Genomic DNA, 125,054 nt, shown 5'->3' on the forward strand with positions numbered 1-125,054 from the left:
GCATAGACTCACCCCCAAGTGATCCGAGGGACCGGTCCCAACCATGCTTTGTCTGGTAAAGCCTGATAATATACCAGAGGCAAGCTTGTTTTCTGTTGAAAATGTCTATGATAAGTGGTGGAATTTTAAATGGAAACATTCAATTGGTGTAATGTAAATAATACTTTTTTACCTGTTGTGTTACCCATGACAAATTGGGTACCCTAGATCCATCCTTTTTTATTTGTTTGTGTGGAAGCAATCCTTAAAGGACCAATTAGCACATTCCATGATGGCTTGATCCATGGAATTATAGGGAAGGCCATGAGTAAAAACAATATTCCAGGTTGTGCAAAATTGCAAAAAGGCCACTGAAAACTGGCCATTATCAGATTTTAAGGAAGAGGGCTTACCCAAGGCTGTAATGGCTGAAAAAAGATGAAAAATAACATGTGAAGCTGTTTCTCCTCATTGAGGCATGGCCCAAATTGCTCCTGAATAGGTATCAATAGATAAATGAATGTATTTCCAGAGAGCCAAAGGGAACATGGGTAACCTCTATTTGCCATAGTTGATTAGAGGCAAACCCACGGGGATTAGGAAGACATAAAAAAAGATAGGCCCAGGAAGGGAGGAGTGACTGCGTATATGAGAAATAAAATATAAATGCTTTCGGTCTTGTAGCAGCTGCTGTAAAGTGAAAAACAAAGCCACAAGATTGGGGTCAGTCCTGGGTGTGATGTAAGCACCCGGAAGATTAAAAATAAGTTGACACACATAATGAGAGTCAGAGATTAAGTTAAAAGGCTGTTGAGAAAAGGTGTGAAAAGCTAAAATAGCAGCAGATAATTCTGAGTGTTGTGGTGAGGACTGCATTGCAGTGTAGAACACTTTTCAGGTATCATCATAAGGATCCTTGTAAGCAATTGCTCCTCTCGTTCACCCTCCATCGGAAAAAACAGTAGGAGCTTGTGGCAAGAGAGAAGGAGAAAGCAGTGGGCAGACAGGAAAGGAAAAAGTCATTAAACAAGCAAGTCAAGGATTTTTAGGCAGATGATATGAAATACAGCCTATATAGGCAGTTAAAGCACACTGAAGAGATAAGTTATTCTGAAAATAAAATTGAAATTCAGATTGTGGGATAGGAAGAACAATATTAATTAAAACAGTCCCATTCCAACAGCAAGCTCGTGTGCATCCTATTATTTCAGCAACCACCTGGATAAAAAATAAAACATTTTGGGATGGGGTGTGGGGTAAGTAAAGCCATTCAATACAATATACTTTTTGCACTTCTGTGGGTAGCTTACTAGTAAGAAATATCAAAAGTGTTAACTGACAATTTTTTATGAGGAATTCTGTCCACAAATTGAGTACTCAAGATGTCATTAATTTGTTCAACCGTGGCAAGTGCTGCAGGTGGAACTACAATGAGATCTCCAGGTTGTTTTCCTTTGGTCAATAAATCAAATAATGGACTGAGCAAATTTGTAGGCAAAGAAAAATATGGGCAAACCCAATTAAGGGTGCCTAACAATTGCAGTAAATTGACCAATGGATTAATTTTGAGTAGGCCCAAGTGAGGAAAAGCTGGGGCAGAATAAGATTCCAACATTTTATGCCCTAAATATAGGGAGAATGCAACTGTATTTTTTCTGGGGCAATTTGCAATCCATAAAGACCTAAATCATTTTATATTTCTGAAAGCCAATTAGATTGTATCTCTGGTGCTCCAATTAAAATATCATCCATATAATGATATACCAAAGCCAATGGATGACGTTTGCAAAAAGGAGCCAATGCTGCAGCAACATAAAGCTGACATAATATGGGACTGTTTAGCATTCCTTGTGGCAAAACTGTCCAGTGATAATGTTTATTAGGTTCTGAATGATTCACTGCAGGCACAGTAAATGCAAACTTTTCCTGATCAGGGGGGCATAGAGGAATGGATAAAAAACAATCCTTTAAGTCAATTACCATTGCTTAATGATCTGGAGGAATCAAATTAGAGTTAGGTGTTCCACACTGCAAAGGTCCCATAGGTTGAATACAGGCATTAAAAGCTCTAAGGCCATGAAGGAAGCACCATTTACCACTTTTCTTTTTTATGACAAAAACAGGGATGTTCCAATTTAATCAAATTCCATTCAGATGGAAACAACTTTCCAGTAAATAGGTGAAACATTTACAAATCTAAGCAGAACAATTCAGAGTCATTTCTTTTGGTTGATGGATATATAGGTCTAACTAAACAATTTAAACTCAACAATCCCCCCCAAAAAAATATTGCCCAACAATTATTGTCTCCTCTTTCGAGTAAAAAATTGCAAGCTGAAACTGCAAGAGTGGGCATCAAATTTCACATCCACTCCACCCTTCTCAAATTGGAATTCAAAGCAGAGAAAAAAAAGTTTAAAATGAACAGCTCCCCCTTCTTCTTTCTGTCTCTCTCGCTCTCAAAGCAACACAGCCATCTGAGAAACGAAAGAGACAGAAAAAAAATCTCACCACTAAAAAATAGTTTTCTCTCCTTCACATGCATTTTCCATAAATTCTCTCACACATCCTCCATGGAACTCTTCTCATGCAAACACAACAATAAAATCTGCAGTTTACTATTTCTTTCACAGCCTGGGAGAGAGTGGGTGGGGGGTGGGGTTTGAGGGCTAACACACATTTAGATAGCAACAATTTAACTCATTCACTTCCATTCTAACTGCTTGCATAAACAATTCCACATACAAATATTTCATTTCATACTTTCTCCAGGCAAACCATTTATTTTTTAATAAGGCCTTTTTGTATAATGTTATCAGAGAGGGTTTTGACCATCTTCCAAGTCTTGGAAATAACACAGAACAACACGGACAAACATATATACACAAATACTATTAAAACAACATTTATTTAGACATATGGCTTGTCCTGCAAGAAGCGAGAAAAATCATGAGGCGATTCCAACCAAACATGGATTTTATAGGGCCCTTAATCATCTCCTATTTTTCTCACCATTCCAAGCCCATATATTACCTTGAGTGGTTTTTTTTTTTTGATGCACCCTGTCAGCCCAAATATGGGAGAAAGAAATCTTTTGCCTGTATCAGCTCAATCTAGAGCCATCCATAGGCAGCAGTTGCAACTGTGACATCAGTTATATATATATTTTAAAATTTGGATTGCTAACAAAGAATTAAGGGAGAATGGAATAGCTATTTTGAGCTAATTAGCTCTCATCAGCCAAACATACCCTTCTGAGATTCGAACGTGGGCTGCTTGCACTTTAGGCAGCTGTGTTAATCTCTAGCCCATAGGCTCTTTCTCACTTTATCAGCTGTGTCAGGGAGGGAAGAGATAGGGGAGGAGAATTACCTTGAATTTTTTTTTATGCACCCTATCAGCCCAAATATGGGAGAAAGAAATCTTTTGCCTGTATCAGCTCAATCTAGAGCCATCCATAGGCAGCAGTTGCAACTGTGACATCATTTATATTTTTTAAAAAATTTGGATTGCTAACAAGAATTAAGGGAGAATGGAATAGCTATAGAGCCTGTGGCCTAGAGGTTAACACAGCTGCCTAAAGTGCAAGCAGCCCAGGTTCGAATCTCAGAAGGCTATGTTTGGCTGATGAGAGCTAATTAGCTTGAAATAGCTATTCCATTCTCCCTTAATTCTTTGTTAGCAATCCAAATTTTAATATATATATATTAAAACAAAACACACTACACATCAACACAAAGCACCACCAGACATTGTCTGACAGGGTTAAACTTAACAGCCACTTGAAGTTTCAAAACATTCCAATTGTTCAAAACACATTCCACAGGAGTACATTTCAAGTTAATTTGTTTCTTTAAATTACTCTGCCGATTCTCCATATTATCTTTTTTTTACTTCAAGATTGTTCCTCTAATATTTTCTTATGGGGGTGTATGATGGCTGGGAAGAAACAAAAGAATTAGCCTCTTCAGAAGAAGCTGGAGATCCAATTAAAGATTCTTTAGGAGAGATAAGTTTTACTTGGTTGTAATCAGGAGGGCGGCTGGTAATTAATTGCTGCCCTTCTGAAGCATCTGAGCCATATTTTTCCACTGCTTGATGGCACTGATACCATCAATGTAATATCTGTACTGGAGCCCAAGGTTCAAGATGTAAAGTATGCCCTATCTTTTCCCAATCTCGTAGTCCAAGCATCCTGTGCTCAGGATACCAAGGGCAGTGTTTCCCTATCTCCTCCACCAGCTTCTTTATGTCTGCTTCAGGCACTGTCATACCTGACTTATGTAGCAGGAATCTGAGTTCTTGTGCATGTTTCTGCTGGTGATGAGATAATTTGCAACCCATGCTTACCACTGAGGGGTCCCGGAGGACGAAAGTGCACTTTGAGGTCTGTTCCAGACACTGGTAAGTATGTTGGTTGTTGCTCTTCCTGGGGGGGGGGTCCCAAAAGTCCCATCTGTCCCTGTTCGGGGGCCAGCTGAAGGAATCAGTGCTCAGTCATTGCAGGGTGCAAATATGGCTGCCTTCGCAGTGTTTATTCTTTTTATACAGGTATTCAAATAGCATAAAGTAACATGGCATCAGCATAGTAACAGCATTTCTATTGGTGAAACCCCTTGCTAATCCTTAAAAATATACCAGCTAGGAGGCCCCAGCCAGGGAGCAGTTTCTACCACATCCTGTTGATGTAACCTAACTGATATCAGGTAGGTGAAGTCATTGTATCAACCTGGGGTAGTTTCCCACATTGCCATGGCAATGTGAATGGATGACATCATGTAGAGAGAAGAGGCATGCAGGCTTTGGAAGGGTAGTTTGCTGCTCATGACCTCTACCTGGCCCCTATGTCTACAATTTACCTCTCACAGTGTACATATGTCAGTCAGATACCCAAGTATGTGGGCATGAGACAGAGATGCACACAGACAAGAAACTTCCATCTTTTCCTGTGAAAAGAAATATTGAACCCCAAACAGCACATCAGCCTTACCTGAGGAGAATCATTGTACCAGAAATCAAAATATCTTCTGGAAACAGACTTTGTGAGCATGAGTAAGGTATTTTGCCAAGCTTTTTTTTTTCATATTGCTACTTTATTTTACAAAATTTCATCTGTTGATGTCAGAATCCAATCATATTTCATCTTTAATTATCAAATATAGAAACTCCCAATTCTGCCTTCTTTGGATTCTGCCATAAGAGGGAGAGAAGGGGGAGAACAAAGGGGCTTTATGGCCCTCACTTCCTTCAGTAGACTTCAAAGAGCTGAATGCTGAATGTGTGTTTATTGTAACCTATTGTAACCTCAAAGTGTTAGCACCAGAGAACATTAGCATTAACAAAGAAGAGTATTTGCCTTTCATGTAGTTATCTGAAGTCTCCATCCAGACGGAAGAAAGAAGAAACGGGGTGGAATTGTGATACTTGAAACTATCACTGGAAGGGGGGTTGATTGGGTGGGACTACTGGGGAACCCCTTAAAACCTTGAATGGGAGAGCTTGGACCCCAAGTCCTGTCTAGCATGCCTGCAACCATTTTCTCTTAATAAAGGATTCCTGTTGGAAGAACTATTCCAAGAGTTCTGTCTTCTTAAGATGCAAAGTGGGGTGGGTCCTTACATTAGACAGGACTTGCAAAATTAATCCACCTGGAAGGTAGACCCTTGCCGGGGGATTTTGCAAAAATTTACCATGTCAGACAACGAAGCAAGAGAGGGAGAAAACTCCCTGGAAAGAGAGCCGCTGACCCAGTTGGAACCTTGCCAGACGTTGGGATCCGAGAGGCCAGATTTCTCAGAAGAAGAAGTGGTGGAGACACAGGACCACAAGCCTCACTGGTCGATGGGCGTTGGAAAGAAAAGCGAGTGGGGAAAGGAATCAAGAAAAGTGACCCTGAGACGGGGGACCAAGCAACCAGAATGGAAGCAGGAGATGGAGAAATCCCTGCACGCAAGTGAAGAGGGAGGAAGCTGTATGCCGTACTCAGACTGGATCCTAGAGAAAGCTATTGACCTGATGAAGAGAACTCTCAGCTCCCTAGGAGAGGAGAATACTGAACCCTACGGCCGCCCCAGTTCCTGGAGCCGCAAAGGGAGAGACACCGAGGGGGACGTGGAACCTGCAACCCCAGGGACATTTACTGATCAAGGAGCTCCCACCCCCTACCGGATCCAAGATGGAAATCTGGACGGAAGACACTACCACCCACAATGGAGGCACCGATCCATTCCAAGACGTCCACCGTTGGAGGTGAAATTCAAAGGGGAGCCAACACGCTTGGGGTTTTTCCTAACCCAAGTCCTCAGCTACATGGAGGAATATGGGCAGGACATCCCCAGCGACAAAGCCCGCATCCGGATCGTGCAATCTGCCCTGGATGGACCAGCTGCAGATTGGGTGGTGAACCTGCATGACTCCAATGCCCCAGAACTCAGTAACTTCAACCGTTTCATGTCCTCTTTGAGAAGACGATTTGAAGACCCCCTGGCTGATCGCAAAGCCCGTGAAAGAATAACAACGATGAGGCAGGGCAAACGCCCAGTGGCTGAGTATACACAAGAATTCCGAGCCATTGCCAGCAAACTGAATTGGCCAGAAGACATCCTCCTTGGCCGTTTCAAAGACGGACTAAACTATGATCTATATGATGCTTGCCTGCCCCGAGGAGACCCACATCGACTTGAGGAATGGTACGTCTTGGCAGAGGAAGCAGAGATCGACATATTGAAGAGACATCGCCGAGGAAAACAATGGAGCCGCCCCCCGCCTGAGCTGACACACCAACCGGTGAAATCATCGGATACAGCCAAGAAGCAGATGGGGTGTTTCAAGTGCGGAAGAGAAGGGCATCGAGCTGTAGAATGCCGCTCAAAGGCCCCCCAGCACAACCCAGACAGATCCCCAATCAACAAACCCAGAGGGTATTCAGCTAAGCCAAAAGAAACAGCCATGAAAATGATGGAAATTGCAGAAAACCCCACCTCTGCTCACCAAGGGGAAAGAACTCCAGCCTACACCACAGGGACGGTGGATGCCTCAGATGACAGCTCGGAAGGCGAACCCCTGGTAAGTGGACGCATCACACCCATCTTCAAAACAGTGACTATATTAATCCCCCCCATGCCCGAAGCTGTGAAGGTGAAAGCCTTAATAGACTCTGGCTGCACCCGCTGCCTCATTAGCCCAACACTAGTGGGGAATCTGGGCATCCCATCCAGGAGACTGGAACAACCAATCTCATTTGGCCAGCTAGATGGATCCATAGCAGGGGGGGTGCCAGCTACCCTAGCCACTTTGCCAATACATCTCTCCCTGGGCAACCATGAAGAGGACTTAACGTTTGTGGTGACCCCAGGTATGGAATGCCCAATGATTCTAGGGATGGAATGGTTGAAAAAATGGAACCCCTGGGTAAATTGGAGGACGACAGAAATCAAATTCCCGAAGGGGGACCCTATGGACTTAAAACCCCAAGGGAGGCTACCAGAATCAAGAATAGAAAAAGCATCCATAGGAGAGGAAAAAAGATTAACAGAAATACCAGAGGAATATAGGGACCTTGCTGAAGTCTTCAGTGAGGAGAGGGCGAATGAGCTTCCCCCCCACCGACCCACAGACTGTACCATTGAATTCAAGCCTGGGGCAAAACTCCCGAAACCCAGATTATACTCCATGAGCCCAAAGGAGAAGGAGGAAATGGAAAGATTTATAAAAAAAAACCTGGAGAGAGGTTTCATTGAACCAGCTAAGCCTAAAGTGGCTGCCCCGGTCCTTTTTAGAGAGAAGAAGGATGGCTCTTTACGTTTATGCGTGGATTATAGGGCCCTGAACACAATCAGTGAAAGCAACCTATACCCGCTGCCCCTCATGAAAGACATGCTGTCACACCTATCGAAAGGGAAAATTTTTTCTAAACTAGACTTAAGGGAAGCTTACTATCGAGTGAGAATCAAGGAAGGGGACGAATGGAAGACTGCATTTAACTGCCCCATGGGGTGCTATCAATTCAAAGTCTTGCCATTTGGATTACAAGGGGGCCCTGCAGTCTTTATGCAATTAATCAATGACGTTCTAAGGGAGCACCTGTTTAAGGGGGTCCTTGTTTACTTGGACGACATTCTTATCTTTACCGAAACAAAAGAAGAACACGTCAAACTTGTCAGAGCGGTTTTAAAGAAGCTGCGAGCCGCTCACCTATATGCCAAACTCTCAAAATGCGAATTCCACCAGGAAAGGATAGACTACCTAGGCTATCGCATATCCCCACAGGGCATTGAAATGGACCCAGAGAAGGTCAGAGCAGTATTAGAATGGGCACCACCCCGCACAAGAAAGCAACTACAAAGTTTCCTGGGCTTTGCAAATTTTTACCGCCAATTCATCCCCTCATTTGCACAGATAGCCTTGCCCCTCACTAACTTACTAAAAACGAAGGGAACATCCTCAGTAAAACCTAGCCAGCCACTAACATGGACAATGGAGTGCCAAGCAGCGTTTGAGAGACTAAAGAGACTTTTTTCTGCCGAACCAGTACTAAGGCACCCAGACATGGACAAGCCCTTCATAATACAGGCAGATGCAAGTGATGTGGCAGTGGGGGCTGTGCTATTACAAGAAAATGATGATGCAGTATTGCAACCCTGTGCATATACATCCAAGAAACTCACGGAAACAGAACAGCGCTGGCCCGTATGGGAGAAGGAGGCTTATGGGATACGTTGGGCATTACTCACATGGCGACAGTTCCTGGAAGGCAACAAAATCCCCTTCCAGGTGTGGACTGATCACAAAAATTTAGAAGCCCTGAAAACTTCCAGGAAACTCAATCCCAAACAAGCCCGCTGGTCCCAGCATTTTCACCAATTCCAATTTAAGCTCAAACATTTACCAGGAAGAAAGAACTTCCTGGCAGATGCACTATCTCGCATGCCCCAATATAACAGCGCACGAACCACAGACTCTAGACCAATAATGGCAGAGTCACAACTGGCAGCGCCAGTAACCACAAGAACCCAAGCCAAAATAAAACCACAACTGGACAGCCAAACTGGGATTGAATTCAGAAAAAGTTTGGAAACAGATGATTGGTTCCAGAAAAACAAACATGTGTGCACAATGAGAGACGGATTGCCTTGGGTAGGGGAAAAGTTATATATACCAACAACTCAAAGACTAACTTTCATGCAACTTTGCCATGACACAAAATCAGCAGGGCATTTTGGATTTGTAAAAACTTTACACTTAATTAAACGGCAATTTTGGTGGCCATCAATAAAAAAGGACATAGAAAGTTATGTTGCCAGCTGCCCAACCTGTGCATCAGCAAAGAGGTTGCAAGGGAAATCGCCAGGGCTGTTACAACCAGTGGCAAGTCCCTCAGCCCCCTGGAGGGAAATAGCCATGGATTTTATAGTGGAATTGCCTGAAAGCAATGGGAATACTGTTATCTGGACAGTCACGGACCTATTTTCCAAACAGGTGCACTTTATCCCTTGCCAAAAAATTCCCACTGCAAAGGCCTTAGCAAAACTTTTCATCCAGCACATTTACAGATTGCACGGGGCACCCCAACGCATCATCTCTGATAGGGGAGTGCAATTTACGTCTGCATTTTGGAAGGAATTTTTATCCCTCTTAGGGACCACTCAGGGATTGACATCTAGCCACCACCCTCAAGGAGATGGACAAGCGGAACGGTGCCAGTCGGTACTTGAGCAATATTTGAGATGTTTTTTAAATTTCCAACAGAGTGATTGGACGGACTTACTTCCTTTTGCAGAAGTTGCCTACAATAATGCAGTCCACTCCAGCACAGGCTACACTCCTTTTCAAATAGCCAACGGCCAAAGTTTCAACCCTATGCCAGAGTTAACCCCAAAAGAACCAACGATCCCTTCACTGAAAGAATGGATGGAAAACCTACAAAACACCTGGCCAATAGTCAGAAAATCACTAGATGAAGCTAGGCGGGCATACAAAGCACAAGCCGATAAAAAAAGGGTTGAGCCTACACCATTCATTATAGGAGAAATGGTGTACTTATCTACAAAATACCTAAAGTCCCTACAGCCCTGTAAAAAACTTGGACCAAAATATATAGGACCTTTTCCAATTAAAAGGATCATAAATCCAGTAACAGTAGAATTAGAATTACCCAAAAACCTCAGGCAAATACACCCAGTTTTTCATTGCAGCTTGCTGAAAAGAGAGCATCAGTCACCTCTACGGCCAAAAATCCCCCCCCACCACCTCCAATCATGGTGGAGGGGGAACAACACTTCGAAATAAAAGAGATCCTTGACTCTAGGAGATATCGTGGAACAACTCAGTACCTAGTTGCCTGGAAACACCTCCCTGCCTCACAAAATGAGTGGGTCCATAAACGTCACGTCAGAGCCCCGAAGCTATTGAAGAAGTTTCACACAGAGTATCCTAACAAGCCTAACTAAATTTTTTACTTGTGTTTTCTTTCAGGTGGATCTCTCTTATTGTTAAGAGGGGCCGGATGTCAGAATCCAATCATATTTCATCTTTAATTATCAAATATAGAAACTCCCAATTCTGCCTTCTTTGGATTCTGCCATAAGAGGGAGAGAAGGGGGAGAACAAAGGGGCTTTATGGCCCTCACTTCCTTCAGTAGACTTCAAAGAGCTGAATGCTGAATGTGTGTTTATTGTAACCTATTGTAACCTCAAAGTGTTAGCACCAGAGAACATTAGCATTAACAAAGAAGAGTATTTGCCTTTCATGTAGTTATCTGAAGTCTCCATCCAGACGGAAGAAAGAAGAAACGGGGTGGAATTGTGATACTTGAAACTATCACTGGAAGGGGGGTTGATTGGGTGGGACTACTGGGGAACCCCTTAAAACCTTGAATGGGAGAGCTTGGACCCCAAGTCCTGTCTAGCATGCCTGCAGCCATTTTCTCTTAATAAAGGATTCCTGTTGGAAGAACTATTCCAAGAGTTCTGTCTTCTTAAGATGCAAAGTGGGGTGGGTCCTTACAGTTGATTTCATCCACAGGGCAGTTGGCAACAAACTGGTGGTGAGACTTTTTAAATTACAAGGATTTCCTCCCTATTTTTATATTGTTTATACTATATCTTTCTTTTCCTTCCTTCCTTCCTTCCTTCCTTCCTTCCTTCCTTCCTTCCTTCCTTCCTTCCTTCCTTCCTTCCCTCCATAATTTTTTTTCAGTGTTTACAGTTGGACACTGATGGAGGAATGGAGTTGCTCTGAAAATTGATGATAAAATTGCTTAAGCTAAGACTGGGAATACTTGCTGTTTTCCTGACTGATTTGAAACAAGTCAAACAAGCAGGCTTCTCTGAAATTGTAAGTAAGTAGGAGTCGCTAAACAACAGAAACACAAAGAGGAGGGGAAGAAAAAGAAAGAAATGAAAAAAAGTAAAAATATTTGTATACAGTAGCTTCCCCAATTCCTATTGTCTGCAGCCAACAGCAGAAAATATTTCTGAATATATCAAATTCTTCACCAGAGAGAAGCATTTTCTTTGATAAGAAGAAAAATGTGTAAAGCAAATCGTCTTTTACCAAATATTTTTAAAGCAGGAAATGTTGAACTTATCACTGTGAAACATATGGGTGGCAGATAGGATTGTAAACCTGTGTTTTAAATCTTAATCATGCGTGAACCATTATGACTTATCCCTTCTTCTGTGCCTCAGAATAAACAAATCATAGCATAGATCAGAACCAGCATTTCTATGGTCATGTGATCAGCATGTCTATATGCCAAGATGCATGGTTTAAACAAATAAGGGGAATAAAAAATAATCCCAAACAAATCCACAATGCAGATACTCCTCACTGATTCCAATTTCACTAGAGATACTATATCTAAATGGCAGTAGAACAAGTTTTCCCTGCAATGTAGTAATGGCAGCTGGAGATAAATGTTATGTTAATGGAGATAAATAATAACTGTCTGTTATGACTTGGGTTAATGTACTTTAACTTGCATGCATTCATAGTAACACCTTGCCTGAAATAAAGACGAAAAATGACATATCCTGAAGGACTCAGTTATAAAATCATCATTAAAAAAGCAACAATTAGAGCCAATTGGCTATGGAAATTGATTGCCCAGTCTTTAGAACTAATATATCTTGGCTGAGAAAATTCATATGAAAACATTGATGGCAACAAAGAAATACAGAAAATCCTATGTCAAATTTTGCTCCAGGGTATGGGTAGTAAAATTCAGACAACTACACAGCAAGCAATGATCTCCTGGAAGTAGAATTATCTGAATAATCAAAGGAAAGGTTGGGCTCTAGGTTCAGAGCTGTATATAGAGCTTCTCTTCTCTATTCTGCAAAAAAAAAAAAAAAAAAGAACAAATTTCTAACCTAATTTCCTCCAGCTGTGTTAGACTTCAATTCTTAGAATTCCTTATCCAATACGTTTGAAGAACAATGTGGGACTGATGAACATCAGCATTTTTTGAAAGTTAGCCCTTTCATTCAGAGAAATCACTTTCCTAGAAGTATATATGGTTATTTTAAAGTTATACACTTTGTCAGAATCCAATTATACTTCATCTCCAGTTATCAATTATAGAAAACCCCATTTCTGCCCTCTCTGGATTCTGTCATAAAGAAAGAGAGGGGGGTGAACAAAGGGGCTTTATGGCCCTCACTTCCTTCGGTACGACTTCAAAGGTTGAATGTGGATAGCACCAAAAGGCCTCATCATAACAAAGGAGGCTATTTACCTTTCATGTAGTTTATCTGAAGTCTCCATCCAGCCGGCAGAAAGGAAAAAAGGGGTGGGATTGTGATGCCTGAAACTGTCACTGGAAGAGGGGGGTGATTGGGTGGGACTACTGGGGAACCCCTTAAAACCTCGAATGGGAGAGCTTGAACCCCAAATCCTGTCTAGAACGCCTGCAACCATTTTCTCTTAATAAAGGATTCCTGTTGGAAGAATTATTCCAAGAGTTCTGTCTTCTTAAGATGCAAAGTGGGGTGGGTCCTTACACACTTTGTAAATTTCAAGGTATCCTAGAATAGCAATTCATCAATGACTGAGGGATTTATATTTTTTTGTTTTGGTTTAAAATTGTAGAAAACTATCAGAGTTTTTCTCAAAGCAGTTTAACAATGACATAAATAAATATATAGATTAATAAATAATAAATAAATAGATAAATAAGACATTAAAGATATAAATGAGACATTTGTGTTTGCCTTTGTCATGTTTGCAATAGTATCTACTTTTAGCAGCACAAACCTTTTAGAAACAGGATGGATGAGACGAGTCATTTTTTTTCTGTTACATCCTTGTTTTCCTAGGGCTGATGGATTGTGATACAGAAAAATGCAATGTATAATGTAAATTATAGCAGGTTTAGCCCCGTAATAGGGTTAAAAGTAAAGAAACTCCTCAATCCCATGTTCTCCCTCCCCAAACCCTTGAAGGCCCTGGCTTTTTATCCTCAAAATATTTTATGTGGCTCCAACTACCAAGTGGTTATGTCTGATACAGATGGAATTCAGCTTGCTTTAAAACTAAATGTGAATATTATGGTCACTATGATTATTCATAGATCTGTTTTGCTGTTATCCATTTATTGTTAACTTGATTTTTTTCTTTATCCTGACAACACAGTACAGATGGAATGAAGATGACTTCCTCAAAGCTATGCTGTGCAATAGAAATATATGTCAAAGGAGTGGTATTTTTTCACCATCTTCAGCAGGGGTATCAAATTCAATTTCACTGAGGACCACATCAGGATTGTGGTTGGCCTCAGGGAGGGGGCATGGCTGGGGTGGGCATGGTCAGCTCAATGTCACTCACATCAGGGGGCACCTGTGTGATCTGGGCGGGGCTGGGGGGATCCATTGTCTTCAGTGGAGGAAGGTGAGACCAGGGCGAGTGCCAAACTCTTGTCCACCAGAGGAGCCTTGCTGTCCCTCTTAGGCCACATGGAGGACCTCCGGATGGTGGCACAGGTTGCCCAGAGCACTGGACAGTGGAGGGCAAGCACCCAGCCCGGTCCTCAAACTCCCAGGGCACCGGGACCCCACAGCCCAGCCAAGCCCTGCTTCCCCAAGGGAGTGCCCAACTGCATTTACCTCCTCTTCAAAGCTGCTGCTACTGTGCTCGCTCTCCTTGGCCAGGTTTCTCATGGTGCGTGCGGGTGGACAAAGTGTGTAGTTCAGAGGGGCCCCCACTACCTCTCCATGTGAGTAGACCAGACTTTGTAACCAAAGCATCCTCAGAGATAGAATGGGAGACCACCAGGAGAGGTCAGGAGGAAGGGAAAAGAGCAGCAGGGCTGCTGGTGGCCAAGTGCTAAGGCAGGACTTTCCTCAGACCCTCCCCCTCTCTGATTATAATCCCCTTCCTTCCTTCCTTCCTTCCTTTCTTCCTTCCTTCCTTCCTTCCTTCCTTCCTTCCTTCCTTCCTTCCTTTCTTTTCCTTTCCTTTTTCTTGCTCTCTTTATTCTACTTTCTTCTTCCTTCCCACCTTTCCTTCTTTTTCCTTCTTTGCTTCTTCCCCTCTTTCCTTCTGTTTTCTTTGTCTTTCCTCTTTCTCTTTCTCCTTTCCTGTCCCTTCTTGGATGCTCAAATGCAAAAAGGGAAACATTTCTCAATGCCTCCTTGCCTTGTGATCAAATGCCACTTTTGTTAGTAGTTTGTGGCCATTTAAAAGATTGAGAACAAACCAGGCTGTTTATCCCGTGCTTGCCTTTAGTGGGGTCATCCACAGATAACAGTACAGCAAAACTGTCAAAATGGTGGCTCTGATAGTTGATCAGAGTTCCTCTGCTTTTTATGTGCAACAGCTTTAGCAGAGGTAGGTTAGTTGCTTTTCTATTAACACATAATTGTTAAAAGGGCTCTCTTGTAGGGATCCTACCATGGTCTAATTCAGACTGGAATTATAGCAAAGGAAAATATTTCCTCCCACTCTGCTTTGTCCTATTTTCCCCACTGGAACTGGCTGTTTGCAACACACAAGGAGGGGATACTTTCCTAAGAGCTCACAATTCAAGAATACCGATGTTAACTTGGATTGCCAACAAAGTTCTGTCTGTGACAAAACAGAACACAAAATTGCTTTCTCCTTTGAACCGGGGCATCTCCAACCAGGTTGCCTCTCCTTCCTTCCTTCCTTCCTTCCTTCCTTCCTTCCTTCCTTCCTTCCTTCCTTCCTTCCTTCCTTCCTTCCTTCCGCATATGTTTGTGTGTGGGGAGGGGTCTCACCCCTTGCAGTCCCGTGCCCTCAGCAGAGACCTTTTGTGATGACAAACTAATGAAAGCTGTTTTTTTGGAGTACTTGTTTTTTTTTTTCTCAATGTGCCACCGATCGCATCATATCCTGCCTCCCTCAGCTCCCACCCCCAGTCCCGTGGAAGGTTGCAAGAAGTTCCCATCGCAGCTTCTCTTATCTCTCATGTTCTTTTCCTCCCCAATGTCACAGTGTGGGGCTGCAAGAGGTGAGAAACCCCCCCTGTACATGTGCACACACACACAGAGACACACATGCGCAGGTCTGGGAGAAGTGAGCTGAGAGCCACGCAGAGGCCCTTCAGAAGCAGAGGCAATGACAGCAGGAGGAGTCAAAATAGGAAGCCTCTGCCTGGAGCCTCTGGCAGTTTAAAAAAAAAAATATGTACAGACCAGCGGCTTCCCTTTTTGTCCACCCTCCCCTCCATTGCCTCCATGCTTAGATTGACTCTACACCTGCTGAAAGGGCAGTTCTGTTTCTGACCCCCCCCCCAATGCCAGAAGCCACACGTCACCACTGTTCACCTTCCACATCTCCCTGAGAGCCCCTGTGATCGCCTATCACCGATTGCACACTGGTAGAGAGAGCCCCATGGCTTAAAGGTCCCGTTCTGTCTCCTTCCTACTCAGGAAGGGGCGAGTGGAGGGGGAGAGATTGGCAGCATTGTTGGTAGCCGTGCTGCCACTGGCCATGGCTTTCCCACTCAGGGGTGGGGTGGTCGTAGTGAAAGGAAAGCCTTGCAGGCTGTGAGGCCAGGCTGGCAAGCAGGGCATGGAGGCGTTGGTGCAGGTGCAGCACTGATCTATAACTTGGTGTGGAATGTGGTCAGCCTTAGATCCACGGAGCTACCCTGGAGCCAGCAAGCACACGAGAGCCCGCATCCTGGGTGAAAGAGCTCAGAATGCACTCCCCAGAGGGCAGGTGGGGGCGGTCCCTCACTGGCTTCAGGGCAGTGCTGTGTATCTAAGGCTGACTGCATTGTAGATCAGCTCCCGGGTTGGGCCAAGGCATCGTGGGCTGGTCCTTTGCTGTTTCCAGGGCAGCTCTGCGGGCCAAATCTAACCACACGGCAGGCCAGATTTGGCCTACAGGCCTTGTGTTTGATATGTCTGATCTTCAGGAATCAGTGCTCATTCTGCATATCTGATACTGCCCCTAAATATGTATATAAGATGAGGAATTGTTATTTTCTAGTTTAAAAGTTTTACAGATATTATTGGTAATGGCCTCCTAAAATCTGCCTTGCAGTTTTGCAAAAGTTATCTTCTACAGTACAATCTGAGTTTCTACTGTTGCCCTAGAGTCTAGACAAAGTGATTAAGCCTTTAGGATATTTTCATAAGGAATTATTCTGTACTAGTGTTGGCGACTCAGTGTAAGAGTTGGAAAACTACCATAGCCAAAATTGCAAGTTAAGTTCTGTTTCTTGAAACTATTTATTTTTTCACCACAACTAAGGAAACATAGCCATATCTCCAACCATGCAGAAAGCTGCCATCTGCACATAGACTCAGAAGATATGCAAGTCTATGAGGAGGACATAGCTCTCATGTTTTGAAGCACACATCAATGGAACTTTTGTACATATTAGGAAAAATGTATTCCATGAACATATTTAGTAGTCTTATGAGAAGATAATAGATATTCTATGATCTATTATAAATCCAAACTGCTAGAAGAGATGACATCTGGGAATAAACTCCTTATGTACTGTATAGGAAATCACGATTAACTCTGAACTCAGTTGATTTATGAAGTGACAAAAGTATAAGCCAAATGTTAGCAGCATGGTGCTGCGAGATTAGGTGGCATCATTGCCAAAACAAGCCTTCTCCAGCCAAATGACCTCCAGGATATTTCAGGATTATAGTCTGCACAGTTGCACCAAATTAAAAAAAAATCTAGCCACTTTCTATTTTTTGAATTGTGTGCATCACTGATTATTATGGAAGTTGCATAGTGTCCATTTTGGAGTCTTTAGTCTAATTTAACTTTGAAAATACAGGAATGTGGAGGAGCAGATGAATCTATGAATCCTATCCCTTACTAACATTTGGGATTCCCGTCACCCCCAGAACTATGTAAACTGGAGACCATGTTCAAGCTGAAGTCTTCAAAAAAATCTTGCAGCTTTTGTTACAAAATGCCTGAATTGTATATTTAAATGCAATGGCTAAATATAACCAATAAATAGATTCAATTTCAGCAAAAATTGAAAGGTCAATTGGCACCTGGATACCACTGGAGTCTACTTGCAATGAAGATGCATTATCTTGTATTTACACAGTTGTCTTCCAAAGTGGCTAAACTCAAATACTGCATATGTGAAAATATCCATAATTCATATAATTCAATTGCTTCTTCATAATTAAAGATGGATCATTCAAATATGTTTCAAATAATATTTCACTTGAAATTACTTGCATATTTTGGTTGCCAAGATGATCTTATCTCCATTTCCCATAATTATTGTGAATTATGTGAATTGGGTAGCCATATAAATCTATTTAATAAATAAATATTCTATAAATTGGAGATAAGCCCAGTTATACTGCTTTGGGTGTTCATGAAGTTTTCATCTGAAAAAAGCTGCTTAACTAATACCAAGGATGGTACAGTATATTAAAATATCTTTGAAAACAGAATTCCAGTTCCGGTACGCAGCAACGCCGGTCGTGTCTGGGGACTTCTCTCCAGTCTGGTCAGGTTTTCTGCATCGGTAGACCCCTTAGGGGGTTGAAAGTCACCCTGGAGGGGTGACCACTGAGAAGGAGGCTTGCTGGTGACTACAGGAGAGCGGCAGCTTCTCCCATGGCTCCACCTATTTCCTTAGGGCCGACGGAGCAACGATCGTCCTGCAAGATGGCCGATTATCCTGCTGCACCAGCTGAAGTCACAAGTACAGCTAAGCGTAATTAGACCCACCGGGGAAGATCTGGATGAGACCCTTTTTGCCCTCTCTTTTCCCTATTTTGGCTTTTTTTACTGCCTGTAAAAACTTGGTTGAAATTATTTCCCCATTTGGAAAAAGCAGCTTCTGTTTGTGTGGGAAGAAAGGGCTGAGAACAAAGAATCCTTAAAAACTACATTTTATTTTTATTTATTTTGGGATACAGAAAAAAATACTTTTTTGAATTGTATTAGTAGTTAATATTGGAAGATTATTTCTTCCTCCACTCTTTCCTTTAAAAGATAGAAAAAAGGGGAAAAATGGTGCCTGGAAAAGTTTTTTCATTTACTGAGGACATCTAGTGGTGAAAAATTAATATTGCAACTGTGGGGTAGTCTTTGGAGAGAAGGAGCTGACCTTCAAACTATTTCTGGAAAGGATAACCTGATGCAGCTGTGGGAACTGAGGGGGTGGACACTGTTTAATTACAGCTTTCATTAAATAAAAAAATATAAAGAAAGGATTTTCTTTATCCACTTTTAAAATGGAGAAACCTCACTCTCACTTAAATTGCAAGCTTATATTGGAAAAGATTTACGAGGTTATTGAAGAAATATGTGCTATAAGGAAAGGGATTATTACAGAACGAAGAGTCAACTCTACCCCAAACTCTCAAACTGACTTTCACATTACATCTGTTTATTCTACAAAACAAAACTTACCAGAAGAGGAATTAAGGGAGGTTAAAGAGGAATTTGCTACAACGAAAGAGATTACTACAGAACTAAGAACCAGAAATTCCTCCTTAAATCCTAAAAGTGACTTTCTGACTATATCTGAGTATTCTACAAACCAAAATACACTAAATGACATCATGGAGGATACAGAGGAACTTATTTCACTTTACAAGCATCTTATCTATATTTTTGAGGATCAGAAAAAGCAAAGACTGAGATTTGAACCTTTAAAGCACCAAGGCTTCAGGAATAAGAGAAATAGAGGTCCAATGCAGAGGATAGGAGGTGTAAGGACCCACCCCACTTTGCATCTTAAGAAGACAGAACTCTTGGAATAATTCTTCCAAAAGGAATCCTTTATTAAGAGAAAATGGTTGCAGGTGTTCTAGACAGGACTTGGGGTCCAAGCTCTCCAATTCAAGGTTTTAAGGGATTCCCCAGTAGCCCCACCCAATCAACCCCCTCTTTCAGCGACAGTCTCAGGATTTACACTTCCACCCCCTTTTCATTACTGCCCGGCTGGATGGAGACTTCAAAGAAAACTACATGAAAGGCAATGGCCCCATTCTTATGGTTAGTTCTTTTGCAATACACACATTCAGTTCCTTTGAAGTATACTGAAGGAAGTGAGGGCCATAAAGCCCCTTTGTTCACCCCTTTCTCTTCCTCGTATGGCAGAATCCAGAGAAGGCAGAATTGGGGTTTTCTATATTTGATAACTAGAGATGAAATATAATTGGATTCTGACATCCGGCCCCCTCAAAAATAAGACAGATCCACCTGAAAGAAAACAAAACAGGTGTAAAAGTTAGTCAGGCTTGTTAGGATACTCTGTGTGAAACTTTTTTAATAGCTTCGGGCCTCTGACATGACATTTATGGACCCACTCATTTTGTGAGGCAGGGAAGTGTTTCCAGGCAACTAGGTACTGAGTCGCTCCATGATATCTCCTAGAGTCTAGGATTTCCTTCATTTCGAAGTGTTGTTCGCCCTCTACCATGAGTGGAGGTGGTGGTGGTGGGATCTTTGGTCGTAAAGCTGACTGATGCTCTCTTTTCAGCAAGCTGCAATAAAAAATTGGGTGTATTTGCCTGAGATTTTTTGGTAATTCTAATTCTACTGTTACTGGGTTTATGATCCTTCTAATTGGAAAAGGCCCTATATGTTTTGGTCCAAGTTTTTTACAGGGTTGTAGGGACTTTAGGTATTTTGTAGATAGGTACACCATTTCACCTATAATGAATGGTGTAGGCTCAACCCTTTTTTTATCGGCTTGTGCTTTGTATGCCTGCCTAGCTTCATCTAGTGCTTTTCTAACTATTGGCCAGGTGTTTTGTAGTTTTTCCATCCATTCTTTCAGTGAAGGGATCGTTGGTTCGTTTGGGGTTAACTCTGGCATGGGGTTGAAACTTTGACCGGTGGCTATTTGAAAAGGAGTGTAACCTGTGCTGGAGTGGACTGCATTATTGTAGGCAACTTCTGCAAAAGGGAGTAAGTCTGCCCACTCGGTTTGCTGGAAACTAAGAAAACATCTTAAATATTGCTTAAGTACGGAGTTCATTTTTTCAGCCGCTCCATTTCCTTGTGGGTGGTGGCTAGATGTCAGTCCCTGAGTGGTTCCTAAGAGGGACAAAAATTCCTTCCAAAATGCAGACGTAAATTGCACCCCCCTGTCAGAGATGATGCGTTGGGGTGCCCCATGCAATCTGTAAATGTGCTGGATGAAAAGTTTTGCTAAGGCTTTTGCAGTGGGAATCTTTTGGCAAGGGATAAAGTGCACCTGTTTGGAAAACAAGTCCGTGACCGTCCAGACCACAGTATTCCCATTGCTTTCTGGCAATTCCACTATAAAATCCATGGCTATTTCTCTCCAGGGGGCTGAGGGACTTGCCACTGTTTGCAATAGTCCTGGCAATTTCCCTTGCAACCTCTTTGCCGTGGCACATTTTGGACAACTGGCTATATAACTTTCTATGTCCTTTTTCATGGATGGCCACCAAAATTGTCGTTTAATTAAATGTAAAATTTTTACAAATCCAAAATGCCCTGCTGATTTTGTGTCATGGCAAAGCTGCATGAAAGTGACTCTTTGAGTTGTTGGTATATATAATTTTTCCCCTACCCAAGGCAACCCGTCTTTCATTGTGCACACATTTTTTTTTTCTGGAACCATTCATCTGTTTCCAAACTTTTTCTGAATTCAATTCCAGTTTGGCTGTCCAGTTGTGGTTTTAATTTGGATTGGGTTCTTGTGGTTACTGGTGCTGCCAGTTGTGACTCTGCCATTATTGGTCTAGAGTCTGTGGTTCGTGCGCTGTTATATTGGGGCATGCGAGATGCGAGGTGCATCTGCCAGGAAGTTCTTTCTTCCTGGTAAATGCTTGAGCTTAAATTGGAACTGATGAAAATGCTGGGACCAGCGGGCTTGTTTGGGATTGAGTTTCCTGGACGTTTTCAGGGCTTCCAAATTTTTGTGATCAGTCCACACCTGGAAGGGGATTTTGTTGCCTTCCAGGAATTGTCACCACGTGAGTAATGCCCAACGTATCCCATAAGCCTCCTTCTCCCATACGGGCCAGCGCTATTCTGTTTCCGTGAGTTTCTTGGATGTATATGCACAGGGTTGCAATACTCCTTCATTGTTTTCTTGTAATAGAACAGCCCCCACTGCCACATCACTCGCATCTGCCTGTATTACGAAGGGCTTGTCCATGTCTGGGTGCCTTAGTACTGGTTCGGCAGAAAAAAGTCTCTTTAGTCTCTTAAATGCTGCTTGGCACTCCATTGTCCATGTTAGTGGCTGGCTAGGTTTTACTGAGGATGCTCCCTTCATTTTTAGCAAGTTAGTGAGGGGCAAGGCTATCTGGGCAAATGAGGGGATGAATTGGCGGTAAAAGTTTGCAAAGCCCAGGAAGCTTTGTAGTTGCTTTCTTGTGTGGGGTGGTGCCCAATCTAATACTGCTTTGACTTTCTCTGGGTCCATTTCAATGCCCTGGGGGGATATGCGATAACCTAGGTAGTCTATCCTTTCCTGGTGGAATTCGCATTTTGAGAGTTTGGCATATAGGTGGGCGGCTCGCAGCTTCTTTAAAACTGCTCTGACAAGGTTGACATGTTCCTCTTTTGTTTCGGTGAAGATAAGAATGTCATCCAAGTAAACAAGGACCCCCTTAAACAGGTGCTCCCTTAGAACATCATTGATTAATTGCATAAAGACTGCAGGGGCCCCTTGTAATCCAAATGGCAAGACTTTGAATTGATAGCACCCCATGGGGCAGTTAAATGTAGTCTTCCATTCATCCCCTTCCTTAATTCTCATGCGATAGTAAGCTTCCCTTAGGTCTAGTTTAGAAATTTTTTTCCCTTTCGATAGGTGTGACAGCATGTCTTTCATGAGGGGCAGAGGGTATAGGTTGCTTTCACTGATTGTATTCAGGGCCCTATAATCCACGCATAAACGTAAAGAGCCATCCTTCTTCTCTCTAAAAAGGACCGGGGCAGCCACTTTAGGCTTGGCTGGCTCAATGAAACCTCTCTCTAGGTTTTTTTTAATAAATCTTTCCATTTCCTCCTTCTCCTTTGGGCTCATGGAGTATAATCTGGGCTTCAGGAGTTTTGCCCCAGGCTTGAATTCAATGGTACAGTCTGTGGGTCGGTGGGGGGGAGGAGCTCATTCGCCCTCTCCTCACTGAAAACTTCAGCAAGGTCTCTGTATTCCTCTGGTATTTCTGTTAGTCTCTTTTCCTATGGATGCTTTTTCTATTCTTGATTCTGGTAGGCTCCCTTGGGGTTTTAAGTCCATAGGGTCCCCCTTCGGGAATTTGATTTCTGTCATCCTCCAATTTACCCAGGGGTTCCATTTTTTTAACCATTCCATCCCTAGGATCATTGGGCATTCTATGCCTGGGGTCACCACAAACGTTATGTCCTCCTCATGTTTACCCAGGGAGAGGTGTATTGGTAGATTGGCTAGGGTAGCTGGCACCCCCCCTGCTATGGATCCATCTAACTGGCCAAATGAGATTGGTTGTTCCAGTCTCCTCGATGGGATGCCCAGATTCCCCACTAGTGTTGGCCTAATGAGGCAGCGGGTGCAGCCAGAGTCTATTAAGGCTTTCACCTTCACAGCTTCGGGCATGGGGGGAAATTAATATAGTCACTGTCTTGAGGATGGGTGTGAGGTGTCCACTTACCAGGGGTTCGCCTTCCGAGCTGTCATCTGAAGCGTCCACCGGTCCTGTGGTGTAGGCTGGAGTTCTTTCCCCGTGGTGAGCAGAAGTGGGGGGTTCCGCAATTTCCATCATTCTCATGGCAGTTTCTTTTGGCTTAGCTGAAGACTTTCCGGATTTGCTGATTGGGGATCTGTCTGGGTTGTGCTGGGGGGCTTTGGAGCGGCATTCTACAGCTCGATGCCCTTCTCTTCCGCACTTGAAACACCCCACTTGTTTCTTGGCTGTAGCCGGTGGTTTCACTGGTTCGTGTGTCAACTCAGACGGGGAGCAGCTCCATTGTTTTCCTCGGTGATGTCTTTTCAATATGTCGATCTCTGCTTCCTCTGCCAAGATGTACCATTCCTCAAGTTGGTGTGGGTCCCCTCGGGGCAGGCAAGCATCATATAGATCATAATTTAGTCCGTCTTTGAAATGGCTAAGGAGGATGTCTTCTGGCCAATTCAGTTTGCTGGCAATGGCCCGCAATTCTTGTGTATATTCAGCCACCGGGCATTTGCCTTGCCTCATCGTTTTTATCCTTTCACGGGCTTTGCGATCAGCCAGGGGGCCTTCAAATTGTCTTCTCAGAGAGGACATGAAACGGTTGAAGTTGCTGAGTTCTGGGGCATTGGAGTCATGCAAGTTCACCACCCAATCTGTAGCCGATCCATCCAGGGCAGACTGCACGATCCGGATGCGGGCTTTGTCACTGGGGATGTCCTGCCCTTATTCCTCCATGTAGCTGAGGACTTGGGTTAGGAAAAACCCCAAGCGTGTTGGCTCCCCTTTGAATTTCACCTCCAACGGCGGACGTCTTGGAATGGATCGGTGCCTCCGTTGTTGGTGGTAATGTCTTCCGTCCAGATCGCCATCTGTGGTCCGGTAGGGGGTGGGAACTACTGGATCAGCAGATGTCCCTGGGGTTGCAGGTTCCACTTCCCCCTCAGTGTCTCTCCCTTTGCGGCTCCAGGAGCTGGGGCGGCCATAGGGCTCAGGATTCTCCTCTCCTAAGGAGCTGAGAGTTCTCTTCATCAGGTCGATAGCTTTCTCTAGGATCCAGTCTGAGTACGGTGCTCAGCTTTCTCCCTCTTCACTTGCATGCAGGGATTTCTCCATCTCCTGCTTCCATTCTGGTTGCTTGGTCCCCCGTCTCAGGGTCACCTTTCTTGATTCCTTTCCCCACTCACTTTTCTTTCCAACGCCCATTGACCAGCGAGGCTTGTGGTCCCATGTCTCCACCACTTCTTCTCCTGAGGAATCTGACCTCTCGGATCCCAACATCTGGCAAGGTTCCAGTTGGGTCAGCGGCTCTCTTTCCAGGGAGTTCTCCCCCTTTCTTGCTCCATTGTCTGACATGGTAATTTTTTGCAAAATCCCCTGGCAAGGGTCTCCCTTCCAAGTGGATTAATTTTGCAAGTCCTGTCTAATGTAAGGACCCACCCCACTTTGCATCTTAAGAAGACAGAACTCTTGGAATAATTCTTCCAACAGGAATCCTTTATTAAGAGAAAATGGTTGCAGGCGTTCTAGACAGGACTTGGGGTCCAAGCTCTCCAATTCAAGGTTTTAAGGGGTTCCCCAGTAGCCCCACCCAATCAACCCCCTCTTTCAGCGACAGTCTCAGGATTTACACTTCTACCCTCTTTTCATTACTGCCCGGCTGGATGGAGACTTCAAAGAAAACTACATGAAAGGCAATGGCCCCATTGTTATGGTTAGTTCTTTTGCAATACACACATTCAGTTCCTTTGAAGTATACTGAAGGAAGTGAGGGCTATAAAGCCCCTTTGTTCACCCCCTTCTCTTCCTTGTATGGCAGAATCCAGAGAAGGCAGAATTGGGGTTTTCTATATTTGATAACTAGAGATGAAATATAATTGGATTCTGACAGGAGGCTTATTACTGCCTGAAATGGCATCACAAGCAACAAAGAGAGACCCATCAGTTGGAAGGGAAGTGTTGTTGTGGAAACCTGCCTGGAAGAAAAAGAAGCCCAGAATAAGACTGAAAATAGAAACTTAAAATTATATATACTGGATTTAAGGCATTTTAGAATTATGGACTGATCTAAGGATTAAGCTCTTGTATTAGAAATAAGAAAAATGGGTGATTATTAGAATATATATATTAAATAAAGTAAGAATGTAAGAATGTATGTTTTGGAATAATAGGTTTATATGTATGAAAATTATTATATAATGGAATGAAGAAAACTGAAGAGGTGTTCTAGATTGGGAATGAACTAATAATGAATTGAATATTATTTTAATATTAATAAGATGATGTATTTTATCTGAGAATATGGATGTTATTAAGTCTGATAACTAATTGGATGAAATTAGAACCTTCTCTAATGGACTTAAATGATTTAAATTTGAGATTATTGTGTTAGCCTAAGAAACTGATTGATTGATAGATTAGATATGTATAGGATAGATTAATATTTTATTTTAACTGGGAGATAGTAGTGGAAGGAGGAATAAATGAGATTTATGATGAAATTAAAGAATTAGGATAGATTTGGAAGTGATGCCTGAACTGATAATGTGCTTATTTAAAGTTAAATTTGATTATGGTCTTGTAATTGCATAAAGCTGTAAAACAGGTTTAGGATTAATAGAAATTTAAGTTAGAAATAGACTACTTTAAATATATAAGCTATTTAAGGGAAATAGAGAGGGAATATTTGATGTATTGATTAAGTTATCTACATATGTTTTGCTTTTGGATTTTTGATTATCCCAACACCATGGTGTGTCTCAAGCACTTTGTATTAAAATTAAAAAATCAATAAAATTTGTTTTAACAAAAAATCTTTGAAAACTATCATCATCACCATCAGCAGCAGCAGCCAAAAAATTAAGAAATATTGCTTATCTCTTTATGGTACAGTTCTTGACTGCATACAGCCACAGGACAAATTACTTTGTTGAGTACTTTCTTATTAAAAATCAGCAGGGTGGTTTCCTGTCATTTTGAACCAGGAAGTAATGAAAATTGCATTGAAGAGTTTGAAACTTGCTGTTTGGTATAATTTTTTAAAAATGCTTTAAATTATGAATATTGAACAACTTATCTAAAAAAAATTGCTTGTTTTTTGGCTCAGTTTTTTAGACCAAGTACATGTGTTATATTTCTTTAGACGGTTATCTTTAAAATAGATTTGAAGTTGATTTGCATGCATCATGGCTATTGACTATGAAAATCTTTTTAAACCCAAGAACACTGACATTTTAAAGCCCAGAACACTGACTTTATTTCCAAGGAATTCTGACTATGCTTAGTATATGTAAGGACCCACCTCACTTTACATCTTAAGAAGACAGAACTCTTGGAATATTTCTTCCAACAGGCATCTTTATTAAGAGATGATGGCAGGCATGCTAGATAGGATCTGAGAAATTCTCTCCCATCCTTCAAGCGTTCCCAAGCAGCCCCCACCCCACAGTTCTTCCAGGCAATGATCCTTGTCTCCCCCATTTTCCTTACTGCCGGCAAAAGGGAGACTTCAGAGGGCGAGTAGATGAAAGGCGATGGCCATATTGTTATGGTCAGTCCTCTTGATGAGAATCCAGTCCTTTTGAAGTTTTAATGAAGGAATTGAGAGCCATAACCCCCCCCCCTGCTCATTCCCCTTCCCCTTCGTAGTATGACAGAATCCAGAGAGAGCAGATAAGGGGTTTTCCCAGCGTAGACAACTAGAAATGAAATGTAATTGGATTCTGACATCCTGCCCCCCTTAAAAATAAGTGAGATCCACCTGTAAAGAAAAGAAAACAGGTATAAAAGTTAGTCTGGCTTGTTAGGATACTCTGTATGAAACTTTTTTAATAGCTTCGGGGCTCTAACATGACGTTTATGGACCCACTCATTTTGTGAATCAGGGAGGTGTTTCCATGCTACTAAGTATTGAGTTGCCTCATGATATCTCCTAGAATCTAGTATTTTCTTTATCTCAAAGTGTTGTTCACCTTCCACCGTGATTGGAGGTGGTGGTGGGGAGGATTTTTGGCCGTAAAGGTGACTGTTCTCTTTTCAGCAAACTGCAGTGAAAAATTGGGTGTATTTGTCTAAGATTTTGGGGTAATTCTAATTCTACTGTTATTGGGTTTATGATTCTTTTAATTGGAAAAGGCCCTATATATTTCGGTCCAAGTTTTTTGCAGGGTTGTAGGGATTTTAGGTATTTTGTAGATAAGTACACCATTTCTCCTATAATGAATGGTATAGGCTCAACCCTTTTTTTATCGGCTTGTGCTTTGTATGCCTGCCTAACTTCATCTAGTGCTGTTCTAACTATTGGCCAGGTGTTTTGTAATTGTTCCATCCATTCTTTCAGTGATGGGATCGCTGGTTCATTTGGGGTTAGTTCTGGCATGGGGTTGAAACTTTGACCGGTAGCTATATGAAAAGGAGCATAACCTGTGCCGGAGTGGACTGCATTATTTCTGTGAAAGGGAGTAAGTCCATCCAATCCGACTGCTGGAAACTAAGAAAGCATCTTAAATATTGCTCAAGTACTGAGTTCGATTTTTCCGATTGACCATTCGACTGAGGGTGATGGTTAGATGTCAGTCCCTGAGTGGTCCCTAAGAGGGATAAAAATTCTTTCCAAAATGCAGATGTAAATTGCACTCCCCTATCAGATACGATGTGCTGGATTGCCCCAGGCTATCTGTAAATATGCTGGATGAAAAGTTTCACTAAGGCTTTTGCGATGGGAATCTTTTGGCAAGGGAAAAAATGCACCTGTTTGGAAAACAAGTCCGTGACCATCCAGACAATATTATTCCCATTGCTTTCTGATAATTCCACTATAAAATCCACGGCTATTTCCCTCGAGGCAGCTGAGGGATTTGCCACTCTTTGCAGCAGTCCGGGCGATTTCCCTTGCAATCTCTTGGCAGTTGCACACTTTGGGAAGCTGGCCATGTAACTTTCTATGTCCTTTTTTATGGATGGCCACCAAAATTGCCATTTAATTAAGTGTAATGTTTTTACAAATCCAAAATGCAATGCTGATTTTGTGTTATGGCAAAGCTGCATGAACGTGACTCTTTGGGTTGTTGGTATATATAACTTTCCCCCCACCCAAGGCAGCCCGTCTTTCATTGTGCACACGTGTTTATTTTTCTGGAACCATTCATCTGTTTCCAAACTTTTCCGGAATTCAATTTCGGTTTGGCTACCCAGCTGTGGCTTTAATTTAGCTTGGGCTCTGGAAGTTACTGGCACTGCCAGTTGTGATTCTACCATCATCGGTTTAGAGTCGGTGCCTCGCTTGCTGTTATATTGGGGCATGCGAGACAGTGAATCTGCCAGGAAGTTCTCCCCCCCCCGGGCAAATGCTTGAGTGTAAAGTGGAATTGGTGAAAATGCTGGGACCAGCGGGCTTGCTTGGGGTTGAGCTTCCTGGGTGTTTTCAAGGCTTACAAATTTTTGTGGTTTGTCCACACCTGGAAAGGGATTTTATTCCCTTCAAGGAACTGGCACCATGTGAGTAATGACTACCGAATCCCGTATGCCCCTTTCTCCCACACAGGCCAGCGCTGTTCCGTTTCAGTGAGTTTCTTGGATGTATACGCACAGGGTTGCAATACCCCTTCATCGTTTTCTTGTAATAATACAGCCCCCACTGCCACATCACTTGCATCTGCCTGTATTATGAAGGGCTTGTCCATGTCTGGGTGCCTCAGTTCTCAGTTCGGCAGAGAAAAGTCTCTTTAATCTCTCAAACGCTGCTTGGCATTCTATTGTCCATTTTAGGTTTTACTGAGGATGCTCCCTTCATTTTTAGTAAGTTTGTGAGGGCAGGGCTATCTGGGCAAATGGGGGGATGAATTGGCGGTAAAAGTTTGTGAAAGCAGTTGCTTTCTTGTGTGAGGTGGTACCCATTCTAATACTGCTCTCACCTTTTCTGGGTCCATTTCAATGCCCTGTGGGGATATGCAATAACCTAGATAGTCTATCCTTTCCTGGTGGAATTTGATTTCGATAGTTTGGCATATAGATGAGTGGCTCGTAGTTTCTTTAAAACCGCTCTGAGTAGGTTGACATGTTCCTCTTTTGATTTGTTGAAGATAAGAATGTCGTCTAAGTAAACCAGGACCCCCTTAAATAGGTGCTCCCTTAGTACATCATTGATTAATTGCACAAATACTGCGGGCCCCCCTTGTAATCCAAATGGCAAGACTTTGAATTGGTAGCACTCCATTGGGCAGTTAAATGCGGTCTTCCATTCATCCCCATCCTTAATTCTCACGTGATAGTACGCTTCTCTTATATCCAGTTTAGTAAAAAAAAATTTCCTTTTGAGAGGTGTGATAACATGTCCTTCATGAGGGGTAGGGGGTATAGGTTGCTTTCACTGATTGTATTTAGGAGCATATAATCCACACATAAGCGTAAAGAGCCATCCTTCTTCTCTCTAAAGAGGACCGGAGCAGACACTTTAGGCTTAGCAGTTTCAATGAACCCCCTTCCTAGGTTTTTCTTTATGAATCTTTCCATTTCCTCCTTCTACTTTGGGCTCATGGAGTATAATCTGGGCTTTGGGAGTTTTGCTCCGGGCTTGAATTCTATGGCACAGTCCGTGAGTTGGTAGGGGGGAAGCTCATCTACCCTCTCCTCACTGAAAACTTCAGCAAGATCTCTGTATTCCTCTGGTATATCTGGTAGCCTCTTTTTCTCTCCCATGGATGCTTTTTCCGTTCTTAATTTTGTTAGATCCCCTTGGGGTTTTAAGTCCATAGGATCCTCTTTTGGGAAATTGATTTCTGTCATCCTCCAATTCACCCAGGGATTCCATTTCTTTAACCATTCCAGCCCTAGGATCATTGGGCATTCCATGCCTGGGGTCACCACAAACGTTATGTCTTCCTCGTGTTTGCCCAGGAGAGGTGGATTGGTAAAGTGGCTAGGGTAACTGGCACCCCCCTGCTATGGACCCATCTAACTGGCCAAATAAGATTGGTTGTTCCAGTCTCCTTGACGGAATGCCCAGGTTTCCCACTAGCGCCAGGCTACTAAGACAGCGGGTGCAGCCAAAGTCTATTAAGGCTTTCACCTTGACAGCTTCAGGCATGGGAGGAATTGATATAGTTACTGTCTTGAGGATGGGTGCAATGGGTCCACTTACCAGGGGTTCGCCCTCCGAGCTGTCGTCTGAGACGTCTACCAGCCCTGCGGTGTAGGCTGGAGTTGTTTCCCCCTGATGAGCAGAGGTAGAGGATTCCACGGCTCCATCATTCTCATGGCAGGTTCTTTTCGCTTAGCTGGAGACTTCCCGGATTTGCTGGCCAGTGATCTGTCTGGGTTGTGCTGGGGGGCTTTTGAGCAGCATTCTACAGACCGATGCCCCTCTCTTCCTTACTTGAAACACCCCATTTGCTTCTTGCCCGTGGCCGATGGTCTCACTGGTTCATGTGTCGACTCAGGCAGTGAGCGGCTCCATTGTTTTCCTTGGCGGTGCCTTTTCACTAGGTTGATCTCTGCTTCCTCTGCCAGGACGTACCATTCGTCAAGTTGGTGTGGGTCCCCTCTGGGCAGGCAAGCATCATATAGGTTGTAGTTTAGTCCGTCTTTGAAATGGCTAAGGAGGATGTCTTCCGGCCAGTACAGTTTGCTATCAAAGACCCGGAAGTCTTGTATATATACGGCTACTGGACGTTTGCCTTGCCTCATAGTTTTGATCCTTTTGCGGGCTTTGCGATCAGCCAGGGGGGTCTTCAAATCGCCTTCTCAGAGAGGACATGAAACGGTTGAAGTCGTTGAGCTCTGGGACATTGGAGTCGTGCAAATTCACCACCCAATCTGCGGCTGGCCCGTCTAGAGCAGATTGCATGATCCTGACATGGCCTTTGTCGCTGGGGATGTGCCGCCTGTATTCATCTATGTAGCTGAGGACTTGGGTTAGGAAAAAATTATTTATTTATTTATTTCTAAAATTTATATGCCACCCAATCCCAAGGGACTCAGGGTGGCGTACAAATTAAAACAATAATCTAACAATAAAACAATAAAATAAATACATTCATACAGCGTGTCCGATCATATCCCCCCCCCCGGGGACATCAGCCCCAAGCCTGCCGGAACAGGAGAGTTTTAATGGCTTTCTTAAAGGCTGGCAGGGTGGGAGTAGTTTGAACCTAGGGGGGAAGTTGATTCCACCAGGTCGGAGCCACCACAGAAAAGGCCCTTCCCCGAGGGCCCGCCAGCCGACATTGTCTGGCCGACGGGACCTGAAGGAGGCCCAATCTATGGGACCTCACCGGTCTCTGGGCAGTATGCAGTCCTGTAAGTAACCTGGCCCTATGCCATGAAGGGCTTTAAAGGTGATAACCAACACCTTGAATTGCGTCCGGAGACCCACAGGAAGCCAGTGCAGCTCGCGGAAGATAGGTGACACGTGGGCATACCTTGGCGCGCCCACAATCGCTCTCGCGGCTGCATTCTGAACCAACTGCAGCCTCCGAACGCTCTTCAAGGGTAGCCCCATGTAGAGCGCGTTACAGTAATCCAGTCTTGAGGTGACAAGGGCATGAGTGACCGTGAGTAAAGCCTCCCGGTCCAAATAAGGCCGCAACTGGTGCACCAGGCGAACCTGGGCAAAGGTCCCCCTGGCCACAGCCAATAGATGTTGTTCCAAATTTAGCTGTGAGTCCAGGAGGACACCCAAGTTGCATGCCTGCACTGAGGGAGGTAAATTTGCCCCCCCCAGGACTAATGATGGACCATCCAGTTGACCTTTGGGAGGCAACACCCAGAGCCACTCAGTCTTGTCAGGGTTGAGTCTAAGCCTGTTCACCCCCATCCAGACCCTCACATCTTCCAGGCACCGGCACATCACGTCGACTGCGTCACTGAAAGGACACGGGGTGGAGATATACAATTGGGTATCATCCGCGTACTGATGATACCTCACCCCGTGTCGCTGAATGATCTCACCCAGCGGTTTCATGTAGATGTTAAAAAGGAGGGGGGACAGGACCGAGCCCTGAGGCACCCCATGATCGAGGTGCCTAGGGGTCGATCTCTGTCGGCCTGCCAACACCGACTGCGACCTGTCAGAGAGGTAGGAGGAGAACCACCGCAATACGGTGCCACCCACCCCACCTCTCCGAGACGATGCAGAAGGATACCATGGTCGATGGTATTGAAAGCTGCTGAGAGGTCAAGGAGCACCAGGATAGAGGAATAACCCCTATCCCGGGCTCGCCAGAGGTCATCGGTCAGTGCGACCAAAGCAGTCTCAGTGTTGTAGCCGGGCCTGAAACCAGATTGAAAAGGGTCCAGATAATTAGTTTCATCCAAGGATCGCAAGAGTTGGAACGCCACCACCTTCTCTACAACCTTCCCCACAAAGGGGAGGTTGGAGACAGGACGAAAGTTCTTCAAAACAGCTGGGTCCAGGGAAGGCTTCTTGAGGAGGGGCCGCACCACCGCTTCCTTTAAAGGTTGCGGGAAAGACCCCTCCATCAAGGAGGCGTTGATTATTGCCTGGAGCCAGTCTCGTGTCACCTCCCTACTGGCAGAAACCAGCCAGGAGGGGCACGGGTCCAATAAACAGGTGGTGGCATTCATTGCTCTCACGGCCTTGTCCACTTCATCAGGGGTCACAGGCTCAAACTCGCTCCAGATAACATGACTAAGACCAGCCCCCGGCAACTCGGCTGGCACTGTCCAGTCGGAGTCCATGTCTCTCTGAATCTGAGCGATTTTGTCCGAAAGAAACTGAACAAACTCCTAAGCTCTCCCCTGCAAGGGTTCCTCCGCCTCCTCCACTTTAAGAAGGGAGTGGGTCACCCTAAACAAGGCAGCCGGGCGAGATACTGCGGACGCAATAAGTGCGGAAAAGTGAACACGCTTTGCCGCCTTTATCGCCACTAAATAAGTCCTAAGATAGGGTCTTAACAGTGATCGGTCAGATTCAGAGTTACTGGCCCTCCAACATTGCTCTAGATGTCTCTTGTGGCGCTTCATCTCCCGGAGCTCCTCAGTAAACCAAGGCGCCCTCCGGGGACCACCACCACAGAGAGGTCGCAAAGGCGCAATTCGATCCAGGGCCCCGGACGCCGCCTCATTCCAGGCCGCAACCAGGGACCCAGATGAGTTGTGGACAAGGGAGTCAGGTATTTCCCCAAGCTCCTCCTGGAACCGATCTGGGTCCATTAGGCACCTGGGGCGGAACCACCTAGTCGGCTCCCTCTCCCTGCGATGGGGGAGTGATGCTCTGAAGTCCAGCCTCAATAGGAAATGATCTGTCCACGACAAGGGAGAGATCTCTATTCCCCTTAATTCCAGATCATGTCTCCATTGCCCCGAGAGAAACACAAGGTCGAGTGTGTGACCACCCCTGAGTCGGATCCTGGATTATCTGGGTTAGGTCCATGGTTGCCATGGAAGCCATGAACTTCCTTCCTCTTCACTTGCATACAGGGATTTCCCCATCTCCTGTTTCCATTCTGGTTGGGTGGGCCCCCGTCTCAGGGTCACCTTTCTTGATTTCTTTTCCCACTCGCCTTTCATTCCAATGCCCATTGACCACCGAGGTTTGGGGTTGCGCGTCTTCACCACCTCTTCTCCTGAGAAATCTGACTTCTCAGATCCTGACGTCTGGCACGTTTTCAGTTGGGGAAGAGGCTCCGTCTCCAGGGGGCTTTCTCCCTTCCCTGCTCCATCGTCTGACATGGTATTTTTGCAAAGTCCTCTGGCAAGGTTCTCCCTTCCAGGTGGACTATTTTTGCAGATCCTGTCTAATGTAAGGACTCACCTCCCTTTACATCTTAAGAAGACAGAACTCTTGGAATATTTCTTCCAACAGGCATCTTTATTAAGAGAAGATGATGGCAGGCATGCTAGATAGGATCTGAGAAATTCTCTCCCATCCTTCAATGTTTTAAGCGTTCCCAAGCAGCCCCCACAGTTCTTCCAGGCAACAATCCTTGTTTCCCCCCTTTTTCCTTACCGCCGGCAAAACGGAGATGTCAGAGGGCGAGTAGATGAAAGGCGATGGCCATATTGTTATGGTCAGTTCTCTTGGTGAGAATCAAAATCCAGTCCTTTTGAAGTTTTAATGAAGGAAGTGAGAGCCATAAAACCCCCCTGCTTATCCCCCTTCCCCTTCATAGTATGACAGAATCCAGAGAGCGCAGAAATGGGTTTTTCCAAGAGTAGATAACTAGAAATGAAATATAATTGGATTCTGACAGTATATTTACCTACTATTTTGGACCCATGTATCTATTATCTTGATTTACAATTCTCATTTAAAGGCAGGATAGATGGTTAATGATGACCAATACACCAAATAGTTGAAATCACTTTGTGGATATTAAATGTATTCATTGCAATAGAGCAAAACTGGTTCTTTCTTTTGCACATTTGAAACTTTTGAAGATAAGTGGTGACCTGAATCCTAATATACTTAGATATTGCTCACAGGTCTTAGAATACTGTACTTTGATCATATGCATTACATATATTATACTATTCTGTAATGTATCTTGTGTTGTCTTAGCATTTCTGACTTCAGCTAATAGCGGTTATGCAGTAAAGCAAACTATGATTAAATCATGGCTTAACACAATGCGTGACATCAGTTGCAGAATGTTTTGTAGAAGTTCTGCTTCTCCCCTTTCATTCATGGCCAATTGAATAAACATGCACAGAACAAAAGGAACAAAGCAGCACATGATTATTGAAGGTTGATTTAGTTCATTTCATTTTTAGTTTAATACATTGGTTACTTACAAAAAGACACAGGGATTCAAACGTTTGTTTCAAGATACTTTATTGTTGAACCAAGATGATATGAAAATTACATAGAATGTAAAGGAACAGAGGGCTTTAGACTTACATTTACTCAGTGCTTTTTTTGTTAAAAAAAAAAAAAGGTGCTGGAACTCACACACGTCATGCAACCCGCCTTGCCTACCCTACAAGGTTCCATCCAAAAAAGGTGCCAGAACTCCGTTCTGGGCGTCCTATGAGAAAAAAAGCCCTGCATTTACTATTGATTTGTAAACTGGCCTATTTCACATATAGTTCTTAATCTTATTTACAAATGCAAGTCCTCAGCGGGGTAAACTGTTCTGCTTCTCCTTTGCTTAAGAGGAAGAACTGAAGCAAAGAAAATAATTTAATTTACATTAACTACAGAGAAATAACATTTTAGGTATGGTCATTCTAAGCCATTTAAGGACTGAATGTCCTTGAACTTATATTAACTTATATAGTAGCAAGTAAGGGCTTGAAGGCTTTGTACAAAAGGAAATGCAGCTGACTCAGGATACCATCACTGAATAGTAAAACTAAGATAGCCACAACTTTATCAACTGTAGACCAAGGGAGACCATTTAACACTCTTTCATGTTTCAGAATAGATGAAAACGAACATAGTAGACAGCAGTAATTAAAAAATAAAAGACAAGCTGGTGGTTGTGGCAGTGTTACTAAACCCCCATACAACACTTCTGTACAAGTGTCAACTTTCACACATGCAGAAAGCAATGGGTTTTTTACTGTGTGGCTGTGATCACCATCCAGGCGGTTTTCACCTCATTCTGGAGATATGGAACTTTGTTTTCATCTATAGTAAAAGTGGTGTTTTCATCTATACTTGCAACATCCAATGAGGCAACAAAGGATTTTAGAAACAAACCACTGGCTTAAAAACTGGTGTTGTCGACAGAACTCTGGCTTCCTAGACCATGTCTGCATTACCTGTATGAAGGGCACCTGGCAAGGTATGGACTGCACCTCACAAGAACTGGAAAGAATATATTTGGAAAACTACTTGCTCATCTTGTCCAAAGGGCTTTAAACTAAAATTGAGGGGGGAGGGGGCCCAATCTTCACAACCTTGGGAATGTAATTCCAATGATGGAAAGGATGGAAATCCCAGTTACAATGTAGGAGATATAAGAAACATATCCAAGACCCATAAAATCCCTATACACTAACATTCCAAGTTTAGGGAACAAATTGGATGAACCTGAAATATTAGTACATGAAGGCAGGTATGATATAGTTGCCATTACTGAAACTTGGTGGGATGAAACTCATGACTGGAATGTACTGATAGAAGAATACAAACTATTCAAAAGAAAGAGACCTAACAAAAAAGGAGGCGGAGTTGCATTTTATATAAAATATTTCTACACAAAACCAAGGATGAAAACCTCCTAGAATCCATATTGGTCAATATAAAAATTTCTACAGGCCACCCAACCAAGCAGAAGAAAAAATGAACTCTTTGCTAATAAATTAACAAATGTATGTAGAAAACATACCATGTAGTATGTAGTGGTGGGAGACTTTAATTATTCTGATATCAACTGGGACATAGACTCTGCAGCAAGTGGGAGATTGAACAGATTCCTAACCAACCTAGATGACAACTTTGTCACCCAAAAGGTAGAGGACAAAACTAGAGGAAAAGCTATACTGGACCTAATTCTTAGTAATAGAGAAGAAGTGACAGAGGAAATTGAAGCTGCCAGAACCTTGAGTGAGGGTGACCGCATCATATTGGAATTCAATATAATGCAAACACAAGCAATATAATATAATCCAACTAGTGTCTTAAACTTTAAAAGAGCTGATATTAACAAACTCAGAGAAAAATTCCATGGGTAAAAATCCTAAAGTAATGTGGGAAACTCTGAAAAATATGATCATAAAAGCCCAGTCCAACACAATACCATTGAAAAAAGAAAAATAAGAAATCCAAGAAGAAACCAGCAAGGTTGCACAAAGATCTTTCTGGTGAACTGAAAGACAAAAAGGATAAGTATAAAAAAATGGAAAGAGGGACACATAACTAAGGCAGAATATCAGCAGATAGCCTGAATCTGCAAAGAGGAAGTCAGGAAAACAAAGGCTCAGAATGAATAAAAACTTGAACAATGGGCCCTATCCAATAACATGAAATTTAATGCAGAGAAAAGCAAGGTTTTACATCTATGCAGGAAAAAACCAAAAGTACAAGTAGAGATTAGGTGAAACCTGGCTCAAAAACAGTAACTGTGAGATAGACCTTGCAGCCCTAGTGGACAATCACTTAAACATGAGCCAGCAATGTGAGGCAGCAACCAAAAAAGCTAATACAATCCTTGGTTGTATAAAGAGGCATACAATCAAAATCACATGAAGTATTAGTACTGCTTTATAAATCCTTAGTAAGATCACACCTGATTTTGTAATGGTCACATTACAAAAAAGAAGTTGAGACTTTGGAAAAAAAGTGCAAAGAAGAGCAACTGATTAAGGGCTTAGAGAAAAAAACATATGAAGAACGGTTGCAGGAATTGGGTATGGCAAGTCTAGAGAAAAGAACGACTAGGGGTAACATAACAGTATTCCAGTATTTGAGGAGCTTCCACAAAGAACAGGGAGTCAACTTATTTTCCAAAGCACCAGAAGGCAAGACAAGAAACAATGGATGGAAACTAATCAAGGAGAGAAGTAACCTGAAAGTAAGGAGAAACTTCCTAACAGTGAGGACAATTAACCAGTGGAACAGATTGCCTTCAGAAATTGTAGGTGCTTCATCACTGGAAGTTTTTAAGAAAAGACTGGACAGCCACTTATCTCAAATTGTATAGGGTCTCCTGCTTGAGCAAGGGGTTGGACTGGAATCCTCCAAGGTCCTTCCAGCTCTATTCTGGTTGAAGTTTGCATTTGACAGCCAGCAGAGAAAGGAAGATTCTCATCTGCAAGTTATACATGAAACCAAGAAATGGGGCATTGACTTACCTGAACGCCTTTTCTCAGCAGGATGATGTAGAGTCCAATGGATGGGTTCTATGACAGCCTTCCTGCCCGGCAGACTGGGTAAAAAACTTTGGCCACACCCCTTCCTCTGGGCGTGACCCCAGTTTTGACTTAGGCGAGAAACTTTGTTGGAATCAATATTGCAGCTCTTATTACCTACCTGCCTAGACCTAACCCCTGGGTGGGCTTGGACTCTACATCATCCTGCTGAGAAAAGGCGTTCAGGTAAGTCAACGCCCCTTCTCCAGCAGGATGGCTGTAGAGTCCAATGGATGGGACATACCAAAGCCCTCATGTCCCCCTGGGAGGGAAGTCTAGGCTACCGAATTCTGAGCAGATACGACTTGCTGTAGCACTCTTCTACCAAAGGCAGCATCTGATGCGGCCAGGGAGTCTAAACGGTAATGCCGGATGAAGACAGACGGTGAAGACCACGTCGCTGCCTTACAAATTTCTTCTACCGGCGCTTGTGTTAGCCACGCCGCCGAAGTGGCTGCGCTCTGTGTTGAGTGGGCAGTCACATGTGCGGGTGCTGGTAGTTCCTGCGAGACGTAGGCCTGGGCTATGCAGGCTCTGATCCACCTACCTATGGTGGAAGAAGACACCTTCTTTCCCATAGATGATGGTTGAAAGGAAACAAATAATGCTTCTGTCTTGCGGAATGTCAACGTGCGTTTCACGTAGAAACACAGCGCTCTACGCACGTCCAGCTTGTGCCATCTATGCTCTAGCCTGTGTTTGGGTTTTGGGCAGAAATCGGGAAGAATCAATTCCTGAGATCTGTGAAAGATGCTGTTTACCTTCGGAATGAAGGCCGGGTCTGGCCTAAGGATGACCCTGTCCTTGAAGAAGGTACACAGATCCTTCCTTACTGATAGTGCCGCTAGTTCTGAAATTCTTCTTGCTGAAGTGATTGCCACGAGGAAGGCCACCTTCAGCGATAGGTGGTGAAGAGAACATGAATCAAGGGGCTCAAATGGTGATGATGTCAAGGCTAGAAGGACTTTAGGCAGGTCCCAAGACGGGTACCTGTGAATGACGGGGGGCTTTGTTTTGGACGCCCCCTTTAAAAAGGCGCTAATCACTGGATGTTGCGCTAGGGATGTCAAGTTGTCGCAAGAGAGAACAGTTGAGAGGGCCGATATCTGTCTGCGAATAGTGTTGACTGACAGGCCCTTGTTAAGACCCTCCAGGAGGTAATCTAGAATATTGGGGATGGATACTGTAGCTGGATCTAGGCGCACAGAAGCGCACCACCTACAAAAGCCTTTCCATGTAGCATCGTAAATCCTGTTCGTGGACGCTTGTCGTGAAGCTTGTATGATCGATATCACCCCTGCCGAGTAAACTTGCTCGGCTAAACTTTGCCGCTCAAATGCCAAGCGGCTAGTTGTAGCCACTGGGGGTCTGGGTGCACAAACTTGCCCTGGCTGAGAGTTACTCTGTCCGGGGGAATCCTCCACGGGGGTGATATCGAAAGGTCCACGAGGTCGGCAAACCACGGGCGCCGTGGCCAATGCGGGGCAATGCAGACTATCTCTGCGCCTTCCCGGATCAGCTTGCGTATGGTCGCCGGTATTAAGGGCAACGGTGGGAAGGCGTACAGGAGATGCGCCGGCCACCGACACCTGAGAGCATCCGTTCCCTCCGACCCCGGAGACGGGAATCTGGAGAAGAACCTTGGGAGTTGTGTGTTCTTGTGGTTGGCAAATAGGTCCAGGTGCGGTTGCCCGAATCTCCGGGAGATCTCCTCGAACAGAGCCGGATCCAGGCGCCATTCCGCCTGATCCACCTTGGCTCTGCTCAGGCAGTCTGCCTGGGTGTTTGCCTCCCCCGAGATGTGTTCTGCCTTGATAGAACTCACGTTGGTTTCTGCCCACCGAGCCAGAGCTAACGCCTTCTTCATTAGTTCCGCTGATCGCGTTCCCCCTTCCTTGTTTACATGGGCCTTGGCTGCTACATTGTCCGTTAACACGAGGACGTGCCTCCCTGTTACTAGATGTGAGAAATGGCGTAGGGCCAGGTGGATGGCCCGGAGCTCTAGCCAATTGATGCTGTGTGAGAGGTCCTTCTGGTCCCACTGGCCCTGTGCTATCTGGGTTCCCAAGTGGGCTCCCCATCCGAACAGGCTCGCATCTGTCGTGAGCGTGACCCTGTTCGGCTCTTTGAATATGCTCCCCTTGAGTATCTTGGGAGATATCCACCATTTCAGAGATCTCATCACCTGTGCTGGTACCAAGACCTTCCTGTTGGAGGTGCTGAGATTCCTCCTCTGGTAGGGTAGGAGGAACCACTGCAACTCCCTCGAGTGGAGTCTTGCCCATGGTATAATGCCCATGCAAGATATCATCTTTCCCAGGAGTTTCGAGAGCTGTATCAAGGGCACTCTCCTGATTCTCTGAATTTGTTGAATTAGCTTGGATATGCTGATTCGTCGATCCTGGGAAAGGTATACCCTGCACTGTGACGAGTCTATTACTGCGCCTAGGTGTTGCAGTCTCCTTGAGGGAGTGAGATGACTTTTGGCCAAATTGACCGAGAATCCATGCCCCTGCAGGGCTCGGATTGTGGTCTTGAGATCTACCCTTGCTTGTTCCTGAGATCTGGACTGGATCAAGATGTCGTCCAGATAGAACTGTACGCGAACCGGCATCAGTCTGAGATGGGCCGCTATTACAGCTAGAATCTTGGTAAAGACCCTTGGCGCTGAGGATAGTCCGAAGGGTAGGGCCCTGTATTGGTAATGTCGGCCCGCGTAGGTGAATCTGAGGAATTTCCGGTAGCTGGGATGAATAGGGATGTGTAGGTACGCCTCTGTTAGGTCTATTGAGGATAGTAGATCCTCTTCCCTGATGCTGGCTAGGATGGATTTCAAGGAGTGCATCTTGAACCTCCTGTATTTTATGTAATAATTCAGGCCCTTCAGGTCCAATATTGCTCTCCATCCTCCTGACGGCTTCGGGATAACGAAGAGGATGGAATAAAATCCTCTTCCTTCCTCTCCCCTTGGTACCCTCTCTATGGCTTGAATTGACAGGAGGTGAGCTATGGCCAAAGTTAGCAACCTTGCCTTGTGTACCTTTCTGGAGATGGGACATCTGATGAACCGGCTTGGTGGGGGAGAACAGAAGTCTAAGGTCAGGCCATGCCTGATCGTTTCCAAGACCCAGGAGTCGGTAGTGGTCTGCTCCCAGACCTCGATGAAATTTCCTAACCGACCCCCGATGGGAGTGTCCTGTTTGGCGTCACTTGGTGCGCTTAAAGGATCTGCCTCCCGATCCCCTATATGGGCGTCTGGACTGGAACTGGCCTCTGGCTCCTGTGTTTTGGCGATCCTGGGGTCGATCCTGTCTCGGATAGAAGGATCGCGAGCCTCTGGGCCAGTCCCAGGATTGCCCTGACCGAAAGGGCTGCCTCCATTCCCAGGGGCTTCCTGGGCGGGAGTCCTGTCTCCGGAAGTCTTGACTGCTTCTCCTATCAAACTTCTTTGATGGGTGTACTAATATTTTCCTCTTGTCTCTGCCTTCACTGACATGTGGGTCCAGTATGGACCCAAATAGGAATGCCCCGCTGTATTTGGACGTCGAGAGACGCCACTTGGACCTCAGGTCTGTCTTCCAATTTTTGAGCCACAGTAGCCTACGCGAGGCTACTGTGGCCGCAATGGATCTTGCCGCGTACTTCGTTGCGTACAGCGAAGCGTCAGCCGTGAATTGAGAGGCCGCGAGGAGCTTGGCCAATGTCTGGTGTACTCTGACCTGATCTGGAGGCACCGTGCTTTGCAGCTCCCTCAGCCACATAATGCAGGCCCTCGCGAAGAATGATGATGAGGTGGCTGCTTTGGCCGCCCAGGCTGCAGCCATGTGGGAGCGACGGAGGGAGTGTTCAAATTTCTTTTCTTCCGGTTTCAAGGCTTCCGCCATGTCTCTGGAATCGCGGAGGTAGAAAATAATGAGATCAAGGGGTTATCTACCATAGGAACCTCTAACATGTTCGAGAATGAGGGAGAAAGGTTGAACAGCTTTCTTTCCACGCTATTGGGCGCCGGTGGGCTTGCCAGTGAGGACCATTGTTCCTCTACCGTGGTCATGAAGACCTCCGGACATGGAATGTACTTATCCTGTGAGACCTTCTTGGCAAATAGAGGATTGGCCTCCTTGCTTGTAGAGGGCATCTCCTCCTGTACTGAAGTTAGGCTGACTGTGGAGACTGCCTTTATCAGGAGTGATTTTAGGAGCGCAGGGTTAAAGAGGCCAGAGCTCGTCGCCTGCTCAGGTGCGGTCTCCTCATCCTCCGAAAGGGGCATGTCTGACATATCAAGGTCTAATGAGTCACCCTCTCCTATTTGAGAGGAAGTCTCAGAAATGTTGGTAGGGGGCGGCCTGGGTCGTCCCTTATGGGGTGTGTGAAAGGCCACTTGTCCCTTAGAAGCCATGAACTGGGAAAAGGCATCCTGCATGAATGCCTGGAATCGTGCCGACCATATGTTCTCCTGCGCTTTGTCGCTGGAATGACACGCTGGAGTGTGGTCGGGTGAAGAAGTTGGTGAGGAGGGAGTAGAGGAATCTAACTGTTCAGTTTCCCCAGGAGGAGACCAAGTTTTGAGAACTTCCTGGGCAGTAGGTTCTGAGATGGGTGTCACCACTGGGACAGGGGAAACCATGCTTGTCCCAGTGGAATTGGTTCTCTGTGCCCTGCTAATTTGTCTTTCTAAAGCCAAATGTCTCCTCGAAGCCTCTCGCTCAGCCGTTTTAGATTGTCCCTTCTGAGTAAGATGCTTTGTTTTAGCCTTCTTCTTCCCCCCCACCTCTGGTTCAGAGGATCTGCGTTTTTGCTGCTGTTGTGGGGGGGACAATTGAGGGACCTGTGTGACTGAATACGAGACATTGTCTGCCATTGTGCCAGACACCCCGAGTAGGTAATGCCTGGAGTGGGGGAATAAGATACGCAGATCAGATGCAGATGCTTGGGGCTGAGCCCTCCTCTGCCTATACCAACAATGGCCGGACAGACAGGATTCTTTGGACAGGAGATCCTGCAAAGCAGTGACTAAAGGTCACTATATGAACAGTTAGAGAAAATTATTCCTCCTCACCTCCTCACCTAATCCCAGGACTCTTCAGCCCTGGTCCAACACAATGCAACTGGTGACTTTAACTCCCCCAATTTGTGACTGTAAAAACAGATCACGTTCGAATTGATTGCAGTTTGCCTATTTTCCCCCTCTTCCCTCTTTGTAATGCAAGTAGGCTCCTCCGGATGGCGAAAAGCCCCACCCACAATGGAACGGCGGGTTAATCCGCTCGTTCAAAATGGCGAATTGGAGGAGGCCACTCCCCCCAACCACAGCCTATGGAGACCACGAGGCTCACAATGGCAGTTCTAGCTGCCGGCTCTGAAATTTTCCTTGTCCTCCCTGCGCGCCGGCAAAGGAAAAAAGGGGGGGGCAAGCCAGGAGGCGAACGCCGGCTAAAGCGGCCCTTTCAGGCTTTGAGTGCAAGGGGGGGGAGGGCCCCACGCCGATCGGCTGATAAATGTGCTGGGGGTCGGTAAACGACCCGGTGAGCCCCCCGAACCCCTTGGCTGGTCTCCCTAGCCCTTGGGGATACTCTCACCGCTCCGATGATCCTCCGTTGGGTGGAGATCCGGTCTGAGCCAGCTGCTAAAGGTCTTGTTATTGCTAATTTCGTCTGGAAATTCAGTCTGGGAAGAGGGAGATTTTGTCTTAAGCTATGGATTTTTGAAGAGCTGAATCTCGCACTGCTATCGGGCTTCGAGACTGAGTCAAAACTGGGGTCACGCCCAGAGGAAGGAGTGTGGCCAAAGTTTTTTACCCAGTCTGCCGGGCAGGAAGGCTGTCATAGAATCCATCCATTGGACTCTACAGCCATCCTGCTGGAGAATGTAAGTTATTCCACATGTCACTGCAGAAATGACTATCAATTTGACAGGAACCCAAATGGGACAAACAACGCTATGCAAAATAAGTAACTTATTGTTTTACTAACAGAAAACTATGCTAAAATATACAATTTGACTTGTACAAAGCTCCAGCTTTCTAATGGAATTGATCATCCTGAAATTATTATTTAATTGTCAATTTTATATCAGAACCTCACAAGGTGGAAGCTTCCTGGATCTGTTGCTTTGATAGTTCCACATTAAACAATGACAAATAGAATTAGCTTAATTACTTTGAATTTTTCAAATAAAGCTCTAAACCATCAAATTTAATGAGTCTAGGTTCTACAGAAGGTAAAGTCTAGGCATTCATGTCATTGATGTGAATGCAACATTTATCTTGGGATCAACAATTTAGATTATGGCTGTAAATAGTTCATCAAAAATAGTCAAAGTGCAGTAGAACTAATACTAATAAAATATCTAATTGCACAAATATCAATAATTTTACAAAATTAATTCTATGCATTCATTTTTGTAGACATTTTCTGCTCAGTCCACACAACACACATGCCTAAATTTTAATCCAAACAAATAGGCTGGATATACTTCTACATTATCATGGCTCTTATCCCTTTAAGACCTATAAAGACAGAAATTCCAATAATGCATCTCTGTCCTCACCATAATTAGATGGAAAAACAGTACTTCTTAAATACTTTTGAATTATGGGTTTCTTAACAAGCCTGAAGTGATATCCCTTCTGAAATACAGGCCTTCAAGGCTTAAGTGGTTTAATAGCCATATCTCTGGACAGCATGATTTCTGTAAAAGTTATCATTTTTTGAAGTTTATCTCTTACTAGATTTACCATACATTACATTCCTAGATTTTAAAATTCATTATAGAAAAAGAAAAACCTAATCCCTGTCCAGTTTTGAAATTTATCTAAATATTAAACATTACTTCAGAATATTCTGGGTTATATAAATTTATTTGCTTCTTTATGTACCCAGTATCTCAAGGCAATGAACAGAAATTGAATAAATGGCTATTTTGTTCTTCTATAAACTCTATAAGACATACTTGATTAAAAGTCTCATCCCTGATAATACAATCTCACTGATTCTATACAGTGAAGCAACTAAGGGCCTAAGTTGATGGGACCCTGCTGTATAAGCTTTCTTCCACCGAATGAGAACCATATTCAGACAAGTTCCTCCATAAGGCTACCTCCTAATTCACTTCAGAGGAAAGATTAGTAAGAATGCAAGGTATACCACTCTACTCTGCTACATGTAACAACGAGCTCCTCCTGAATGTTTTAAGATTAACGCATATTCTTCCCACTGAGAAGGAACAAAAAGTTAACAGCAATTAACTTTAACCTTCAGGATTTAAAAAATCAAAGTTTTCCATGACTTTTCTTTCAACATTGGATAAAGCTGTGGCTGCTACTAAGAGGATTATGACATCAGTGTAGGAGGAAAACTTAAGAAGATGGCATGAAAGGTATGTCCGAGAATGCTGGGTTTGTGGAATTAGAGTCTGATTTTGTTTGGGGTGTTTTCAGGATGCTTTCAGCAATTACAGTCTCATTGGGAAACATTCTGACTTTTCCATTTTGACTTGGTTTAGGTTCCTTCACAGGTTCAAGAAACACCACCTTTTTGCCACAGCTAGCTTTCTTCTCATCTGCTGGAAGTTTGAGGGGTGTGTTGGAGGTTAGTATGGATGCATTAGATGTGCTACTTTGGTTCAGTTGCCTTTTCCTTGACTTGCACTTACAAGGACAGGGTGTCAAGTAGAGGTAAAGAAGAACCAAAATAATACTGGCTACACAAGCTGCAAGGGTTGTAAAAGCAGTGTTAAATGTTTCATGAGAGTAAGATTTGTCCACTGTGAAATTGCTGACATTTATTCTTACTTCAATTGTTTCATTCAATAATCTTTTCTTATTTATTGCAATGCAGGAATAAAGTCCAGCGTCTTCATACTGAGCATCATCTATTTCCAGGCTTCCATTATGAAATACTTTGAACTGTTCAGTTGTTTTTCCTGGCTCTAAAACTTGATTATCTGGGCTGATCCAAATAAAACTAGTCCCAGCATCACTGATTTTGGTATCACAGGGTACTATAATCCTCTTACCAATTTGTGCTTCATGAATAAAACCAAAGGCATGGAAAGAACCATTAATGGTGCTTTCTGAGCAATTTAAATAATTGTTCTGCAATAAAGGCAGTTTTTGGGAGTCTTTATTGCATGTGTATTCAGTCTTGAAGTCTTCCACTGAAGTAAAATGTCGAAGATACCAGAAGTTCAGCATGGAATAAAGTATGCAGTCACAATGAAATGGGTTCCCATGAAGATAAATTCCACTTAAGTGTCGGGCTGGTACTAAGCTCATGCCATTAATTGGTATTGACTGGATCCGATTGTAAGAAACATCTAAGAACACAAGTTCTGAGAGCTTGTGTTTCCCAGTATAGAGTTCAATTGGGAAGTGTGTGAGAGAGTTATAACTTAAATACAGCTTTTGCAGGGTATGAATTCCTCCAAAAGCAGCAGAATCAACCTTTGCAATATGATTATTATAAAGCAACAGAACCTCCAGCATTCTCAGTTCCTGAAATATAGGACTGCCCAATGACTTCAAATTGTTGGATGACAGGTCTAGGTACTTGACATTTGGAATAACTGAGAAGCTCCCAATAGAAATACTGAAAATATTGTTATGATTGAGGATGAGGGTGTTCAACTTCTCAAGCAGCATGGGTATCCAGTCTTGATCCAAAACCCCAATTCTGTTGTGACTCAGATCGAGTCTTTTTATGTGCTTGAAAAGAGCTGATGGCACCCTTGAGAGGTTTCTGCTGGTGCAGCTCGTAATGTCACTGGCACAGATGCAAGTGGTGGGGCACATTAAAGAGGTACTACAACATACACTTACAGTGAAGATTAAGAGGTAACCCAACCTCTTGTAGTTCCCATGAAGAGAGAGAATAGTGTGCCAAACAGAAAACATGACTGAGCTTTAGCTGTCTTCTAATTTTCCTTGCCACCCTTTAGGCATGTAGGTCACTTTGTACCAATCACTGTTAAGACAGAAAGGGAGAGAGAGAGATTTTTTAAAAAAAGGATATTAATATATAAAAGCATTCAACATTTTACCATATTCACCAAAATGAAGTTGCTCATAGATTTATGATTACTTCTTGTTGGGATTAATGGCTAGGCAACTAAAAAAGAAACACAATTATTTTTATATACAATAGTATCTTGGTACTCATTGTTAATTGGTTCTGGGAGGCATGATGAGTACCAAAAACAATGAGTAGCAAACAAATTTTTCCCATAAGGAATAATGTAGTCAGTCACAAGGCAGCTGACAGAAAAATTCTAGCTTGTGCATTGAGTAACAAACAAACTATGAGTATCGGAACAAATTTTCACATCAAAATGCTTTGAATACCAAATTCAATGAGTTTCAAAGCAGCTGAGTACCAAAGTACCACTGTATTATCACTGCTGCAAGATTATTACTCTATATGCACAAAAATGAAAAGACTTTGAAATTCCCAAAATAGAAGAATGGTTGATGAAGACGATGAAAGTAGTAGAGATGACAAAATTAACTAATAGGCTTAGGAAAAATCAATTAATTTATTAGTTATTGGAAACCCTTTATGGATTTTTTTTGCTAAAAAAAATAAAATGAGCTTGTGATTTATAGGCTTGTCAATTAGAAAGGATAGAAGATAGATGGAAGATGGAAATTATGATGTAACTTTAGAGAGAGAGGGTAAAATATAAATGCATTTATAGCCATATCAAAAAGACTGGAAGCTGCTTCTTTAAAATCTGTTGTTTTTTTGTTTTTTTCTTTACTTTTTCTGTTACTATTTTTCTGTATTTTCCTTGTTTTTTTAAAATATTTGTATTGCTTTTATCATTAATCTTTTTAAATAACAATTAAAGTAATACCTCCATAGTTGACCACCTCCCTACATTGACCATCTCCCTAAGTTGATCTAATTTTCGTAGACCGGACATACACTATATGTACACAATAGAAAGCCAACCTCTCAGTACTGACCACCTCTATAAGTTGTATCTTGATGCACCTGGACTTTGATACACACAGTATTAATTTACTCTCTATAACTTGATCAGTTGTGTCCAGTCTGCACCAAGGGCAAGAAAAGTGAAATGCAGAGAGTTCCGGTGGCTGCGCCGTGACGATGGCGGCTATCTGACAGCCGTCCATCACAGGGACGCGTAAAAGCCGGCAAAACAGCGTCAATCAGCTGTTTTGCGGCTTGAAACCTTCCTCCCGGGCGAAGGGAGGAAGGTGAGCTTTTCCCTGGATAGAGGTAGAGCCTCACCAGTCTCCCAAAGTTTTTTTCCTGGGAGACGAACAATGAGAGCTCCCTCGGAGTCTGGGTATTGCTCCGTTTCCCTGGACGCCTTTGTTCTCCGGCGGGAGAACGAAGCTAGACTCTGCCTCCACTGCTGCTGCTTAAATGAAAACAGTAAGCCAACTTAAAAGCAGACAGAGCGGTCAGGAAGACAAGAATTGGATGATTTTATTTTAAACTTAACTCAGTGGGAATTAACACCTTCTCCTGTTATTATTTCAATTGGAGTGAAGAAATATGGTGGAGGAATCCTGCTTCTTTGTTACTTTCTTTGTCTGAGACCTTTCACTTTTTACTTTTCATTCACTATCTCTAACTGGCAACAAAGTTTCAACAACATAATAGACTTGGTTTACTTAAAGAAAATCTTTCCTTTTAAAGGGGAAATTGCTTTTTCTTCTCCTTTATTTTTATTTTATTATTTTTTGAAAGAAAGGGAAAGGAATTTTTTTTTTAAATGGCTTCAAAACGTCCTGGACCTTTTTCTCTTCCTAAGACTTCAACTTCCTCTCCAGTAACTCAGACTGTACAACTACCTAAACCTAAATCTTCTCCACCTTCTCCTCCACCTCAGATAATTACACTTAAGGACTTATAAGATGCTTTAGATAAGACTCTAGAAAAAACAGCAGAGCTCCTGGCTCAAAAAAATAATGAGCTGAGGGAAGATATTATGTTTGCACTCCAAGGGCTTGCTGGCCTTGTGGAAAAGATTGACGACAGGGTGGATGAGGTGGTTGGAAATGTTGAAATATTACAAGATAGAGTTGAAAAAATAGAAGATAATGTGGATGTTGCACAGAATGATATTATAATGTCACAATATAGAGAAATGGAGTATGCTTTGAGAGTAAGAGGCTTGAAAGAAAATGTCCAGGTGAATTTGAAAGAAGAAATTGCAGCAGAACTGGCTTCTATTTTGGAATGTGACCCTGAAGTAATGTTGAGAGATATAGAAAAGATCTTCAGAGTTAATTCGTGGGTTGCAAAACAGACAAAATTACCAAGAGATGTGCTGGTTTACTTTGCAAGAAAATCTCTTCGTAATGAAATTATACAGGCTTTCTATAAGCAAAGATTTCAGATTGCAGCTCAGGATGTGATAGTTTTAAAGGAAATACCTTCCAAAATTCTCAGAAAAAGAAAAGACTTTGCTTTTTTGGCTGAAGAACTTAAGAAACGACAAATTCAATTCAGATGGGATATACCTGTGGGGATAGTAGTGACCTAGGTTGGCACACGATATCGTCTTAATACAATTTCAAAAGCAAGAGATTTCTATGTTACTATTTAAAAAGAAAGTCTACCACCATCTCCAAGATCAAAAAAAGATGAGGCAGAAGCACAGTTGGCTATAGGTTCAATGCCATCTTTGGGAGAAGAATTATTGGTTGAATCTATGCAACAGAATTTGCAAATAATGGAAGACCCAAGGGAACAGAGAATTAATTACACACGCTCATAAACATAGAGAAAGACAACAACAACAACAAAAGGTAGATGATGGAGTTTCATCACAGTCTACTTCGGAGCCAGTGGGAGCAAGGCCAAAGAGGTCATCGACTGCAAATCTAGAGGTTTTGTTCCAAAGGCTTCAATCTGCCAAGAATGGCAAAGCTTTTAACTTGGAATGTTAATGGTCTTAATTCACCACAGAAAAGAAAGAAAATCTTCCATTATTTGAAACAACACAGAAATGATATTATTTGTTTACAAGAGACTCATATTATTTCTAAAGATCAAAAATATTTGTTTAAGCCCCAGCTGGGGGTACATTTTATAGCTCCTGCTTTGCAGAAAAAAGGAGGTGTAGTTATTTATGTGAGAAAGGAGCTTTCACCAAAGCTAATTGATTTTGATCCACAAGGAAGATATGTTATTATTGACTTATTAATAAATGATAAGAGAACTCTTCTTGTCAGATTATATGCTCCCAATCAACAACAAAAATATTTTTATAAGATGATTCACCAGAAATTAACTTCTTTGGATTACAAGTCAGTTATTATGATGGGAGATTGGAATGGTGTTCTAGACTCAAGTAAAGGTAAGAAGGGTTCTTCTAAAGTTTCTAATCATGCAAAACTTCCTAAAGCCTTTTTTGATTTAAAGGACGATTTTGAAATTAGAGACATTTGGAGAGAACGGAACATTGAGGAAAAAGATTTTACCTTTTTTTCAAATAGGCACCAATCTTATTCTAGAATTGACTTCTTTTTGGTTACTAATGATTTCCTTTCTAGGGTGAAGAATATCAAGATATTTCCTAGAATAATTTCAGGTCATAGTCCTGTATAGTTGGAAATTTCATTGGAAGAAAGGACTAGAAGGTCTTGGAGGTTGAACGAGAATTTATTTAGATATGAAGAGAATATACAGAGATGTAGAGGTTATTTAAAGGAATTTTTTGTTTGGAATATGAATAAGGGTACCTCAATGCCAATGGTATGGGATTCTAGCAAAGCATATATGAGAGGGATTTTGATTTCCATGAATAATGCTCATAGATGTAAACAGATTGTAAGGACCCACCCCACTTTGCATCTTAAGAAGACAGAACTCTTGGAATAATTCTTCCAACAGGAATCCTTTATTAAGAAGAAGTGGTTGCAGGCGTGCTAGACAGGACTTGGGGTCCAAGCTCTCCCATTCAAGGTTTTAAGGGGTTCCCCAGTAGTCCCACCCAATCACCCCCCCTTCCAGTGATAGTTTCAGGTATCACAATTCCACCCCCTTTTTTCTTTCTTCCGTCTGGATGGAGACTTCAGATAAACTACATGAAAGGCAAATAACCTTCTTTGTTATGGTAAGGTTCTTTGGTGCTAACTCTTTGAGGTTGCAATAAACACACATTCAGCATTCAGCTCCTTAGAAGTATACTGAAGGAAGTGAGGGCCATAAAGCCCCTTTGTTCTCCCCCTTCTCTCCCTCTTATGGCAGAATCCAGAGAAGGCAGAATTGGGAGTTTCTATATTTGATAATTAAAGATGAAATATAATTGGATTCTGACACAGATTCAGAAACGTAAAGATCTTGAAGATGAGATTAAATGTAAGGAAAAGATTTTAATATCAAACCCAATGGATAATAATTTAAAGGTTTCTATTACTCTGCTTAAGGAGCAATTTAACATGTTAATGGCAGATCAGATGGCAACTAATTTGAGGTATATGAAACATAATACATTTTGTAATGCAAATAAACCTGGCAGATGGTTGGCTTATCAATTACGTAAGAAACAGAAATAGAGAACTATAGATAAAATAATTTATAAAGGTAAAGAAGTCTACCAACAAAATTTGATTAAAAAGTATTTTTTAGATTTTTATTCAAAGTTATATGCTAGTGAAATTATACAAACTTCAGACATAGAAAAATATTACTGGAAGCACATTCTTCTAGACTTACGAGTGACCAACGTGATGGGATTAATGGTTTAATTACCTCTGAAGAGATTATTTCAGCAATTAAGCAATTGAAAGCTGGCAAGACTCCAGGTACAGATGGGTTAACAGCAATTTATTATAAGATGCTATCTGAAGAAATGATAGAACCATTAAAGGAACTTTTTAATGATATCTTGTCGGGAGCAGAGTAACCCCCATCTTGGAGAACGGCCTTCATATCATTGATTCCAAAGGAAGACCAGGATCTGTCCCAACCTAGAAGTTACAGGCCTATATTTCTTTTAAATACAGATTACAAGATTTTTGCAAAGATATTGGCAAATAGATTAATGCAGGTTTTGAAACAATTGATTCATACTGACCAATCTGGATTTATAATGGGAAGATATACGAAAAATAATGTAAGACAAATTGTTAATTTAATAGAGTATTTGGATAAGAACAACCAAATCCCTGCTGCTTTAATATTTATAGATGCTGAGAAAGCTTTTGATCAATTAGATTGGAAATTTTTATTGAAAGTCGTAGAGGAAATGAACTTTGGAGATAAATTTTTGTGTGCTCTCAAGGCCATATATCAGCAACAATCGGCACAAATTATAATTAATGGGGGATTAACAGACATATTTAAAATAGGAAACGGTACAAGACAGGGTTGTCCTTTATCCCCCTTGTTATTTGTATTAACAATGGAGATTTTACTTATTAAAATTCAAGATTCATCTAGATTAAAATGAATAAAAATATGTAAGATTGATTATAGGCTGAGAGCTTTTGCTGATGATTTGGTTGTGACGTTATCCCATCCAACAGATTCAATCAAAGATTTGGTTGAAATTTTAGCACAGTATGGACAGGTCTCTAGTTTTAAGGTGAATAAGAATAAAATTAAAATATTATTGAAAAATATGTCTATGAAGGGAAAAGATTTTATAGCCAAAGCAACAGGTTATGAAGTAGTTAATAAGGTTAAGTATTTAGGAATATATATTACAACATCTAATGGAAAATTGTATAAGAATAATTATGAACGCTTATGGGTTAAAGTACAAAAAGATTTAAATGATTGGCAAAAATTGCAACTATCGTTACTGGGGAAAATCTCAGTAGTAAAGATGAATGTTCTACCAAAGTTTCTTTTTTTGTTTCAGATGATACCTATTTTAAAAAAGGATGCTAATTTGGATGAGTGGCAGAAGGGTATCAATAAATTTATTTGGGGTGGGAAGAAATCAAGGGTAAAGTTTAAGATTTTACAAGATGCTCGAGAAAGAGGTGGACTTAAAGCACCTAACTTGAAATTATATTACAATGCGGCCATTTAACCTTAGTAAGTGACTGGCTTAATTTAACAAATAAAAATATTCTTGTTCTTGAAGGGTGGGATTTATTATATGGTTGGCATGCATACTTAATTTTTGATAAGAAAGTAGATTGGGTCTTTAAGTCACACATTTTAAGAAATGCTCTACTTCAAGTTTGGAAGAAATATTATTATAAATTAAATTATAAAATACCTATTTGGGGGATTCCTGGACAAGCAATTCAGGGGGTTTCTAAGGGGGTGAACTTTGATAACATTTCGTATAAAGAGTTATTTATTTGGTCGGGTACTGATTGGCAACTAAAGTCTTCAGATGTGTTAAGGCAAGAAAATATTTTACAATCGTGGTTTTAATATTTGCAAATAGTGCAGAGGTGGACTTTAGATAAGAAAGTGGGAATTACTTTAGTAGATGAAAATTTGGTAATTCAGATTAAGGATCAGAAACATGCCCATATTAAAAGAATTTACAATGAGTTAATAAAATTGGATTCGGAAACAGAGTTAGTAAAAGATTGTATGATTAAATGGGCCCAGAATATTCAGGAACCGATTTCATTGGATTTATGGGAGGTAATTTGGATTAGAAATGTTAAATTTACGCAGGCTCAAAATTTGAGGGAAAATTTTTATAAAATGTTTTATAGATGGCATCTGGATCCTAAAAAGTTGTCTTGTATGTACCCGAACCTGCAACCTAAATGTTGCTTGGATGCAACCTATTTTCATGTTTGGTGGACTTGTAAAAATATCAAAGCCTTCTGGATTATGATTTGTTGGAACATTCAAAAGGTTTTTAAAAGGAAGATTAAGTTTACTCCCCAGTTGTTTCTTTTGGGTATTTTTGTGGATTTTGATGCTAAAGAAACTATCTTAATGTTGAATTTAATAACAGCAGCAAGATTATTGGTGGGTCAATATTGGAAGAAGGATACTCTGCCTTCTTTAGAAGAATGGGTATTTAAGGTTTCTAATTTAGCAGAAATGGCTAAAATTTCTGCTTATTTAAAGGACCATTCACAAGAGAGATATTTTAATGTATGGAGAAGATGGATAGAATATGTTCAGAAGACGTATGGAACTACAAAGTTTCACTTATTTTATGAGTAATGAATTTGTTTATAAACTTATGATGTTAAAGTTTGAAGAGATTTAAGGATTAGTATGATTTGGGCTATTATATAATTAGTAAATGGGAAGGAAGCTCTGGAAAGTCGGGGGAGGGGGGTGGGGGGAGGATGGATTCAAGTTTAAGTAGTTCAGATAAGTAGAAATAGTTTTATTGTATATAATATTGTTTTAATCTGGAGAGAGGAATTGCTCGGGCATTTCCCCTGGACCGCATCCGGAGTGAGAAGATAGGAAGAAGGGGAGAAGCAAGTTGGAAGGTTGAGGAGAAGGAGGAGAGGGGGAAAGTGAGGAAGAAGAGGGAAAGAGGAAAGTAGGTTAGAGGGTGGATATGGTTTGGGGGGAAGTGGGTGAGCAATACCAAAAGTTGTGTGTATCAATTTATTTTATTTTTTATCTGAAGTATTTTTATGAATGTAATGTATTGCAAAATTGAAAATAAAAATTTTTTACAAAAAAAAGAAAAAGAAAAGTGAAATGCAGAATTGGTACCAATGAATTTATTTCAATAAGAATGTAAAAGAATATAATATTTTTGATTTTGATTGGCAGCTTAACAATGATAATTATGGATTCATTTCGTAATACAAATTGCACAAAGACTTAATTTTTTTTTACTTCAAATTTTTTTCCTTTCTCTTTTTCAGGATTGATAAAAAAATAGCAGTGGTAAAACTAAACAAATATACACACAACACAGATATATGTGAGCCATTTTACTCATTTTACCTTGTGGCGGCCATCAAAGCAAAACACCAAAAACAGTGTGTGATTTACAGTGGATCTAACCATTATGAAAGAAAGAAAAAGCAGTTTTAAAGTGTAACAAAGAATGTTTAGGAGCAATTACAAAGCAGTTGTCAGAATCCAATTATATTTCATCCCTAGTTATCAACTATAGAAAACACCATTTCTGCCTTCTCTGGATTCTGTCATATGATGAAGGGAAGGGGGTGAACAAAGGGGCTTTATGGCCCTCACTTCCTTCAGTACACTTCAAAGGAACTGGATGTGGATATCACCAAAAGGACTAACCATAACAATGGGGCTATTACCTTCATGTAGTTCTCTCTGAAGTCTCCATCCAGCCGGCAGTAAGGAAAAGGGGGTGGGAGTGTAATGCCTGAGACTGTCGCTGGAAGAAGGGGGTGATTGGGTGGGGCTAATGGGGAACCCCTTAAAACCTTGAATGGGAGAGCTTGGACCCCAAGTCCTGTCTAGAACGCCTGCAACCATGTTCTCTTAATAAAGGATGCCTGTTGGAAGAACTATTCCAAAAGTTCTGTCTTCTTAAGATGCAAAGTGGGGTGGGTCCTTACATTAGACAGGACTTGCAAAATTAATCCACCTGGAAGGGAGACCCTTGCCAGGGGATTTTGCAAAAGATTACCATGTCAGACAATGGAGCAAGAAAGGGGGAAAACTCCCCGGAAAGAGAGCCACTGCCCCGACTGGAATCTTGCCGGATGTCGGGATCAGAGAGGTCAGATTCCTCAGGAGAAGAAGTGATAGAGACACGGGACCACAAGCCTCGCTGGTCAATAGGCATTGAAAAGAAAAGTAAGTGGGGAAAGAAATCAAGAAAGGTGACCCTGAGATGGGGGGGGGCAAGCAACAAGAATGGAAGCAGGAGATGGAGAAATCCCTGCATGCAAGTGGAGAGGGAGAAAGCTGGACACCGTACTCGGACTGGATCCTAGAGAAAGCTATTGACCTGATGAAGAGAACTCTCAGCTCCCTAGGAGAGGAGAATCCTGAGCCCTACGGCCGCCCCAGCTCCTGGAGCCGCAAAGGGAGAGACATCGAGGGGGAAGTGGAACCTGCAGCCCCGGGGACATCTGCTGATCCAGTAGTCCCCATCCCCTGCTGAACCACAGATGGCGATCTGGACGGAAGACACTATCACCAACAATGGAGGCACCAATCCATTCCAAGACGTCCGCCGTTGGAGGTAAAATTCAAAGGGGAGCCACAAGCTTGGGGTTTTTCCTAACCCAAGTCCTCAGCTGCATGGAGGAATATGGACATCCCCAGCGACAAAGCCCGCATCCGGATTGGGCAATCTGCCCTGGACGGACCGGCTGCAGATTGGGTGGTGAACTTGCACGACTCCAATGCCCCAGAGCTCAATGATTTCAACCGTTTCATGTCCTCTCTGAGAAGGCGATTTGAAGATCCCCTGGCTGATTGCAAAGCCTGCGAAAGGATAAAAATGATGAGGCAAGACAAACGTCCGGTGGCTGAATATACGCAAGAGTTCTGGGCCATTGCCAGCAAACTGAACTGGCCAGAAAACATCCTCCTTAGCCATTTCGAAGATGGACTAAATTATGATCTATATGACGCTTGCCTGCCCCGAGGGGACCCACACCAACTTGAGGAATGGTATGTTTTGGCAGAGGAAGCAGAGATCGACATATTGAAGAGACACTGCGGAGAAAAACAATGGAGCCGCTCCCCGCCTGAGTTGACACACGAACCAGTGAAACCATTGGCTACAGCCAAGAAGCAAATGGGTTATTTCAAGTGCGGAAGAGAAGGGCATCGAGCTGTAGAATGTCGCTCCAAAGTCCCTCAGCACAACCCAGACAGATCCCCGATCAGCAAATCTGGAAAGTCTTCAGGTAAGCCAAAAGAAAATGCCATGAGAATGATGGAAATTGTGGAACCCCTGATCTCTGCTCATCAGGGGGAAAGAACTCCAGCCTACACTGCAGGGCTGCTGAATGCCTCAGATGACAGCTTGGAAGGCGAACCCCTGGTAAGTGGACGCATCGCACCCATCCTCAAGACAGTGACTATATTAATTTCCCCCATGCCCGAAGCCATGAAGGTGAAAGCCTTAATAGACTCTGGCTGCACCCGCTGCCTCATTAGCCCAACACTAGTGGGGAATCTGGGCATTCCGTCGAGGAGACTGGAACAACCAATCTCATTTGGCCAGTTAGATGGATCCATAGGGGGGGTGCCAGCAACCGTAGCCACTTTACCAATACACCTCTCCCTGGGCAAACATGAGGAGGACATAATGTTTGTGTGACCCCAGGCATGGAATGCCCAATTATCCTAGGGCTGGAATTGTTAAAAATATGGAACCCCTGGGTGAATTGGAGGACAACAGAAATCAAATTCCCGAAGGGGGACCTTATGGACTTAAAATCCCAAGAGAGTCTACCACAATCAAGAATAGAAAAAGCATCCATGGGAGAGGAAAAGGGACCACCAGAAATACCAGAGGAATACAGAGACCTTGCTGAAGTTTTCAGTGAGGAGAAGGCGAATGAGCTTCCCCCCCACCGACCCACAGACTGTGCCATTGAATTCAAGCTTGGGGCAAAACTCCCGAAGCCCAGATTATACTCCATGAGCCTAAAGGAGAAGGAGGAAATGGAAAGATTCATTAAAAAAAACCTAGAGAGGAGATTCATTGAGCCAGCCAAGCCTAAAGTGGCTACCCTGGTACTCTTTAGAGACAAGAAGAATGGCTCTTTATGCTTATCCGTGGATTATAGGGTCCTGAATACAATCAGTGAAAGCAACCTATACCCTCTGCCCCTCATGAAAGACATGCTGTCACACCTCTCGAAAGGAAATTTTTTTTCTAAACTAGACCTAAGGGAAGCTTACTATCGCATGAGAATTAAGGAAGGGAACGAATGGAAGACTGCATTTAACTGCCCCATGGGGTGCTATCAATTCAAAGTCTTGCCTTTTGGATTACAAGGGGTCCCTGCAGTATTTATGCAATTAATCAATGATGTTCTCAGGGAGCACCTGTTTAAGGGGGTCCTTGTTTACTTGGACGACATTCTTATCTTCACCGAAACAAAAGAGGAACATGTCAACCTTGTCAGAGCGGTTTTAAAGAAACTGCGAGTCGCCCACCTATATGCCAAACTCTCAAAATGCAAATTCCACCAGGAAAGGATAGACTACCTAGGTTATTGCATATCCCCCTAGGGCATTGAAATGGACCCAGAGAAGATCAGAGCAGTATTAGATTGGGCACCACCCTGCACAAGAAAGCAACTACAAAGTTTCCTGGGCTTTGCAAACTTTTACCGCCAATTCATCCCCTCATTTGCCCAGATAGCCTTGCCCCTAACTTACTAAAAACGAAGGAAGCATCCTCAGTAAAACCTAGCCCGCCACTAACATGGACAATGGAGTGCTAAGCAGCCTTTGAGAGATTAAAGAGACTTTTTTCTGCCGAACCAGTACTAAGGCACCCAGACATGGATAAGCCCTTTGTAATACAGGTAGATGCAAGTGATGTGGCAGTGGGGGCTGTTCTATTACAAGAAAACAATGGTGGGGTATTGTAACCCTGTGCATATACATCCAAGAAACTCACAGAAACAGAACAGCGCTGGCCCGTATGGGAGAAAGAGGCATACGGGATACGTTGGGCATTAGTCACGTGGCAACCGTTCCTGGAAGGGAACAAAATCCCCTTCTAGGTGTGGACTGATCACAAAAATTTGGAAGCCCTGAAAGTGCCCAGGAAGCTCAATCCCAAACAAGCCCGCTGGTCCCAGCATTTTCTTAAGTTCAAACATTTACCAGGGAGAAAGAACTTCCTGGCAGATTCACTGTCTCACATGCCCCAATATAACAGCGCGCGAGCCACAGACTCTAAACCAATAATGGCAGAGTCACAACTGGCAGCACTAGTAACCACAAGAACCCAAGCTAAATTAAAACCACAACTGGACAGCCAAACTGAAATTGAATTCCAGAAAAGTTTGGAAACAGATGAATGGTTCCAGAAAAACAAAAATGTGTGCACAATGAGAGACGGGTTGCCTTTGGTAGGGGAAAAGTTATATATACCAACAACCCAAAGAGTCACATTCATGCAGCTTTGCCATGACACAAAATCAGCAGGGCATTTTGGATTTGTAAAAACTTTACACTTAATTAAACAGCAATTTTGGTGGCCATCCATAAAAAAGGACATAGAAAGCTACATAGCCAGCTGCCCAAAATGTGCTACTGTAAAGAGGTTGCAAGGGAAATTGCCAGGACTATTACAAACAGTGGCAAATCCCTCAGCCCCCTGGAGGGAAATAGCAATGGATTTTATAGTGGAATTGCCAGAAAGCAATGGAAATACTGTTGTCTGGATGGTCACGGACTTGTTTTCCAAACAGGTACACTTTATCCCTTGCCAAAAGATTCCCACTGCAAAAGCCTTAGCGAAACTTTTCATCCAGAACATTTACAGATTGCACCCCAACGCATCATCTCTGATGCAATTTATGTCTGCATTTTGGAAGGAATTTTTATCCCTCTTAGGGATCACTCAGGGACTGACATCTAGCCATCATCCACAAGGGGATGGACAAACAGAACGTTGTCATTCAGTACTTGAGCAATATTTAAGATGTTTTATTAATTTTCAGCAAACAAATTGGACGGACCTACTCCCTTTCGCAGAAGTTGCTTACAATAATGCAGTCCACTCCAGCACACACTCCTTTTCAAATAGCCAACGGTCAAAGTTTCAACCCCATGCCAGAATTAACCCCAAAGGAACCGGCGATCCCATCACTGAAAGAATGGATGGAACAATTACAAAACACCTGGCCAATAGTCAGAAAAGCACTAGATGAAGCTAGGCAGGCATACAAAGCACAAGCTGATAAAAAAAGGGTTGAGCCTACACCATTCATTATAGGAGAAATGGTGTACTTATCTACAAAATACCTAAAGTCCCTACAGCCCTGTAAAAAACTTGGACCAAAATATATAGGGCCTTTTCCAATTAAAAGAATCATAAACCCAGTAACAGTAGAATTAGAATTACCCAAAAATCTCAGGCAAATACACCCAATTTTTCATTGCAGCTTGCTGAAAAGAGAGCATCAGTCACCTTTACGGCCAAAAATCCCCCCCACCATTTCCAATCATGGTGGAGGGCAAACAACACTTTGAAATAAAAGAAATCCTAGACTCTAGGAGATATCATGGAGCGACTCAGTACCTTGTTGCCTAGAAACACCTCCCTGCCTCACAAAATGAGTGGGTCCTTAAACGTCATGTCAGAGCCCCAAAGCTATTAAAGGAGTTTCACACAGAATATCCTAACAAGCCTGACTAACTTTTATACCTGTTTTGTTTTCTTTCAGGTGGATCTGTCTTATTTTTGAGGGGGCAGGATGTCAGAATCCAATTATATTTCATCTCTAGTTATCAATTATAGAAAACACCAATTCTGCCTTCTCTAGATTCTGTCATACGATGAAGGGAAGGGGGTGAACAAAGGGGCTTTATGGCCCTCACTTCCTTTGGTACACTTCAAAGGAACTGGATGTGGATATCACCAAAAGTACTAACCATAACAATTGGGCTATTACCTTCATGTAGTTCTCTCTGAAGTCTCCATCCAGCCGGCAGTAAGGAAAAGGGGGTGGGAGTGTAATGCCTGAGACTGTCACTGGAAGAAGGGGGTGATTGGGTGGGGCTACTGGGGAAGCCCTTAAAACCTTGAATGGGAGAGCTTGGACCCCAAGTTCTGTCTAGAACACCTGCAACCATTTTCTCTTAATAAAGGATTCCTGTTGGAAGAATTATTCCAAGAGTTCTGTCTTCTTAAGATGCAAAGTGGGGTGGGTCCTTACAGCAGTCATATGAGAAAGAACCATATTTTATATTTTTGTCTTTTTTCTATGCAAGTTGAGCCACGATGTCAAAAAGGAGGAAATTGAAAGAGCGGACATTGAAGAAGGTTGATCTTTTATGCTTTCTAGAAAACAAAAAAAGATGGCAGAACATTTTGGTGTCAGCAAGACAACAGTAAGCAATACCGAAAAACATAAGGATGGAATGATAGGATATAGAAGGTGGAGATTTACAATAGAAAATGGAGCTTCTGGTTCTGCGCAGCTAGTGCTACAGCCGAGGGATGAAGACGATCCAAGCCCTATGGCTGATTTCTCTCTGTTTGGGGACCCTAAATGGGCCCAAAGCCACCCCGGAGAGGTGGGAAGGAAGGAGGGAAGCCCCGTCAATCCTGGGGAGATGGTGGCTGATTTGGACATCTGGGGAAAGCTCTCCAAAAAACCGACAGATAAAAGGCTAGCATCATTTGTGACTCTAACCCAAGTTACATGCAGCTGAAGCCAAAAAGCACTAAACTAAGCATGATTGTAAACATCGTGCATGAACTGGGTAAGAATATTGATTTTCTCTCTTCTACCTGACTGATTTCCTGAGAAAAAAAGAAAAAAACCCAGAAGGAAAAATCTTCCGAAAGTGAGAGCGGTGTGTGTGTTAAATGACCAGAAAATAATGACAGAGAGAGAGATCATGTCAAGCAGACAACTGAATATCTTAAGTTTTAAATGTAAATTATTGAAAAACTAAATAATATTTTTTTATATCCAACTTATATTGTATAAAATCTATCCATTTTTTCCATACCATAAAATACTTCTGTTGTGATTGATCTTTCAAGAAAGCCGAAATCTTTGCCATTTCCGTCAAATAGGAAACTTTAAGAAACCACTCTTGCAAAGTAGGCAAAGATTCCTTCTTCCAACATTGCCCTACTAACAACCTTGCCGCTGTAATTAAATTTAACATCAATATAGTCTCTTTACTATCACAATCAGAAACAATACCTAACAAAAACAATTGTGGGGTAAATTTTACCCTTCTTCTAAAAATTCTTTGGATATTCCACCATATCTTAATCCAAAAAGCTTTTATATTTTTACATGACCACCAGATGTGATAATAGGTAGCATCCAAACATCCACATCTCCAATATTTAGGCTGCAGGTCAGGATACATACGAGACATTTTTTGTGGATCAAGGTGCCATCTATAAAACATTTTATAAAAATTTTCCCTTAAATTTTGGGCTTGTGTAAATTTAACATTCCTCACCCAAATAATTTCCCAGGTATCTAATGGAACTGGTTCATCAAAATTTTGTGCCCATTTAATCATACATTCTTTAACTAATTCTGCTTCTGAATCCAATTCTACTAACACCCCATAAATTCTCTTAATATGAGTTCGTCTTTGATCTTTTATTTGTTTTAATAAATTCTCATCTTCTCTGAGCAAACCCACATTACGATCTATCTTCCACCTCTCCATTATTTGTCTATAATGAAACCATGAATAGATAATATTTTCTTGTATTAAATCTTCCAACGATTTTAATTGTCAATTTTTACCATCCCATCTAAGTAATTGTGCATAAGAAACACTATCCATCTTGACTCCTCTCCTTATCCCTTCTATCGCATGCCCCGGTATAGCCCATAATGGAATTTTAAAATCACTTCTATAATATTTCTTCCAAACCCGAAGTAAAGAAATCCTTATAATATGAGATTTAAAAACCCTATCAACCCTTTTATTAAAAATTAAATAGGCATGCCATCTAAAAAGTAGATCCCAACCCTAGATTTTTCCTTTTTTAATTCTTTTTTATTTTTCTTGTTTTTCTTTTTTATTTGATTGTTCTTTTTTCTGTTTCTTTTTTCCTTCCTTCTTGTATTTTCTTTTTATATATTACTGTTAACTATTTTATAACTTGTTTAATTAATGTATTTAGATTTGCTTATAGTTTATATGTGTTCTAAGATTTTTTGAAAAAATTTGAACTAAGCCTGTATTCAGCTCTGGGAAGGTCGGGGGAGGGTATGGGAGGGTTGGGGGAGTTTGGGGAAGGGAATTGTTTTGTAAAACTGAAAAATTTTTAATAAAAAAAAAGCAGACAACTGAATATAAACTAGTGGAGACTCAAGTGGAGAAGGACTTACAAGAAACATTGAACGTGGAAAAGATAACTTGTACTCTAAGATCACAAAGTAAATTTGAGGATAAGGAAAAAGATTTGACAAAATAGATTGCTGAGCTGTTGTGAATACCACAAGAAATGGGGAGACAGGGGATGATGAGAGAAATCTTCAATGAATATGAAGGGGCAAAATCTTTTTACAAAGACCTGATATTTGATTTGCCTATTATATCCACAACATTTGCAAGATTATGGAAAGGCTCTTTGATTCAACGGAATGTATTGATTGGGAAAGATGCTTGGCAAAAGAAGAGGCCTAAAGTGAGAACTGAGGAATTAGATGATGGGGTGTATCAGAGGGAATATTTAAAAATTAAACACTTGTTTGAATATGGCTGAAGAAATAGAAAGATTTTAGTTTAAGAGAGATGAACCCTCCAAGTAAGACAGTATTTTTTCTTTTCTCTTCTTTTATTTTGTTTTTTGATATAAGAAATACAATGGAAAAGGAGAAAAACCTTGCTGAATGAAGTCAATGAAGCCATGTTACATTGGTTCAAACAAATGAGGGTTGCTAACACTCAAATCTCTGGGCCAATGATCCAAGAAATTATTAAAAATTTGCAAAGGAGCTCAGGGTATCAAATTCTAAGCATCAAGTGGCTGGCTTGAGAAATTTAAACTGTGACATGAGTTCTCCCAGAAAGTATTGGATAGTGAATCTGATGGAGTTCTAGAAGTTGTGAAGAGTTCATTGAAAAGTTTCTGGACTTTGCAACTGGCTTCAAAGATGACAACATCTTTAACGCTGATGAGTGTAGACTCTTTTTCAAGGTGATGCCTGACAGGAGCCTCGTTATGAGGGGTGACAAATGTAAGAGTGGAATACTTTCTAAAGGACATTTCACAGTTCTGCTGTGTGCTAGTTTAATCAGAGAGAAGCTAAAACCATTGGTGATTGGTAAATCGGCAAAGCCATGTTCATTCAAGAACCTGCAGCCCAAGGACCTTCCCATCACCTGGAAATCTAATAACTGTGCATGGATAACTAGTGCCCTATTTGAGGAGTGGATAAGAGGTATAGACCAAGAAGAAATGGTCCAGTACATTCTCCTTGTACTGGACAATTATCCTAGCCATTCCCAAGTGAATCCTGTTACAAATATAAAACTGAAATTTTTGCCTCTAATCACTACTTCAAAAATTCAGCCTCTTGACCAAGACACAATGAAAATATTCAAAATGCACTACCAAGCTTCTGCAAACCTATGGTCTGTCTGCAGAAGCAAAATAATCCATTGCACCATGTTGCATCAGTTATGCTCTGGATGCTGTTCTCTGGATTACTTCTGCTTGGAATAAAGTTCAGCCTGAAACAATATAGAACTGCTTCAACAACTCAAGAGCAAGATGTTACAAACCTATTAGACAGCCCACCTCCCATGGTGGAATTCCAGGGAGTAGATGTTTAAGATTTTGTTGCAATGGATAATGATGTGGCAATCTGCAATGAATCTGATCCAGAAGCAATTTTCCAATCAGTATTGACCAAGGTACAACCCAGGGGAAAAGTGCTGGAAACAACTGATGAAGCAGAAGAATTAAGTGAGAAGGACACAGAAATTACAGATATTCCGAAAGAAGACAATGTCAGTCATTTGATAATGCAGTTAAAGTCATTTGCCGTGGAAAAATGTCCAGGTATTCCAAGTGATATAGCCAGTGCTGAGAATGCTTTCTCTGCTTACCTTCATAAAAAGAATAAGACTAAAATTGATGCTTTTTTCAGAAAAAATGAACAAACCATGAGAAAACAATGCATATGTAAATATATTGATTTTGTATGATATAGTATTGTATGAATGATTTTCCTGTGTTTTCACTATGTGTGTTTCTGTATGACATTCTCTAATAAAAGCTGTACAATAAAATGAGGCATGTGTACATATCAGTACAGTTGTTCCTTATGATGACCACCTCCGTATATTGGCCATTTTCTTTCGGCCCCTTGGGTGGTCAACTTTCAGAGGTTTTACCTATATTTAAAAAGTTTATTATCACCTTTTTTCCCCATTACCCCCATCCTTTACTCCCATGGAAATATAGACAGAAAATAGTTATAAAGCTAGTCCTCACTAAGCAATTCCCTTACTCATCGATATTAAAAGTTACTAACAATGCTAGAAGTTAGCATTCGACATGCTAAAATGAGGAAATCTACCTGATGATGTCAGAAATTGTTGTATTCATATAGAAGGAAAGTATTAATGTGGTGTCTCAGAAATGGGCCAACTGGGCCAAATGTGTGGACTTGGTGTTTGAAATGCCAACCACAAAAAGTTGTAGTGCTCGATTCACTAATGCACATCCTGGAATGGTAGTCAACTCTCACATAAACTGAAATAAAATGTTTCTACTAGTGGTGAAATCAAGTTGATATGAAAGCAGGTTTTAGTTTGGTAATAAGCAGATCACTTTGGGAAGATATGATCTTATTTTCCCCCTACATTCTTTATGTAGTTCAGCTGGAACAACAAGATCCAGAATTCCCATTCAGCAGAGCTCACTTTTGGAATTATAACCTTGTTGTTGTTGTTAATTGCGAAGTCGTGTCCGACCCATCGCGACCCCATGGACAATGTTCCTCCAGGTCTTCCTGTCCTCTACCATCTTCTGGAGTCCATTTAAGTTCACACCTACTGCTTCAGTGACTCCATCCAGCCATCTCATTCTCTGTCGTCCCCTTCTTCTATTGCCCTCAATCTTTCCCAGCATTAGGCCCTTCTCCAGTGAGTCCTTCCTTCTCATTAGGTGGCCAAAGTATTTGAGTTTCAACTTCAGGATCTGGCCTTCTAAAGAGCAGTCGGGGTTGATCTCTTCTAGGACCGACCGGTTTGAACGCCTTGCAGTCCAAGGGACTCGCAAGAGTCTTCTCCAGCACCATAGTTCAAAGGCCTCAATTCTTTGGCGCTCAGCCTTTCTTACGGTCCAACTTTCACAGCCATACATTGCAACTGCGAAAACCATGGCCTGGACTATACGCACTTTTGTTGGCATGGTGATGTCCCTGCTTTTTAGTATTCAAGGCAAGAATTATAATAATTGTTATTATATACTAGGTCAGTGGTTTCTAATCTTTGATCTAGGAATCACAGGTAGTCTACAAAAATTATATAAGTAGTTTCTCGTGAGAGCAAATGAATACATAAATCTAAATATCTCACAAGGGCACCATTCTACCATGAAATCTCATGTCAGTTTCCTTTTTAAAAAAAATTGAACATTTTAAAGAAAAAAATATAAAGTACAAAGGATAATATAAAAAATAAATTGATATAATACAGATGAACAAGTTAGGGATTTAAAAATGTCATATATCAGATGTATTTTTAATATATTGTTAATTAATTATAAATAGATAAATATTATGTATATATACTATATATATTGACACATGTCAATATAAATCACTAAATGAAATTATATATTAATTTCAATGAATATTACAAAGAATCTATTTTGAATATCTCTCATGAAACTGAAATATAAATTCTATGCATAAGCAAATCCAAATTTTAATGTGATACTATTTTTTTTTAAATTTTATTAAATAACAAAAAAAGAAAAAGTTTAAAAACATTGAACATGGTAAATCAGATTTGACCAACATCTCAGTTCATTCCTATTCATAATTAATTAAACTCTATACAATAACATCACTCTAAACTCAATCTTAACTTATCTCATCACAGTGACCTCCAAATCTTTTCCCCCACCATTTATAAAATTTATTCTATATTTGGTAAAAATTCATAATATCCTGATTTTTGAGTCTTTTAGTTAACCTATCTAATTCTGCGCAATGCATAATTTTATAAATTAAAATTTCCTCACTAGGTACAGCTGTATTTTTCCAATTCTGAGCGAATACTATTCTTGCCGCTGTAACCACATGAATAAATAAATACATATCCTCTTTACTAACATTTTTTTTCAACAATTCCTAACAAAAATGTCTCAGGCTTATACTGAATATTTTGTATGCTCATTTCTGTTACCCATTTCCAAACCATACACCAATACTCCTGTGTTTCCTTACATGACCACCACATTTAATGTGATACTATTAAAGCCTAATGCAGCAGATTTATTTTTAAAATACAAAGTTAGTCTAGATACTGAATCCTCTGAAGTGGGTCATAATAAATAAAATAACAACTGAAGTATACTTCCATTTCTAGTTCTTTTGTTGAAGGAATCAGACAACTTTTCCAATGAAAAGCAAATAGTTATCATATTACAAATCTAATTCAATTTACTTTGATGTGATACATGATTTGGTGAAGTTAACAAGAATTTCATCACTTAAAATATGAATTCAAGTTTTTAAGATTTGTTTTATCATTGTATAATTCATTTTCCAGAGCTGTTGTGCTTTACACTATCATCCAATTTGAAAAAAAAATATGACCTATTTTTTTCTAAGTACAATATTTCAATGCTGTTTCACTGAAATGAATGAATTTAATGCTGTTTTATTGAAATTCTCACTGTTGTATCTCTATTCTACATTCAACTTCTGATCTATTTATTCATACAATGTTTGATCTCATTGGGTTCTAAGTCAATAAATAAATAAATAACCAATAGTCTATAAATAAGGCCTAGTGAATTTCTAAATTATTCAGCATTGTGAAGTTTCAAAGAGTTTCAAAATATTCTATCTTTGCTTTATTAATAATTAAATCTTCACCGAGCAAATTTATTAGATGTTCCTTTTTGTGAAATCTTACCAAAATCTTACAAAATCATTAATAAGTAATGTATTGAATATACAAGATAAATAGAGCAAAGAAATCAGTCCAGTTTCTCCCGTTATATTATTATATATCCAAACATAAAATAACTAGTAATAGTAGTAAAGTTGGAAGGGACCTTGGAGGTCATCTAGTCCAACCCCCTGCTCAGGCAGAAAACCCTACACCATTTCGGACAAATGGCTGTCCAGTCTCTTCTTAAAAACTTCCAGTGTTGGAGCATTTACTGCTTCTGGAGGCAGGCTGTTCCACTGATTAATTGTTCTTACTGTCATGAGAATATGAAAGAACACAGAATTAATGATTTTATAAGTTTTTGGCATTTAAAAACTTGGAATAAAAATTTTGAGGATTTCTCTGTAATGTTCAACATAATGAAAAGATTGTGTTGTATATAAATATTTATGTTTTCATGTTCTGGTCTTTTTTAAATCCCCTGCATTTAATAATAAAAGGCTGATGTCAAAAGAAAGAAATAATAATTTAAAATTACTTCGATATAGCTGTTCCCTATCATTCAAAAACAGGATATTAGAAAATAAGTGATGATCTCACATAATAAGAAAAAGCAATGGTATGCTGGTTTTCAATTCAATAATATAGGAGGATATATTAAAGACAAAACAGAGGGAATCAATTTTTCCATTTCCAACTACTCAGATGTTCTTCTCAATGATAAAATACATTTTACTTACTAAGTAGAGCATACTGTTTTATAAGTAGCATTTTCATTATAACAAATGTGCTTTGATCCTCAATGTATTGTATCAGGCGCTTATAGGTAAAACAGGATCAAACTTTTTTAACAAAAATGTAGTACAGTTATTACTATATTTAGCATTTAAAATTATAGCCTGATGTACAGTCTGATTGATTTCCCTAAAATTTAAGGAATGATAAATTCATGGTTATATATTGTTAAATAGGAATCTTTATTTGAGAAAAGACTAAATGCTTCATTTCTCTCACAGGGACATCAAAATACCATTATCAAGGTCTAGACCAGGGCTTTTCAACCAGTGGTATGCATACCACTGGTGGTACATTGGCATGTGGCAGGTGGTATGTGGCCCTGCCCAGCCCAGCCCAGCCAAGGCTAGTGGGGGAGGGAACGAGCCAAAGTGGCGCAGCACAGGACTTGCAGTGAGAGAGTCCCCAGGAACTGCAGGGCTGCTTGGGGTGAGGCAAAGTCCCCAGGACTGGCACTTCTGGCTCACCTGGAAGAGAAAGGAGGAGGGGGGAGGAGACAGAAAGAGATTAAAAGGAGGTAGTTTGGGCAGGAGAGGGAGAGAAGAAAAGACTCCGGAGAAAGAAGCAGAAGAGAAAAGGCTTTTCTCACAGAAGTGGTGTGTGTGTGTGTGTGTGTGTGTGTGTGTGTGTGTGTGTGTGAGAGAGAGAGAGAGAGAAGGATTTTGGAGGAGTGTGTGTGTGTGTGTGTGTGTGTGTGTGTGTGTGTGTGTGTGAATGGGGAGGATATTGGAGGAATGTGTCTGTGTGAATGGGAAGCGCCAGGTGAGCCGCACTTTGCAGGACGAAGCAGGCAGACCTATGCTGGCAGGCCCGTCGGCATCAAGAAGGCTCCGAAGTAGTTCTAAAATCGATGGGCTACTGCTGGGGAGGAGAATCAAAATAGGGCAAAACAAATGTAGTCCGTAATGGTTTACTGATTGCCAAGTTTTCCTTGGGTTTTCCTGGGCTATTAAAATCACATTGGCAAGGTCTGTACTGAACATTTGGCTGCAAACTAGTCAACTGGATTTTAGCCTAGCCCCATGGTGGCGAACCTATGGCATGCATGCCACAGGTGGCATGCAGAGCCGTCTCTGTTGGCAAGCGTGACATTGCTGGGCTGAGCTGCTCCCTCCTCCTCTCCACGCGTGCACAGCTTGCAGCTCTCTGTGCATGCACAGTCTGGGAATAGGCGCAAGGCTATAAAAGGAGGAACTTTCGGCGGGAGCAGCATTTGCTGCAGATAGCGAGCGAGCAAGCATGAGTCGGAGAGGACAGCAAGCGAGCGACAGCAACAGAGTGGCAAGGGCGGCCGGAGGTGGGGGTGTGTGCCTTGCCTCGGCTTGCCTCAGACTCGTGGCAGACGGAGCAGCAGCGGTAAGGGTGGCCAGCGATGTGGGGGGGGGGTGCCTTGCCTCAGCTTGCTTTGGCCTGCCTCACCCTTGTGTGTGATCACAGCAGCAGCGGTAAGGGCGGCCGGCAACAGTGGGGGGGGGATGCCTTGCTTTGGCCTCGTGTGCGATCGCAGCAGCAGTGATAATGGTGGATGGCAGTGGGGGGGTGCTTTGCCTTGCCTCGGCCTCATGGCTGACAGCAGCAGAGCAGTAAGGGTGGCCATCGGTGGGGAGGTGCCTTTCCTTGCCTCGGCCTCGTGGGTGATCGCACCAGCAGTGGTAATGCCCGTGGAGGCACGGAGTGCAGGGAGCTGCCTCACCTCGGCCTTGTGTGCGATCGCAGCAGCAGCTGTAAGGGTAGCCAGTGGTGGGATGTCTGTGTGTCTTGCTTTGCCTTGCCTTGGCCTCATGGCCAATGAGTGGTAAGAGCAACCAGCAGTGTGAGGGGTGCCTTGCCTTGGCCTCATGGGCGATCACAGCAGCAGTGGTAAGGGCAGCCAGCGGTGGGAAGGGGTAATGGTGGCAATTGTGTGGGGGGACGGCCTGGTGTCTGAAGCTGCCTCAGTGGCCTCAGCAGTCCCAATGAGGCAGCATTCACACTCATTGGCTGCCCAGCCTTGTGGGGTGGTGGCAATGGTGTGTGTGTAGGGGAGTGGCCTGGTGTCTGAAACTGCCTCAGCTGGCCACTGACCTCAGCAGGAGTCCCCCCTTTCTTTGCAACCAGCCCCTGCCCCAGCCTTGCCTTGCCCCATGGCAATGGCACCCCTGTCCTGCCCCTCCTTTGCCTCACCTCACCCTGCAGGACGAGCCTCCTACCCACTGCCCCACCTGCCAGAGAAACCCTGGATCTCCCCCAAGCCTGCCTGGCCCCCACATGTATCCCTCCCCAGGAGCAACATCGAAGTGGCCACACCCACCCACCCTGCCATGACCATAGCCATGCCCAGTCTCTAAAAGGTTTGCCATCACTGGCCTAGCCCCTTGTGCAATCCTAAGCCACATTCTGGAGATAAGAAGATGTAGTAACAGGAGAGAGCTGCAAAATTGATTTGTTATTTATTCTTGTCTTTAGCAGCAATAATTACATTCTTTTTTAAAATAAACTTTATTGGTTTTTAAAACATAAATCACATAATAGCTGATTAACAGTATGTTTGCCTGACTTACATTTACAAAGGAAAATCATCAACAATATCTATAATCCATAATCCACGTATTCACACAAATGTTTTTTTCTTTTCTTTTTTTCCCATAGATATTCTCTCTGATAGTTTCTGTCATCAATATTCTTAATTTTCACTTTGATATTTAAATATTTTCCCTTTAATCAGTATCATGTTTGATCAATGTGTTTCACTGAATTGGAGCGTTTTCCCCTCTATTTTTCCCCAACCAATCATACAATTTGTTCCAGTTTTCGTAGTAATGTTTCACTCTTATCCTTAAGTTCTAACATCAAGCTATCCATTTCAGCACAGGATAAAATCTTATTTATTACCTCTTATTCTGAAGGTTTCTCACTGTCTTTCCATCTCTGTGCAAAGACTAATCTTGCTGCTGTTAGCATGTGTAATAATAGGTATAAGGATCCTTTATTGTATCTATCTTTAGTGATACCCAGCAAAAAGAGTTCTGATTTTAGCTCAATGTTCTGCATTAGTATTTCTTTTAACCACTGTTTTATTAAATGCCAAAATTTTTGTGCTTTTGAACATTCCCACCATATATGGTAATAGGTCTCTAGCGATTCTTTACATTTCCAACATTTCAGTGAGGTTTTTTTGCCCGTTTTGGCTAATCTCACAGGAGGAAGGTGCCACCTATAAAATATCTTGTATAAATTTTCTTTGTACGCAGCAGCTAGTGTAAGCTTCCTATTCCTTTCCCATAAACCCTGCCAAATATCTAAGTCAATACCATAGCCAAATTTTTACTCCAAATTAACATTGTGTCTTTTACTTGCTCTTCCAACATATCCCATTCCAATAAATATTGATAGATCCTTTTTATCTCTTTTTCCTCCATTTCTAATAAAATTTTATGTAATTCTGTATGCTCTAATTTTATTCCACATTCTTTTTTATCCTTCAAATATCGTGATTGAATTTGAAGATACACCCACCATTCAAGTTCTATCCCTTCTTCTAATAACTTTTTCCTCAATTTTAATTCTTCTCCTTTGTCCAAGATGTGATCGCCTTTCCTGATTTCATGAAATTTGGATGTATGAATATCTCCAATGTGGATACCCAATTAGGGATTTTCATGTAATTACGTTTTTTAATTCTAACCCATACATCTAGTAGTGCCCGTCTGATGTAATGTTTCTGGAAGTACTGGTGAACCCTGTGCTTTCCTTCCCAAAAAATTGGTGCCACCCTGTCTGCATATCGTGGCCTTCTAAGGCTAATAATCTCCTATTTCTCAGATGTATCCACTCTTTTGCCCAAGTAAGCGTGGTTGCTTGATAATATTTTTTCCAATCTGGGAGGCCAAATACTCTTTCCTTCGAATCCTGTAGAAGCTTGAATTTAATTCTCGGTTTTTTCCCTTGCCAAATAAAATTAGATATAGTTTTATTTAAGTTTCCGAAAAACTCCTTTCCTAATCTAATTGGTATACATTGGAATAAAAATAGTAATTTGGTAGTGTGTTCATCTTTATTATTGCGATTCTTCCCATGAAAGAGAGCTGCAAATTTTTCCAACTATCTAAATCCATTTTAATTTGATCAATTAATTTATCATAATTATCTCCTTTAAGTGTAGCACATCTCACCGTCAATTGAATCCCTAGGTATCTCACCTTCTTTGTTATTTGAATGTTTAATTTCTCAACTAGCTCAGTTTCCTGTAGTTTCATCATATTTTTGACTAAAATTTTAGTTTTTTCTTTATTGATTTTTAAACCTGCTACTTCTTCGTATTCTCCCAATATTTCCAACAACCTTACACCAGACTTCAAGGGCTCTTCCATGATAAAAACCAAATCATCTGCATAGGCCTGTAACTTAAATATTTCCTTTTTAGTTTCTAAATCTTTAATTTGTTCTTCTTTCCGAATTATTCTAGTCAAGACTTCTAGAGATAGTACAAATAGTAATGGTGATAATGGACAGCCTTGTCTTGTACCTTTTTGTATTTGGAAACTTTTAGTGGTTTCTTTGTTCATTACTACTTTCGCTTCCTGTTTCACATAAATTGCTTTGAACATATTTATAAACTTTTCGCCAAATTCCATATATTTTAGTTGATTCAACATAAAATCCCATTTAACATTGTCAAATGCTTTCTGTGCATCGACAAAGACAAGTGCCATCTGTTTTTCATTATGGGTCTTGTAGTATTCCAATGTGTTTAGTACAATCCTGACATTATATCTTATCTGCCTTCTAGGCAAAAAACCATTTTGATCAGGGTGAATAAATTCAACAAGAAGCCTTTTCAATCTTTCTGCCATTATCGCCATAAAAATTTTATAGTCCGAATTAAGTAATGATATAGGCCTGTAGTTTTGGATAAGTGTCAAATCAGAGTTTTCCTTAGGTATTAATGTTATAATTGCCTCTTCCCATGAGGTCGGGATCTTTGCTTTTTTTTAACACTTCATTAAATACATCTAGTAAGATTGGACCTAAGAGTTCCTGGAGGTTCTTATATATTTCAGATGGTAGTCCATCTGGGCCTGGCGTCTTATTACTTTTTTGCTTTTTGATTGCCTCTGTAATTTCTTGAAGTATTATATCCTTGTTTAGGAAATTTTGGACTTCTTCCGGGACCTTTGGAAGGTCAGTTTTCTGGAGGCATTGTGATATTTTATCTTTACTAATACTTTCTTTGTCTTTATAAAGTTTCCTGTAAAATTCATATGCCATGTTTTTTTCCTTCACTCTGATAGATCATCTACCCCTCTTCGTTACATAATTTACTAATCCATCTTTTGTCTTTTCGTTTCTTTAGTCTGTGGGCCAGCCATCGCCCAGGTTTATTTGCATGTTCAAATTTTTTTTGTCTGGCCTCTTTTATCTTTTGCGCCAGTTCCTCCTTCTCCATAATGTTCAGTTTGTGTTTAATTAGATCTAATTGTTGTTTCAGATCCCGACTTTGTGATTTTATTTGTAGTTCTATTTCTAATTTCCTGTGTTCTTCCTCTAAACTTTTTTGGTGTTGCTTTTTTTTTCTATTATCGCTGGCCACATACGCAATTGCAGCTCCTCTCATGACTGCTTTAGCCACATCACATAGGTTTTGGCTGTTCGTATCTTCTTTCTTATTTGTTTCGAAGAACATATGCATTTGCTCCTCCATCTTGAATTTAAATTACTTCTGATTAAAAATTGCACTTTTTAGGGTCCATTTCCTTTTTTTATTCTGTCCTTTCCATCTAATTATAACTGCATTATGGTATGCCCATAGATTTGTGTCTATTGTAACATCCTCTATTTTCAGGTTTAGTTCTTTTGATATCCAAGCCATATCAATTCTAGACCATGATAGATGGCGACCAGAGTAGTATCCAGGTAAATTGCTTTGATTTCAGGTTTCTGTCCCTCCAACTATCCAAAATATTAAATTCCTCCACCATTTTGAAGAAGGTATTGGGTAATATTCTTCTAATTCCTTTCCTTGTTGTGCCTCTTTTATAATATAACTCTCCATCCACTATTGCAGTGGTTCTCAACCTTTCTAATGCCGTGACCCCATAATACAGTTCCCCATGTTGTGGTGACCCCAGGGGCGTGGCCAAGTGGATGTGGCCACCAAGTGGGTGTGGCCACCAAGCAGGCATGGCCACCAAGCGGGCGTGGCCACCAAGAGGGCGTGGCCACCAAGTGGACGTGGCCTCCATGTTGTGGTGACCCCCAACCATAAAATTATTTTAGTTTCTATTTCATAACTGTAATTTTGCTACTGTTCTGAATCACAATGTAAATATGTGATATGCAGGATATGTTTGCATTGAACATAATTAAAGCATAGTGATTAATCACAAAAACAATATGTAATTATATATTGTTAAATATTTATTTTTAATTACAAAACAATGAAATTTTGTGTTGAAGCATGGTGTAGGATGGGTAACAGTCTTACTATAACAACAGTAAACTACATTGCTACATTTTTCAACACTATGCATAAAAAGCCAACATCAGTGTGAAGGTTGAGGTTGCTTACTTTTCACCAGATCAGAAATTCTCGGGGCAGTCTTTGCAAGAGCACACTGAAGATCATCTTCCACAACAAGTCTATTTCTGTATTTAGACTTGATAACCAACAAGCTGGAAAACCCTGTTTCACAAAGATATGTTGTTGTAAATGGAAGAAGAAGGCGCAACACAGTCTCAGACAGAACTGGATATGACTGCAAACATTTGATCCAGAACTTTGTAACTGGCATTGTGGAGAAATCAGTTTTCGCTGCATCACTGTTAATAAGTTCAACGAACTCCTCTTGTGCTGTCTCAGGAACATTTTCAACGTTGACTGTGAATGGGCTTCTGGCAAGTGCAAATGGGGTGTCAGGTAGATTTGGAAAGTACGATGAGGTTTCATCTGCAAGCAGGCGCAGGTTTTCTTTAACAGATTTTATCAACGTAATCCTGTTGTCTGGTTCAATGTCATGTTCCTCAAAGAAAGCAGATAAGGTAGGCAACATGAAAATTTTATTTTCATCCAATTTTTTTTTGGCCAAAGCTGCAGTTTCATTTGGAATGATCGGATCTTTTCAGACAAATCAAGGCACGTTGCATTTGGTCCTTGCAGTGATAAATTTAACTCATTCAAGATGGCAAAGATGTCAACCAAGTAAGCTATTTTCTGCAGTTTGCTGTTATCACTGAAAATAGCTTCAAACTGCGGTCTTTCTTTCTGAATAAAAATCGTTTTAAGTTCATCACGAAGCTCAAAAACACATTTTAAAACTTTTCCTTTCGACAACCATCTCACTTCAGTGTGAAATAGCACAGAATTGTTTGGCGCATCCAACTCGTTGCACAGTTGTGAAAACAATCTTGTGTTTAAGTTGCTTGCCTTTACAAAGTTGACACAATTTATGACGCTTTTCATTACTTCTCGTAATTCTTGTGGCAGTGTCTTTGTTGCTAATATTTGCCGATGAATCATACAGTGAGTTCCGATGACTTTTGGTGACTCATTCCGTATCAAACGTTGAAATCCAGATCTACATCCTAGCATAGCTGGAGCACCATCTGTGCAAACACCACAAATCTTTTCCCAAGATATGTTATGCTCTTTCAGAAATGAACCAATTTTGTCAAATACATCACGTGCAGTAGTTGTTGTTTCAAGAGGTTTGCAAAACAGAAACTCATCTTTAAAGTCACCATCGTAAATATACCTCACGAAAAACAGTAACTGGGAACAGTTTGCAACGTCTGTAGATTCATCAAGCTGGATACTAAATATTGGAAGTGGAGCAGATTTAATTTCTTGGATTACCTGATCAAGAATATCAGCAGACATGTCATCTATTCTTCTGCGGATAGTGCCATTGGACAAGGACACTGCATTCAATTTTGTCACAAATTCATCTCCGATCATAACTCGAACAAGGTCTTTGGCCGCTGGCAACAGTAACTCCTCTGCAATAGTGTGAGGCTTCATGGCTCTGGTGATTCTGAGTGCCACCAAATATGACCCTTCAACGGCCGCTACATTTTGTCTGTGGTACTTGCCACCAGTGTCAAGTCTGTCTTTCTTCAGTCCATCAGCTTTTTCTCTGAAATAGTTTGTATCCTTGCCAGCATAGCTTGGATGCTTGCTTTCAAAATGTCGTTTAAGTTTGTTAGGCTTCATCGATTCTGCTGATAAAACTTTGGAACAAAGTACACACTGCGGTTTCTCGATTCCCGCTGTATATATAGACATGAAACCATATTGTAGGAAATCCTCACTATATTTCCTTTTCCTGATGTTCTTCAGATCCATTGTCTTGAATGGTTTGCTAGTGAAAATATGTAACAATAGCTTCAATAATACAAAACATGACACATGGCATAGTTCAGTCAAAACAGTTCATTAAAGTTTCCTATGATTTACCATTCTCTGTGTTGTTCTATTTACAAACCCAGTAAATTTCTCAACCTTGACAATTTTATGGCATGTGGACTTCAACTCCCAGAACTTCACAGCCAGCAATCACCAACTCCATGGGAGGAGTCTTACTCCTTTGGTGGAAAATCAACTCAACTATCCTGGGAAAGAAACCAGGCTCATGCAATTCAAATTTTTAGCCAGAGATCTGAGACCATGAGAAAACACAAGTCCATATTTAGGTGGCCACATAACTGAGTATTCATCATGATTTGGGAGCCCAAGATGCACCACCCAATCTCAGGGATATATATATGTCTATATATCTGCCCAATATATAGACATATATATGTACTGGAATTGAAAAAATGTTGAGTTTTTAGACTGGAACTTTGAAGTGCTTAAATTAATTAGGTGATTTTTGTGTATAATAATATGATCTGATAAGGTATGATAATTATTTGGAAATGATTTGAAGTTGTGTAATGAATTGAAATGAAGTAAGGTTTAACATTGTTTCTTTTTTTTAACTAAGTTATTATTGGAAGAAGATATAAATGAGACTGGTGATTAAAAGATGGATGAGAGAGATTAAGAACTTGAACGTATCTGGAAGAGATAACTGAAGTGATAATCTGTTGAAGTAAAACAATATTTGATTATGGAAATTGTAAATTGATAAAGTCTTAAAATAGGTTTAGTAGTAACAGAAACTTAAACTAGAAATGGAATACCATATTTTCCAGCGTATAACACGACCCCCAACTTTTGAGAAGATTTTCAGGGTTTAGGATTCTAAACCCTGAAAATATTCTCAAAAGTTGGGGGTCGTCTTATAGGCCGGAAAATACGGTATTTCCTAGTTTGATGTTACCTAGTGTAAGGACCCACCCCACTTTGCATCTTAAGAAGACAGAACTCTTGGAATAGTTCTTCCAACAGGCATCCTTTATTAAGAGAAAATGGTTGCAGGCATTCTAGACAGGACTTGGGGTCCAAGCTCTCCCATTCAAGGTTTTAAGAGGTTCCCCATTAGCCCCACCCAATCACCCCCTTCTTCCAGCGACAGTCTCAGGCATTACACTCCCATCCCCTTTTCCTTACTGCCAGCTGGATGGAGACTTCAGAGAGGAGTACATGAAAGGTAATAGCCACATTCAGAGAGGAGTACATGAAAGGTAATAGCCCCACTGTTATGGTTAGTCCTTTTGGTGATATCCACATCCAGTCCCTTTGAAGTGTACTGAAGGAAGTGAGGGCCATAAAGCCCCTTTGCTCACCCCCTTCCCTTCATTGTATGACAGAATCCAGAGAAGGCAGAAATGAGGTTTTCTATAGTTGATAACTAGAGATGAAATATAATTGGATTCTGACACCTAGTTTGGTAATGAAATATCTGCAAGAAAACACAGACATCACCAAACCACAAACCAGAAGTCATAGGCAGCACATTGCAGAAGTTACCAAAACTGTATCAAAGATCTGTATCTCCAGATCACCAGTTGATAGCATCAGTTGAGGCAAATTCTAATCCACACATCAAGAGGGCATCCAGGTGAAGAAGATTCATTCAGAAGGAAAGGAAAGCAGACTGACACCATTTGACTGCACAATCAGCTCAGCTAGTTGACTGGCTCCCTCCCAACCCCTTACTGATCTCAGACACTGATTCTGGGCCAAACACAAGGCAAGCAAAATGCCATCAACATACTGATGCCATCTCCTTCCAAAGTCCAAGCTGATTTCTTTGAGCATTTGTTTGTACTTGGAAAAAAGCAGAGTAGAGGAATATTTTTTAAGTGGATCTGAGTCAGTGGGAGACAATGGAAGGTTGCAGGACCAATTCTGGGTATCTGCAGCTCTGTATCTGGTAGACATCGCCACCCCCAAATGACACAGGTTGTAATTAGAAAAAAAAACCATTTCTTTGGATTTTTCTAGAAAAACTACAAAGGTGACTGGAATTACTTTTAAAATAGTCAAAAGAGTCTCAACCTAAGCCAAGATTTACTGATGAAAAAGTTGCCAAGTGTAAACCATGCACCACAAGCTTCTTTTGGAAGTCAAAAAAAGAGAAAGCCCTTTAAAACAAGCCTTCAGACCAGAAAGGATTTTATCACTATGCTTAAAAATTAAAAATCCATTAGTAATACTATATCACTGCTGCTTGCAAAGGGCTTCCCTTTATGCCAAACCAGGCACCTGATGAACTCTATTAGCTGAATAAATCATAACAGCAGCTTCCACAGTAAATCATGGTTTAACAACCACAAAACCAAGATAAGATTTGTTGCTTTGTTTTGGATGCTGGGTGAATCAAATCATAATACCCCAGGCTCTTTAGCCACTGCAGGGCAACACGTCTTCTCACTGAATGTATGGGATGGTAATTTTTTGCTCCTCCCCCTTTTATTATAATTATTGATACAATATATTATTTCAATGCAGATTTCAGTGAAGTAATGTTTAACAATATGATTAAAATTATTAACATTTTTTAAAAAGTGTTGAAAATAAAACATTCTATCAGTTTAATTGCCATTTAGGAGATCAATATTACAAGCATAAGATTATTTAACTTTTTATGCAAAGTTGAGTAGAAGATATTTCTCCGTTTTCATTCATTTAGCCACCATAATGTTCCCCAAAGGAAAACTCCATTTTTCCCTGATCCAGACCATGAAGAGGAAGTTTACACACAGTTGATTGGTTACCTGTGAAAATTCATATATCCATGCTATAATCACAGCAAGGACATCATGCTAATCAATTTCATTCGCTGCAGGGAAAGACATTTTGAAGATGAGATCCGAACATTAGTGACGGGTAAAAAGGATCAAGGGCTCTTATTTATAAAGCCCCAAGTGGAGTGGGCCTAGGACTCAGTCAACAACGTGCACAGAAAGAGCCACTATGCAATTAAATCAGAAAAGCAGATGCCAGATTCTGGAAACTAAATTAGAAAGATAATATTTCCTGCTCTAGGTCCCAGTAAGAAGTTTGACAAAATAAATTCCAAATTGAAACTTTTCAAGCACATGTATAAAATCACGCATACTTGAGTCGTATTTATGTTCACTGAAAAACAAGCACCGAGGACTCCAGCGAGGCTTAAATTCAGAAAAGGGACTTGTATTATCATTCGACCTCCTCAAAGTCAGCCCTTCCGATTTGCCACACTGCAAATCACCAAAAGCATGGAAAAGAAGGGAATGGCCAGCTTCACAGCCCCGTCGCTGATCCCAGACCTCCCGCCTGGTTGAATATATTGAGCGTGGCTTTTTTGGTTCAGGGAATGCGAACGTACTCGAGCTGGTGGATGGGGGGGGGGAGAAAAAAAACCAGCAGAGAAAGTGGGGGCGCGCAGGGCTTTTTGGGAAAGGTAGTCCTTGACATACAGCTGCCTATGGCCAACAACTTGATCCGGACTCTATCTCCCAGAGCGCACTAGGCAGCGAGCTGGTAGGAGGCTTTCTCTGTGCGAGCCTCGCTTACATAGTTCCAGATTCACATTGCATCCTATTAGGCCAAAAGGGCTTGTGAGGCAGCGAGGCTGGAGTTACTGCTGCTGGCGGCAACGGAGGAGGAGGAAGTGAGCCTGCATAGCTAGCACCCATTGTAAGCAGAGCGGGGAACTGGAGCGGGCGGTGTCGGCAGCTCCAGAAAGGATGCAAGGGGCTTCAGGTAAGGCGGTCCCTGCTCCCCCCCCCCACTCACTGCAGGCAGCAATCAATGCCCAACCCGAGGGCCCATTTTCAGATGGTGGCTTGGCTTGAGTGAACGCGATATGGAGGAACCTAAGTTACCTTCCGAGGTGGGGGAAAATAATAGGTGAAGTTTAAACGGCTTTCTCTTTGATCCCAGCGTCGGGAGAAGCGACTTTTGAGGGACGCCCGAGCTCTAAGGTTTTAAGCTGGGCTAATCGGGGAAGTGCTCTAGTCTGCAAACGAGGCAGAGTCTTGGGTTTAAAGGGGGAGAAAGAGGCAGAGGAACTTTAAATACGTTTTCTTGCAGCGAGAGGTAGAATCTGCCGGGGAGAATATGGGCGTCACTATATGTACTGGATTCGCTCGTTTCTGGAAATATCCCTGCACCCCTTTTCGCCTCCCAGAATTGTGTGGCTCCCTGAACAGATCTGCGCGAGAGGCCAGAGAAATGGGAGGGGGGGTTTCGGGGAGTGTAACAAAAGGTGCAGATGTCTTTCCCCCATTTCTTTCCAACTGCAGCCTTTCTTTTTTCTGAATGGGGTTGGGCTGGATACGCCACGAAAGAGATCGGCTTGAAAACCCGGTCTGTCACCTTTATCATTATCTTCCCTCTCCCCACACATACATACTTTTTGTTGTTTGTTGCTGCTGTTTAAACAAACACACACACTCACTCACACACACACCATTGCTGTGGGTTCAATGCCGCCAGAGAGAGAGGAAGTTTTGATTCTGCCGGCTTATTGCAAAGGCATTTGAACAAGCAGACTAAAAGGAGGCGTGTAAGTCGTGGCTTAACGTTGCCACAACAAGACTTGGTGTGTGTTTGGGTGGACGGTATGCATGCTCGCCGTTCTCTTTATTGCGATCTCTTTTAAGCTTGTGGCACCCTTTTGCTAACCCCTTTCCCCCAGAGAGGAAACTTACCGTTTTTGGTTGTTTCTCTCTTGCTTTCTGCTGCTTGCTCTCTCTCGCTTTCTGCCGCTTGTCCTCTGTATTGCTTTCCACTGTGTGCTCTGAAACTGAAACTTCCTAACTTTACATAAAAAAAAGCTGCGCATGCGCAAAGAGGAGGGAGGCAGGAACGGCACTTTTGAAAAACAATAAGAGGGAGTAGGACAGCTAGGGAAAAGGGGAAAAAATGGCGGCAGCGTGGTTTGGCGACCCCCGTGAAATGGTCAATTGACCCCAAATGGGGTCGCGACCCATAGGTGGAGACCCACTGCACTATTGCATTAAAATCACCCATTAAGCAAATATCCTCATTTTCAATTTCTCTAATAGCCTTATTCAATTTTTTATAGAATTGTTTTTGTCTTTCATTTGGGACATAAATTCCAGCGAGGGTTACCTTTTTTGATTCAGAAAAACCTTGATTATTAATATTCTATCCTCTTCATCCTGATAAATTTATCTTGCCAAGATTCCTTCCCTAATATACACCACTATTCCTCCTTTTTTCTGTTGTGATGATGACATGAACATAGTTCCTAGTTTGAGATAATTCAATAAGTTTTGATGTTGCCTATTTATATGTGTTTCTTTGCGGGGGAGTTTAAGCCATTAATATTTAAAGATAAAATCACTATTTCTTCCATATCACTGCTCGTATTTCGATCTAGTTGTCCTTGTCGGTTTGCTATCTTTAGATTTTTTAAGTCAACCCTCATCGCCATTTCCATTTTCCGCTTTTTTCCCTCTCCCGGTTTCCTTTTCTATACTTTGTAATTCCCTATCACCTGTTCTCCTGTGGCACCTTCTCCTCTCAGTTCTTTTATTTCTGACTCTTCTTCACTACAAAAATATTGCCTAAAGAATTTTTCTGCCTTATCTATTGTATCTAACCTGTATCTTTTTTCTTCATTCTTATTTTTATTATTTTTTTTCCTTTTTTTTCTCATCAACATATGTTAATTTTTCCAATCAACAAGTTGTCTGGAGTTTGCTAAGCTAATACATGTTCAATTCCTAATCCTTCATTTTTTTCTCTAACCAAGAATAAAATAAATTCCAAATCTGGTAATAGTCTGTATCTTCTTTGTCTTTCAACCTCATAGTTAATCTGTCCATCTCTGCACATTCCAGTATTTTCCTGATTATTTATTCCTCTGATGGCAATCCTTCATTCTTCCAGTATTGTGCAAAAATTATTCTTGCTGCTGTGATGATGTGTAAAATTAAATATAATTTCTGCTTATTAGTTTTTTCATAACCTGTATCTTTTTTCTTGCCATGTCACCATAATGCCTTCCGGCATCAGCCACCTGAAGTTAATATTTTGTCTTGTTAGTTTAGATATTATGTGTTGATACAGCCTTCTTAAATCTCTTACCCTTCTAGGGGTTTGTTTAAGAACAACTAGTTGTTTTCCTCTAAATTCTATCGGATTGTCTCTAGTTCTGTATAAAATTTCATCTCTAACCGATTTTTTGACAAATCTAATATGAACTTCTTTGGGCAGATTGTGTCTTCTCATGTAATCAGGGCTTTTTTTTTGTTATAGAACGCCCAGAACGGAGTTCCGGCACATTTTTGGGATGGAACCTTGTAGGGTAGGCAAGGCGGGTTGTACGACATGTGTGAATTCCGGCACTTTTTTTTTTTTTTTTTACAAAAAAAGCACTGCGCGTAATCCATCTCATTCACCATTTCTTCCCTCCTACTTCCTAGGGCTTCTGCTAGCAAATTTGCCATTGTTTCTGGGAGGTCTTCCCCTTTCTCTTCTCTCACATTTTGGAAACGTAGATAGTGGTCTGCTTTCTCTGTTTCGAGTGAAATGACTGTTTTTTCTAATTCTTTATTAGCTTGTAAAAGTTTTCGTTCATTTCATCTACCCTTTTCTCCTCCTTATTCATTCTTTCTTCCATCTCTAGTAATTTCTGTTCATTTTTAAAGATTTGTTGTTGAAAGCATTCAAGTTTTAAATCCATCGCCCCAATCTTTTCTTTGAGTTCTCAGTGTCACTCCTTACTTCTCCTATTTCTTTTTTCAAATCATCATGGTTTCTTAACATTACTTCTTGCATAGATTGTAACATCAATTGCAATTCCTTAAATGAGTTTGTTTTTTCTCGCTGCATCATCTCTTCTATTGATCTTTGCCCCGCTGGGCTCAGTTCAACTGATGTCGTTTGAGTAATTTGCTTCTTTCCTATGCCAACTCTTGTAAAATTGGGAATACTTGTCATTTTTTGGAATATTGTGAACCAGCCCTCCCACTTATATACAATCCTTGTTTTTCTTTCCAGCACACCTGAGAGGATAATTTGCCTAATTCGTGCCTCCTCTGTCCAAAATTGTCTTTATGGTAAAGTAATATTTTATATTTTCTATCTTAGACAGTGCTAAAATCTTACAAGATGTAAACAATCACACCATTAATTCACAGTAATTAATTTATCTTAATTTATAATTTATCTTATAAATAGTAATCAATATTATGAATTCATTGGCAGTACAATATACAATTTAACAGTTATATTTATAGATGTATTAAACAGGGTATGCAAATGTAAAAGGTCTCTCCTTAATTTTAGTCACCAATTTTCTCAGTTTTTCTTTTCTTTATTTTATCTCTATGTCTATTTTCTTCTTGGCCAGTAGATGTCTCCCTTCTCCCTTTCAATGCTGTGCAACCTTCAACACTAGTTCAAAATGTCTGCTTTCTCTGCTTCATTGACACTTTTTATCCCTCAGTTTTTGAATTGTTCTGAATTCTTACTTGCTTCTCACGAAAAAGAAGAAAGGCTACTCTTAGACTTTATCCTTTTCAGCCCACGAAGTCCAGCTAGTTAAGGTAGAAACCTCGTTTGCTCCAACTTTTCTATTGCCACTAATCCATGGGGGAAAAAATTCCACCCTTTTCTTTCTGGGGCTCCTTTTCTCTTCTCCCTCTTTGGAAATCCTCTGGGGCAGTCCTCCCTTCCCAGATCACTCACATGGGGTTGTTGGATACACACACCACCAGACCGTCACTCCGCTAGTTCTCCATTGCTTTCTGCGCAGCTGGCTGTTATTTCTTTGTAGCCACCATGCTGGGCCGTCTCCTTCCCCCGTCCAATTTCTCCAAGGCTTCCCTGCTTCTCTCAAACCCGACCGCCATCTAGGACTGCTCCACAGGACGCCTCTTCCTTTTGATCCCCTCTGAGGGATCTAGGACTTCAAAAAGCCCGCCGGGCAATGGGAAGTGGCTGTAAAAGAGGCACTCTTATCCAGAGCTCCGTCCCGGTACAGCCATTCTCCTTGGCAGCTGCGCAGACTCAATAATTACATTCTTTGATGACTTTGCTAGCAACCTGCAGGCTGTGAACTTTCCTTTCCCCCTTGGAGAAAGAATTCAGAAATGCTAGAATTATTTTTCCTGCTAATTACAATATACTTTGTGGATTTTTTTAAGGAGCTGTGAGAAAAAGATGTGTCTGAAAATTAAAGGATATATGGATTGAGTTGTGGGACAGGAAAGGGTAGTACATGGACTATTAGTCTGCCACTAATATTTTGACTTGACACCTGCATGCTCTCAGGGCCCAAAGATTATCTTCATTCTTCATAGGCTGGTATTGCGGATTAACTAAGTTTTTCTGATTTTAAGATGAGTATCCTAAGATATGGAGGCCTTTGATCATCTTCTTAAATACATAATAATAAAATAATGAGAACTAAAGGCTCAAAGGGAAGGCAGATTAGAATGAGACCTTTTGTGAGTCTTCAATTCCCTTCCTGTTAAGAGTTCTTAATAAGTTTTGCTCTTCCTTCCTAACATCAATAAAGGTGTTTTTTCCAGAAAATATGTGAAGAGCTGTAATTAGTGATTTAACTAGGTTTTCTTTTGGGCTGTGTTTTAATTTATATAATGTATGTTAAATCAAGGAAGGCTTGGAGAGGTAGAAGTGCCAATATGGAACTTGCAACCTGCTCTCCAGATCTGCCTCCCCCCTAGATATCTGGAGAGGAGGGGGTGGCAGGGGAGCTGTGTGAGGGAAGGGTGCCCCAACAAACCAGCATCCTTACCACACACAATTGGAAATGGGAATTCCCTTTCAAGAAGAGCCAGCCTCCCTTGTGCAGGACCTGGGAGCACAAGGTGGCTCCCCGCCACCTCCTATTGCTCTCCAGAGATCTGTCAAGGCAGAAGTTGGATTTGGAGGAAGCGGCTTCCTGCAAACTTTCTCCTCCATGCTTCCACACACAGCAATGTCATCCTCCACCTCCTGCTTTGTGCGAGAGGGCACCGGACAGGGAAACACCAACAATGTCTGGGATTGGGAGAAGAACGTCTCCTTTGGAATGCTATGTGCACACACACACACACACACAACATTCCAAGCTTGGAGACTTTTGTCCACATCTGAGCTAGCATACTGCCAAACATGCCTGGGCTTGGGGAGAAGGCCTTCTCCTTCCTCTGTGGATAAAAGTCCCAAAACATGGAATGTGGTGTATGTGCATGTGCACATGTGCTTGGCTGCTATCAGTTTGGGGAGGCAAGGAGTTTGTAGGACATCGAGTTGTCCCCACATCGAATTAAATGATGTGACCTGTTCCATTCTGTAGAAAGAAAAGTCTTCATCAGGGTTCAGTCCAAGCCGGGAATAAACAACATGGCAACTGCTTTAGAAAGAAGGTTGTAGTTTATTGAAGAGGAGAGCCAGAAAAGAAAAAAGAGAGAGCACATGTGGGGAGTGGGTTTTTACACCCTCTGGGGATCTTGAGGTTGTTTCCTGTTCCTGTTTGAGGCTTTGTATTTCCTGTGTCATGTACTTTGACCTGAGTCTGTGCGTGCTCCTTTGGCATCTGTGGGCTAATCCTATTATGTCCTGTCTTAGAGTTTGGGTGGGGTATGTAGATTTTAGATGTCTCTGTCTTCCTAAGCATCTAGCTGGAGGGCTACAACCTTCCTGAATGGATTATTATATCTGTATTTCTACAGAACTGGTTTTTGCTTGGGGGAGGGAGACTTGGGGCTCTTAAGAAAAACTGGGCATGTTTTAAAATCCTTTGAGGAAATGTAATATTCTGCTCTTTTAATATTTCCTTCTCGGGGGGGGGTGACTTCCCAAAAATCCTCCCTTTGTGTCATAAGAGTGTGGATAACACACTTTTATTGGCACAAAATTAAAATTGTTTTGTTCAGGGAGACTTGATAAACAAGCTTTTAAGCTGTTAATGAAAAAAAACCACAAAGACACTAATAGAGGCAGTAGAAAAAGATCCCTGCAGTGGCTCCCAAAGGGGGGGAAGCTTTCAACCATGAAGGTCTAAAGCAAGGGAAAAAATTCTTTTAGGTGGAAAAGAAATTTATAGTTTCTAATATTCTGTGCCAATTATTTTCAAATGTTGGATGTCATTTTGAGCTTCCAGTTAGGTTTGCACATTCCCCAAAACTCCTCACAGCCATGGTTTGCCTCAACACATAACCACTGGCTGCCCACTTTCAAGGGTTGTTTCCTGCCTTAGCTCTTAGTTCAGTGCATCCAGGTCTGTGATGTCCAATTGAGGTTAGCCAGTGTGCAAGCCAATCTATTATTTTTTTCTTAAATTGCACATAGTAAGCCCTAGGACTACCACTCTGAGTCCACCAGTGCAACATATTCAGTGAGGGCATATGAATTCCAAATCACCTGAGAGGGCCTGGTTCCCTCCCCCCTGGAATTTGCAGCAAGTTGTGCATGCAAAGCTTTGGTGCCACAGAGCAAAAATCAGCCTGGGGATTACTGAAGGTAGGTGAAAGGGATAGACTCAGTATGATTATGAATGGTGTGTGTGTGTGTGTGTGTGCAGCTACTAATATAAAACAGGCAATAAAAACATTCTGGACAAATTTTCCTCCCGCCAGAAAGAAGTCTAAGGTGTCTCTGTACTCCGGACCGGTCCAAGAAACAGTCCGGTCCTGCTGGAAATGGCTGAGATACGTTTCCTGATGCCGGATCTGGCCCCGACTGAAAGGAAGGACTGCGGCTATATGGGATGAAATGCCTGCCCAATCTCTTGGAAAGATGGTAGCGTACCCTCTTCTTTTCCCTGTTTTCTACCAAGTAATGGGTGAGGGCCTCCTCGAAAAGGTGTCTGCTCTGATACAGGGCAGCAGCCACCCATTTGTGTTTGGTGTCGGCACACCAATTCCTAAGCCAAAATAACCTACGTGCGGTGACATTGGAGGCTATCGCACAGGCTGAGAATCTGGCCGCCTGAAGCAACATGTCTGCCATATATTCTAAGGCCACCCACAACTTGGTCACATCCTGATGTACCCTTACCTCCTCTGGGGAGATTCTGTTCTGGAGTTCACATAGCCAGATCAGAGAGATCCTGGCAAAGAATGAATTTGATGTGGAAGCTCTTATTGCCCACGCTGAAGCCTGATGTGTCCTAGGGAAGGAAACCTCGGATTTGTTGTCCTCGGCCTTCATCACCTCCGACATGTCCCCTGGAATTTTAGAATCTGAAAAAAAGGGAGTTAGGGACTTGTCCACTCCCGGAAACTCCAGCACCTCATTCAGGGTCGAAACTGTATCTATAAGTTTATGGTCTATTCCCCCAAGCGCGGAAAAGGTGCCAGGGGATCCCCATTGATTCTGTACAGATTTCAAAAACATGGGAGGGCAAGGAATCTGCTGGTGTTTTACGACTGGTTCCGAAAACAGCGGGCTGGTCCCCTGATCGGACGCCTGATCGGACACTGAGGGTTTTACCAGGTCGATCTTTCTGGTGGTGCAGGCCTTGCGTAGGAGAGAGGAAAAGAACGTAGGATTGAACAAACCTACCAAGGGGGGAGCCTCCATGGTGGATTCCTCATCATCCGACCACTGACCTTCTTCGAGGTCGTGCTCCGAATATTCGGACACCTTGCTCCCACATGAACGTGGGGGGCGAGGCCGGATCCAGGTATTGATAAGTCCTGGATCGTGATGTCCCCGCAGGTGGCAGGAGGTTCGATGGCCCAGGAGACGATTGAACACATGCTGAAGACGCCATGGCTTGTGCTACTGCCTGGGAAATCATGGCCCGGAGTTGATCAGTAAATGATGGTTGTTCCACGGGGCGGAGGCCCACCGCCGTAGGGGTAAACGAAGTCGAGGGAACCTGAGATGGGCCCACAAGGGAGAAGCTCTCTGAGGTTCCACACACCACTGTGGGTGGGATGAGTGCAGCCTCTGGTACTGGATCTTGGTCCCGCGCTCTTGGTTCCTCCTTGAAGAGGGAAAGATGATCCTGACTGAACCCGAGCAAAAAACCCTGATCAAGGTTCCGTTCTGGAGACCATGCCCACACAAGGGACAAGGTGCGCAGACTCCCTGTTGTCGATGTAAGAGGGAGGGAACCGCACTCTCCGCCACCCATTTTTGGGCTTTGGAAAATTGTCTTTCTAGCGCCCTATGTCTGTGGCCAGGTTGCTTGTCAGCTGCCTTAGAAGTTCTTTTGGTTTTGGCCTTGATTTTGTCAGTTGCTGTCTGGTTGGGTGACTTGTGTTTCTTATTTCCACTGGAGGTGGAAGCCTGTGGAACGGTGTTATCCGCCATAATGTTCAGGAGTTTTCCAGCAGATCGCTGAAGCTGTCCTGGTCTGCAAGAGATGCGGCTATGGCCCACCGGGGTGGTACTGGCCTACACGAGAATCTGTGAAGTCTGGCCCACTGGTAAGCATGGAGTCACACTTCACAATGGATGTCACGTGTCACTAAAGGACTTCTTTTTTTTTAGTGATGGGATCCTTCGTGCCTTACTTAGTGGCGGCTAGGACGGAAATTGCCGGTCCACTAGATGCAGACGGCGGTAAACAGACTGTGATGGAGTAATCCAATTGAGCCCAGCTGAATAGCTGAAGGCAGTTTAGAAGCTGGGAAAGGTAAGCAGTGTTTCTTTATTTGCAGATTAGTTTGAATGGCAGGGTGTAAGAGTAGAAGTGTTAATGGATCCTACAACTGTTTTGGTAAAAGCAACAGAAAAGGATCAACCGGTCTGTTGATTCCCGCCAAAATTCAGTCTCATGAAGGCTTGCCTCACTTGCAAGAAAAAAGGCGCCCATGGTTAACTCACAATATAGAGGCTGAAAGCAATTTAGTACACACCCCCACAATGAAGCACATAATGGAATCCGAATTAAAAGCCAAAGGAATAGACAGGAGAGAAAACTAAGTTTTGAAATGTAGAAGCAATGAAAAAATGCAGTTGTCGACTGCATGGCTGTACAAAATGGCGGCTGCGGCGGCTGACAAAGGAGCTCTGAGGCGAGAGCTAAGAGACCAAGAGAGAACAGCCTCCGGTCGATCCAGAACAAAAAGGAACAAACCGGGAGTTTAACTAATGCAAGGAGAGGCTGCTGGAATCAGGAGAACCCCCCCCCAGTCATCGTGCCGTGCTCAGAGAGGCGATCGCGAAGATCAGCTGGTCAATGCAGGGGGAACTGCCTAAGCAGAACTAAATCTCTGGGAAGCTCTTACCGAACAGGGACAGTGCTGATCCCAGTGCTGACCAGATGGCAAGAGAAGGAAGAATCCACTAAGGGGAAAAGGCAGAAAAAATACAACTATCCTCCAGAAAATTTTGCTTTGGGAGCCAAGTTTCCACGTCTGTCCTGGGCTAAGACCGAATTGAAACTGGGGCGTGATCTAGTCCAACACGGGCATGGCAACTTGACTGATTTGGTCTGATTGGGCTAGAGGACTTGTTTAACCCATTAGTGGATTCTCCATTCTTCCATGCTGGAGAAAAGGACAGGGAAAAAATAGGCATAATTATCTAGAACAGAGAAGGTAGAAACAAGGCTAACAGCAAAGCACATCCACCAACCCAAAAGAGGGATTTTCAAACAACAAACTCATGGAACAGGTGACTGATACTATTGTGGTATGCAATACATGTTCCATGTATGTGCTTATATCCAAAGAACACTCAAATTATACATGCATTAAATGTAAACTATGTGTACTACTAGAGGAAATAGTAAGGGACTTAGAGGCAACTCTAGACAAACTGCAACCAACACAAGAAAGCTGCACCCAAACTGAACCAAATAATGAACAAATAACTCCCAGAGGATTTGACCCTACTGATAAACTCCTGGAAGAAGACAAATGGAGGTATATCACATATAGAAGGAAACACAATAATCAAAGAAAGAAGCAGTATATATCTAATAAACCCCTGTTGCCCAATCTAACCCAACCAGAAGCAGCCCCATTAACACTGAGCAATCAGTTTCTCAGACCAACAACCTCCCCCTCAAAGAAAACATGCAGGCACTTAGCAAAGAAACAACACCAAATACCCCCAAAAGAGTCACATCAACAAATACACCTGAGATAAACAGAAAAGCATCCCAGACTGCACCCCCCAAAAAAGGAAGGTGAGTGTTGGTAATAGGAGATTCTATCCTCAAAGGAACAGAATCAGCCATTTGCAGACTGGACACACAATCCAGGGAGGTATGTTGTCTCCCTGGGGCAAAAATCAAAGATGTGGCCAAGAACCTAACCTAAATAATTAGGCCCATAAATTACTACCCTTTCCTCCTCCTTCACATTGGGACGAATGACACAACAAAGAATCTGAGTACAATACTGAGAGATTATAAGCAACTGGGCAAAGTTAAGGAGCTAGGAGCACAAATAGTGTTCACATCAGTACTCCCAACGAAAGGTCAACTCTCATTGAGGGAAAAAAGAATTCTAGCAATAAACCACTGGCTAAAGGGTTGGTGTCGCCAAGAAAACTTTGGTTTCCTGGACCATGGACTGCATTTCCTATGCAAAGGACTCTTGGCAAGGAATGGGCTGTACCTCACGAAAACAGGGAAAAAAGTACTTGGAAAAAGACTGGCCCAACTCATCAGGAGGGCTTTAAACTAAAATTAAGGGGAAAGGGTGACCAATCTTTAGAATCTCTAGAACACAAAACCAGTCACAAATGCCAAGAAAACAAATCAAACAATGAGATAGGGAGCAATGAGGAAAAAAAGAAAAACTCAAACAACAATCAGGAGATGCAGGAAACATATCCATGGATAGGCATAAAAGTCTTAAATCAGTGGTTCTCAACCTGTGGGTCGGGACCCCATTTGGGGTCGAACGACCATTTCATGGGGGTCGCCAAACCACGCTGTCCGCCATTTTTTCCCTTTTCCCTAGCTGTCCTACTCCCTCTTATTGGTGGCCACGCCCACTTGGGGGTCACCACAACATGGGGAACTGTATTATGGGGTCACGGCATTAGAAAGGTTGAGAACCACTGGTCTTAAATGCTTACATACAAATGCTCAAAAGCTTGGGGAACAAACAGGGTAAACTAGAAGCAAGAGTACACAACAGTGGGAATGACATAGTTGGCGTTACAGAACCTTGGGGGACAAAACCCATGACTGGAATGTACTGATGAATGGATGCAAATTGTTCAAAAGAAATAAATCTACAAAAAGAGAAGGGGGAGTTGCACTATATGTAAGAAAACACTACATATCTACAGAAATGCACATGATCAAAGATAAAATCCCCCCAGAATATATATGGGTCAATATAAAAGGGGAAAAAAGTGACATTGCCATAGGTGTATATTACAAGCCACCCAACCAATCAGAAGAAATAGATGAACTCTTTGCCAACCAGTTAACAAACATATGTAAGAAGCATACCACAGTAGTAATGGGAGACTTCAACTACCCAGATATCAACTGGGAGACAAACTCTGCAGCGAGTAGGAGATCAAACAGATTCTTAACCACCTAGTCAACAACTTTATCATTCAAAAGGTGGAGGAGAGAACTAGAAGTAAAACTATACTGGACTTAATTCTTACTAATAAAGAAGTGATAGATGGAGTTGAAGTTGCTGGAACCTTGGGTGAAAGGGACAATGTCATACTGAAATTCAATATAATGCAAACACAAACAATAGAAAATAATCCACCCAGTGTCTTAAACTTCAAAAGAGCTGTTTTTAACAAACTCAGAGAGAACCTAGGAAAGATTCCATGGACAAAAATCCTAAAGGGGCAAACAACTCAAGAAGCATGGGAAACTCTGAAAAATATAATCATTAAAGCCCAATCCAGCACAATACCACTGAAAAAGAAAAACAAGAAATTCAAAAAGAAACCAGCATGGCTGCACAAAGCTCTCTCTGATAAACTGAAAGACAAAAAGGACAAGTACAAAAAATTGAAAGAGGGACACATAACTAATGTTGATTATCAGCAGACAGCCAGAACATGCAAAGATGAAGTCAAGAAAGCAAAGGCTCAGAATGAACAAAGACTTGCAAGAGAAATCAAGGACAATAAAAAAAGTTTCTTTCAACATATTAATAACAAGAAAAAAGTCAAGGAAATTGTAGGTCCACTAAAGGGAGAAGATGGCAAGGAAGTAACAAGCAGTAGGGAGAAAGCAGAGCTGTTTAACTCATTCTTTGCATCAGTCCTCACACAAAAAGAAATCATAACCGAACATACCAAAAAATCTACTGCAAAAGATAAACTAGAAACAAAAATTAAAATAAGCAAAAAAGTGGTAGGAGAACACCTATCTGATCTTGACGAATATAAATCACCGGGACATGACAGATTACATCCCACAGTTCTGAAGGGGCTGGCAGATGTTATCTCAGAACCATTGCACCATATCTTTCAAAACTCCTGGAGCACCGGGGAAGTACCTGAGGATTAGAAAAGGGCTGATGTGGTTCCCATCTTCAAGAAAGGAAAAAAAAACAGACCCAGGAAACTACAGACCAATCAGCCTAACATCAATAACTGACATCAATAACTTGGAAGATCCTGGAAAAGATAATCAAAAAACAGATCTGTGAACAACTAGAAGCAAAGAAAGTTATAACTAGCAGCCAGCACAGGTTTGTGAAAAACAGATCATGCCAAACCAATCTTATTTCATTCTTTGATAAAATGACTAAATTAGTAGACCAGTGAAACGCTGTGAACATAGTATACTTAAATTTCAGTAAGGCATTTGACGAAGTAGACTACAACCTGCTGCTTAGTAAGAAAAAAAAAGTGGGACAGACAACATCACCACCAGATGGATCTGTAGCTGGCTGACAAACCATACTCAATAAGTAGTCCTCAATGGTACTACATTCACATGGAGAAAAGTAAGCAGTGGGTTACCACAAGGCTCCATCTTAGGCCCAGTACTCTTTAATATCTTCATAAATTACTTAGATGAGGGAACAGAAGGGGAACATATCAAATTTGCAGATGACACTAAACTGGCAGGAATAGCCAACACCCCAGAAGACAAGCTCAGGATCCAAAAAGATCTTGACAAACTTGAACAATGGGCCCTATCCAACAAAATGAATTTTAATGTGGAAAAAAGGCAAGTTTTAAATTTAGGCAGGAAAAATCAAAGGTATAAGTAGAGATTAGGCAAGATCTGGCTCAAAAACAGTAACTGTGAGAAAGACCTTTGAGTCCTAGTGGATGGTCACTTGACTATGAGCCAGCAGTGTGCAGCAGCAGCCAAAAAAGCTAAAAAGTTGTATAAACAGAGGCATAGATCAAGATCGCGCAAAATATTAGTGACTGTCTAATTTCTTCTTAAAAACCTCCAGTGATTTCTGAAGGCAAGCTGTTCCACTGGTTAATTGTCCTCAATGTTAGGAAGTTTCTCCTTAATTCCAGGTTGTTTCTCTCTTTAGTCAGTTTCCAATGATTGTTTCTTGTCCTGCCCTTTGGTTCTTTGGAGAATAGTTTGATGCCCTCTTCTTTGTGGCAGCCCCTCAAATACTGGAATACTACTATCATGTCACCCCTGTTCTTCTTTTCTTTAGACTAGCCAATCCCAAATCCTGCAGCCATTCTTCATATATTTTAGTCTCCAGGCCTTTGATCGTTTTAGTTGCTCTTCTCTGAACTTTTTCCAAAGTCTCAACATCTTTTTTATAGTATGATGACCAAAATTGGTTGCAGTATTCCAGTCTTACTAGGGTTTTATAAAGTGGTATAGGTTCTCCTGCTTGAGCAGGGAGCTGGACTAGAAGACCTCCAAGGTCCCTTCCAGCTCTATTCTATTCTAGTCCAACCCCCTGCTCAAGTAGGAGATCCTATACATTTATATATCATGCTAAAACATAGTGTAGTTTGGTCTGGGCTTATTCTAAGCTTATGAATTGAACTCAGTACTGTTGTCTGTAAGGCATGATTTATGACAGTGGATGGAATACTGAAGGCATCAGGGATTGCAATTCAGCATCCTATCCTTTTAAAATATTATAACTGACATGATCAAAAGGAAGATGACATCATGGGAAGTAAGGACATTTGAAAAAAGAAAAAGGAAAAAAAGGAAAGGTGAGAACCACAAATATGCATTCAGACCCCATACTCCTTTAGTTATTGTAGCAGGTGAAAAAAGTGCAGGATTTCAACTATGCAGAAATGGCTGCTATGTTTTTATTTTAGTCAAGCTTCATCTGCACATTCACCGGATCTAGGTAGCGCATGAAACTATGCCCCCCCCCCAGTCCTTAAAAAAATATTTTTCCATGGAACTGGTCTCTGGTGCAAAAAAGGTTGGGGCCACTAGTTTGTAACATCCATAATACAAACTGCAAACCCAAGCTGTAGATGGCCTTTTATAATTTGTGGAAAAAATTAAAATACTTTCTAAAATCCCTTTCCTAATACATTCCTAGCAGCAAGAACAAATGGAACCATGAAGGTCTGTCATCTTTTTATATTAGTCATTTCATGTGCTCAGCAACTGCGACCTTTCTCCCTCAATATATTAAGAATGTAAGCAGATTATAGCATGTCACTGATTACATATCCAGAAATTACATATTTCAAGCTTATTGCTTAAGGTCAGCAATCTAGCCCACTGAAATGTTATCACACTAATACTAAAAAATAAGTTTGGTAAAAAGCAGCAGTTAATCCAATAAAATTTGCTGGCAGCCTTAAAATATACCAAATTACTTTTGAACATTGATAAAGCCACATTTAAATGCTATTCCTGCAATGCTTCTCAAAGATTTCTTGGCCATTTTCTAACACTCCCTTCTTCTTAACTGGAGGAAGTAGGTTATCTGTTGGTGTCCTCACTCAAATATGAGTCAGCTAGACCAGGATTTTCAAAATATGCTTTATAGAATCCTGCAAACCTTGATAAAGTTCCACGAAAGACTGGGGGGAGGGAGGGGGAGAGTTGGCACAAATGCAGCCGAGGGCATTAGTGTTATAATGTTCATTCTCTTTTGTGCCTAATGGGCTGTTATATTTTATTAATGACTGTTTTATATATTTAATGTTTTAATTAATTGATGTATATTGCCCAGAGTCACTTTTTGTGAGTTGAGTGGCCATATCAATTTCATAATAATACTTTGGTAAATAATAATTTTGAGGTTCAGAGGTTCCAAGAACACATACCATGATTTGAAAAGCCTTGAAAGAGTCCAGTGGCACAAAGGAAGTGGTTCCTGTTTGTACTGTATTGGCTCTCTCAATTGCATGATTGGTCTGAAATTCCAAACAGCCCATGACCACTTTTCTCTTCCATTGTCCATCAAGATATATCTCAATTGGTCATCCCTGCATGGAATTTTCCTAGTTTGCCCTCAAAGCTGTGAATCTAGAAGCCCTTAAGTAGTCTCCATGCTGGCCTTTGTGGTACACACATCTGTTTGCACTAGAATTTCCAGCCTCAACCAGTTTTAGGTGGGAGAAAGGCCCTTCAAACCATCTTCCATAGTGTAAATTGTAGAAATTCTAGAGCAGAAATTCTAGAGCAGAAATGAAGGAAGACAATTGCTTTTCTTTTCATCTTAAAAGTGAGGGGACTGTTGCTGTTTCACAAAGCATCATTGGGGATAAGGGTGATGTGCTGTGTTCAAAGCTTTGTCAAAACAAAGCATTTATTAGAAGCTTTGCAACCATACACAAACCAATTATTTGTATTGAACCAAAAATATTGGGATTAAATGTATCTATAGAACAGAATTTCACTTTCCAGAATTAGATTAATTAGTTTTCACAGGCCTAGTTACTTCAGCTATTTTTTCAGACAGCAGTGGGATCCAATATGTATTCATCTGCATTGTACATAACCATTATAAGTTCCTAGCAACTTGGTTGTTATGTCCACATTCAATAACTGTGGTAATTCTAGTTCATAGGTTTACAATTAAACTCATTTAAAATCCTGACTGACTTTTATGCCTACATAACAGATAGAAATTATGCATTTTTGAACTATAGGAACAGTATAGGCGTCTGAAGGCAGGACAAGAAGCAACGGGTGGAAACTAAGCAAGGAGAGAAGCAACCTAGAACTAAGGAAAAACTTCCTGACAGTTAGAACAATTAACCAGTGGAACAACCTGCCTCCAGAAGTGGTGAATGCTCCAACACTGGAGGTTTTTAAGAAGAGACTGGACAGCCATTTGTCTGAAATGGTATAGGGTTTCCTGCCTGAGCAGGGGGTTGGACTAGATGACCTCCAAGGTCCCTTCCAACTTTATTATTATTATTATTATCATCATCGCACAGTCAGCCAGATGTTCAGACTGGATTTGGCATTTTGTCTACCTATCGAGTCCTTACCCAGGACCTGGGATAGGCAGATGTGGATGTTTGATGGTATTACAGGTATCGTCGCAGGATGGAAGCAGTTCCTAGTAAGGCCGCCTTTTGCAATTGACTAATAGCGAATTTGTCAATGCCAATGGTGTTCAAGTGGTGCTCCAGTTGTTTTGGGATTGCACCCAAGGAGCCTATGACTATTGGTACTACCCTTGCTTGCTTTTGCCACAGTCTTTCTATTTCTATTTGTAGGTCTTTGTATTTTGTTATCTTCTCCAGTTCTTTCTCTTCTATTCTGCTGTCTCCAGGCACTGCCACGTCCACTATCCAGACTTTTTTGTCTTTCTTATCGACAATTGTTAAGTCTGGGGTGTTATGTTGCAGGTGCTTGTCTGTTTGAATTCTGAAGTCCCAGAGCAGTTTAATTTTATCATTTTCTATGACTTTCTCTATTTTATGATCCCACCAGTTTTTGCTTACAGGCAAATGATATTTTTTGCAGATCTTCCAATGCACCATTGTTGCTACTTTGTCATGCCGCTGCTTGTAATCAGTCTGTGCAATCTTCTTGCAACAGCTTACCAAGTGGTCCACTGTTTCTTCAGCTTCTTTGCATAGGCGGCACTTACTGTCTGTTGCTGTCTTCTCAATTTTGACTTTGTATGCATTTGTCCTTAAGGCTTGGTCTTGTGCAGCCAGAATTAGTCCCTCGGTCTCTTTCTTCAATTTTCCTGCTCTTAGCCATTGCCAGGTTTTATTATTATCTGCTTTCCCAGCTATTTTTTTAATGTATTGGCCATGTAGTGCTTTGTCTTCCCATGCCTCTATTCTGTTCTTCATTTGGTCTTTCTTGTAGGCCAGTTTGGTCTCTCCAGTAGTTAGTAAGCCTTCCTGATATACTAATTTCAGTGCATCTTCATCATTGTTCTTCAGATATTCTTCCAAAGCCATTTTTTCTTCTTCAACCATCTGATGTACTTGTAGCATTCCACGCCCACCTATTTGCCTTGGTAGATAAAGTCTATCAATGTCACTGCGTGGATGAAGGGCATGATTCATTGTCATTATTTTTCTGGTCTGCCTATCCATTGCTTTTAGTTCTGCTTGAGTCCAGTCCACTATTCCAGCTGTGTACCTAATGACTGGGATTGCCCAGGTGTTGATTGCCTTTATGGTATTTCCTCCATTGAGTTTGGATTTTAAGATCTTCTTCACTCTCTTGATGTATTCACCTCTAATCTTTTTCTTGACTTCAGTGTGCTTGATGTTGTCAGCTTGAAGGATACCCAAGTATTTGTAGTACTCTTCCTCATCCAGACTCTTAATGTTATTTTCGTGGGGCATCTTGATTCCTTCAGTTTTCACTATTTTTCCTTGTTTGATAGTAAGTGTGGCACATTTGTCCAAGCCAAACTCCATTACAATATCTTGGCTATATATACGGACAGTGTTGAGCAGCGATTCTATTTCAGATGATGTTTTTCCATACAGCTTCAGATCATCCATGTAAAGGAGGTGGGATAGTCTAGCAGATGTTTTTGATGTTTGATAGCCATGTCCTGAGTTATTCAGTATTGTTGACAGAGGAAACAGTGCAATAACAAATAGTAATGGTGATAATGAATCTCCTTGAAATATTCCTCTCTTGATATTAACCTCTCCCAGCTTTCACCATTGATCTGCAACTGTGTCTTCCATTGTGCCATCGATTTTTGCACAAATTTTCTGATGTTTCTACTGACTCCTGTTATTTCTAGGCACTTGATTATCCAATCATGTGGCAGAGAGTCAAATGCCTTTTTGTAGTCAATCCATGCCACATTCAGGTTGGTCTTCCTTCTCTTGCAGTTTTCCAAGATCATTTTGTCTATTAGGAGTTGATCTTTTGTTCCTCTGCTATTGGGGCGGTTTCCTTTCTGCTCAGGTGGAAAGAGATTGTTTTCAACTAGATGCTGTTGTACTGCATCAGCTACCACACCAGTTAGTAATTTGAAAGTTGTTGGTAAGCAGGTAATTGGCCTGTAGTTACCTGGTGTTGCCCCTTTTGCTGGATTTTTCATTATTAGGTAGGTTTTCCCAGTTGTTAGCCACTTTTCAATTTCTCCTCCTTGTAGTATATTGTTGAACTGCTTGGCAATGAGTGGGTGTATAACAGTTAGATGTTTCAACCAAAACCCATGCAGTTCATCTTCACCTGGTGCTGACCAATTTTTGATTTTCTTTGCTCTTTTTTCTACCATTTTTGTTGTTATTACTAGTTCTTTCATTTCAACTTCTGTTTTATTTGCATCCACCTCTTTTAACCAAGCCGCATCCTTGTTGTATTTCTTTGGGTTATCCCATATCTGCTTCCAGAACTGCACTGTTTCTTCCTTGTCAGGTACTGACTGATTCCTTGCAGTTTCTCCATTGATGGATTGGTAGAAACGTTTCTGATTGGATTGAAATTGGAGGTTCTGCCTATAGTTTGCAATTCGAGCTTCATATCTACTGATTTTCCTGGCTATAGCTGTTATTTGTTGCTTTATTATTTCCAGTGCTTCCTTGATCTTCCTTGTTTCTAAGTGGTATTTCTTGATTAGGTATTCTTTGGTCTTCTTGTTCTTCAGCTTCTTTTCTTTCATCTGTTCTAGCTTGCTTGCATGTGATCTTAACTTGCTGATCTTATTTTCTAGTCTAACCTTCCATTTTTGTGGTGCACTGTTTGTTTGTTTTTCTTTTTTGTTGATTTTACATCCCAGGTATTCTGTTATAACTGCAGCTGTGCTGTACATTAGTTGGTTTGTTTCTTGCAGTGAATTGGTGCTTATACTTGCTATTGCAGTATTTGCATCTTTTAATGCTTGTGCTAGCTGTTTCTTTGAAACAAGCTTCAATGCAGGCAGCCTTATTCTGTTGTTTTTGTGCTGTTCTAGATGCTCAGTTATTCTTTGTTTCAATTCTTTTATTTCTTTAGTTAGAGGGTTTTGTTCTTCCTGAGGAAGAGGTGCCTGGTTTCCAAATGAGAACAGTTGTATATCTCTACTGGATTCTTTCACTGCCAACTCCCCCTGGTTTGCCTCTACATTCTGAATTACTTCTGGTAAGGCTTTGATTTCTTTGCCCTGGGTAAACCTTTGCAGTTCGTCCAATTCTGTTTCTGTGAATACTTTATTTCGTGTTATAAATCGGCGTTGATCTGCTAGTCTCTGTTCTGTTATTTCTGATTCTGGATGCTGTTCTTTCCAGAATTGGTGCATTCGTTTTAGATATCCTCTTCTTGTTGGACTTGATCTGTAGTAACAGATCATTATTTCTTTGTTTTCCATCACTGTGTATCTGCGACGGGTAAACACCTTTTCTTCCAGTAGTTCTGCAGCTGCTGGCCCTGGTTGCTCAGCCAACAGTCCTGAGTCCTGTAACCCATTTTTCACCAGATATCCAGGAACTCCAATATCTAGTGCGGACCTTGTTAACCCGGGCGACGTCCGAGCCGGTATGGCATTCTGAAATTTACGTCTCACCATATTTTTTATGGGAGAGACACTCTTTGTCTGACTCCTCTGATGAGACCTGTCCAGTATGGTTGAACCTCTGGCATAGCTCTCATCTTCCTCAGAGTACACAAGCCCCACAACCACGTCAAGGTAGTGCCTCACTGGGGGATTATTATTATTATTATTATTATTATTATTATTATTATTATTATTATTATTATTGATCATCGCACATTCAGCCCAATGTTCAGACTGGATTTGGCATTTTGTCTACCTATCGAGTCCTTACCCAGGACCTGGGATAGGCAGATGTGGATGTTTGATGGTATTACAGGTATCGTCGCATAATGGAAGCAGTTCCTAGTAAGGCCACCTTTTGCAATTGAGTAATAGCAAATTTGTCAATGCCAATGGTGTTCAAGTGGTGCTCCAGTTGTTTTGGGATTGCACCTAAGGCACCTATAACTATTGGTACTACCCTTGCTTGCTTTTGCCACAGTCTTTCTATTTCTATTTGGAGGTCTTTGTATTTTGTTATCTTCTCCAATTCTTTCTCGTCTATTCTGCTGTCTCCAGGCACTGCCACGTCCACTATCCAGACTTTTTTGTCTTTCTTATTGACAATTGTTAAGTCTGGGGTGTTATGTTGCAGGTGCTTGTCTGTTTGAATTCTGAAGTCCCAGAGCAGTTTAATTTTATCATTTTCTATGACTTTCTCTATTTTATGATCCCACCAGTTTTTGCTTACAGGCAAATGATATTTTTTGCAGATCTTCCAATGCACCATTGTTGCTACTTTGTCATGCCGCTGCTTGTAGTCAGTCTGTGCAATCTTCTTGCAACAGCTTACCAAGTGGTCCACTGTTTCTTCAGCTTCTTTGCATAGGCGGCACTTACTGTCTGTTGCTGTCTTCTCAATTTTGACTTTATATGCATTTGTCCTTAAGGCTTGGTCTTGTGCAGCCAGAATTAGTCCCTCGGTCTCTTTCTTCAATTTTCCTGCTCTTAGCCATTTCCAGGTCTTGTTAATATCTGCTTGCCTAGCTATTTTTTTAATGTATTGGCTATGTAGTGCTTTGTCTTCCCATGCCTCTATTCTGTTCTTCATTTGGTCTTTCTTGTAGGCCAATTTGGTCTCTCCAGTAGTCAGTAAGCCTTATTATTATTATTGTTGTTGTTGTTATTATTATTATCAGCAGATAATTCCATTAAAAGTAACTGTCAACTCTACAAATGAACATGGCTGTAGCCATTTTCCTTCTCATCCTAGGTTGCCACATAAAATGGATGGAGGGGGATTGCCTAGGTGCTTCGTTAGTCAAAATAATCTTTTGTCCCGTGGGAACCAAAGTCATCAGCTGCTCCCGAGACTAAGGACTGAGCGTTGCATAAAATGCCCACAAAATAAGTATATTGGGGAATGTAGTTGCTTGCACAGCTTTTATGGGTGGGACATTTAATTTTGTATTGGAAAATTGTTACTTGTGTATCCAGACTTGGTTTCACTCTTGACAGTGCCGATATATTGTAACTAATAAGCATGTACTTTGAGGAATTTGTAAGCCTCGGAGTTCTGCTTTATTCATCTCTGTCTATTGAAACCATGACAGTAACCAGAAAATAAAAATGTGTGGGTCACAAGTAGTTCAATAACAAGATGCAATATAAATTGCTGGTGGAAGATCTTAAATTGTTCACTAAACCTCTGCCATTGACTAGATTAATACATAGCATTGAGCCATTGTTTGCTTAACTGTGTTTTATTAAAAACCATAACTGATGAAGGTTACTCAAATGGCAAAGCCAAAATCTAAAGCAATATCTTAAGCATACTGTGGCTTTGTACAATGTCTGAATTTTAAGACTTCCTGTAGATAAAGTTATTATAGACCAGTCTTCCTCAAACTGATGATCCCCATAAGTGCCACTGTAACTTGTGTTATTTCTGGTTGTGTAATCCATCAATCTGGAGGTCATCACATTTGAAAAGTTTATTGTACATTGTACACTATACCAAGGAGAAACTTGTATGATTCTAATGGGTTACAGAGATGTGACTTAATATACATCTTCAATTATAAAGAAAAATTATAGCATCATCCAGACATATAAAACTAGGTAGAACTGCTAGAACATCACTAAAGAGGGAAACTTTATTCAAGCAATAAATTAATTGCTATATTTTTGTTACACACACTCTCTCCATTTGATGCTATCCAATTTGTATATTAATTTCACATTCCACTTCGGCTATAATTTAGTTTTAATAGCAGTCCCTTTACCTCACTTTTTCTAGATTTTTTTTTATCATCTTGTCTGAAGAAAACAATTTGGTACTCAAAAGCTTGCAAAGCTATGAAAAATAGTATGAATTTTTGACTATGTGGTTATATTTTTAATAAATTATTTTTATATTTTCCAAATTGTAACTGATGGGCAATGCATTTAGGGAAGTTAGAAGAGAAATAAGAATAAAAACTCATCAGAATGTTTAAAAGATATCAATCCATCATAATTATTTATTATTTATCCGTGCTAAAATTAGCAAAAGACAGAATCTTAGAAGACAGTTTTATGGAGAAATTATTAAGGGAATTATTTCAATTTATCTGTTAGCAGCAGATTGAGCTCTGTTTGACCAAAAGACAAGGCAGATCTTGTTTGTAAACACATTTTCCCATCTTCGTTCAAATAAGATGCTCGGACATCATGAAACACCTTAATTTAATATTCAGATGCAGAAATAATTACCAGCAATTACGAGAAAAGGTACAAAAAGCTCATCAGAGCTGGAAATTATTCTACAAGCATATGGTTTTAGTCAACCAGCAATTTAAAATCTCAGAAGAGGCATGCGGTTATCCAACATATAACATGCTATCCTAAACCACAAACCTAACCACTAGCTGATATTTACAGGAACTTGTGAATCATACTTTAAGTAGATAAGAACAGATGTGCTGGTTTAAAATGGTTTCAGAGCCCCTGATGCTTGTGCATTCATCTCTTTAATTACTTAATGCTGGTAGATAAGAATTAGAAAACCTGAATCCTGCAATTCTGGCTTGTTTAGACACGTACAATAATCTGTAAACACCAGATTGATTTGAGAGGCTTAAATAAAAAAGGAATTCTCTTTCCTACTGCTTTCCTTTACTAGAGGTTGCTTTAAACATGCATGAATGGATGTAACTAATAACCAAATGTATTATTGGTTTTTAATGCATCAAACATTCATACTTGCAATAGGTTAACACCCAATAACTTTTTGCTATTGTTCTCTCAAATAGTACCCAGGTTTCTTGAAATTTAGATTCTAAATCTTATATATACTTATCAGAGACTTACAGCCATTGTCACCTTAGGGCAGGGGTAGGCAACCCAAAACACTCAAAGAGCCACTTGGACCTGTTTCCCACCAAAAACAAAACACTGGGAGCTGCAAAACCCTTTTGATATCTAAAATGAAGATAACACCATTATATACACACACACATACATACATACATATGTGTCTTTAATAATTTTGAATATAGGAATCCCACGTATGGACATTTAAAGTCAATCAGATAAAAATAAAGAGCTCTGGCATGTAAGATAAAAGGCTTTTTTTATTAATTGCTGAGCTTTCGTTAACAACCTGTTAACATCATCAGAGCAAAGGGCTAAATGAGAAGGGGGAGAATGTGCATAAATTTACATAACAGTTAAAAAAAAACCACAAAACCAACCACAACTAATAAGCATAACAAACACACACAAACATTCCAAATAATTGTACCCAACAAAACACACACACACAACAACCCTACACCAAACAAACTGTCAGAATCCAATTATACTTCATCTCCAATTATTAATTATAGAAAACCCCATTTCTGCCCTCTCTGGATTCTGCCATAAAGAAAGAGAGGGAGGTGAACAAAGGGGCTTTATGGCCCCTACTTCCTTTGGTACAACTTCAAAGGGTTTGAATGTGGTTAGCACCAAAAGGTCTTATCATAACAAAGGAGGCTATTTACCTTTCATGTAGGTTATCTGAAGTCTCCATCCAGACGGAAGGAAAAAAGGGGTGGGATTGTGATGCCTGAAACTGTCACTGGAAAAGGGGGGTGATTGGGTGGGACTACTGGGGAACCCCTTAAAACCTCGAATGGGAGAGCTTGAACCCCAAGTCCTGTCTAGCACGCCTGCAACCACTTTTTCTTAATAAAGGATTCCTGTTGGAAGAATTATTCCAAGAGTTCTGTCTTCTTAAGATGTAAAGTGGGAAAGTGGGGTGGGTCCTTACATTAGACAGGACTTGCAAAATTAATCCACCTGGAAGGGACACCCTTGCTGGGGGATTTTGCAAAAAATTACCATGTCAGACAATGGAGCAAGAGAGGGGAAAACTCCCTGGAAAGAGAGCCGCTGACCCAGTTGGAACCTTGCCAGATGTTGGGATCCGAGAGGTCAGATTCCTCAGGAGAAGAAGTGGTGGAGACACGGGACCACAAGCCTCGCTGGTCAATGGGCGTTGGAAAGAAAAGTGAGAGGAGAAAGGAATCAAGAAAGGTGACCCTGAGATGGGGGACCAAGCAACCAGAATGGAAGCAGGAGATGGAGAGGAGAATCCTGAGCCCTACGGCCGCCCCAGCTCCTGGAGCCGCAAAGGGAGAGACATCAAGGGGGAAGTGGAACCTGCAGCCCCGGGGACATCTGCTGATCCAGTAGTCCCCATCCCCTACTGAACCACAGATGGCGATCTGGACGGAAGACACTATCACCAACAATGGAGGCACCGATCCATTCCAAGACGTCTGCCATTGGAGGTGAAATTCAAAGGGGAGCCAACACACTTGGGGTTTTTCCTAACCCAAGTCCTCAGCTACATGGAGGAATGTGGGCAGAACATCCCCAGTGACAAAGCCCGCATCCGGATCGTGCAATCTGCCCTGGATGGACCGGCTGCAGATTGGGTGGTGAACTTGCATGACTCCAATGCCCCAGAACTCAGTAACTTCAACGCCCGGTGGCTGAATATACACAAGAATTCCGGGCCATTGCCAGCAAACTGAATTGGCCAGAAGACATCCTCCTTAGCCATTTCAAAGACGGACTAAATTATGATCTATATGACGCTTGCCTGCCCCGAGGGGACCCACACCAAATTGAGGAATGGTACATCTTGGCAGAGGAAACAGAGATCGACATATTGAAGAGACACCACCGAGGAAAACAATGGAGCCGCCCTCCGCCTGAGCTGACACACGAACCGGTGAAATCATCGGCTACAGCCAAAAACCAAATGGGGTGTTTCAAGTGCGGAAGAGAAGGGCATCGAGCTGTAGAATGCCGCTCCAAAGCCCCCCAGCACAACCCAGACACATCCCCAACCAACAAATCCAGAAAGTCTTCAGCTAAGCCAAAAGAAACTGCCATGAGAATGATGGAAATTGCGGAACCCCCCACTTCTACTCACCAAGGGGAAAAAACTCCAGCCTACACCACAGGGCCGGTGGATGCCTCAGATGACAGCTCGGAGGGCGAACCCCTGGTAAGTGGACACATCACACCCATCCTCAAGACAGTGACTATATTAATCCCCCCCCCCATGCCCGAAGCTGTGAAGATGAAAGCCTTAAAAGACTCTGGCTGCACCCGCTGCCTCATTAGCCCAACACTAGTGGGTAATCTGGGCATCCCATCCAGGAGACTGGAACAACCAATCTCATTTGGCCAGTTAGATGGATCCATAGCAGGGGGGGTGCCAGCTACCCTAGCCACTTTACCAATACACCTCTCCCTGGGCAAACATGAAGAGGACATAACGTTTGTGGTGACCCCAGGTATGGAATGCCCAATGATTCTAGGGATGGAATGGTTGAAAAAATGGAACCCCTGGGTAAATTGGAGGACGACAGAAATCAAATTCCCGAAGGGGGACCCTATGGACTTAAAACCCCAAGGGAGGCTACCAGAATCAAGAATAGAAAAAGCATCATAGGAGAGGAAAAAAGATTAACAGAAATACCAGAGGAATATAGAGACCTTGCTGAAGTTTTCAGTGAGGAGAGGGCAGATGAGCTCCCCCCCACCGACCCACAGACTTACCATTGAATTCAAGCCTGGGGCAAAACTCCCGAAGCCCAGATTATACTCCATGAGCCCAAAGGAGAAGGAGGAAATGGAAAGATTTAGTTAAAAAAACCTAGAGAGAGGTTTCATTGAGCCAGCCAAGCCTAAAGTGGCTGCCCCGGTCCTCTTTAGACAGAAGGACGGCTCTTTACGCTTATGCGTGGATTATAGGGCCCTGAATACAATCAGTGAAAGCAACCTATACCCTCTACCCCTCATGAAAGACATGCTGACATACCTATTGAAAGGGAAATTTTTTTCTAAACTAGACCTAAGGGAAGCTTACTATCGTGTGAGAATTAAGGAAGGGGACGAATGGAAGACTGCATTTAACTGCCCCATGGGGTGCTATCAATTCAAAGTCTTGCCATTTGGACTACAAGGGGGCCCTGCAGTCTTTATGCAATTAATCAATGACGTTCTAAGGGAGCACCGGTATAAGGGGGTCCTGGTTTACTTGGACGACATTCTTATCTTTACTGAAACAAAAGAGGAACATGTCAACCTTGTCAGAGCGGTTTTAAAGAAGCTGCGAGCCGCCCACCTATATGCCAAACTCTCAATATGAGAATTCCATCAGGAAAGGATAGACTACCTAGCTTATCGCATATCCCCCCAGGGCATTGAAACGGACCCAGAGAAGGTCAAAGCAGTATTAGATTGGGCACCACCCCGCACAAGAAAGCAACTACAAAGTTTCCTGGACTTTGCAAACTTTTACCGCGAATTCATCCCCTCATTTGCCCAGATAGCCTTGCCCCTCACTAACTTACTAAAAATGAAGGGAGCATCCTCAGTAAAACTTAGCCAGCCGCTAACATGGACAATGGAGTGCCAAGCAGCATTTGAGAGACTAAAGAGACTTTTTTCTGCCGAACCAGTACTAAGGCACCCAGACATGGACAAGCCCTTCGTAATACAGGCAGATGCAAGTGATGTGGCAGTGGGGGCTGTTCTATTACAAGAAAACAATGAAGGGGTATTGCAACCCTGTGCATATACATCCAAGAAACTCATGGAAACAGAACAGCACTGGCCCGTATGGGAGAAGGAGGCTTATGGGATACGTTGGGCATTACTCACGTGGCGCCAGTTCCTGGAAGGCAACAAAATTCCCTTCCAGGTGTGGACTGATCACAAAAATTTGGAAGCCCTGAAAACGTCCAGGAAACTCAATCCCAAACAAGCCCGCTGGTCCCAGCATTTTCATCAGTTCCAATTTAAGCTCAAACATTTATCAGGAAGAAAGAACTTCCTGGCAGATGCACCTCGCATCTCACATGCCCCAATATAACAGCGCACGAACCACAGACTCTAGACCAATAATGGCAGAGTCACAACTGGCAGCACCAGTAACCACAAGAACCCAAGCCAAATTAAAACCACAACTGGACAGCCAAACTGGAATTGAATTCAGAAAAAGTTTGGAAACAGATGAATGGTTCCAGAAAAACAAAAATGTGTGCAAAATGAGAGACGGGTTGCCTTGGGTGAGGGAAAAGTTATATATACCAAAAATCCAAAGAGTCACTTTCATGCAGCTTTGCCATGACACAAAATCAGCAGGGCATTTTGGATTTGTAAAAACTTTACATTTAATTAAACGGCAATTTTGGTGGCCATCCATGAAAAAGGACATCGAAAGCTATATAGCCAGTTGTCCAAAATGTGCCATGGCAAAGAGGTTGCAAGGGAAATTGCCAGAACTATTGCAAATAGTGGCAAGTCCCTCAGCCCCCTGGAGAGAAATAGCCATGGATTTTATAGTGGAATTGCCAGAAAGCAATGGGAATATTGTGGTCTGGACGGTCACGAACTTGTTTTCCAAACAGGTGCACTTTATCCCTTGCCAAAAGATTCCCACTGCAAAAGCCTTAGCAAAACTTTTCATCCAGCACATTTACAGATTGCATGGGGCACCCCAACGCATCATCTCTGACAGGGGGGTGCAATTTACATCTGCATTTTGGAAGGAATTTTTATCCCTCTTAGGAACCACTTAGGGACTGACATCTAGCCACCACCCACAAGGAAATGGGTGGCTGAAAAAATGAACTCCGTACTTAAGCAATATTTAAGATGTTTTCTTAGTTTCCAGCAGACCGATTGGGCGGACTTACTCCCTTTTACAGAAGTTGCCTACAATAATGCAGTCCACTCCAGCACAGGTTACACTCCTTTTCAAATAGCCACCGGTCAAAGTTTCAACCCCATGCCAGAGTTAACCACAAACGAACCAACGATCCCTTCACTGAAAGAATGGATGGAAAAACTACAAAACACCTGGCCACTAGTTAGAAAAGCACTAGATGAAGCTAGGCAGGCATACAAAGCACAAGCCGATAAAAAAAGGGTTGAGCCTACACCATTCATTATAGGAGAAATGGTGTACTTATCTACAAAATACCTAAAATCCCTACAGCCCTGTAAAAAACTTGGACCAAAATATATAGAGCCTTTTCCAATTAAAAGAATCATAAATCCAGTAACAGTAGAATTAGAATTACCCAAAAATCTCAGGCAAATACACCCAATTTTTCATTGCAGCTTGCTGAAAAGAGAGCATCAGTCACCTCTACGGCCTAAAATCCCCCCACCACCACCTCCAATCATGGTGGAGGGCGAACAACACTTCGAAATAAAGGAAATCCTTGACTCTAGGAGATATCATGGAGCAACTCAGTACCTAATTGCCTGGAAACACCTCCCTCCTTCACAAAACGAGTGGGTCCATAAACGTCATGTCAGAGCCCCGAAGCTATTGAAGAAGTTTCACACAGAGCACCCTAACAAGCCTGACTAATTTTTATACCTGTTTTGTTTTCTTTCAGGTGGATCTCTCTTATTTTTAAGGGGGGGCGGATGTCAGAATCCAATTATACTTCATCTCCAATTATTAATTATAGAAAACCCCATTTCTGCCCTCTCTGGATTCTGCCATAAAGAAAGAGAGGGGGGTAAACAAAGGGGCTTTATGGCCCTCACTTCCTTTGGTACAACTTCAAAGGGTTTGAATGTGGTTAGCACCAAAAGGTCTTATCATAACAAAGGAGGCTATTTACCTTTCATGTAGTTTATCTGAAGTCTCCATCCAGATGGAAGAAAGGAAAAAAGGGCTGGGATTGTGATGCCGGAAACTGTCACTGGAAGAGGGGGGTGATTGGGTGGGACTACTGGGGAACCCCTTAAAACCTCGAATGGGAGAGCTTGAACCCCAAGTCCTGTCTAGCACACCTGCAACCACTTTCTCTTAATAAAGGATTCCTGTTGGAAGAATTATTCCAAGAGTTCTGTCTTCTTAAGATGTAAAGTGGGGTGGGTCCTTACACAAACTATACAATCCAAGAGGCTGGCTAAAAGGCATGCTGGATCTACGCGCCAAACAGCTGACAAGCGCGACTTTTAAAATGGTCTTGAGACTGACTGCTCTATGCCTTTAAGAGCTTCTTGGGCACATTGTGTGCACATGCCTCACTTCAACCTTTTTTTTTAACTGTTATGTAAATTTATGCACATGCTCCCCCTTCTCATTTAGCCCTTTGCTCTGATGATGTTAACAGGTTGTTAACGAAAGCTCAGCAATTAATAAAAAAGCCTTTTATCTTATATCCCAGAGCTCTTTATTTTTATCTGATTGACTTTAAATATACATACATATATACACATACATACATATACATATATAAACATGTAGACACACACACACACACACACACACACACATATATATATATAAACAAAAGATTTATTTCTCCCATATTTGGGTCGACAGGGTGCATCAAAAAGCACTCAAGGTCTCTCTCTCTCTCTCTCTCTCACACACACACACACACACACACATATCATAAAGGTAAAAAGGGTATATGCAATGTTATCTTCATTTTAGATATCAAAAGGGTCTCTCTCTGTGTCTCTCCCCCCCTCTCTCCCTCTTTCTCTCTTTCTCCTCTCTCTTTCCTCTCCCTCTTTTTCTCTCTCTCTTTCTGCCCTTGATCTGCAGTCCTCTTCCCCCACTCTTTCTTTCTCTCTTTCCACTCACTCTCTCTCTTTCTCTCCCTCCCTCTTTCTCTCTTTCTCCCCCCCTCTCTTTCTCTCCCCCCTCTCTCCCTCTCTCCAATCTTCTGCTCACCTGGCAAGCTGGCTTCAAGCTGTTCTCCAACAAGCTCAGGGGTAGGCAACCCTGGCTCTTTTATGAGTCATGGACTTCAACTCCCAGAATTCCTGAGCCAGCATAGCTGGGCTAACTAGCTCTCTCCTGCCCTTCCTGCTTCCTGCAGAGATGCAGCAAAGGGAGGAGCTCCGCCCAAAAAGCTTTTCAGCTCTTGGAGAACACCATGAGTCCACTCTTTTTTTACACACACACACACACACACACACACAGAGAGAGAGAGAGAGAGAGAGAGAGAGAGAAGAGAAGCACCTCTTTCTGTCTCTGTCTCTGCAAATAGCAGAGGAGGCTGGGAGAAGCAAGGGAAGGCTCAAAGAGCCACATGCGGCTCTGGAGCCGCAGGTTGCTGACCTGTGCCTTAGGGCATGCTTCCAAATAGAAATGTATGAAATTTATAGAACTGCACTCTTAGTGTTGAATCAAAATGTAATAAGCCTTATTTAATAGCTATAAAACATGTTCTTGCCAGATTTATTTTATTGCTATGCAAATAAAGTTGACTTACTTTGTTAAGAATAAAACAGAGATTATATTGAATACACTGCTAGAAACTTATCTTGTTAATTAAATGGTTTCCTTGTCTATTATTGCAGCTCTGTGAAGAACTGTTAGAAAACACACAGTTGCCTACACATTCTGAATGAGCTTTCTAACACTCAGATTCACACTTCAAATGCAGATTCATTTTTCTGAGGAAATTTGGTCATAATGATAAGTTTCTTTATGAGGCAAGAGTTCCCATTATTGAATGTACATAATCTCATTTGGAATCTGGGTGTTCCTTTAAAATAAGAACAGGTATGAAAACAGCTGATCTAATTTTCTGGTGGTTTGAAATGGTCCTTATCATATAGGAAGATGAAGCAGATTTTTTTTTTAATATCGATCACCATTATCGATTTCATGGAGTGCTTTCCTAGATTTCTGCACTGAAGCCCTTTTAGACCTTTCAAAATGTGGCACAAGGGCAAATCTCTACTTTTTTTTTTTTTTTTGCATTTATACCAAGCATGGAGGCAAGGATGAAAAGGAATTCCATTTAGGAGCAAACAATTGCACAATACCAAGAATGCTTACATGCACACAAAGAACACAATTAACTTACATTCAGTTATGGAAACATGTTTTTTATCAGTACAGAATGTAAAAAACAGGATACTTTAACAAGACAGCATTTAGCACATATAGTACCTCATATGTAAAATTAGGGATAAACAGATATAATTCTAAATATAAAGGGCTGATCAAAAATTATTTTTACAATATTACAGCCCTTTGCTTCAGGATGGCAAATATCTATCAGGAATTCAAAATTCTGTACTGAAAGCCAGACCTCCAAATATTGTTTTTTAAGGTGCTCAGGAAAACATACAAAGTTGTAGTCCATTTTAAAGTGAGATGTGTGACATGACCTGTACATGTAACTGACTTGTAAATGTACATAGGGAACTTCCATTTCAAGGCAATTGCTTTTTCTGAAATGGCAAAAAAATCTGGAATGCCTGGAATAGACAGCTGGTGTATTGCTAATTATTTCTGTTCAATTTAAACTTGATTGCATTGACTGGGCTACCATATGTAGAATGGCTTTCAAGGAAGACACCCAGGAAAGGACAATCTTGGATACATTTTATACTGGAATTAATAAGAGTTGAGAAATAGAAAGACTGGTTATCTGGAACAACCCATGCTTTTTCTCCCCTCTTATGTTGCTATCAAGAACACTCTGAGATTGCATTGACTTCTGGTGAAGAGTCACAGTGAATTAAGTATTTCTGAAGGAGCAACCCTGATTGGCTGCCAGATGGTGATTTCTGGCTATTAAAAATCAATCTGGATAAAAAAGAGTTCTTGAGAATATCTGTGTGAACTCTGGAAAGCTGCTTCTCATGAGTAAACTGTAGGAATTGAAGTTTTTGCAGTTGGCTTATGAGTCCCTTGACTTGGAGTTGAGAGGCTCCAATTGAGTTGAGGGGTTCATAGCTGCAATGTAGTTTATTATGTGGACATAATGTTCTGTCAAACCTCATTTCTAAATTGCTTTTGGAAATTGCTTTTTAATTGTTTTTTAGTTATTAGAAACCTCTGTAATGTAAGTTTTAGAGCAGCAGATGTGTTTCCTTCAATTCCCAGTGAAAGAAGTTTTAAATGCAAATTTAAGGATTTTTTTCAAAATCTTTTCTTTGTATAAACAAGAAAGGGGTGGTTAAAACATTGATTTTAGAAAGTTTCAAATGAACGTATTGTCTAGATCAGCGGTTCTCAACGTTTGTGTGACGGCGACCCGTCACACAAACGTTATGCGCATGCGCGGCGCGGCGGCGCCCCCATGCACAGCACGCATGCGCGGCGCCGCCCCCGGAGGGGAGAAAATGGCGGATCGCCGCCTTTGGCGACCCCTGAAAAATGGTCGATCGACCCCAAATGGGGTCGCGACCCATAGGTTGAGAACCGCTGGTCTAGATGGACTCGAAATAAGATTTTGAAATTAATTATAAGAATCCTTCCCATGTGAACATGCTGTTGTTTTGAATTCCTAAAAAAAAAATATGAAGGTTTTCAAGGTTGGGCACTAGAGGGAATCAGAAGGAAATAAGATTACAATTAAAGGAGAACATTTACACTTGACTTGCTAACAGAAAATAAAGCAAACTACTTTAACACCAGAGATATTAAATGATATTTGTTTAAAATGAATCCAGAATATAGTTTTGAACATCTCATCTATTATATATAGATTGTGGTTCTTTTCTATATTGGATTTACAAATGAGTCTTGTTAAAGTTTTGAAGGATATTGTGAGAAGGGACAAAGAAAAAATGAAAAGGATAGTAGGATCCTTCTAGGACAGTGGTGGCGAACCTATGGCACACATGCCAGAGGCGGCACTCAGAGCCCTCTCTGTGGGCACGCACAACATGCCTTGGAAATAGCCGCCCGCTAACTTGCCGAGGTCCATCTGGCTGGATGCATCCCAGCACCCATGTGCTCGCTGGCCTCTGTGTGCAGAGGCCGATGGTGTCAGGCAGCAGCCACCCCAGCCCCTGCCTTGTCTTGCCCTGTGACAATAGCTCCCCCACCCTGCCTTGCCTCACCCCGCGGGATGAGCCTCCTGCTCACTGCCTCACCTGCCAGAGACCCCCTGGATTTCCCCCAACCCTCCCCAGCCCCCACAGGTGTCTCTCCCCATGAGCAACATTGAGGTGATCACACCCACCTTGGCCACACCCACCTAATCTGCCATGACCACCACAGCCATGCCCACCCAGTGGGCCATGCCCACCTGGCACCCGGCGATAAATAAATGAGTTTTGGGCACTCGGGCTATAAAACAGTGGTTCTCAACCTATGGGTCGGGACCCCATTTGGGGTCGAACGACCATTTCACGGGGGTCACCAAACAAGGCTGTCCGCCATTTTTTCCCCCTTTTCTTTGGCCACGCCCCTGGCACCCGGTGATGTATAAGTGGTTGGGGGTCACCACAACATGGGGAACTGTATTATGGGGTTGCGGCATTAGAAAGGTTGAGAACCACTGCTATAAAAAGTTCGCCATCACTGTTCTAGGATAATATCTGAAGATATTAAAGATCAAAATTATTAAAAATAAAGTGAATGAATATGAACTTTTTTTATTAAGGGTAATGTAGATACGTTGTTATTTCTGTTAATCCTTAATAGACTTCTGCTGACCAGGATCAAACAATGATTCTTTAAAGATTTGTTTATAGATAAAGGACACAATATGGGAAGATCATTTGTTATATTTAAGAGAAAGTGATAAATTATTAAAAATGATCCCACAAGATTAGGGATTAGAGTTTGGACAATGTTGCTGCCAAATGTAGTGTAATGATTGCAAGAGTACTATAATGTGAGAGATGAACTTAAATCACAAACAAGTTCTGTTAACTGCAGGAGGCACACTATGATCATAGACTTGTGACCTGTATGCTTGTGGGAAAATGGGAGGGTTATGTACATTAGTTTGGTAAAGTGGCCAGTGTGTTAATTAGAATCCAAGAGAACAGGAATCTAATCCTCATGAAACACATTGGAAGACCTCAATCAGTCTCATTCTAACAAATCTAAGTGTTTTTAATAATAATTTGATTGACCATTACAATTAAAAGATGCAAACTAAAAAGGATTGAGAAAATATGAAGAAAAAAAATCCAGGAAAGAAAGAAGGGACAAAAAGAATATATGAATAAATGACTTCCCCTTTCATAACAATTAACTTTCTTTAGTACTGAACGTAAAGGATTTCTTTCCATTGACTGGTATAGCTGAGTAAATATGTACACTCAGTTACAAGATAAAAAGTAAAAGGCAATCAGGAACTCTTTGAAATTCTTTCTAAAGAATGGACTGAAATTGTCTTTATGGCAACTAGTTCTTTACTTAATATTTGTAAATGTTGTAAACAGTGGAGAATGGTTTTCTAAGATTTTTCTATACCCATCTTTTGACAGGAACGTATGGGATCACTGCTTATAGCAGAGGTCAAGAAGTGATCTTGACAATTCCCCGGCAGCTTTCTGTTGCTGCTTAGAAGGTTATAGGATCCTCAAGAACCACTATTATATTTGTATATACATCTTACATGAATGATCTGTCAACAGCTTATCCAACTCTATCTCTAGTCAAAAACCCCGACATTGTTGGCAACTGTTCTTTCCAGGAAACAGGGAATTAGTCTCCAATGTTCCTTCCATCAGATATTCAATGCCCTGACTCTGATTCATTCATTCATTTATCCCTTGTATCAGAGCAGTGATTCTCAATCTTGGCAAATTTAAGACATGTGAACTAGCTGGCTGGGGAATTCTGGGAATTGAAGTCCACATGTCTTAAAGTTGCCAAGGTTGAGAAAAATTGCATTAGATATACAAAAACTTCATAATTACTATTCAGTGGAGGACAGAAATAGGAGAACTTACACTGGATGTGGTAACTCTTTTTACTAGTATACCATGTACAGTAATTACACAGATGTTTATGCAGCAAACACTGGTGCAATAAAATAAATAACATCTAATGACACTTTTTAAAAAAATCAGATTTAGAAATATTATAAATAGGGGGTGATAATTTTATTTTTTAGAAAAAGAAAGTATTATCACTCTACCCTTGACAAAATTTATGTAATGGATAGAAATAGTTAGCAACGTATTTACTACTAGGAAATTAGTACTGAAATAGCTTTTAAATACATGCAAATTTTGTTTTGTATTGTGCTTTAATTTAATAACAACAACAATAATAATAATAATAATAATAATAATAATAATAATAATAATAGAAGAACTGGAGAAGATAACAAAATACAAAGACCTACAAATAGAAATAGAAAGACTGTGGCAAAAGCAAGCAAGGGTAGTAGCAATAGTAATAGGCTCCTTGGGTGCAATCCCAAAACAACTGGAGCACCACTTGAACACCATTGGCATTGACAAATTCGTTATTAGTCCATTGCAAAAGGCGGCCTTACTAGGAACTGCTTCCATCCTGCGATGATATCTGTAATACCATCAAACATCCACATCTGCCTATCCCAGGTCCTGGGTAAGGACTCGATAGGTAGACAAAATGCCAAATCCAGTCTGAAGATCTGGCTGACTGTGCGATGATCCATAATAATAAAATTGGAAGGGACCTTGGAGGTCATCGAGTCCAACCCCCTGCTCAGGCAGGAACCCTACACCATTTCGGACAAACAGCTATCCAGTCTCCTCTTAAAAACCTTCCAGTGTTGGAGCATTCACCGCTTCTGGAGGCAGGTTGTTCCATTGGTTAATTGTTCCAACTGTCAGGAAGTTTCTCCTTAGTTCTAAGTTGCTTCTCTCCTTGATCAGTTTCCATCCATTGTTTCTTGTCCTGCCTTCAGGCGCCTTGGAGAATAACTTGACTCCCTCTTCTTTGTGGCAGCCCCTGAGATATTGGAACACTGCTATCATGTCCCACCTCATCCTTCTCTTCGTTAAACTAGACATACTCAATTCCAGCAACCGTTCCTTATATATTTTAGCCTCCAGTCCCCTAATCATCTTTGTTGCTCTTCTCTGTACTCTTTCTAGAGTCTCAGCATCTTTTTTACATCATAGTGACCAAAACTGGATGCAGTATTCCAAGTGTGGCCTTACAACTAAACTGAGTAACATGGGTTAAGGTGAAACTTGATTTTTACAGGAGTAGAAAATACCTTTCAGGAAAGGGGGGAGGGGAATCTGAAAAACTGAAATCCAGGAGAAGAAATAGAATGGAATTGGTAGAAACCTGAATAACAGTAGTTTCTTCTGCAACATCTCATTTGTCTTATTTTTCTCATAATACAAGAAAAAGGGTAAAACCAAAAACTGGTTTTCATATAACGTATACACAAGAGTAATATATTTTTCATAAAAATATTTTCTAAAGATTTTCAATTGTGGTAGAAAAGATAAAAATGTTGTCAAAGGCATTGCATTTCTGCTTTAACTGTCAATCATTCCAGAAAAGGCTGGTAAAAACTAGAAACATTGATAATATTAATTTTTTTATTATCTTACAAGAAAAGATTGTTAGAAAAAAAAGGAGAAAAAGGAGAAACTAATACATTTCAGGTATTCAAAATTATTTCTCAATGACACAGATTTGAGTTTAGGGTAATCATCTAGAAGACAAAAATCCCAGGAATCTGATTGCTGAGCTACTATAAAAGATTGATACTAAAGCTTGTGATCTAAATTGTTTCTTTCCTCTAGGCCAGAAGTCTTTGCACCTTTTTAATTTAAGATAACCAAACTATTCTTAATCAATGTATACAGTTAAATGTATCTGTGTTTTATGCAATTTTTTTGAGGGAATTCCCTTGCACTTTCCCCGAGGTATCTGATAACTTATAATAATTGTTTTTAATCCCTTTTAAAGCATTTTTTCAGTCTAATGAAAGATCCAGAAAAAACAAAATACTAATATTAATTTCAGCTAGTACCATAAAATTCAATGATTTGCAGTTATTAATAGAAAAAGCACAATTGTTTCATTCATTCCAAAATGCAAAATTTCTATTAGCCTTGGATAAAAATGAATGAAAAATGTATTATTTTTTTCTTTGTTAATTTTTACATAAAGGGCAGATGGTTAATCTGTGCAATCAGGAATTTGCTGATAAATGCTAATCTTACTTACTCAGTATAGGAAGCATTCCATCTCTACCAAAAACCTAGACTGCAATTGAGCATATTTCATTAAAAGTAAATTTATTACAATTACTTTCATATCCAGAAGTTTGTTGCAAACAATGCCACCTACCTTATATTTGTTTTATGTGGACATACAGTGGGTTTTTCTGAATATATAAACAAGGAACAAATCTAACAACTTACATTACTAATTTTTGTCAGGTTTTTTTACATTTGTTTAATCTGCTGTGACATAGGTTTTCCACTCATATTGTATCTTCTCCTTCCTTATGGTGTTCTACTATGAAGTGATCTCACTATGTAATTTTGACACTTCAATTTTTCCAGTTGTTGCAATTATACTGTATCTACCATTCTAGCTGATGCAGACAATTTCAGACTGATTTTTTTCCTATGTATTTACCAAGCATTTCTCTCTCCTTCCCCTCTTTTACTTCAGTGCAATATTGATTGTAAAATTGTATGAATGTCAACATAAAACTCCAGTAATTGTGCATATCTCCAGCAGTTCAATTAAATACATACAATAAATTCATCATCCATTTTTTCTTTTTGGGTTCATTAAGAATTTCTGTTCTTTGATTTATTGGTTCATCTTGATTGTGATACCTCAAACTCCTTGCACTTCATGGACATCTTTTCAGTATTATATTTCACCATTCCTTTTTCTCATTCTTTATAAATGCAAATATAGAAAGAATAACAGTAACCTAAATACAAATTCATCACATCATAGGAAAGACTATGATCATCTTATCAGTGACCATCCTTGACTCATTCTCTGATCCCATGCGTATCTCCAAAATATCCTTTCTTGGGACTTTATCATTAAATTAAAATAGATGTGGGAGAGATGGCCATTCCAACAGGGCAATTACTACCACCAAGTACATCTGAACTCCAAAGTTTCTAGAACAAAAGTGATGCTGTGGAGGAGTTGCAGAGCCTCAACATTCTGTAGAATATCATTGCTACTCTGTATGTCTGGGAGATACCCTGGAACACCATTCTCAAAAGAATGCTGAAATCCCCTGCTCCTCAGGTTTGCTGCCACGCTTCAGCAACTCCCCCACTCTTTGGAATCTAATTTGATTATTCTCCGCCACTGCGTGAGCCCTTTTTTTTAAGACGCAAATACAGGTTTCAAAAATAAGCAATGCCACGTTATTAGAAGGCCCGGAGGCAAAGGATTTATCGGGTTGGAAGATTAATTATGAAATCATAAGGACATGACCCTCTGCTAAAGGATCGCGCGCAAAGGACAGAGTTGTGTTGGTTAAGAGCGAAAGAAATCGTGAACATCCGTGCTCTCCTCCCATCTCATGTATATAGCTCCATGTGGAATCTCCGTGCTGAGAAGAAGCTCCCTATGAATAATCTTTGGATCTTGCAAAGCGACTGTCCTTTCTGGAAAGCTTACCTCGGGTTACGAAGGTGCAGGAACCAATGACTCATGGCAAGTCCAAGATCCGAGTCTGGATTGCGCCTTGGACTTTACTACGTCGCTCGCCTTTCCCAACCGCCATACATGCTCCTTTGCAGAGGTTCGGTCTATGTTTGAAGTTTGAGATCGGAGGCAACTGGAGAGGCGGCGGCTGCAGACCAGCTCTCTGGGCGCACACTCGACGCCCCCCCCCCCGGCATCTGCTCAGCCGCCTCCGCCCACCTCTTGACGGGGGATTGGCTCGTGGCGCCTGAACAAAAGCCTTTGGATTGGAACAGCAGCCCAAGCGCAGATGATTCAGACGGTGCTGGCGATTAACTAAGCTAGAAATACTCGAATCTCGAAGAGACCGGAGCGCGTAGATTTCCTCCTTGTAGCTGGCCACTTTCCTTTATCAAGAGCCCAATATATGCCGTGCCATCAAGCTAAAGGAGGTGGAGCTGAACACGCGAGGCGACGGAAAGAGGAAATCGATAGGAATAGACAGAACCTGCGTTACTTTCCGGGAGAAATTTTCGAAGGGTTGGAAGGTAACATAAAACCTCTTCCTCCCAGAGTCGTTTCGAAGCAAGAAGAAAACACGAATATGTGAATTGTTTGGATGCAGGCTTTGGATTTCCTTTGTTCGTTTACAAAAGCAGCAAGAACGCTGGCAGCAGTTGGCGCCGATCTTGAGTGTTAAGGGATTAAGTCCCGCTTAGTATGGTGGCTAGAATACCATGTACTGAATAAAAGGGTTCCAATATTCTGTTGCACACTTAATAAAACTTCCTGATGAGTAAATGAGTAGGCATATACTTGAGTTGGTAAGTATAGGATACAGTTCTGGCCACCTAAAAGGTCAGGTAGTTTAAAACGCACTTCCTCAATCCCTCCCCTCCCCATGTGTTTATGACCTGATCTCTCTAGCCCCGTGATGGTGAACCTTTTAGAGACCAAGTGTCCAAACTGCAATCCAAATCCCATTTATTTATAGTAGGGGGCTGGGTGGGCGTGGCCACTGGGTCATGGCAGACGGTGGGTGAGGCTGGGATGGGTGTGGCCACCTCAATGTTGCTTATGGGGAGGGAAGTTGGTATACTGTTTTCTTACTGCCACCTGGCTTGTTCTGCAGTCTCATGGCAGCGGCATTGGGCAGGAGGTGGTAAATGGCAGGTTTTGGTGTGATGTGTCTGTTTGGTGCTTTGTGTATTGTGCCCAATGCCACTGCAATGCAACTTGGCCAAAAGCGGCCTTGGAACAAGTGGGGCAGGTTCCCTGGTCACCTATTTTTTCAACTACAGTAGGGGTCCTCAAACTTTTTAAGCGGGGCCAGTTCATCAGACTGTTGGGGGTGGTGGACTAGTTTGAAAAAAAATAATGATTATAGAACTGTTATGTCCTGAGCCTGCTGAAGCTTTCAGCAGGCTCAGAAATGTTGCAAAGGGTCCCGGACAACCCACAAGGCTGCCCAGGACCAGGCTGGCTGTCTCCAGCGCAAAAACAGCCTAGATTTCATTGGCTGACGTCAGGAACATGGACACTACAAAAGACCTGTGTGCCATTTTTTCTGTTGCTGAGTGTGTGGAGTGATCAATAAAGAAGCTGTGTTGTTACATGAGTCGTTTCCTGGTAATGCCTTGGGCCCATGAATCTAACAGTGGTGACAAAGGTGGGATCGCTGTAAGCTACATTTAACAACGGAAGAAGAGAGGAATCACTAAGAAAGTACTGGGAAGTTTGGCGTCCAGCATCGCGACTCTGCCTGCCAGTATAGCATCGCTGGAGGTGAGCTCGGCAAGGGACCCCTTCCCAAATAACAGGTTTGCAGCGAAGGCGTTAACGAGGGTTGCAGAAGGCTACGATGTTTAAAATAGGCTGTTTGTCAGATTTTGATATTACCCACCCAGAATGCTGGAATTCATACGTGGCGCAGGTGGAGAATTACTTCAGGGTTAATCAGATAAGAGAAGACAGCCTTAAAGCAGCTACCCTGCTGTGTGTCTGTGGACAGGAAACATTTGACATAGCAGAGAATCTGGTGGCCCCAACACTTTTGGAGTCAGTGTCTTATGGAGATTTAAAGAAGATGCTGAAAGAATATTTCCAACCTAAACTTTCAATGATTGCTTGGTGACATGCATTCGAGCAGAGGGACCAGAGGCCTGGTGAGTCTGCTGCGGACTTTATTGCTACCTTAAGGCAAGCAGCGAGGCCTTGTGAATTCAAGGATTTGGAAGAGAGGCTGCGGGACTTTCGTCTGTGGCCTAAGAAGTCGTGAGCTGCAGCAGATCTTCGCCAAGGAAGATGTGTCATTCCAAGATGCCTTAAGAGAGGTTGCAGCTGAAGAAGCAGTGGGCGGCGCTGTGAAGGCCTTGTGGCTTGCCAGAAATCCTCCAGCCGCCGTTATTGTCCCTCAAGAGGGCGCTCAAGAAGATCCAGACCAGGATCCTGAAGAGGAGGTGGGCAGGCTGCACCAGTCAGCGGAGAGCAGGCTGAAGGAGCATCCACACCAGGCCCCAGCATCTCCTCAGTGTTTCGGGTGTGGAGGATGCCACAAGCGCACTGATTGCAGATTCCGCTCCACCATTTGCCGGGCATGTGGCAGGCAAGGCCACCTTGCCTCCATCTGTTTGGGTCGCCAGAAGGTCCAGCCTAGGGAAGAATTACTTCAGAAAGGTACCAGGGTCCCCAGCCAACACAGGGTGGGTTTTTGCACGTTGCGCAGGAGCATTTTAAGGACAGGAACACATAAGCCACTTTAAAAAAAGCTTCACATTGACGTGAAGTTGCAGGGGGTTCCTTTGTCAATGGAGTTGGACACAGGGTCCGTTCTATCGATTATTTCTCATGACACCTTCAAAAGGATTTGCAGCAGTAGTGGCCTTCGAGTAAAACTCAGGCCATCGAACTTAATTCTCACTGACTTCCAGAATTCCAGAGTCAGCGTGAAGGGGGAGGCTACGCTCAAGGTGCAGTGTAGGGCTTTTGAAGGCCTACTAGATGTGGTGGTAGTTAGGGGTGATCGCACAAGTCTCATTGGACTCAATTGGTTCGAGGCCCTTGGAATCCAAGTGACTGGGCTTCACAGCCTGCAAACATTAGGCATTGCAGAAGTCTGCAAGGAGTTTGCTGATGTGTTTAGCACAGAGCTTGGTTCATACAAGGGGCCTCCCATTGCTTTAGGCTTAGACCCAATTATCACACCAATTAGGATTAAGCCTAGAAGGGTGCCTTTCGCTCTCAAAAGCAAAATCAATGCAGAGCTGGACAAGCTGCTCCAGCAGGGCATCTTAGAACCTGTGGACTCTAGTCCATGGAAAACCCCCATTGTAATGCCTCTAAAGGCTAATGGAGAAGTCCAAATTTGTGTGGACTATAAATGTACACTGAATAAAGTGCTGCAACAGCATGCATATCCAGTGCCTGTGGTTAGCCACATTCTGGCCTCCCTCAAGGGGGGGGGGCAAATTTTTGCAAAATTTGATTTGGCACAGGCCTACCAACAGTTACCTGTTTATGAGGCAACAGCTGAGGCTCAAACAATCGTAATGCACCAGGGAGCCTTTAAGGTCAAAAGACTGCAGTTTGGGGTTAACGTAGCCCCTGGCATATTCCAAAGTGTAATGGAGCGCACACTCCGTGGTATTCCTGGGATCTGTCCCTACTTCGATGATGTCCTTATTGCTGGAGAGTCATCTCTAACCTTAGCTGAAAGATTAAGGGCTGTCTTGCTTCGTTTCCGCCAAGTGGGTCTGAAACTGAAGCAAGATAAATGTAAAATTGGAGTCACTTCCACTGAATTCTTAGGCTTCAGAATTGATGCTCAAGGCATCCACCTTGCTGAATCCAGGCTCCAAGCAATTCAGCAGGCCCCAAGTCCCAAGTCCAAAAGCGAACTTCAGGCTTTTCTGGGACTCCTAAATTTTTATCATGCATTCCTTCCACACAAGGCTGCAGTGGCTGAGCCGTTACACCGGCTCTTGGATAAACAGGCTCCATGGCAGTGGACAAAGGTCCATGAAAGGAGTTTCAATGAGGTCAAGGCCTTGCTCTCTTCAAATGTGGTCTTAGCGCATTTCAATGAGCAATTGCCAGTGTGTATCACATGTGATGCATCTCCTTATGGGGTGGGAGCAGTACTTAGCCGCCTGAAGGCTGATAGGACACAAGTCCCTGTGGCCTATTATTCAAGGACTTTGTCAATGCAGAGTGCAATTACGCTCAGATTGACAGAGAAGCCTTGGCCATAGTGGCTGGCATAAAGAAATGTCATGATTTCTTATATGGCTGCCACTTCACAGTCTATACAGACCATAAGCCTCTGCTGGGTTTGCTTACCACAAACAAGCAAACCCCTCACAAAATATCTCCTAGAATGCTGAGATGGTCAATTTTCCTGTCAACATATGACTACACTTTGATTCATAAATCTGGGAAGGAGATGGGCCATGCAGATGGCCTCAGAAGATTACCTCTAAAACAGATAGAGGCAGACCCTGCTCCTGCTATTAACATTCTCTCTATTCAGGAATTGCCTGAATCTCCCCTCAATGCTAGGGACGTGGCTGCAGAAAGTGCCACTGATCACACGCTTACACGCATGCTGACATGGGTGTTGTCAGGATGGCCTGACACGTGTCCAGGTACTGAGTTTCAAACCTTCTGGCAAAGGAAGCACGAGCTTTCCACATTCAAAGGGTGCCTGTTATGGGGTAGCAGGGTAGTCATCCCAGCCTCATTGAGGGTTAGAGTCTTGATCTTGATCTGCATGAGGGACATCCGGGTATAGTCCGGATGAAAGCGCTTGCATGCAGCCATCTCTGGTGGCCTGGGCTCGATAAAGACATCGAGGCCCAGGTTCACGGGTGCCAAGTCTGCCAACAGTTGTGGCCTGAAATGCCTCAGGCCCCAGTACACAGGTGGGAGGAGACACAAGCCCCTTGGTCAAGGGTACATATAGATTACGCTGGACCCTTTCAGGGGCAATTCTTCCTTGTCCTCGTTTTTTTTTTAAAAAAAAAATTATTATTTTATTTTCATTACAATCATAAGAAAAAAAATTCAGATACATAACAAGTTAAAATACAACACACAAATTCCGGCATTGCTCACCCATTTCCCCCCAAACTGCATCCCCCTCTTATCTCTTCACTTCCCCCTTCCTTCTACTTCCTCCCTCTCCTCCTCCCTCTCTCCTCCATCTTTCTACTTGCTTATCCCTCTCTTCTTCTTCTCAATCGGATGCGGTCTAGGGGAAAATGCCCGAGCAATCCTCTATCACCAAAAAAAAGAAAAAAAATCTTAAAAATATAAAACTATTCCTACTTATCTGAACTATTGAACATACTACCCATACTCTCCCCTCCCTCCCTCCCTCCCCCCACCCCCTTCTCCCCCTGGCTTCCCAGAGCTCAGTACAGGCTTACACACACACACACACAAACTAAACATAATCAACTTAAATTTACTACTTATACAATAACCAAAATCATAATAACCCTTAACTCTCTGCAAACTTGAATTCATAATTTAATAAAAATCCATTATTCATAAAATAAATGAAACTTTGTTGTTCCATACTTCTTCTGAATATATTCTATCCATCTTCTCCATACAGAAACATATCTCTTTTGTGAATGGTCCTTTAAGTAAGCAGA

The 125,054-nt window shown here is 41.7% G+C and overlaps 1 protein-coding gene across 1 annotated transcript; it reads right to left on the reverse strand.

Moving 5' to 3' along the window:
- Positions 1 to 42,864: 42,864 nt before the first annotated feature.
- AMIGO2 (adhesion molecule with Ig like domain 2) lies at positions 42,865 to 120,110 on the reverse strand. Its single transcript, XM_039352772.1, has 2 exons — positions 119,392 to 120,110; positions 42,865 to 46,853 (listed from the first exon to the last, which is right to left on the reverse strand). Exon 2 carries the CDS (start codon positions 46,781 to 46,783, stop codon positions 45,248 to 45,250), a length of 1,536 nt encoding a protein of 511 aa, XP_039208706.1. The 5' UTR covers positions 46,784 to 46,853; positions 119,392 to 120,110; the 3' UTR covers positions 42,865 to 45,247.
- Positions 120,111 to 125,054: the final 4,944 nt, after the last annotated feature.

The sequence above is a fragment of the Crotalus tigris genome, unplaced genomic scaffold (assembly GCF_016545835.1).
Source record: "Crotalus tigris isolate CLP2741 ecotype Arizona unplaced genomic scaffold, ASM1654583v1 scf7180000018470.655259, whole genome shotgun sequence".
NCBI classification, from domain to species: Eukaryota; Metazoa; Chordata; class Lepidosauria; order Squamata; family Viperidae; genus Crotalus; species Crotalus tigris.

Bases quoted from the DNA above. Each gene is read 5' to 3' on its own strand.
- AMIGO2 (XM_039352772.1), bottom strand. From the start codon at position 46,783: ATGTTTTCTGTTTGGCACACTATTCTCTCTCTTCATGGGAACTACAAG.